The 144,179-nt window shown below is 43.8% G+C and overlaps 2 protein-coding genes and 1 long non-coding RNA gene across 3 annotated transcripts; 1 reads left to right on the top strand and 2 right to left on the bottom strand.

Moving 5' to 3' along the window:
- The first annotated feature begins 24,987 nt into the window (after positions 1-24,987).
- Positions 24,988-61,892, top strand: LOC100664440 (sialic acid-binding Ig-like lectin 16). The gene is given in 6 exon segments (XM_023544053.2): positions 24,988-25,489; positions 25,580-25,864; positions 60,456-60,719; positions 60,967-61,014; positions 61,142-61,204; positions 61,207-61,892. Coding segments are annotated over 6 exon segments (1,416 nt in total). The 3' UTR covers positions 61,461-61,892.
- Positions 61,893-63,179: 1,287 nt separating this feature from the next.
- On the bottom strand, positions 63,180-72,060 carry LOC135232801 (uncharacterized). Its single transcript, XR_010323353.1, has 3 exons — positions 71,943-72,060; positions 64,175-64,289; positions 63,180-63,337 (listed from the first exon to the last, which is right to left on the bottom strand). It is a non-coding gene; the product is annotated as an uncharacterized LOC135232801 (long non-coding RNA).
- Positions 72,061-75,442: 3,382 nt separating this feature from the next.
- Positions 75,443-91,944, bottom strand: ZNF114 (zinc finger protein 114). Its single transcript, XM_064293938.1, has 5 exons — positions 91,290-91,944; positions 90,623-90,866; positions 88,568-88,640; positions 82,969-83,095; positions 75,443-75,976 (listed from the first exon to the last, which is right to left on the bottom strand). Exons 3-5 carry the CDS (start codon positions 88,586-88,588, stop codon positions 75,888-75,890), a joined length of 237 nt encoding a protein of 78 aa, XP_064150008.1. The 5' UTR covers positions 88,589-88,640; positions 90,623-90,866; positions 91,290-91,944; the 3' UTR covers positions 75,443-75,887.
- Between the last annotated feature and the right edge of the window lie 52,235 nt (positions 91,945-144,179).

Here is a 144,179-nt window from a genome sequence, read left to right as displayed (position 1 = left end):
GATGAGGAGGGCAAAGTAAAACGGACAGAGAGTGACGCAGCAGAGTGGCAGGATGAAATGACCCAGTAACACGGCACGCGGAGAACTGAGAAGAACAGAGGGCTCAGCGCTGTTCACTGGAGGGTTCGCCTCTTCCCATCCCACACCCTCTCACTGGATACTCTCATCCCCTCCCAGGGCATCAGCTGACAACTCAAGGCACCCCAAGAGCTGAGTCTCCAGCCCCAACTTCCTTCCTGTCCTCCAGATAAGGAGACTCAGCTGCTTCCTCAACAGCCCCTCCTGGCTGAGTCTGGGGCAACTCTCATCCTCCAGGTCTACCCTGGATCCTGTATCCCCACCTCAGAGCTGCAGAGCTTCCGTTTGTCCGCTGCTCGCTGTCCACGGTGCTGAATGTTTAAACCAGAACTGGGAGGAGCCCTGGGGGCGCAGTGGTTTAGCGCTAGGCTGCTACCTGAAAGGTCAGCGGCCCCAACGCACGAGTCACTCGGTGGGAGAAAGATGTGGCAGTCTGCTTCAGTAAAGATTACAGCCTTGGCAATCCTATGGGGTAGTTCTACTCCATTTTACAGGGTCGATATGCGTCGGAATAGACTCGATGGCAACGGTGTGTGTGTGTGTGTGAGTTATGCAGGAGTCCTGGTGGTGCTTAACATGTTGCCGCCTTATGCATGTTCCCGCTTTCTCAGGTTTTACTGTACAGGTAGTCCCTGACTTGAGACATATTTGAGTTATGACGAACTGCACTTAACGACCATCTGTCTTTTGGTACATCTTATTGTTTTCTTTTTTTATTGTTAGATGTACTACTTGCAATGTTGCAGCATGTAATTTACTGATGTTATCATTCTCAGATATTCAAGTGAAGATGTTCAATTTTATGATTTACGGTTCAAAATACTGCCCTATAGATTTAGTTTTCTAAACTAAATCGGGGGCTTCGGTTGCTTGAAAACGTGGACCCAAATGCTGATTGCTTTGTTAAATTGATAGGCAGACTCAGGAATCAGTGAGAAGTTACCTCGAAATATATGAAGAAAAAAAGAAAAGGATCATACAACTTTCATTAATTTTCTGACTAGAAATGCCATCCTCATTCCTAGGGATAATCCAGTTGACTCAGGACCTTCCACAACTGGATTATTACCACAACTGACAAAATGCCAGTATCGTCCAGCTCTTCCTCATTGTCGGAGTAAATTTTTTTAAAAATAATTTTTATTGTGCTTTAAGTGAAAGTTTACAAATCAAATCAGTCTCTCACACAAAAACCCATATACACCTTGCTACACACTCCTAATTATTCTCCCAATGAGACAGCCCACTCTCTCCCTCTGCTCTCTCTTTTCATGTCCATTTCGCCAGCTTCTAACCACCTCTACCTTCGCATCTCCCCTCCAGGCAGGAGATGCCAACATAGTCTCAAGTGTTCACCTGATCCAAGAAGCTCACTCCTCACCAGCATCCCTCTCCAACACATTGTCCAGTCCAATCCATAGTCTGAAGAGTTGGCTTTGGGAATGGTTCCTGCCCTGGGCCAACAGAAGGTCTGGGGGCCATGACCACCAGGGTCCCTCAAGTCTCAGTCAGACCATTAAGTCTGGTCTTATGAGAATTTGGGGTCTGCAGCCCACTGCTCTCCTGCTTTCTCAGGGGTTCTCTGTTGTGTTCCCTGTCAGGGCAGTCATCGGTTGTAGCTGGGCACCATCTAGTTCTTCTGGTCTCAGGTTGATGTAGTCGCTGGTTCATGTAGCCCTTTCTGTCTCTTGGGCTCATAGTCACCTTGTGTCCTTGGTGTTCTTCATTCTCCTTTGCTCCAGGTGGATTGAGACAAGTTGATGCATCTTAGACGGCTGTTTGCTAGCGTTTAAGACCCCAGACGCCACTCTTCAAAGTGGGATGCAGAATGTTTTCTTCATAGATTTTATTATGCCAGTTGACTCAGATGTCCCCTGAAATCATGGTCCCCAGACCTCTGCCCCTGCTACGCTGGCCTTCGAAGTGTTCAGTTTATTCAGGAAACTTCCTTGCTTTTGGTTTAGTCCAGTTGTGCTGACCTCCCCCATACTGCGTGCTGTCTTTCCCTTCACCTACAGTAGTTCTTATCTACTATCTAATTAGTGAGTACTCCTCTCCCACCCTCCCTCCCTCCCCCCTCTCGTAACCACTAAAGAATGTTTTCTTCTAAGTTTAAACTATTTCTGAAGTTCTTATAATAGTGGTCTTATACAATATTTGTCTTTTGCAACTGACTAATTTCACTCAGCATAATGCCGTCCACGTTCCGGAGTGAATTTTTTGATTTGTGTATTTTTTCATGTATGTATATAACGATGTATTAAAATCTATTTGTAAGTTTATATGTAATGTTTCCAGCCCCTAAAGAAAAAGAATGGATTTATAAAGGCAACAATAGTGAAAATAACTGATGATAAAATGCAACAATAATAAAAAGTAAAGAAAAAAAATGAGGCATTAGTATTTACATCAGAACGAATTTACCACAGACTTGCTGGAATGGAACCCCGTTGTAAGTAAAAAAACTGGTTTTGCTCCTCTAGAGAACTGTTATGGATTGAATTGTGTTCCCCAAAAATATGTGTTATAAATTCTAACCTCTGTGCCTGTGGTTATGAGCCCATTTGGGATTGAGTTGTCTTTGTTATGTTAATGAGACAAGATTAGCGTAGGGTGTGTCTTGAGTCAATCTCTTTCCAGATACAAGAAATTAAATAAGCAAGGGAGAAGCAGAGATGGGAGAAGAGAGATATCAAGGCACATGAAGATTGCCCAGGAGTAGAAGCCAGAAGAGACAAGGACTTTCCTCTAGAGCTGACACAGAGAGAAAGCCTTCCCCTAGGGCTGGAGCCCTGAATTTGGACTTCTAGCCTCCTAAGTTGTGAGAAAATAAAGTTTTCTCTTTGTTAAAGCCACCCACTTGTGGTATTTCTGGTACAGCAGAGCTAGATAACTAAGAACCCAGACAGAGACAGCATGAACCCTGTTTGCAGCGTGGACACTGACTGGTTGGTGGTGCGGGCTGAGGCAGGCCCTGCTTGGCCTGCTCGTCTCCTGGCGCCGTGATAGCACTGAGCACTTGCTCTGGGCAGACTCAGTGCTAAGTACCCTGTGTGCCTGCCTCCCCCATCCTCCCACATCCCCAGGAGGTGGGTGCTGACAAGACCACCTTTCACGGAGGAGGGCACCACCCGCCGGGATCAAGGACCCTCTGGGCTGGAAGCTGAGCCCAGGTGGCTTGGGTCTGGGGCACAGGGCCTCCTCCACTGGACTAGACAGCGGAGTGCACATCTGAGGACCACCGCCCCCGCCTTCCCGTCTGGTTCTGAGGTTCCACCCCCACTTGCTGGCCTCCAGACTCACCTCTCCTTCAGCTTCATGATGTTGTCGGGGGCGGGGGGGTGGTTTTTCCATAGGAGGCACCACAGAGCCACTTGAGCATGTAGGAGCCCAGGGTCTGGAGGTTGCTGTGGCCAAAGAGCTCTGGGAAGGGAGGGGAGGTGGGTCAGTAGAACTCTCCATGCACTGACATGTCCACACTCTCCTGACTCTGTCTGTCTCTCTGCCATACACTCACATCTTCAGCAATTCAAACAAGTGGGTGGTCTAATTTATCCCTTCATTTTCCATTTACATTGGTGGAGAAAGACCTGGCGATCTGCTCCCATAAAGATTACAGCTTAAGAAACCTTTTGGGGCAGTTCTATTCTGTTACAAGAGGTTGCTATGAATTGGCTGGATGGCTCCTAACAACACTCAATGCTCTTGTGTCTCAGTTACTCCCATTCACTTTCCCCACCCTCCCTTTGCCTGCTCTATCATCCTCTCAGTCTTTCATTCATGCACTCACTCTTTCAATGAGTCCTCAGTGCCCACTGTGCCAGGCCCCATCCCTCATTCTGAAAACTTAGACAAAGGTTTGGTAAGGTACCAGCCATTACCAGTTCTTATGGATTGAATTGTGTCCCCCCAAAATATGTCTTGGATTCCTGACCTCTAAACCTGTGGATGTAATACCACCTATGAATAGAGTTTTCTCTGTTATGATAATGAGGCCATACCCGTGTAGGGTGTATCTTAAACCTAGTGATTTTGAGATATAAAAAGAGCAGATTAGATACAGAGACAAGCAAGTCCACATGGGGAAAGAGAGATGCCACGTGGCGATCACCAAGGAACTGAGGAACTACAGGTCTACAGAAGCTGAGACAAAGATCTTCCCTCAGAGCTGATAGACAGCCTTTCCTTACAGCCTGTGCCCTGAATTCTGACTTCTAGTTTCCTAAACTGTGAGAAAATAAATTTCTATTTGTTAAAGCCACCCAATTGTGGTATTTCTGTTACGGCAGCACTAGATAACTAAGACAGAGACGGAGAGGATTTTCCTAGTCACAACATTCAGACAACTCCTCCCATATACATTTGCCAAACGCCAAGTATTGACTAAGCTGGGCCTTTTGCCAAAGGATGCTGGAGACACAGGCACTGCCCCTGCCCTCGAGAAGCCCAATCTGGTGGGGGGACTCGGACGGGCACATGGATGGTTTTTTGTTTTTAAATGTAACACTGTTAGAGAAGGCACCAGTGTTTATCACATGTAATACTGGAATGAGAGCAAAACAGGAACAAAGTTGGCTCCGTGAACTCACAGTAAGTGGACCCTGATTATGCTCTTTTAAGAACTATCTGTGTGGGATGAAAGTGACAACAGCAACTTGAAAAATTAGGTAGGAAACTTAGGAGTCAGTGAGTTTATGTTAAAGGGGGAAGAACAACTCAGAAAAGGAGGGTGAGAATGGTTGCACAACTTGAAAAATGTAATCAATGTCACTGAATTATACCTGTAGAAAAGTTGAATTGATGTATGTTTTGCTGTGTTTGTTCTCAACCACAACAACAAAAAAGAAAACCCTATGGAGCACAGTTCTACTCTGACACACATGAGGTTGCCATGAATCAAAGTTGGCTAGACAGCAGCTGGTTTTCTCAGGCAGGATATTCCAAGAGTTTTGGAGGTTATGTCCTAGGAGCTGGACAAGGGCTAGTCCTTTCTTTGGAATGTCCAGAATTTGAACAGCTCAAGTTTGTTGAGTTCACCCTTTACTGTACATGGATCAGTCAGAGGGAGTGGGAGAAAAGTCAGGCAGAGAAACGAGAAATTGGGGTAACCTAGAACTGGGTTTGAAACTCCTGGGTTGGGGTGACCCATGGGGCCATGTGTGCAGAGCTTATGGGAAATGCCAGGCATGAGAACCCCTCAGTGTTGTCTAGAGGGCTCTGCCCAGTGTGGTCCCCATGGGGGAGGTTCCTGTTCTCTCTAGTTCATTCATTCATTTGATATTTATCAAGCACCTTCTTCATATCAGGTTGTCGTAGTCATCCAGTGCTGCTACAATGGAAACACCACAAGTGGATGGCTTCAAAAAAGAGAAGTTCGTTCTTTCACAGTCCAGCAGGCCAGAGATCCAAACCAAGGGCGCCGGCTCCAGGGGGAGCACCCCTCTCCCTGTTGGCTCTGGGGGAAGGTCCTTGTCATCAGTCTTCTCTTGGTCTGGGAGTATCCCAGTGCAGGAACCTCAGGTCCGAAGGACGAGCTCCACTCCCAGCACTGCCCTCCTGTCTGTATGAGGTCCCCATGTCTCTCAGCTCTCCTCTCTCCCCTATACCCAAAAAGAGATTGGCCCAAGACACCATCCAATCCTGCACATCTCATCAGTATAGCTACTGCTAACCCATCTTGTCACGTCACAGTGATAGGATTCACAAACACATAGGAAAATCACATAAAATTGTGGATAATCACACAATACTGAGAATGATGGCCCAGCCAAGTTGACAGACACTTTTTGAAGATGTAATTCAATCCATGATGCAGGCCTTGTTATGGATTGAATCTTGTGTCCCCACAAAAAAACTGTTGTAAATCGTAACCTCCATACCTGTGGATAAGGAGCCCTGGTGGCTCAGTGGTTAAGGGTCGGCAGTTAGAACCCAGCAGCCAAGGAGAAAGATGTGGCAGTCGGCTTCAGTAAAGATTTACAGTCTTGGAAATCTTGTGGAGCAGTTCTACTCTGTCCTGTAGTGGGGTCAGTAGGAGTCAAAATCTACTGGACTGCAAAGGGTTCGGTTTTGGTTATACCTGTGGATGTCATCCCATTTGTGAACAGGGCTTTCTTTGTTATGTTACTGAGGCCATGTTAGTGTGGTTGTGTCTTAAACCTAATCACTTCTGAGATATAAAAAGAGCAGATTAGGCAGAGAAGCAAGGAGCACGGATGGGAAAGACACATGGAGATCACCAAAGAGCCGAAGAACAGAGGCTGAAAAGAGACAAGGACCTTCTTCCAGAGTCCACAGAGAGAGAAGCCTTCCCCCAGAGCCAGTGCCCTAAATTCAGACTTGTAGCCTTGTAGCCTCCTAAAGTGTGAGAAAATAAGGTTATGTTCATTAAAGCCACTCTCGTGGTATTTCTATTATAGCAGCACTAGATAGCTAAGAAGGGGCCTTGGTGGCACAATGGTTAATCTTTGGGCTGCTAAGCAAAATGTTAGTGATTTGTAGTTTTTGAGTTTCCCGCCTCCTTTCTTCTTTTATTGTGATAGAATTACACGTAATTAAACATTTGCCAAGTCAACTTTTTTTTTTTATTGTGGTTAAAATACACATAATAAAAGATTTGCAGGACCAGTAGCATTTCGTTCTGTTGTACCTGGGGTTGCTATGAGTCGGAACCGACTGAACGGCACCTAACAACAACCACAACAACAGTGACACTAATTACATTCTTTGATCAACATTTTTTACGAGTACCCCTCAGTGACATGACGTTCACTATGTTTGTTCCTTGTTAGCCTCTGATAGCCTCAACAGTGTAGAGAAGCACTGGTCAGGGATATTGTAGGACGTCCCTCTATTGGGGTATGTCTGATGTTTTTCATCATGATTATACTGAGGTTATGGTTTTCAGGGGAGGAAAACCACACAGGTGGAGTTCCTTTACGGGCTGAATTCTGTTCCTCAAAAAGATAAACTCATGGTCCTAACCCTGTTCTTATGAATGTTACCTTATTTGAAATAGGGTCTTTGCAGTTGTAATTAGTTAGGCTAGGTCACGCTGGGTGGGTGGGTCCTAATCCAATATGACTGGTGTCCTTACAGGAAGAGGAAGAGACACACAGACAGACACAGGGGGAAGATGGACATGTGAAGATGGAGGGAGAGATTGGAGTGAAGCACCACGACCCACAAAACGCCAAGGATTGCCCGGAACCACCAGAAGCTGAACGAGGCCAGGAAAGATTCTCCCCTAGAGTCTTCAGAGAGAACACGGCCGTGTCAACACCTAGGTTTCAAACTTGTGGTCTGTAGACCTGTGAGACAATAAATTTCTGTTGTTTGATGCCACCCGCTTCGTGGCACCTTATTACAGAAAAAAACAAAAACCCAAACCCGTAGCCATCAAGTTTCTTCCAACTCATGACGACCCCATGTGTGTCAGAGTAGAACTGTGCTCAAGGGGTTTTCTTGGCTATAATCTCATGGAAGCAGATCACCAAGCCTTTCTGTGGTGCCACTGGTTTGAACCACCAACCTTTAGGTTAGTATTCAGGTATAAACCATTCGTGCCACCCACGGACTTTTGGAAACTAGGACATCACCTATTTCCCTTGAGTACCCTACTCCTGGGGCTCTGCTCCCTGAGGGCCTGGCTAAGGGGGCCCCTTGCCGGTCTCAGGTAAGTTCTGCATCTCTCTGCCCTGTTGCTTCCATCTGAGGAGGAGAAGTAGGAAAAGGCAGGAGATCTCCCAGGAACCTTGGGCTGCTGAGCTTCCTCTTCTGTGGACAGTCCTTCCCCTCCCTGCCTGGGACTTCCTGTTGGAGCTTCCTTCCCAGACAGACAGACGGACTCAGAAGCCAGAGGGTGCCAGGTCCAGCTCCTCCAACTGCAGATGCTGCTGCTGCTGTGGGGGATTGAATGTGTTGGGGGCTGGGGGTCCCAGGCAGGGGCAGGGGCCTCCACTAACCCTTTGTCTCCCCCATGGTCCTGAGGTCTGGATGGCAGATACCAGTTGCAGGTGCAGAAGTTGGTGATGGTGCAGGAGGCCTGTGTGTCTTCATACCCTGCACCTTCTCCTACCCCACACTCCTGGAGGGTCTCTAACCCAGTTCTGGGCTACTGGTTCCGGAGAGAGGCCACTAACATGAATCACCACCGGGATGTTTCCGTGGCCACAAGCAACCCTTATGGGGAAGTAAAAGAGGGGACCAGAGGCCAGAACAGCTCCTTGGGGACTCCTGGAATGGGAGCTGCTCGCTGGTGATCAGAGATGGAGAAAGGAGGGACATAGCCGTCTACTTCTTTCAGGCGGAGAGGGGAAATTGTGTGAGATTTAGTTTCATGAAACACACTCTGTCCCTGGAAGTGACAGGTACGGAACTGGCTCAAGCTGGGCTGAGCTGGGGAGTCACTGTGGGGGACGGCTACAGTCTGGGGCTAGGATCCCCTTCTTTCTGCCCCAGGCCTGACACAGATGCTTGATGTCTACATCCCTGAGACCTTAGAGTCAGGGTGCCCGGCGACACTGCTCTGTGTGTTTCCCAGGAACTCTGCGGGCTGTCCAGCCCTTACCTTCTCCTGGTCGGGGGCGGCTGTCTGCCCCCAAGGAGCTGGACCACGGGCCTCCCTCTTCTCAGTGCTCACCCTCACGCCGAGACCCCAGGACCATGACACCGAGCTCATCTGTCGAGTGAGCTTCTCCAGAAATGGCGTGAGCACTGTGAGGACCGTCTGACTGAGTGTGGCCCGTGAATTTGGGGCAGGATTCTGGGCCGTGGAGATGGATCAGGTGCACAGGGAGCAATCGCTGTGGCAAGCAGCAGACTGGAGCTCAGCAGGATTTCTGGGAGGACATATGGGTCCTGATAGGCTGGCCTTCACCCTGGGAGGTGACTGGAACCACTCTGTTCCTCTGGGCACAGCTGTGTCTTCTGGTTGGCTGCCCCTGGTCCTCCCTGGGTCATCACACTGTCTTTCCCAGGGTGCTCTCTCTGACTGTGGGGAAAGGGTTCCTCCCAAAGCTAGCTCACAATCTTGTTGCAGACACCCCAAAGGACCTCTTCATCAGCATTTCCAGGGCTAAATTGTCATATACCAGCGTGTGTGTGTATGTGTGTGTGTGCGCGCGTGTGTGGGTGGGGGGATTTAAGTGGGAACTGAGGCAATCCGTTTTGGGGAACAAAAATATTTTGGAGGGCATAGGGAGCGCCCCTCCCAGCAGCTCTTTCACCTCCCTCTCCAGTCCCGGAGCCTCAGGAAAACGTCTCAGTCTGGAAGTTCAAAAAGGCCACTTCCTCAGGCTGCTCTGTGCTGCTGATGGCCAGCCTGGGCCACCCTGAGCTGGGTCCTGGATGACAGGGTGCTCTCCTGGTCCCCCTACTCGGGGCTCAGAACCCTGGGGCTGCAGCTGCCTCGGGTGGGTCCCAGAGACACAGGGCGCCATGCCTGCAGAATGAAGAACAGGTTGGGCTCCCTGAGGGCCATTCTGGGTCTCTCTGTGCAGAGTGAGCACCAAGTGGCTTCACAAGCGTTCCCCTGCCCCAGTGATCTCAGGTCATCTGCTGAGCAAAGAGCTTCCTGCTGCTCAGCAGGGACCTCACCCCTGGTCTTAGGCTCACCTCTGAAAACCAAATGCCCTTTGGACCCAGAGCCTCTGTCCACCTGCAGGATGCCAGGGTGTGGTGGGGTGAGGCCTGGGTGCATGTGGTCCCCATGGAGTGTTAGAGGAGAGGCCTGGAGAATAAATGTCCTGTCCTATTTAGAGAAGGAAGGACCCAGGAGTGTGGTCTGGGAGGTGACTCAGTCCTCCTCCCGCTCTCCTGCCGGGACACCAGGGCCCGTGGCAGCTGAGGTCAAGTCCCTGCTCCTCCGCCTCTTCCTCACCTCCTCCATGTGAGCACCACCCGAGGAGGAAAGGAGATGTGCAGAAGGCAGGGGTCAGGTTGGTGAATCAGAGAACCCAGTTCTGGAGGGACCCCAGTGGGTCAAAGGGACCTGTGGCCTGGCAGGAGGATGAATTGGTGGTGAGAATTCCCTACATCACCCATCCAACCCAAAAGTCCAGGATGGAAAGTCCCAGCTCTTATCAGGAAGTCTCAGGGGGCTGGGGTCCTGCCCTATCCCACCTCAGTTGGCTTCCACCCCCTTGAGAGGGAACAGAGGGTCTGTCTGCCCACTGCCCCTGATCTGGCCAACTGAGAGGCTCTCTGCTGTCTTCACTCAGCATGAGATAGACCCTGCAGGAAGAGGGTGGCTGGGCCAGCAGTGGGCGTGAAGGACCCAGGCACCGAGGATGCAGATACACTCCCGGGTTAGTCTCTTAGGTGAGTGACATGAGTGTCTCACCTCCCATCATCCCACTTGGACACCTCCCCCAGGGAGGCCCCCATGATTGCATGGCCAACGTTGAGCTGCCCATCTTTCTCCCAACCCACTGCTCCTGCTAGGTCCCAGCTTGCTGATGACTCAGCTGACTCCAGTCTCTCAAGATAGAAACCAGGGTGTCCTTCTCCACTCTGTCCTTCCTCCCACTCCTAGATCCAGCGAATCACTCATCTTGTCTGTCCTTCCTTCTCAGCACAGCTCATGTTGATGCCTTTCTCTCCATTCAGACCTGGTCATTCCTGTGGCTTCATCTCTTCCCTCCATCACTGAACCCACCTCACCTCCCTACCTCCTGTCTCCTCCGTACACAGGACTTCAGGCTGTGCTTCCAGGTGCAGTTATCGTTCAGTTCTTGCAAAGTGTGAATGTTGATGTTACCTCTCCTTGGCTGGAGAATGAGGTGCAAACGCCACAGCCTGGACTTCAAGGCCTCAAAGGACCTGCCCCTGCTGGACCCTCCAGCCACATCCCTCCCTCCCCCTGCCTCACCAGTGCCTCAACACACCCAACGCAGCCAAGGCCTCTTGTGTCTCCATGACTTCGCACCAGCAGTTCCTGCTCCAAAATGCCCTTGGTTCCCCATTTCTGCCTTGGCAAGTCTTGTTTTATCCTTCAGACTCAGCATTAAGTGTTAACCAGTTGTTCGTGTGTTTTTGTATGTGTGTGCATGCATGTGTGTGTGTATTTATGTATGTGTGCATGTATATGGACACGTATGTATGCCCGTATGTGTGTATATGTATGATAATATATGCATGCATGCTTGCATGTGTGTATGTATGCATATGTATATGGGTATGTATCCATGCATATGCATGTGTATGTATTTGGATATGCTTATATATGTGTGTATGTATGCATGTATATGCATGTATGTTTGCACGCAGGTATTCCTGTTTTTTTATTCCTGTATGCATATGTATACGTAGATGGCACATGTATGTGCATGTATGTTGCATATGTACATGTCTGTGCACACATGTGCATGTATGTGTGACTATATGCACACACATTTATATGCATGTATATGCATGTATGCTCACATGTGTATGTGCGTATATGTATGTATTTGTATATACGTATGTGCATATGTATGAATATGCATGTACACATGTATATGTATGCACATGTAGGTATGCATGTGTATATATGTATGTATGTGTATGTACATAGACATGCATGTGTATGTGGTGTGTGTGTAACATTCCAGGTACGGTTTTGACCAGAGGAGCGAAGCCATTTATTCTTAGACACCTTCAGCAAGTATTATTGAACACCTACCATGTGCGGATGCTGTCCTAGGTGCCAGGATTACACTGTGGGCACAACTTCAGAAACCTCTCTCATCGAGTAGCTGTCATTCTGGAGACAAGAACCAAAATAAAAAGCAATAAATAATAAACCAGAGCCCGGTGGTTGATGATGTATGTTTGAAGAATAACAATGCAGGGATAGGAGTGGAAGGCATATGGGGGAGGGGGTTACACATTCAATAGCACAGGGCTGAGGGAGGAGAGGAAGACAGCTCTGTGTGGCTAAGAGCAAAGGGTCACAGGAAGAGAGCAAAGAGGAACAGTGGTTACGATCACTCTGAGGAGAAGCAGCCTGGCGTGCTGAGTAAATAATAATCAGGCCAATGTTTGAAGCAGGGAGGCAGGGGGCTGTGGGGCGGCTGGGAGGATGGTGCAGACTGTGAGGGGCCTTGATGGCTAATGCCACAATCCAGCAGGAAAGGAAATGTGATTAGGCTTCCATTTTGACAGGATCCCTGTCTTAGTTATCTAGTGCTGCTGTAACAGAAATACCAAAAGTGGATGGCTTTAACAAAGAGAAATTTTTTTTTTCTCACAGTAAAGTAGGCTAAAAGTCCAAATTCAGGGCATCAACTCCAGGGGAAGGCTCTCTCTGTCTCTTGGCCTCCTCATCAGGGATCCTGGGTCCAAATGACTCTCTCTCCTCCCAGTATTGTTTTCTTGTAGTGTGAGGTCCCCCGTCTCTGCTCCCTTCTTTCTTTTGTATCTCAAGAGATTGCCTCAAGACACAATCCAATCTTGGAGACTGAGTCCTGCTTCACTAACACAACTGCTGCTCATCCTCCCTCATTAACATCACAGAGGCAGGATTTACAACATATAGAAAAATCACACAATACCAGGAATCATGGCCCAGCCAAACTGATACACATATTTTTTGGGGGACATAATTCAACCTATGACAACCCCCATGGCTGCTTTGCTAAGAACAAGCCAGAGTGAGACAGTGGCAGTCATAGAGACTAGAAAGGAGCTACAGACCCAAAATGGAGGTAGCTTGAACTAGGGAGGCAAGGTTGGTAGTTGGATATATTTTTGGATATAATTTGTAGATCAAGCTAACAGGATTTTCTAATGAATGTGGGGATTGAGGGAAAGAGACGTGCACAAAGGTAATGCCAAAAATTTGCCCCTGGGTGTGGTTTCATGCAAAATGGCAGAGTAGGAAGCTCTAAGGAGCCCTGGTGGTACAGTGGTTAAGTGCTTGCCTGCTAAGTGAAAGACTGGTGGCTCATATTGTTCACTAAACCCATGATGTGGGCCAGAGAGGTCCCCTCTCCTAGAGCTCACCTTCTAGTTAGGGAGGACGGAGAATAAACAGATTCATGGCTCCTCATGTGGAGGCCTCCTGACTGGTGCTGAAGGGCCACAGCTCTGGGGTGGGCAGCCCGGGGGCCCAATTCCTACCACCTGCCGGAGTGAATTTGGGCCACTTTCTTAGCCTCTTTGTGCCTCAGTTTCCCTTGCTATAAAATGGGAACAATATCAGCACCTAATTCATAGGGCTTATGAGCCTTAAATGAGTTAACATTTAAAGCACTTAGAAAGGGAGCCTAGGATGTTTATTCAATCAATTGTTAAAAATTCCCACTTATGGACTGCAGGTGTAACTGCCTCTATGAGCTACTACTTAATGCCACCTTTGCCATGAAACCAGAAGAATGGGATGGCACCATGCCACCGTTTCTGAGCCCAATAGATGGCTACTGATCAAAGGGAAGAAAAATGAGGAACAGAATTTCAAGTTCTTAGGGAAACCAGACTTCCTGGCCTCGTTTTGACTAGGGAACCGCTGAATCTATTGCCCTGAGATACTCTTGAACCGTAATTACCCCATGAAGAAATCTTTGAACAAACCACAGTTTAGCTCAACTAGAAAAGAATGTCTGCCTTGAGCAGTGTGCTCTTTTAAAGAATTATCTATATGAGATTGAATTGACAACAGTAACTCTGAAACACAGAAAGGAAGTTTAGGGGGCAGAGTGTCTGATTCAATGGTGATAAACAATGTGGGCAGAGATAGCAAGAATGGTGACACAATGCAAAAGGATGTAACTGTCTTACTTATCTAGTGCTGCTAGAGCCCAGAGTCTGTCCTGCTTGGGCAAGTGTTCCAAAGCTCTTTAGCTCTACTGATAAGTGCCTGGAGGCACCCTGCTCCACCATTAAACCTTGGCCAGTAGGCACTCAGCTCTCTTGCTTGGTGGGTCAACAAGCCTAGCTCTACCAATAGGTGCCCAGAGGCACCCTACTCAGTCAGGAACGCTCCTACGCCAAAGCACTCAGCTTTCTTGCTCTGTGGGTCATCTCCAGCGCCTGCCTTGTGCCAATCTCCTGGTTTGGCTCCTGTAGTTTCTCTGCTGCTGCTTTTTGCCATCTGCACTGTCTCTGGTGTTACAGCTCTTCTCACTTTCTTCTGAATCCTCACCAGAATTGTTTTTGATGCCCATAATTCCACCAATAGTCTCTTCAAGGCAGTTTAGGCTTTTACTATTAGGCATTTCAAAACTCTTCCATCTTCTACCCACTACTCAATTCCATTTCCACATTGTAGGTCTGTTAGAGCAGCACCCCACTCTCAGTACCAAATTCTGTCTTAGTTATCTAGTGCTGCTATAACAGAAATACCACAATTGCATGGCTTTAACAAACAGAAATTTCTTCCTTCACGGTCTAGGAGGCTGGAAGTCAGAATTCAGGGTGCCAATTCTGGGGAAGGCTTTCTTACTCTGTCGGTTTTGGGGGAAGGTCCTTGTCATCAATCTTCCCCTGGTCTAGGAGTTTCTCAGCACAGGGACCCTGAGTTCAAAGGATGTGCTTTGCTCTTTGTGTTTCTTGGTGCTGTGAGGTCCCCTTCCTCTCTGCTCCCTTCTCTCTCCTTTAATCTCTTGTAAGATAAAAGGTGACTCAGGCCACATCCCAGGGAAATCCCCCTTACACTGGGTCAGGGCTGTGACCTGAGTAAGGGTGTTTCATCCCACCCTAATCCTCTTTAACATAACCTAATCTTGCACTTAATCTTGCCTCATTAACCACAGGCAGCGATTAGGATTTACAACACATAGGAAAATCACATCAAATCACAAAATGGTGAACAACCACACAATACTGGGAATCATGGCCTAGCCAAGTTGACACATGTTTTTGGGAGACACAATTCAATCCATAACAGTAACCAGTGTAATTGAACTGTACATGTAGAAATTGTTGAATGGGTGTAAGTTTCGTTATGTAAATCCCACCCCCACCCCCAAAAGAAAGAAATTCCCATTTTACAGAAAAGAAAACTGAGGACCAAAGTCCGGGGAGTGAATAGACAAGGCCAACTTTTTTTTTTTCAACTCCCTGGGAGGAGATCTCAGAGCCGAGTCCAGGGATTCTGATGCCCAGTCCTGGTCCTTTTTCTCCCCACACTGCCCAAGGTAGGAGTGGACCCAGCTTCTTTCATACCATTGGGGGCTGCCAGAGCGCAGGGTGAACTCCTCTATCAGAGCTGGGGTCTCAGCCAGACACAGGCCAGGGCCAGAGTGGGCCCTGTCTCTGGGCTAGTGGAATAGACAGTTGTTATTGTAGTTTTTAGCTGCCATGGAGCTGTTCCCCGACTCACGGCGACCCCATGTAGAATGGAATGAAATGCTGCCTGGCCCTGTGCCATCCCCATGATCAGTGGCAGATCAGACCGCTGTGATCCATAGCGTTTTTGTCGTAGGCTGGGTTCTCTAGATAAACAAAACCAGTAAAGTGTATATACATAAAATATATATATATTTATATTTATACTAAGAAAATGGCTCAGGTGGTTGTGGAGGCTGGGACATTTCAAGTCTGTGGGTCAGGATAGAGCTTCTCTTATGCACGTAGCCACAGGGTTGGTGAACCCAAGATCGGCAGATTGGAGAGCAGGGTTTTTGCTCACAGACTTTGAAGTTTGATGAATCCCAAAGATCAGCAGGCAAGACCTCAGGTAAGCTGCTAGCTCAAGTCCCAAGAACTGGAGGTCAGATGAATAGGAGCCAGCTGCAGGATCCAGAACGAGCAAAAGTCCACAAGCCTTGCTAGAATATCCACTTATATTCAATGGGGGCCACACCACCGAGGAAACTCCCTTTCAACTGATTGGCTACTTATAGCAGATCCCATCATGGAGGTGATCACATAATATCAGATCTCATCATGGAAGTGATCACACCATCATATGACTGTCAAACCAGTGAGAATCATGGCCCAGCTACCAAGTTGACACATAACCTTCACCATCAGTTTTCACTGGCTGATTTTTGGAAGTAGATCACCAGGATTTCTTCCTAGTCTGTCTTGGTCTGGAAGCTTCACTGAAGCCTGTTCAGCAGCATGTGAGCCTCCCCTGACAGACGGGAGGTGGCTGCACATGAGGTACATTGGTGGGAATTGAACCTGGGTGTCCAGCACGGAAGGTGAGAATTCTATCACTGACCTGCCATTACTTCAAGGAATAGACAGACAAGTAAATGCATCATTTGAATCTTATGGACTTCACCCAGGTTGCAAAAAGAACTTAGGGGAAAAGTAAACTGAGCTGGCCCACAGCGTTTATGGAGTTCCACTGCCTCCTTACTATGGCATTACAAAGAATTATGACGTGAGGAGTAAAACAAAAATAAAAAGCTCATGGTAAACAAAAAAACAAGCAATGTCTATAACCAGTGTGGGGTCTCAGGTAGTATTTAAACTCCCTGGTCCCCAGTGTTCCTCAGAGGGAAGAAGCACTGAACTAAGATCTAGTCCAAATTGAGGGTCTGTGGTGCAATGGTTAAAAGCTCAGCTGCTAACTGAAAGGTCTGTGGTTCAAACCCACCAGTCGCTCCACGGGAGAAAGAACTAGCAATCTGCTCCTGTAAAGACTACAGCCTAGAAAATCCTGTGAGGGTCTGGTCTTTTTACGAGAACTTGAGGTCTGCATCCCACTGCTCTCCTGCTCCCTCAGGGGTTCTCTGTCAGGTCAGTCATTGATTGTAGCCGGGCACCATCTAGTTCTTCTGGTCTCAGGCTGATGTAGTTTCTGGTTTATGTGGCCCTTTCTGTCTCTTAGGCTCATAATTACCTTGTGTCTTTGGTGTTCTTCATTCTCCTTTGCTCCAGGTGGGTTGAGACCAATTGAAGGCAGCTGAACTCTTAACCACTATGCCACCAAGCTGGAGGTCCTAGCCAGAACAATAAGACAAGAAAAAGAAAGAAAAGCCTCCACATTGGTAAGGAAGAAGTAAAAGTATCCCTATTCACAGATGATACTATCTTACACACAGAAAATCCCTAAGAACCCAAAAGAAAACTACTGGAACTAATAGAAGGTTTCAGCAAAATCCTAGAATACAAAATAAACATACAAAAATCAGTGATTTTTCTACACCAACAAAGAGAACTTTGAAAAGGAAATCACCAAATCAATGCCGTTTACTGTAGTCCCCAAGAGGACAAAATACTTAGAAATAAATCTAATCAGAGATGTAAAAGACCCATACAAAGAAAACTACAAAACGCTACTGCAAGGAACCAAAAGAGACCCGCATAAGTGGAAAAACATGCCGTGCTCATGGATAGGAAGACTCAATATTGAGAAACTATCAGTTCTACCCAAATCAATCTATAGATATAACGCTTTCCCTATCCAAATTCCAACAGCACTTTTTAATGAGATGAAGAAAAAAAATCGCCAACCTTATATGAAAAGGAAGAGTCCCCAGATAAGTAAAGCATTACTGAAGAAGAAGAACAAAGTGGGAGGCCTCACACTACCTGACTTTAGAACCTATTATACTGCTACTGTAGTCAAAACAGCCTGGTACTGGTACAACAACAGACAAGTAGACCTGTGGAACAGAATTGAGAACCCAGGTGTAAAGCCATCCACCTATGACCAGCTGATATTTGACAAAGGCTCAAATTCTGGTAAATGGGGAAAAGACAGTCTCTTTAACAAATGGTGCTGGCATAACTGCATATCCATCTGTAAAAAAATGAAACAGGATCCATACCTCACACCATACAAAAAAACTAACTCAGTTTGGATTAAAAAGCTAAGTATGAAATCCAAAATGACAAAAATCATGGAAGAAAAAATAGGGACAAATGGCCCTAATACAAAGGATAAATAGTATATAAACCATAACTAACAATGCACAAACACCAGAAGAGAAATGAAACAACTGGGTGCTCCTAAAAATCAAACATTTATGCTCTTCCGAAGACTTCACCAGGGAAGTAAAGAGAGAATCTACAACTGGGAAAAAAATTTGGCTATGGCATATCTGATAAGGGTATAATCTCCAAAATCTACAAGATACTGCAACACCTCAAAAACAAAAAGACAAATAATCCAATTAAAAATGGGCGAAGGATATGCACAGACAGTTCACACATGGAAGAAGACATTCGGGCAACTAACAGACACATAAGGAAATGCTCACAATTATTAGCCATTAGAGAAATGCAAATCAAAACTATAATGAGATACCACCTTGCCCCAACAAGGTTGGCACTAATCCAAAAAACAGCACATAACAAATGTTGGAGAGGTTGTGGAGAAATTGGAACTCTTATGCACTGCTGGTGGGAATGTAAAATGATACAACCAGTTTGGAAAACAATAATGACGCTTCCTTAAAAAGCTAGAAATAGAAATACCATTCGATACAGCAATCCCACTTCTAGGAATATACCCAAGAGAAATAAGAGCTGTCACAGGAATAGACATACCACGCCCATGTCCATTGCAGTGCCATTCATGATAGCAAAAGAGATGGAAATAACCTAACAGCCCACCAACAGACAGATTTATCAACTAATTATGGTACATATACCCAATGGAATACTATGCAACGATGAAGAACAGTGACAAATCTGAGAAACACCTCACAACATGGATAAATCTGGAGGGTATTATGCTAAGTGAAATAAGTCAGTCACAAAAGGACAAATGTTGTATGAGACCACTATTAAAATAACTCAAGAAAAGCTTTAAACACAGAAGAAAGCATTCTTGGATGATTATGAGGGTGGGGAAAATCACTAACTGATAGCAGAGAAGGATCAACTTCTGTGAAGGGAAGGATAACACACAGTACAGGGGAAGTCAGCACAACTGGAACAAAGCAAACGCAAAGAAGTTTCCTGGACACATCCAAACACTTTGAAGGACAGGGTAGCTGCGGTTGGGGCCTGCGGATGTCGTTTCAGGGAGGATTTAGGTCGATTGGCATAACATAGTTTATTAAGTAAATGTTAAATATTAAAATACCCAAAAGGATTTGTTAAGTAACTAGGTAGAAAAGCCTGTCGATCCCCTTCTGACCTCAGTCTCGATGTTGCTATGAAGGTACTTACATGTGATTAAAGATTTACCATCAGGAGTTCCTAGGTGGCCCAAAAGGTTGAGCATGTGGCTACTAGCTGAATGGTTGGAGGTTCAAACACAACCAGAGGTGCCGGGGAAGAAAGGCCTGACAAACTGCATCTGTAAGGTCATAACCATTGAGCACAGTTCTATTCTGCACACATGAGGTTGCCATCAGTTGGAACTGACACAGTGGCAACGGGAACATTTACAATCCATTGACTTTGAGTAAAGGAGATGACTCTTGATAACGTTGGTGGTCCTCATCCAATCAGTGGAAGGCCTACGAGCCAAAAACTGAGGTTTCCTGAAGACAAAGGAATTTTGCCTCAAGACTGTAACATGGATTTCTGCCTCAAGGATGCTGGAGTTTCCATCAGCCATCTGACTTACGGATTTTGGACTTGCCGGTCCCCACTACTGGGTGAGGCAATTCCTTAAAATAAATCCTCTCTATCTCTATATTTATGTCTTCTGTTGCTTCTGTTTCTCTGGAGAACCGTGACAAATACAGAAGGTCATTTTTTGTTGTTGTTGTTAGTTGCTGTCAAGTTGGCTCCAACTCTTGGCATCTTTGTACATAACAGAAGAAAATGTCCCACCCTGTGTCACCTTCATGGTTGTTGGTATGTTTGAGTCTATTGTTGCAACTATGGTGTTAATCCATATCATTGAGGGTTTCCCTTGTTTTCACTGATCTTCTACTTTCTGAATTGCCTGAAGAATCTACAAGTCTATATTGGAAAAAGTACAGCCAGAATGCTTCTTAGAAGCAAGGATGTTGACACTTCGTGTTGCTTACTTTGGACAGGTTATTAGGAGGGACCAATCCCTGGAGAAGGACGTCATGCTTGGTGAAATGGAGGTCAACAGAAAAGAGGAAGACCCTTAACAAGATGGTTAGACACAGTGGCTGCAACAATGGGCTCAAACACAGCAAAGATTGTGAGGATGGCACAGGAGAAGGTACGGTTTCCTTCTGTCATACATAAGCTAGCTGTGAGTTGGAGGTGACTTGATGCCACCCAACAACAACTACGTCACCAAACATGACGTCCTTTTCTAGGGATTGGTCTTTCCTGATGACATGTCCAAAGTAGGCCAGTTGCAGTCTCGCCATCCTTGCTTCTAAGGAGCATTCTTGTATTCCTTCTAAGACTGATTCGTGTGTTCCTTCTAAGACTGATTTGTTCGTTCTTTTGGCAGTCCATGGTATGGTCAACATTTTTAGGGGCTTGTTTTCAGTTATGCAGAAATTGAAAAGATAACTCAAATCAAGTCAAGAAAGAGCCACTGAGTTAGGGAGAGGGGCCTCACAGTGAAGCTCCTGACCCCCTTCCTGGGCTGCCCTCCCAGGAGTCCAGGCCTGGAGGTAGATGACATGGCAGCTATGGGACGGAGAGGGGCCAGGGGAGGCAGGGACCTTGGGCTGACAGGTCACAGGTGGGCCATGCTCTGCTAATGGTGTGGTGTCCTCAGGTAAAATCTGTGCCATTTAGTTCTAAGTAATAAAAATCACTTCATCTTTGAGGGACATGTGCGTGGGAAGTGAAATTTGGTTAAAGATATTTGGTTAAAGATAAAAAGAAGCTGACACTTTCAAAGTGAGTTTCCAGTTATTTGCATCCCACTTCCCTTCATGATTTTGTAATAAACTCAGCAATTTTCCTTCTCAACAACTCCCTGACGTAGACAAAACCTGGGTCTGTTGAGCGAAGACCCCACAGGTCCACCCTCGGGCACACTGAGATCGCTGAGTTCTAGTCTGTGGCATCAGCACGTCCAGGGAGGGGGCAAAGTCTCCCTGCAAGTTAGGCAGAGAGTGACTCTGTGCACTGCAGACTGAGGAGGGAAATGGACTGTGTCAGGGTCCCTGGGTGGTGCAAACATTTGTGTGCTAGGCTCCTCACCAAAAGGTTGGCAGTTCAAGTCCACCCAGAGGTGCCTTGGAATAAAGGCCTGACAATCTGCCTCTAAAAGATCACAGCCATTGAAAACCCTATGGATATAAAAGACTCCTAACCAAAAGGGTGAAAATGTAGAATAGCATTTCAAATTCTCATGGATTCCAGACTTTCTGGAGCCATGGAGGCTAGATAAATCCCTGAAGCTATTGTCCTGAGATAATCTCTAAACCTTAAATCAAAAATATCCCCTGAAGTTTTTAAAATTAAAAAAAAAAAAGTTTAGCTTAACTAGTAAAGGATGTCTGCCTTGAGCATTATGTATATGGGATCAAAGTGACAACAGAAACTGGAAAGATTCGATAGGAAGCTTAGAGGGTAGTAAGTTTATGCCAATGGAGAAGGATCAACTCAGAAAATGAGGGTAAGAATGGTTGCACAACTCGAAGAATATGATCAATGTCACTGCTGAATTGTACGTGTAGAAACACCGAACTGGTATATGTTTTGCTGTGTATATTCTTGACAACAACAACAAAATTGAAAAGAAAAAGAAAACACCTTGGAGCGCATTTCTACTCTGGCACCCATTGGCTCACCATGAGTTGAAGACCACTCGATGACAACTGGTTTTCTCAGGCAGGATATTCCAGGGGGTTAGAGGTTAGCTCCCAGGAGCTGGACAAGGGCTAGTCCTTTCTTTGGAAGGTGCGGAATTTGAACACCCAGGTCTGTTGAGTTCACCCTTTGCTACACGTGGACCTGCCTGAGGGAGTGAGAGAAAAGTGAGGCTAAGAAACGAGAACCTGGGGTCACCTGGACCTGGGTTTGAGGCTCCTGAGCCTGTCCCCAGGAAGGCTGGGGGGAAACCACGGGGGCCATGTATGCAGTGCTTCTGGGAAATGCCAGGCACGAGGGCCCCTCAGTGCTGCCAAGAGGGCTGTGCCCAGTGTGGGCCTCATGGGGGAGAGTCCTTGTCTCTTGTTCATTCATTCATTCGATATTTATCAAGCTCCTCCTCCATATCAGGCCTTGTTTTGGATTGAATCTTGTATCTCCCCAAAATATGTGTTGTAAATCCTAACCGCACACCTGTGGATAAGGAGCCCTGGTGGCGCAGTGGTTAAAGTGCTCCCTGTTAACTGAAAGGCCGGGTTCAAACCTATCAGCCACAGGAGAAAGATGTGGCAGCCACCTTCTGTAAAGATTACAGACTGGAAACCCTAGGGGACAGTTATACTTTATGGTCACTAGAAATTGGAATCAACTTGTTGGCAATGGGTTTGGTTTTGGTTATACCTGTGGATGTAATCCCATTTGGGAACAGGGCTTTCTTTGTTATGCTAATGAGGCCGTATCACTGCTGGGGGTTTCTTAAACCTAATCACTTTTGGAAATTCTGATGGCGTGGTGGTTAAGTGCTACCACTGCTAACCAAAAGATGGGCAGTTTGAATCCACCAGGCTCCCCTTGGAAACTCTGTGGTGCAGTTCTATTCTGTCCTGTAGGGTCACTATGAGTCAGACCAGCACCCTGAACTCAGACTTCTAGCCTCCTAAAGTGTGAGAAAACAACCTTATGTTCGTTAAAGCCACATTCTTGTGGTATTTCTGTTATAGCAGCCCTAGACAACTAAGAAGGAGCCCTGGCGGCACAATGGATAATTGTTTGGCTGCTAACTGAAAGGCTGGTGGTTTGAACCCACCCAGTGGCTCTGCGGGAGAAAAGACCTGGTGATCTGCTCTTGTGAAGATTATAGCCTAGAAAACCCCACGGGGCAGTTCTACTCTGCCCTATAGCATTGCTCTGAGTCCGAAGTGACTCCAGGGCACCCAGCAACAATATGTCTGCTTAAGTTCCTCCTTCTTGACTGTGATAATTTCTCAAAAGGTCCTTGTGGTTCTCCCCCTTTTTCTTTTTATTGTGATAAAATTGTATATAACAAAACATTTTCCATTTCGGCTTTTTAAATATTGTGGTAAAAATATACATAAGAAAAGATTTGCCAATTCAGCAAGCTTTACATGTCTCATCAGGAGGGATCAGTCCCTGGAGAAAGACATCATGCTCAGTAAAGCAGAGGGTCAGCGAAAAAGAGGAAGACCCTCGATGAGATGGATTGACACAGTGGCTGCAACAATGGACTCAAACATAGCAACCATTCTGAAGATGGTGTAGCACTGGGCAGTGTTTCCTTCTTTTGTACATAGGTACTGTGTGTCATAACGGACTAGATGGCACCTAACAACAACGTCAGTGACACATTGCTCAGTCAACATTTTTTTTTACGTGTACAGCTCAGTGACATTCACAATGTTCACCACGTTTTTTCCTTTTTTTTAATTGTGCTTTAGACGAAGATTTACAGAGCAAGTTAGTTTCTCATTAAACAATTAATACACATATTGTTTTGTGACATTGGTTGCTAACCCCATGGCATGTCAACACTCTCCGCTTCTGGACCAGGGGTTCTCCCATTTCTGTGCGTCGGCTTTCCTGTCCCCTCCTGCCTTCTCGACCTTGACAAGGGGCTAGTGTGCCCATTTAGTCTCATATACATGGCTGAGCTGTATATATTATTGTTTTATGGGCCTGTGTAATCTTTGGCTGAAGGGTGAGCCTCGGGAGTGACTTCAGTACTGAGGTAAAAGGGTGTCTGTGGGCCATACTCTCAGGGTTTCTCCAGTCTGTGACACTGGTAGGTCTGGTCTTCTTTCTTTTTTTAGTTTGAATTTTGTTCTACATTTTTCTCCAGCTGTGCCCAGAACCTTCCAATGAGATCTCTGCCAGAGCAGCTGGTAGTGGTAACTTGGCACCATCTAGTTGTGCTGGACTCAGTTTGGTAAGGCTTTGGTAGCTGTGATCTGTTTCTTGTTTCTTGTTTCTGATGGCCTTGACAGTGTAGAGAAGCACTGGTCAGGGATATTGTAGGATGCTCCTCTACTGGGATTTGTCTGATGTTTTTCATCAGTTTATACCGAGGTTATGGGTTTTGGGGGAGGAAAATCATAGAGGTGAAGTTCCTTTATGGATTTAATTGTGTCCCCCCAAAAGACATGCTCATAGTTCTAACTCCGTATCTGTGAAGTGACCTTATTTGAAATAGGGTCTTTGCAGATGTGATTAGTTAGGCTGGATGGGTCCTAATCCAGTATGACTGGTGTCCTTACAGGAAAAGGAGAAGACACACAGACAGAGGGAAGACGGGAGGAGAGACTGGAGTGATGCAATCCAAGCCAAGAAACGCCAAGGATTCCTGGGAACCACTAGAAGCTACAACAGGCCTGGAAGGATCATCCCCTAGAGCCTTCAGAGAGAACAGGGCCCTGTCAGTACCTTGATTTCAAACTTCTAGTCAGCAGGCCTGTGACACAATACATTTCTGTTGTTTAAAGCCACCCATTTTGTGGTACTTTGTTACAGCAAAAACAAAAAAACAAACCCATTTCCATTAAGTCACTTCCAACTCATGACGACCCCATGTGTGTCAGAGAGGGACTGTGCTCAGTGAGGTTTTCTTGGCAATAATCTCATGGAAGCAGATCACCAGGCCTTTCTTCTGTATGTTTGTACCACCAATCTTTAGGTTAGTAGTCAAGTGCAAAGCATTTGTGCCACCCAGGGACTTTCAGAAACTAAGACATCACCTATTTCCTGTGAGCACCCCACTCCTGTTGCTCCCCTCCTGAGGTCCTGGCCTAGGGGGTCCCTTCCTGCTCTTGGATAAGTTCTACACCTCTCTGCCCTGTTGCTTCCACCTGCGGAAGGAGAAGTAGGAAGAGGCAGGCGATCTTACAGGAACCTTGGGCTGCTGAGCTTCCTCTTCTGTGGGCAGTCCCTGTCCCTCCCTGCCTGGGGCTTCCTTGTCAGAGCTTCCTTCCCAGACAGATAGACCACTCCAGAAGCCAGAGGGTGCCAGCTCCAGTTTCTCCAACTGCAGAGATGCTGCTGCTGCTGCTACTGCTACCCCTGTTGCGGGGGGCCGAGCGTGTTGGGGGCTGGAGGTCTCAGGCATGGGGTGGGGCTCCCACTAATAGTCGGTCACCCAAAGAGTCCTGGGGTCTGGATGACAGATACCAGCTACAGGTGCAAAAGTCAGTGGCGGTGCAGGAGGGCCTGTGTGTCTTCATACCCTGTGCCTTCTCCTACCCGACGTCCTACTGGAGGGTCCCTAACCCAGTTCTGGGCTCCTGGTTCCGGAAAGAGGCCACTAACATCAGTCGCCGCCAGGATGTCCCTGTGGCCACAAACAACCCTTATAGGGAAGTAAAAAAGGAGACCAAAGGTCGATTCCAGCTCCTCGGGGACCCCCAGAACCGGAGCTGCTCCCTGGTGATCACAGACGCACAGAGAGAGGACACAGCCGAGTACTTCTTTCAGGTGGAGAGCAGGTATTCTGTGAGACTTAGTTTTGTGAAGGACACGCTGTCCCTGGAAGTGACAGGTATGGAGTTGGCTCGAGCTGGGATGGGCTGGGGAGCCACTGTGGAGAAGGCCACGGTGTGGGGCTAGGATCTCCCTCTCTATGCCCCAGGCCTGACACAGAAGCCCGATGTCTACGTCCCTGAAACCCTGGAGCCTGGGCGCCTGGTGACACTGCTGTGCATGTTTCCCGGGATCTCTGAGGGCTGTCCAGCCCCCATCTTCTTCTGGTCGGGGACAGCTGTCTCCCCCCAAGGAGCTGGACCACGAGCCTCCCTCTTCTCAGCTCTCACCCTCACACCGAGATCCCAGGACCATGACACTGAGCTCACCTGTTGGGTGAAATTCTCCAGAAACGGCATGAGCACTGCAAGGACCATTCGACTGAATGTGACCCGTGAATCTGGGGGCAAGGCTCTGGAGTGTGGGGATAAGCCAGGTGCACAGAGAGGTGAGAGATCACCGTGGCAACCAGCAGACTGGAGCTCAGGAGGGTCCCTAGGAGAAAAGGCGGGTCCAGGAAGCAAGCTGCTTTCACCCTGGGAGGTGACTGGGTGGTGCCCACAGCAGCACTGTCCTGCTGCCAGGTCGGAGGGGGGTCACTGGGCTTGAGGCTTGGGGGGGAAGGAGTGTCGATTCTAGAAGAACTTGGGGCAGAGAGGCCGGGGCTGGAGGGAAGGGGTGTGTTTGGGGTTAGAGGGCTGGGGGCTGCTGAAAAGGAGAGAGCCACATACTGGGGCTCCAGGGTCCTGGGGCTCAGAGGTAAGTTGCCATAAATCTTGCTCCTCAGCAGGGGAACCTCAGAGTGGAAGAGAATTTGTTCAGGCGGCCTTCGTGGGAGCTGGCCTTGCTGCCCTGCTCTTCTTCTGTCCCTGTCTCATCCTACTCATGTGAGTGTCCTCCCTTAGAGTGGAGGGGGTGCAGGCCCTGGAGTCCCTGAGAGTCCTAGGTGGAGGGATCTGGATGGGGCAGTGGTTGCTGTGAGAATTGGATCTTGGGCCAGAGATTCAGAAAGCCAGTTGCCGTTGAGTCGATTCCAACTTTTGGCAACCCCACGTGTGTCACAGGGGAAGTTCACCCCCGAGGGCTTTCGATGGGTGATTTTTGGAAGTAGATGGCCAGTTCTTTCTTCCATGGTATGTCGGGGTGAATTTCAATCACCAACCTTTCAGTTAGTAGCTGAGTGCAAAGTATTTGTGCCACCCAGGACGTAGGGACTTGAGAACCAAAGATCAAAAGCCAAACTAGTTGCCGTTGAGTGGATTCCAACTCTTTGTGGATCTGTGTGTCAGAGTAGAACTGTGCTCCATAGGGTTTTCCGTGGCTGAGTTTCTGGAAGTAGATTGTCAGGCCTTTCTTTTGAGGTGCCTCTGGGTGAGTTTGAGCAGCTAATTTTTGGTTAGTAGTCAAAGCCATAACTGTTTGCCGCACCCAGGGACTCCAAAAAATTTAAGCCCCTGGCAGAGATTCATGGAGTCCCTGGGTGGCGCAAACAGTTAAAAGCTTAGGTACTAACTGAAAGGTTGGTGGTTCAAATCCACCCAGAAATGCCTGGGAAGAAATGCCTGGCCATCTCTTTCTGAAAATAAATCAGCCACTGAAAACCTTATGGAGTGCAGATCTACTCTGACACACTTGGGGTTGCCCATGAGTTGGAGTCGACTTGATGGCAACTGGGAAGAGATTCAGAGCAGGGGTAAGTTCCCACCTTTAAGCCCAGCCTTCCAGGAGAGGGCTCTTGCTCTTCTAATAAAAGCTATCAGGCTAGACATGGCGCCCAAGCCCTTCCCAGCCTGGGTCTGCCCTTCTAACCTCTTAAGCAGGGGGCAGTAGTCCTGGCCCAAGCCCTGAGCCAGTTGCCTGAAGGTCCTGGGCTCCTCCCTCAGGGTGAAGCCCCGGAGGAGGAAGGCAACCAAGACAGCACCTGGAGGATTGGATGCCCCCTCTGTCTTGGGAACTGTCATGTCGGTGAGTGATGAATCCTCTGTCCTTGGGGGTCCCATTTTGTTACCTCCCTGGGATGACCGTCACTAGGCTCCTCTGATGACTTAGGTCATCATTGTGCCCCAAAAGCTTTTCTCTCCTCGGCCCCCATCAAGCCAGTGGCCCAGTTGAGCGACCCAGGAGTCACCTCCCACTGCCTTCTGTCTTGTCTCCCAGAGCTGGAGAATCACCAAGGTCTATTGAGCACCACCTGGGCCTTTCCTGTCCCCACCGCCTCATTTGTGTCTGTACCCCTGGCCCACTTTCTCCCTGCTTCCCCAAGACAAAATGCCAGAGGGATCTCCCCAGAATAATTATTGTCAACTACAAAGTTCATGAGTCCCCAAGACCACCTTCACTTCTGAAACCAATTGTAAATTTGGGGGACCTCAAGAAAACTCCCACTTCTGATGTCAACTGCAAATTTGGGATAACCATAACACCACCCTCACTTTTGATGCCAATGACACATTTGGGGGAACCGAGAACACTCTCACTTCTGACACCAAGTGCAAATTTGGGGACCCCAAGACCACCCTCACTTCTGACACCAATTCTTTAGTGCACACCCACTTGCCCCTGAGCTTACAGGCCTCAGGCTCCTCCCTATTGCCTAGAGAATCAAGTGCAAACTCCTTAATTCCCATCAAGGCCTCACAGGGTCTGACTGTAGAGGCGTCTCACCTTCCCCTCCCCTGTCTCCTACCCACCATGCCCCCACACTGTGTCCCAGCCACAGACACTCCTCAATACTCCAGCCAGCTAGCTATGAGCTGGAACCAATTCGATGGCACCTAAGAAAAACAACAGGGTGGTGGAATGGTTAAGCGCTCAGCTATTAACCAAAAGATTGGCAGTTCAAACCTACCCAGCTGCACCGCAGAAGAAAAGACCTGCCCATCTGCTCCCATAAAGATTACAGCTTAGGCAAGCCTATGGGGCAGTTCTACTCTGTCACATGGGCTCGTTATGCATCAGAATCGCCTTGACAACAATGAGTTTGGTTTTTTTGTAACACAATTTCACAGCTGCATTCAGATGCCTGAACCTGTGAGATACTGATAGCATTGTTGTTGAGTTGATTCCGAGCCATAGCGACCCCATGTGACAGTTAGAACTTCCCCAAATGATGTCCAAGGCTGTAATCTTTATGGGAGCAGATTTGGCAGGTCTTTTCTCCTGCGGAGCGCCTGGTGGGTTCAAATGGCCGACCTTTCAGTTAGCGGCTGAATAATTAACCACTGTGCCACCACGGCTCCTTAGGGCAGTGTCCAGGTCTGAGCGAATCCCTGTCCTCATGACATCACTCCATTCTTGTGCATCCTACCACAATTTGCAAATAGATAGTCATTTCATTGACTACTGGCTTCATGTTTGCCTCCCTTACCACGTTGGATGCTGTGTGAGGTCAATTGTGGTGTCTGCTTAGCTCCCCTCTGAACATCCAGGGCCTGGCGCAGGGTAGGAGTTCAACAAGACAGTGGGCACTGGAGTTAGAGAGCTCTGGGCATGAGTCTAGGCCTCACCACTAAGTCAGTGTTTGATTTGGGGATATTTGGTTGTCATTTCTCAGCCTAAGCTTCTCCATCTGACAAAGGTGGATAGTAGCACCTTCCCAGGAGTCCCTGAGTGGCACAAAAGGCTAAGTGTTTGACTACTAGCTGGAAGGTTGGCAGTTTGGACCTGCCCAGAGGTGCCTTGGAAGAACAGGCCTGGTGACTTGCTTCTGAAAGGTCCCAGCCTTGAAAACCCTATGGAGCAGTTCATGCACACATGGGGTCGACACTCAACAGCACCTCACAACAACAGCACCTCCCCAGCGGGTTTTGGGGAGGATTTTGTGGGCTGATAATCGCTCAGTGACGGCCAGGCAATGTTGTTGCTGGGTGCGGTTCAGTGGATTCTGACTCATGGTGACCCCATGTGAGAATAGAATTGCCCCGTAAGTTTTCTAGGATGTAATCTTAACAGAAACAGATTGCTACATCTTTCTCCCTTGGAGCTGCTGGGTTGGTTCCAAGCACCAACATTTGTGTTAGCAGCAGAGCACTTAGCCGTTGTGCCACCAGAGCTCCTTCACCAGGTGTTATTACCCTTAAATATTTGTTGCATGAATAAGGGTCTGGCAAATGTTTACAGAATGAATGGATCAAAGACCAAATGCTCAGTTTCCAGGTTTGCTTCTGGAGCCTGCTTTCTGCTCCCAGCCCCCATTATCCTACTTTGACACCCTTCTTCCCCTTCCACTCAGGGTCGCTGTGAGGAGTCCAGGCCAGGTGGCCCCCCAGACTGCCCACCCCGGGCTGTGGCCACCCCCACCTCGGGAGAAGAACAGGAACTCCAGTACGCCTCCCTCATTTTCCATTGGCTGAAGCCTCAGGAGCCTCAGGGCCAGGAGGGCGCCAGAACCACAGAGTACCCAGAGATGAAGATCAGCCAGTGAGGGCTTGCCCAGAGCCCAGGTCTGGCTGGAAGGCCCAGGGCTTTGCTGAGAAGGGACACTTGAAGGGGATCCCTGAGACAACAACTCTTCATGTGAACAGGATATAACTACTGTATGGGTGTGACACAAGGGTTAAGCTCTGGGCTCAACCGAAGGTCGGAGGTTCAAACCCACCAGCCTTGGAAATCCTATGGGACAGTTCTACTCTGTCCTGTAGGGTGGCTATGAGTTGGAATCAACTTGACGGCACCTGATAGGAACAATATGGGAATGTCACAGTGTGGGGACGAGCAGATCTGGGCTCAGATCTCAGCCTCATCAGCAACTAAGGGCAGGAGTTTGAACAAGTCAAGTCCCTGCTCAGTTTCCTCCTCTGCCAAACGGGCACGACAAACTGAAGTTGCGTGGTTGTTGTGAGGAGTCAGAAAGTAATTAACATGATGCATCTGTTATGGGCTGAATTGTGCCCCCCAAAGTATGTGCTGGAATCCTAACCCCTACACCTGTGGAAGTGAGCCCTGGTGATGCAATGGTTAGAGGTTAGGACTTCAAAAGAACTTTAGGGGACATGACACAGTCCATAACACTGGGGACCCCAACTTGTGACGTACTATCTATTTAAAAATAATAAAGATAACTCTAATAATAATACATTTGAAAGTCAACTATTTAGGAATATGTATCAATGAAATCACTATAGAATAAAGAGTCACTGTGGAAAAAAGTGTACACCACTCAGACAAAAACTTTTACATCAATATTCATAGCAGTACTCTTCATAATAGCCAACAAGTGGAAGCAACCTAAATGTCCATCAACTGATGAATGGATAAACAAAATGTGGTCTATCCATACAGTGGGATATTATTCAGCCATAAAAAGGACTGAAGTAGTGATCCATGCTACAATGTGGGTGAACCTTGAAAATGCTAGGGCATGTGAAAGAAGGCAGTTGCAAAAGGCTACATATTGTGTCATTCCATTTATACAAAATGTCCGGAATAGGTAAATCTATAGAGACAGAAAGCAGATTACTGTTTGTTGCCTAGGCCTGGGAGGAATGTGGTGGGCATTGGAGGGTGATATACCTAGTGGGTACAAGTTTTCTTTTTGGGGTGACAGAAATGTTCTAAAATAGATTGCGGTAATGATTGCAGAACTCTGTGAACATACTAAAAACCATGGAATTGTGCACATTTAAATGAGCGAATTGTGTATTCTGTGACTGATATCCCAATAAACTTGTTATTTAAAAATTTTAATATTTAACCTGTCCCTTGTATTTAAGGAGTGCCTTTTTTTCTTTTCTTTAGTTAATATCTTACTGTGTTCTCGGTGAAGGTTTATACAGCTGTTTTGGTTCCCATTCAACAATTTCTACACAAGTTGTTCAGTGACACTGCTTACATTGTTCGCAACGCGTGAACTTTCACCCTATTTCTGTTCTGGTTGCTCTGTTTTCATTATTCTAGTTTCTCTGCCCCCTTACATTCTCATCTTTGTTTTAAAGTAATTGCTGACTATGGTCTCATATAGGTTATTTTTTAAAGGATCCCAATACTTATGGTTGATATTCATTATTTTTTGAGCTTATTTGCTATTTAGCTACCAGATGACCTAGGGGGTTGGTTTCCATTCAAGGTTTGAAGAGTATTTCAGGGCAATAATCTCTGGAAGTCCTCTGGTGTCAACCAGTCCAGTAGGTCTGGTTTTGTTATTAGGAATTTGAGGTTCTGTTCCACATTTTTCTTCCATTCTGTTAGGGTCCATCTATAGTAGCCTTGATTAGGATGGTTGGTAGTTGTAGCTGGGCACCATCTAGTTCTTCTGGTCTCAGAATAGATGAGGCTGTGGTTTGTGTAGACTATTTGTCCTGTGGACTGCTTTCTTCTGTGACTGTTTGGTTTCCTTCTTTCTCTTTTGCTCCAGTCGAGTAGAGACCAAGAGTTGTATCCTAGATGGCCACTCACAAACTTTTAAGAATGAATGCCTTTTTATTTTGAAATAACCCTAGGGTCACAATGAGTAGCAAAGAAAAGTATAGAGAGGTTCTGTTCACCCTTCACCCAGCCTCCCTAATTATTACTATTTTGCATAACAATAGTGCAATATCAAGACCAGGGATCTGATGTTGGTGCAATCCAAAGAGCTTATTCAGATTTCACCAGTTACACATGCACTCACTTGTGTGTATGTGATGTGTGTGCGGGGCTGTGTAGCCTGTCACCCACCAGAGGTGAATGTGAACTGCTCCTAATCCTCCTTCTTGATGAGTATGTAAAGAATACACTCACCAGATCCATAGCCACGTTCTGTGTTACCAGAGCTGAATTAATCTGTTCTAGTAAAGGTGGTGAAGTGGTTAAGAGCTCAGGCTGTTAACTAAAAACTCAGCAGTTCGAATCTACCAGCCACTCCTTGGAAACCCTATGAGGCAGTCCTACTCTGTCCTATAGGGTCGCTATTAGTCGGAATCGACTTCACAGCACAAGTACAACAACAGTGAAGATACCACTTCCGCCACAGTAGCTGCCACTGCCTCTACCAGTAGAGTTCATAATAGTCAGCTCTCTTCTTCCACAACCAGTTGGGCTTATCCAGGGAGGCATCTTTATCTCCCACCTCTTGTTGCTGTGAATTGCTGTCACTTTGGCTCTGAATCACAACGATCCCATGCACAATGGAATGAAACAATGGTTCTTCACCATCCTCGTGATCACCAGTGTGCTTGAGTCCATTGTTGTGGCCCCTGTGTATTTTGAGTGCCTTCCAACCTAGGAGGCTTATCTTCCAGCACTACATTGGACAATATTCTGCTGTGACGCATAGGGGTTCATTGGCTAATTTTTGGAAGTAGATTGTCAAGCCTTTCTTTCTAGTGTGCCTTAGTCTGGAAGCTCTGTTGAAACCTGTCCACCATGGGTGACCCTGCTGGTATTTGAAATACCAGTGGCATAGCTTCCAGCATCACAGCAACATGCAAGCCACCTGTCATGGATTGAACTGTGTTCCCCCAAAAGGGGTGTCTGCGTGAAAGTTTGAACAGATAAACAAGTGAATCGTTGTCTGAAAGGTTGACAGGAATGAACGGGTGGATGAATGAATGAAGAAAGGCTGGGTGGATGGATAGAAACAACTGGGAGCTGAAATTTTCCCAGAGGAACTTGTTTGGCAGATGCTAGAGTCCCCTAGCTCAAATCAAACGATTTATTATCAAAGCACAGTGATGGAAATGGTAGACAGGATCCCTGCTGAGGGGGCCAGCCCCACCCCTGCCCTTGGGTCTGATGTCTCCTCCATCCACACCCCCAGTAGCTGGCTGGAGATGAGGGCTGAAAGGACAGGACAGTGAAAAGGAGGAGGTTCACATTGTCTGGGGTGTATCTGTGTGCTCCCTGAGGCTAAATGGGATGCAGAGCACCGCCTAAGGAAGCAGCAGGACTGCACGTTGAGGGTTCTCTCTAGAAGCTCATCCGTGAATAAACAGTAGGGCGTGAGTCATGTTTCTTCTTTTGTCTAAGTCAAACTGCGGGTTCTGGGAAGTTCTAGAAAGTTCTAGAAGACAATAAAAATAGCTGTTGGTGTCTTAGTCATTCAAGGAGCACTCTTGAAGCTCCTACTGCATGCCAGGTCTTTTGTAGGGACTGAGGACACCGTCATGAACAAGAGGGACAAGAAGCCCTCTTGGAATTTCCAATTTGGTGGAGACACTGAAAATTCAACAAACGCTTCTTGGCTGGGACAGCAGCATGTGGTGAGAGAGTGGGTGGGCGGGAGGTGGACAGACGCTTCACTGGGGTGATCAGGACAATCTCAAGGTCCAAGAGCAAAGTGTGAGAAAGCACCACCAAGCAAAAACAAAAGGGGAAAAGCATCTTAGACATTGCGAATGGCGTGTGTGAAGCTTCCAAGTTGGGATTGAGCTTGGTCTAGTCTAGAATCTGAGAGGAGGTTGGTGGGGTAAGTGCAGAGTGGATGGGGGAGGTACAGGGTGCCTGGTGTACAGTGGATGGGGGAGGGGTATTTCGGCTGGTGCATAGTGAATGGGAATGGGGTGGGGGAAGGGGTGGTGGGCTGGCTACTAAGTAGGGCAAGGGGAGGCCAGGTCACCCACAAGGCCAAGGCACGGAGCTGCCATCAATCAAAGGCACATTTCTTCATGTTACTCAGAGACCACCAGGCTCCTCAGACAGTGTGTCCTCAACTGCTTGGAGGTGATCATTCCATCCTAACCAATCTTGCCACTGCATGAGTGGCATCTGGACACTGAGCATATGTGAAGCTATAATGATTCTGGAAGAGGCCATTCCATTTAGAGATTTTAGATTTTCACTGTACTGGGCATATAGGAAGGCAATGTAAGGCAGGTGGTATGGATTGAATTCGACCCCCAAAAAGCTATGTATAAGTCCTAACACCAATACCTGTGAACGTGACCCTGTTTGGAAATGGGGGTTTTCTTTTGTTGTGTTTATGAGGTCACACTGGAATAGGATGTGTCCTAAACTTATTCCCTTCTCAGTGGTGTCTTACAAAGGGGAGTGTAGATACAGAGAGACACACACAGGGGGAAGACAGCCCTTGAGGATCTATCTATAAGCCAAGGAACGCCAAGAAACGCCCGGGGCTACAGAAGCTGAGTGAAACCAAGAAGGACCTTTCCTAGAGGTGGCAGAGAGATAGAGCACAGCCCAGCTGATGCCGACATTCAGACTGCTAGCCTTCAGAACTGTGAGAAAATAAATTTTGTTCCTTAAAGCCACTGTCTTGTGTTTCTATTACAGTAGTCCTAAGACACTGAGACAACAGTCAGCACAGGATGATGGACTCGTTCACTCAGTGGTGATGGGTGTTGAACATCCGGCTTGAACAATTAAATGGAGAGAGGTGTCTACAGAAATATCTTTTTTTTTTCAGTTTTATTGTGATTTAGGTGAAGATTTACAGAGCAAATTAGTTTCTCATTAAAAAATTTATACACAAATTATTTTGTGACATTGGTTGCAATCCCCACAATGTGTCAGCACTTTCCCTTTCCACCCTGGGCTCTCCGTGTCCATTTGCCCAGTTTTCCTGTCCCTTCCTGCTCCCTCATCTTTGCTTTTGGGCAGGTGTTGCCCATTTGGTCTTGTATACTTGATTAAACTAAGAAGTATATTCCTCATGTGTGTTATTGTTTGTTTTATAGGCCTGTCTAATCTTTGGCTGAAAGGTGGACTTCAGGAGTGGCTTCAGTTGTGAGATAGCAGGGTGTCTGGGGGCTATTGCCTTGGGGGTTCCTCCAGTCTCTGTCAGACCAGTAAGTCTGGTCTTTTTCTGTGAATTTGAATTTTGTTCTACATTTTTCTCCTGCTCTGTCTGGAACCTTCTATTGTGATCCTTGTCAGAGCACTTGGTGGTAGTAGCTGGGTACCATCTAGTTCTTCTGGGCTCAGGCTGTGATTCATGTGGTCCATTGGTCAGTTGGACAAATATTTTCCTTGTATCTTTAATTGTTTTCATTCTCCTTCTTTCAAATGTGATGGAATCAATAGATGCTGTCTTAGTTATCTAGTGCTGCTATGAGAGAAGTACCACAAGTGAATGGCTTTATCGAAGAGAAATTTATTCTCTCATAGTCTAGGAGGCCAGAAGTCTGAATTCTGGGTGCCAGTTCCAGGAGAAGGCTTTCTCTCTGTGTCGGCTCTGGGGGAAGGTCCTTGTCATCAATCGTCCTCAGTCAAGGAGCTTCTCAGTGCAGGGACCCTGGGTTCAAAGGACTCATTATTCTTCTGGCTCTTGTTTCTTGTTGGTATGAGGTCTCCCTGTCTCTCTGTTTGCGTCTCTATTTTATATCTCAAAGAGATTGATTTGAGACACAACCTAATCTTGTAGATTGAGTCCTGCCTCATTAACATAACTGCCTCTAATCCCACCTCCTTAACATCATGTTGTTGTTGTTGTTAGGTGCTGTTGAGTCGGTTCCAACTCATAGAGACCCTATGCACAACAAAACGAAACACTGCCTGGTCCTTACAATCATTGTTATGCTTGAGCTCATTGTTGTAGCCACTGTGTCAATTCACCTCATTGAGGGTCTTCCTCTTTTCCGCTGACCCTGTACTCTGCCAAGATGTCCTTCTCCAGGGACTGATCCCTCCTGACAACATGTCCAAAGTACGTAAGATGCAGCCTTGCCATCCTTGCCCCTAAGGAGCATTCTGGCTGCACTTCGTCCAAGACAGATTTGTTCATTCTTTTGGCAGTCCATGGTACATTGAATATTCTTTGCCAGCATCACAATTCAAAGGCATCAACTCTTCTTTGGTCTTCCTTATTCATTGTCCAGCTTTCACATGCATGTCATGTGATTGAAAATGCCATGGCTTGGGTCAGGCGCACCTTAGTCTTCAGGGTGACATCTTTGCTCTTCAACACTTTGAAGAGGTCCTTTGCAGCAGAGTTGCCCAATGCAATGTGTCTTTTGATTTCTTGACTGCTGCTTCCATGGCTGTTGATTGTGGATCCAAGTAAAATGAAATCCTTGACAACTTCAGTCTTTTCTCTGTTTATCATGATGTTGCTCATTGGTCCAGTTGTTAGGATTTTTGTTTTCTTTATGTTGAGGTGTAATCCATACTGAAGGCTGTGGTCTTTGATCTTCATCAGTAAGAGCTTCAAGTCCTCTTCATTTTCAGCAAGGAAGGTTGTTTCATCTGCATATCTCAGGTTGTTAATAAGTCTTCCTCCAATCTCGATGCCCCATTCTTCTTCATATAGTCCAGCTTCTCGTATTATTTGTTCAGCATGCAGATTAAATAGGTATGGTGAAAGAATACAACCCTGACGCACACCTTTCCTGACTTTAAACCAATCAGCATCCCCTTGTTCTGTCTGAACAACTGCCTCTTGATCTATGTAAAGGTTCCTCATGAGCACAATTAAGTGTTCTGGAATTCCCATTCTTTGCAGTGTTATCCATAGTTTGTTATGATCCACACAGTCGAATGCCTTTGCATAGTCAATAAAACACAGGTAAACATCCTTCTGGTATTCTCTGCTTTCAGCCAGGGTCCATCTGACATCAGCAATGATATCCCTGGTTCCATGTCCTCTTCTGAAACTGGCCTGAATTTCTGGTAGTTCTCTGTCAATATACTGCTGCAGCTGTTTTTGAATGATCTTCAGCAAAATTTTGCTTGCATGTGATATTAATGATATTGTTCTATAATTTCCACATTCAGTTGGATCACCTTTCTTGGGAATAGGCATAAATATGGATCTCTTCCAGTTAGTTGGCCAGGAAGCTGTCTTCCATATTTCTTGGCATAGAAGAGTGAGCACCTCCAGTGTTGCATCTGTTTGTTGAAACATCTCAATTGATATTCCATCAATTCCTGGAGCGTTGTTTTTTGCCAATGCCTTCAGAGCAGCTTGGACTTCTTCCTTCAGTACCATTGGTTCCCGATCATATACCACCTCTTGAAATGGTTGAATATTGACTAATTCTTATTGGTATAATGAATCTGTGTATTCCTTCCATCTTCTTTTGATGCTTCCTGCGTCATTTAATATTTTCCCCATGGAATCCTTCACTATTGCAACTCAAGGCATGAATTTTTTCTTCAGTTCTTTCAGCTTGAGAAACGCCGAGTGTGTTCTTCCCTTTTGGTTTTCCATCTCCAGCTCTTTGCACATGTCATTATAATACTTTATTTTGTCTTCTCGAGAGGTCCTTTAAAATCTTCTGTTAAGTTCTTTTACTTCATGAATTCTTCCTTTTGCTTTAGCTGCTCAACGCTCAAGAGCAAGTTTCAGAGTCTCCTCTGACATCCACCTTGGTCTTTTCTTTCTTTCCTGTCTTTTCAGTGACCTCTTGCTTTCTTCATGGATGATATCCTTGATGTCATTCCACAACTCGCCTGGTCTTTGGTCACTAGTGTTCAATGCATCAAATCTATTCTTGAGATGGTCTCTAAATTCAGGTGGGATATACTCAAGGTCATATTTTGGCTCTTGTGGACTTGCTCTGATTTTCTTCAGTTTCAGCTTGAACTTGCATATGAGCAATTGACCGTCTGTTCCACAGTTGGCCCCTGGCCTTGTTCTGACTGATGATATCGAGCTTTTCCATCATCTCTTTACATAGATGCAGTGAATTTGATTTCTGTGTGTTCCGTCTGGTGAGGTCCATGTGTATAGTCGCTGTTTATGTTGGTGAAAGAAGGTATTTACAATGAAGAAGTCGTTGGTCTTGCAAAATTCTATCATTCGATTTCTGGCATTGTTTCTATCACCAAGGCTATATTTTCCAACTACTGATCCATCTTCTTTGTTTCCAACTTTCACATTCCAATCGCTGGTAATTATCAATGCATCTTGATTGTATGTTCGATCGATTTCAGACTGTAGCAAAAAAAAAAAAAAAAAAAAATCTTCTATTTCTTCATCTTTGGCCCAGGTGGTTGGTGTGTAAATTTGAATAATAGTCATATTAACGGGTCTTCCTTGTAGGCATATGGTTATTATCCTATCACTGACAGTGTTGTACTTCAGGATAGATCTTGAAATGTTCTTTTTGGCATCATAGAGGTAGGATTTACAACACATAGGAAAATCATATCAGATGACAAAACGGTTGACGATCACACAACACTGGAAATCATGGCCTAGCCAATTTGATACATAATTTGGGGGGACACAATTAAATCCATGACAAATGTATTTTAGATGGCCACTCCCAAGCTTTTAATACCTAAAAAGCTACTCACTCAAGTAGGGTGTAGAACGTTTTCTTTATGTCATTTGACCTAACTGTCCCCTGAGACCATGGTCCCCAGCCATCAGTCCCAGCAACTTGGTCCCTCAAGGTGTTTGGTTGTGTCTAGGAAGCTTCTAGGGCTTTGCCTAGGTCAAATTTGCTGATTTCCTGTATATTGTGTGCTGTAACAGAGAATATCTTAATGCTATTTTGAAGGCCCTGAAGCCAGTCATGGCTAAAGTTCCCCCTTTGGAATCTTCTAGTGACAAGAACCAATCAATCCTGCTTTCTCTTTAAGCCAGTTTGAGTCAAGCTTCTGCTACTTGCAAGTACTAGTATTTGGAAACTTCAAGAGCTCTGTGAATAATCTAGAGTCTAATGCTGAAGTTGGCCCCAGCTGTAAACATCCAGTAGTTTCTGTATGTACACTGATATTCATTACAGCACTATTCACACAAGCCAAAAGGTGGAAACAACCCAACTGTCCGTCTACAGATGAATGGATGAACAAAATGTAGTCTATACACACAATGGAATGCTACTTAGCCATAAAGAGAAACGAAGTTCTGTCACAACATGGATGAACCTTGAAAACATGATGCTGATTAAAACAAGCCAGTCACAAAAGGACACATATTATATGATCTCACTAATATTAAATACCTAGAGTAGGCAAATGTATACAGATCAGTTGAATAGTGGTTGCAGGGGTGGGAGGGACGCAGAAAAGGAAGAGTCATTGTTTAGGTAGCATTGAGTTTTTTTATGGGGAGGGAAAATTTGCCAGTGGGTATTGGTGATGGTTGCATAACATGATTGATGTAATTGTTCTCACTAAATGGCATACGTGAAAAATATTGAAATGGCAGATGCCGCGCTATCTATATTTTTATAGCAACAACAACAACAACAAAAACCACAACAGTATCTGTGGAACGAGCCTGGGATTAGTTCAAGATGGAGTGTTGGTCAGGGATGGGGAAGCAGGGAGGGAGTGAGCAGGGTTCAGATTCATAGTCTCTTCCCATCTGGACACCACCTATGGCACCATGTGCAGGTCCACAGGGCTGTAGGCTGACACCCACAGGTCTTGCAGCAGGGCTTCCAGAGTGCTACTCAGCACGGAGTGGGGAAGCTTCTTGTCATATTTGAAGGCCATCACCACATTCAGGTACTCCTGTGGGGTCTCAGTGGTCAAGACACCCCAACCATGAGAAAGACCTGAACAATGCAGCCTGTCCATAGCCTGGGAGGGGATGCTCAGAGGGGACAAAATATCGAAAAAATTCTTCAAGCACCAACACAGAAAATCTCCAAGATAGATTCTTCTTAATTGAAGAAAAGGTGAGTTGGAGACCAATGTAGATAATATGGTTCCATAAATATACACTTTGGTGGAAGACAGAGAGTCAGGAATAAGAGGAGGAAATGGAATGTGTGGCTAATTGCCTCCATGAACCACTGCCTCCTTTACCATGAGACCAGAAGAACTAGATGGTGCCTGACTACCATTACTGAACTTTTTGATCAAAGATTCTATGGAAGAATCCCGATCAAAAGGGGGAAAATGCAGAACAGAATTTGAAATTCTCATGGAATCCATGCTTTCTGGAGCCATGGATGCTGGATGCATCCCCAAAACTACTACCCTGATATCGTCTTTAATTCTTAAGCCAAAAAGGATCTCCTAAATTGTTCTTTAAACCAATCGATAGTTTAGTTTAACTAGTAATGAATGTCTGCCTTGAGCATTGTGCTCTTTTAAGAACTACTACCTATATGGGATCATACTGACATTAGCAACTGGGAAGATTAGATGGGAAACTTAGGGGGCAGTGAATTTATGTTAACGGGGGAGGAAAAACTCGGAAAAGGAGAGTAAGAATGGTTGCACGATTTGAAGAAATGGAATCAATGTCACTGAATTGTATGTGTAGAAACTGTTGAGTTGGTGTTATGTTCTGCTGTGTATATTCTTAACGACAATAACAAAAAATAAAATATATAAGAATATGTAAGCATTGTTCTCTTTTAAAGAACTATCTCTATGGGATCAAAATTGACAAGAGCAACTCGAAAGGTTAGATAGGAAGCTTAGGGGGCAGTGAGTTTATGTTCATGGGGGAGGAACAATTTGGGAAAAAAGGGTCAGAGTGGTTATATAACTGAAAGAATGTAATCAATGTCACTTAATGGTACCCGTAGAAATTGTTGAATTGGTGTTGTTCTCAACAATGACAACAAAAAGTAAAATTTAAAAATACATATATATGTGTTTTTTTGATGTTCTTCTTGCTGTTGTCCAGGGACAACTCTGTATTTACTTTGAATGGAGGCTTTGGTTTTTCTCCAATGGGCACACGTGACATATGCAGTTTGAAAAACTCTAATAAAGACAGAAAACAAAGGAGTGTGATGAGAGGCAACCCCAAGATTGGCCTGAGCCAGCCTGGTTCCACCATGGCCCCCCGTCCTCTTACCCTTCGGAACATTCCTGAGGGCCTGCTTCACCTGCTGCACTTCTCCACGAGGGATTCAAGGTTGTCCACGAACCTGGTGGGACAGAAGTGGATGTAAAAGGTCTTTTAGGGAAGGGAAGGAAGCTTCCTTAAACAGAATGTCTAAACACACACACACAACACACACACGCACACACACTCACACACACACACACAGTTATCAGCTGCCATCCAGTCATCCCTTGACTCATGACCATGCCATGTCCAAGGTAACAAAAAAATGCCCAGTCTTGTGCCATTCCCATGACCTGTTGTGGATTAGATGGTTGTGATCCATAGGATTTTCCCTGGCTGATTTTCAGAAGTAGATTGCCAGGCCTTTCCTCCCAGTCAGGTTTAGTCTGGAAGCTCTGCTGAAACCTGTGTAGCATCATAGCAAAATGCAAACTTCCACTGACAGACGGGTCTCCTGCATAGGTTCAAAGAATTCTAACACTGAACCACCACTGCCATCCATATATAGTAAAACCTGTGAAAGCCGGAAACTGTGTAAGGCAGAACCAGTCAGAGAATGAAAACTGAAATATTATCCACAAATAGAGAGAATAGAAAAAGGGTAAGATTGCACCCTGTCAAAGGTGAAAAACTTGGAAGACCTGGAGAAACAAGGCAGTCCAGTGGAGTTCCAGCTTTCACAGGTTTCACTGCATACACGCGGACATAAATACACACACACGTATATATACACAAACGTATATACATATTGCAGTATGATGAATCCCTTTTGTATGGCTTTTCTTGCCATAGTCTTGTGACTTCTACAGAATGATTGGGTGAGACTATGCAAATAAGGTGTTTGTGACCTACCAAACAGATTTGACAGTTTGCTAATAATGCAAATAAGGTGTATGGAACCCCTGGGGTGATGAGACCACACAAATAATGTGTATAGAACACTAACAAGGAGATTGCTTGGTTTTTCCATCCCACCAGGCTTAAAAGACAGCCAATCCCAGAGCATAGTAGGAACCTTACTATCACCAAGAAGGTGAGATGGGGCAGAATGTGTCTTTTGGACCTGGGGTCTCTGTGTTGAGAACCTCCTGGACCTAGGAGACAGAGAGCTGTAACACCAGAGATGGTGAGAGACAGAGAGAAGCAGCAGCAGAGAAACGGTGGCAGCAGAGCCAGGAGACCTGTGAGAGACAGCACCTCTCTCACACCTCTCTCAGGAGCTGAGAGCCTTTGGGTGGGAGGCTTCCTGGTGGAGTAGGGTGCCCTCGGGCACTAACTGTCAGAGCTAAAGAGCTTTGTAACATTTGCCCGAGCAGGGCAGAGGCCTTTTCAAGGGCCAAGGGGCCAATGTCAGAGAGAGGCCTGCCTGCAGGCACGTCTGAGAAGGTGTTCTGATCTAAGAACTGTATCCTGAGCTGCTCCTGATCCAGAACTGTAAGCTGTTACTTCCCTTATAAACCCCATAAACTTGAGTATTGTCTGTGAGTTCTGTGTGGCCATTGGAATGAATTATGGAAACCTTTTTTATGGGACAGTTCTACTTTGTCCAATAGGGCCTCTATGAGTCGGAATTGATGCGATGGCAATGGGTATATACATACATATACACATACATGTATACACACACGTATACACACTACACACACGTATAGAGACATATAACACCTATATACACACTCATTTATACATACACATGCCTGGTGCCTTGCACACAGAAGGCCTTGGGAATATGCCTGTCTGTTCTTTTATTCATTCTTTCCATCATGAACTGGAATGGACAGGAAATAAATAAATGCTAGTTGAGTGAGTGGGAAAAAGCCATGCACACCAGTAAAAAGTCCCAGAGGAGGAAAGCAAGCGAGGGGGAGGGGGAGGGGGGCCTACAGAGTGGTGGGTGGTGATGAAGGGAGAGATGGGAAATGTCTGTGTAGCAACACTGCCACCTGGTGGTCCTGGTGGTGTTACCGACTCGAGTCACTCAACAGGTTGAAAGACCACAGCCTTCAGTATGGATTACACCTCAACATAAAGAAAACAAAAATCCTCACAACTGGACCAATGAGCAACATCATGATAAACGGAGAAAAGATTAAAGTTGTCAAGGATTTCATTTTACTTGGATCCACAATCAACACCTATGGAAGCAACAGTCAAGAAATCAAAAGACGCTTTGCATTGGGCAAATCTGCTGCAAAGGACCTCTTCAAAGTGTTGAAGAGCAAAGATGTCACCCTGAAGACTAAGGTGCGCCTGACCCAAGCCATGGTATTTTCAATCACATCACATGCATGTGAAAGCTGGACAATGAATAAGGAAGACCAAAGAAGAGTTGACCCCTTTGAATTGTGGTGTTGGCGAAGAATATTGAATATACCATGGACTGCCAAAAGAACGAACAAATCTGTCTTGGACAAAGTGCGGCCAGAATGCTCCTTAGAAGCAAGGATGGCGAGACTGCATCTTACATACTTTGGACATGTTGTCAGGAGGGATCAGTCTCTGGAGAAGGACATCACGCTTGGCAGAGTACAGGGTCAGCGGAAAAGAGGAAGACCCTAAGTGAGGTGGATTGACACAGTGGCTGCAACAGTAAGCTCAAGCATAACAACAATCGTAAGGATGGCGCAGGACCGGGCAGTGTTTCGTTCTGTTGTGCATAGGGTCGCTATGAGTCGGAACTGACTCGACGGCACCTAACAACAACAACAAGTGGTTCTGGGAAGAAAATAACATCATCCTCAGTGCTCTCCAAGGAGCCCTGGTGGCTCAGTAGCTAAGCACTCAGGTACTAACCAAAAGGTCGGTAGTTTAAACCTATCAGTCGTTCTGAGGGAGAAAGATGTGGCAGTCTGCCCCCGTAATGATTAAGCCAAAAAAAAAAAAAAAAAAAAAGGAAAGATTACAGCCTAGGAAACCCTATGGGGCAGTTCTACTCTGTCACATGGGGTCACTATGAGTCGGAATCGACTTGACGGCACACAACAACAGTATTCCATTGTGTGGATACACCACACTTTGTTTATCTATTCATCTATACAATTTTAAGAACACATACTCACATAAGCAAACCTATCAGTAGAAGTGACATTAAGCACGTCTGAGTGGGTGCCTGTGCTTGCGAGGAGGCTGGAGATGAGGAGGGCAAAGTAAAATGAGAGAGATTGACACAGCAGAGTGTCAGGATTGAAAGACCCAGTAACATGCCACTCCGAGAACTGAGAAGTACGGTGGAGAGTTCGCCTCTTCCCATCCCACACCCTCTCACTGGATACTCTCATCCCCTCCCAGGGCATCAGCTGACAACTCAAGGCACCCCAAGAGCTGAGCCTCCAGCCCCAACTTCCTTCCTGCCCTCCAGATAAGGAGACTCAGCTGCCTCCTCAACAGCCCCTCCTGGCTGAGTCTGGGGCAACTCTCATCCTCCAGGTCTACCCTGGATCCTGTATCCCCACCTCAGAGCTGCAGAGCTTCCGTTTGTCGGTTGCTCGCTGTCCACGGTGCTGAATGTTTAAACCAGAACTGGGAGGAGCCCTGGAGGCGCAGGGGTTTAGCGCTAGGCTGCTACCTGAAAGGTCAGCGGCCCCAACGCACCAGCCGCTCGGTGGGAGAAAGATGTGGCAGTCTGCTTCAGTAAAGATTACAGCCTTGGGAATCCTATGGGGTAGTTCTACTCCATTTTACAGGATCGATATGCGTCGGAATAGATTCGACGGCAATGATGTGTGTGTGTGTGTCTCTGTGTGTCTGTGTGTGTGTGAGTTATGCAGGAGCCCTGGTTGTGCCTGACACGTTGCCGCCCTATGCAGGTTCCCGCTTTCTTAGGTTTTACTGTACAGATAGTTTCTGACTTGAGAGGTATTTGAGTTATGACGAACTGCACTTAATAACCGTCTTTTTTTTTTTTTTTTACATCTTATCGCTAACATACAATGTTGCAGTATGTAATTTACTGATGTTATCATTCTCAAGTACTCACGTGCAGAAGTTCAATTTTATGATTTACTGTTCAAAACACTGCCCTATAGATTAATTTTCTAAACTAATCAGGGGCTTCAGTTGCTTGAAAACATGGACCTAAAAGCTGATTGCTTTGTTAAAGTTGATAGCAGACTCAGGAATCACTGAGAAGTTACCTGGAAATATATGATGAAAAAAAGAAAAGGATCATACAGACAACTTTCACTAATTTTCTGACTAGAAACGCCATCCTCATTCCCAGGGATAATCCAGTTGGTACAGAACCTTCCACAACTGGATTATTACCACAGCTGACAAAATGCCAACATCATCCAACTCTTCTTCATCATTGTAGTAAATTTTTATGATTTGTGTATTTTTTAATGTATTATTATGAAAGTATTTATTAAAATATATTTGTAACTTTATATGTGATATTTCCAACCCCAAAGACAAAGATAGGATTTATAATGGCAATAATAATGAAAATAAACTGCTAATAAAAAGCAATAATAAAAAAATAAAATGAGGTGTTCAATTTAGCACGGACTCATCAAAATGGAACGCCATCTTAAGTTGGAAACTATCTGTATATACATCTCACTGGCTTTGCTCCTCCAGAGAACTGTTATTCATTGAGTTGTGTCCCCCCAAATATATGTTGTAAACCCTTTGCCCGCTCTCTCATCCTCTCAGTCTTTGACTCTGAAGCCCTAAGAACATCTCTTTCACCAGTTTGTTTAGTGAAACTAGGACCCACCAACCAGCTTCCATATACTTCTTTTTCTGACAAAACTGTAGAAAAATATCATACATGTGTTCACCTGGAGCCTCACCTTTCACCAATACCTGACCCACTGGTGATTTTTTTGTATTTGTATCACCACCTCATGCCACGGATCAGCCATGGCCTCTTTACTGCTGGAACCAGAGTCATCAACATCTTTAAGACTAGCTAGACTTGAGAACCAATTCAAGAAACTCATCCATACAATTTTGTTTCTCTAGGACCACTCTCAGTACCAAATGTTTTAGGCTGGGTTCTCTAGAGAAGTAAAACCAGTATATATATATATACTGGAAGCCCCAAGTCGGTGGATCAGGATAGAGGCTCCTCCCCATTCACAGAGCTGCACTGGCCAGCCATTCCAATATCGGCAGGTAGGAAAACAGGGATCTTGCTCACAGGCTGTGAATATCAATGAATCCCACAATTGGCAGGCAAGACTGCAGAGCTTCTCCTGATTCACATAGTTGCAGGGGCTGGTAAGCCCGAATCAGCAGGTAAGCTGATAGCTCAAGTCCCAATAACCAGAGATCAGTCAAACAGGAGGCAGCCGCAGGATCCAGAGCAAGCAAAAAGCCAGAACATCTGCATATATTCCGATGCAGGTCACACTTCCAAGGAAACTCCCTTTAAACTGATTGACTACTCAAAGTAGATTCCATCATGGGAGTGATCACATGTAAGCATTGAGAATTATGGCCCAGCCAAGTTGACACAGAATCTTAACCATTACACTTCCATCTTCTTTTGACGCTTCCTGAGTTGTTTAATATTTTCCCCATAGAATCCTTCAATATTGCAACTCAAGGTCATACTTTGGCTCTTGTCAACTTGTTCTAATTTTCTTCAGTTTCAACTTGAACTTGCATATGAGCAATTGATGGTCTGTTCTGCAGTCAGCCTCTGGCCTTGTTCTGACTGATGATATTGAGCTTTTCCATTGTCTTTTCCCATGGATGTAGTCGATTTGATTTCTGTGTATTCCATCTGGCAAGGTCTATGTGCATAGCCACCATTTATGTTGGTTAAAAAAAGGTATTTGCAATGAAGAACTCATTGGTCTTGCAAAATTGTATCATGTGATCTCCAGCATCGTTTCTATCACTAAGGCCACATTTTCCAGCTACCGATCCTTCTTCTTATCAATTCATCCTGATTGCATGTTCTATCAATTTCAGACTGCAGAAGTTGGTGAAATCTTCAATTTTTCCTCCATCTTTTGCCTTAGTGGTTGTTATGTAGATTTGAATAATAGTCATATTAACTGGTCTTCCCTGTAGGTGTATGGATATTATCCTATCACTGACAGCTTTGTACTTCAGGATAGATCTTGAAATGTTCCTTTTGACCATGAATGCAATGCCATTTCTTTTCAAGTTGTCATTCCCTGCATAGTAGACCATATGATTGTCAGATTCAAAATGGACAATATCAGTCCATTTCAGCTCACTAATGCCTAGGATATCAATGTTTATGCATTCCATTTAATTTTTGATGACTTTCAATTTTCCTAGTTTCATACTTCATACATTCCAAGTTCTGATTATTAATGGATGTTTGCAGCTGTTTCTTCTCATTTATAGTCATGCCACATCAGCAAATGAAGGTTCCGAAAGCTTGACTCCATTCACGCCATTAAGGTCTACTCTACTTTGGGAAGGCAGCTCTTCCCCAGCCATCTTTTGAGTGCCTTCCAACCTGGGGGGCTCATCTTCCAGCACTATATCAGACAAAGTTCTGCTGGTATTCATAAGGTTTTCACTGGCTAATGCTTTTCAGAAGTAAACTGTCAGGTCCTTCTTCCTAGTCTGTCTTAGTCTGGAAGCTCAGCTGAAACCTGTCCACCCTGAGTGACCCTGTTGGTATTTGAATACTGGTGACATAGCTTCCAGCATCACGGCAACACGCAAACCCCCACAGTATGACAAACTGACCGACACATGGGGTTCTGTAAAGATTATATCCTTGGAAACCCTATGGGGCAGTTCTACTCTGTCACATGCAGTTGCCATGAAATGGAATCCAGTGGAAGGCAACTAACAAGAACAACATGGGAGTTTCACAGTGTGGGGACAGGGAGAACTGGGCTCAGCTCTTCACCCCATCACTAACTAAATGTAGGAGTTTGAACAAGTCACCGCACTATTCAGTTTCCTTCTCTGTCAAGTGGGCAGGACAAACCTAAGTCGCAGGTTTGTTGTGAGAAGTCAGGAAGCAATTAACGTGATGCATCTGTTATGGACTAAATTGTGCCCCCCCCAATATGTGCTGGAATCTTAAGCCCTACGTCTGTGGAAGTGAGCCCTAGTGATGCAATGGTTAGGGGTTAGGACTTCAACATAACTTTAGGGGAACACAATTCAATCCATAATACTGGGGAACCCAACCTGTGACATATTATCCATTAAAAATAATAAGGATAACTAATAATAATACATTTGAAACTCAACTTTTCAGGAATATGTATTAATGAAACTGGTATAGAATAAAGTATAACTGTTGAAAAAAGTGTATTCAAAGTGTACACTACTCAGACAAAAATTTGTACACGATTATTCATAGTAGCACTATTCATAATAGCCAAAAGGCGGAAACAACACAAATGTCCACCCACCGATGAAAGGATAAACAAAATGTGGTCTATTAGGACAGTGGAATGTTACTGAGCCATAAAAAGGACTGAAGTAATGATACATACTACAATGTGGATGAACCTTGAAAATGCTACGTTATGTGGATCAAGCCAGTTACAAAAGGCTTCACATTGTATAATTCTATTTATATAAAATGTCCAGAATAGGTAAACCTGGAGAGATAGAAAGCAGACTACTGGTTGCCTCGGCCTGGGAGGAATGTGGGGATTGGAGGGTGATACCTAATGGGTACAAGTTTTCTTTTTGGGGTGACGAAAAGTTCTAAAATTGACTGTGGTGATGGTTGCGGAGCTCTCTGAACACACTAAAAACCATTGAATTGTGCACATTTAAATGAGTGAATTGTGTATTCTGTGACTGATATCTCAATAAACTTGTTATTTGAAAATCTAGTGTTTAACTTGCCCCTTATATTTAAGAAAAAAATTTTTTTTTTATATATTTAAGGAGGGTCTTTTTTTAAAATGATATTTTACTGTGTTTTTGGCGAAGGTTTACACAGCAGTTTAGGTTCTCATTCAACAATTTCTACACAAGTTGTTCAGTGACTTTGGTTACATTCTTCACAATGCATGAACTTTCCCGTTATTTCTGTTCTGGTTGTTCCATTTCCATTCATTTAGTTTCTCTGCCCCCTTACACTCTCATCTTTGTTTTAAAGTAATTGTTGATTCTTTGGTCTCCTATAGGTGATTTTTTAAAGGATCACAGTACTTACAGGTGATATTCATTATTTTTTGAGCCAATTTTTTTATTTAGCTACCAGGTGACCTCAGGGGTTAGTTTTGGTTCAAAGTTTGAAGAGTATCTCAGGGCAATAGTCTCGGGAAGTTCTCCAGTGTCAACCAGTCCAGGAGGTCTGGTTCTGTTTTGTTTTTAGGAATTTGAGGCTCTGTTCCACATTTTTCTTCCATTCTGTTAGGGTCCATCTATCTTGGCCCTGATTAGAATGGTTGGTAATGGTAGCTGGGCACGATCTAGTTCTTTTGGTCTCAGAATAGATGAGGCTGTGGTTTGTGTAGACTATTTGTCCTATAGACTAGTTTCTTCTGTGAGTGTTTTGCTTCCTTCTTTCTCCTTTGCTCCAGGTGAATAGAGACCAATAGTTGTATCTTAGATAGCCACTCACAAGCTTTTAAGAAGGAGTGCCTTTTTATTTTGACGTAACTCTAGAGTCACAGAGAGTTGCAAAGAAATGTAGAGGTCCTGTTCTCCCTTCACCCAGCCTCCCTAATTATTAGTATTTTGCATAACAATAGTGCAATATCAAGACCAGGGATTTGACATTGGCACAATCCGTAGAGTTTATTCATATTTCACCAGTTACGCATGTACTCGTTTGTGTGTGTGTGGTGTGTGTGCCTGTCTGGGTAGCCTGTCACCCACCAGAGGTGAATGTGAACTGGCTCTAATCCTCCTTCTTGACGAGTATGTAAAGAATACACTCACCAGATCGATAGCCACGTTCTGCGTTACCGTAGGCTGACTTAATCTGTTGTAGTAAAGATACCACTTCAACAGCTGCAATTGTTGCTACCAATAGAGTTCACAATAGTCAACTGTATTCTGCCATAACCAGTTGTTGTTAGTTGCTGTCGAGTTGGCTCTGACTCACGGACATTGGAATGGAACAATGGTTCTGCACCATCCTCACGATCACCAGTGTGCTTGAGTCCATTGTTGTGGCCACTGTGTATTTTGAGCACCTTCCAACCTAGGAGGCTCATCTTCCAGGACGATATTGGACAATATTCTGCTGTGACGCATACGGTTTTGTTGGCTCATTTTTGGAAGTAGATTGTCAGGCCTTTCTTTCTAGTCTGTCTTAGTCTGGAAGCTCTGCTGAAACCTGTCCACAATGGGTGACCCTGCTAGTGTTTGAAATACTGGTGGCATAGCTTCCTGCATCACAGCAATGTACAAGCCACCTGTTATGGATTGATTTGTGCCCCCCCCCAAATATGTGTCATCTTGGCTAGGCCTTGATTCCCAGTATTGTATGAGTGTTCTCCGTTTTGTCATCTGATGTGATTTTCCTATGCTTTGTGGACTCTACCACTATGATTTTAATGAGGCAGGATTAGAGGCAGTTATGTTAATGAGGTAAGACTCAATCTACAAGATTAGGTCATGTCTTTAGCTGATCTTTTTGAGATATGAAAGTGAGAAGTGAGCAGAGAGATGGAGGGCCCTCATACTACCAAGAAACAAGAGGCAGGAAAATAGCACATCCTTTGGACCCGGGGTCCTTGTGCTGCGAAGCTACTCTACTGGGGAAGATTCATGACAAGGACCTTCTCCCTGGGCTGACACAGACAGAAAATCTTCCCCTGGAGTTGCCACCCTGAATTTAGACTTCTAGCCTCCTAGACTGTGAGTGAATAAATTTCTCTTTATTAAAGCCATCCATTTGTGGTATTTCTGTTATAGCAGCACTAGATAACTAAGACACCACCACAGTATAACACACTGAAAAGTAGGTGATGGTACCTCTTCTAAATTCCTCAAATGTAATCGTTCACCAGGTGCTAGCCAGTCTGCTTTTGAAATATCCCCTCCCCCCCAGTTCCTCCCTTCCTCCCACCACCTGGATTTCCTACTGTCCCGGCCCAAGCTTCAATCACACAGGTGTGGATAGTGCACCAGCATCCTCCCTGGTCTCAATTGTCCATTCTCTCCCTGTGTGCCCAAAGGAGTCCTTCCATCCCTACGCCAATCACTCTCCATCACTTCACTGGGGTTTTGTTTCTTCAGGAGTGCTTATCACAATCTGAAATAACCTCATTTTAATACTATCTCTTTTTACTGGAATTAATCCTCAAATCTGGTTAGATTTAAAGGCATGAATGACTATTTACAGTAGTAAAGAAGGCATTGGTAGTCCATGGTATGATGTGGCAAAAGAGATAAACAAAATATTACCATTGGACACTCCTAATAAAATACTTAGGAGAGACAAGGCTCTGGGTGATCATGTATTTGATACCTTAGAACATTTCTGTCAAACTGACAAGTATAATGATGTTTTTTGGCTGGTTGCTCCTTTTGATGGACAAAGTGGAGTAAGAAAATGATGAGCTCAGGGCTTATCCCAGTTTAAGTGCCTCATAAAGGACCTGAAAGTTGCTATGTGTGGGCTGAAAGAAAATCCTATCTCCTCTAGCTACAGAGCTGAGATTGTTGGAAACCAAACCCAGAGTCTCAACCTATGAGTGGCTGAATTACAATGCCAATGAATTCTCAGCCTTGCAAGATATCTGAGGTTAAAGTGAGAGCCTTGATTGGGAAGAAATGGGATTATGAAAATTGTAATGGGGACATATGGGCAGATACTGATGAGGCTGGGGGCATTAAGCCTCTAAATTCTGTTGAGTCATCTTTGTAGTTACAGTCACCCTTTTTGCTCCCATCTGAGATTAATCCAACTTTGCCCAAGGAAACTGTAATGACCTCCCTTGATCAGATGCCTTGAAAGACACTGCTTGTTGTCATTAGGATCCACCCCCACCACCCATTCTACTTCTAGACCTATAACTAGATTCAAGTCCCAGCAGACCCAGAAAAGTGAGGCACAAAATGTGGCCCAAGAGGAGGTTCATTACACTCCCAAAGAACCACAACCGGCTGAGGTGCTTGCTGAGGGCAAAGGGAATATGGAATGGGTAGTGGAAGAAGGTAGCTAAAAATACCAGCCACTACAACGGGACATGTTGCAAACATATTTATAACAACACAAGGAAGGAATACTCACAATAATTATATATATAGTTTATATATATAAAGTAACCATTTTATTCTCTCTCTTATCCCATTACTTATCATAAAATATAAGATGCATTAACTCAGCATCCTTTCTGGAAAAGGGGTAAGTGCATTTCAGTTGTATGCAGGATAGCTGTATCATGTAAGGTGGAAGTATGACTTTGCTCGTCTTTATTTGGAGATTGCACATGGTTTAAGGAGAAGTGTACGAGTGCCAAGCTGACAAGGCGTGGACTGCGATGGTTAATTTTATGGTCAGCTTGGCTAGGCTATGATGCCCAGTTGTTTGGTAAAACACTTGTCTATCAGCCGGCCTCAAGTAAAGCAGATTACCTTCCATAATGTGGGTGAGTCTCAAGCAATCAGTTTAAGGCCTTCAGAGAGAGAGACAGAGACACAGAGAGATAGACAGAGACAGAGAGATAGACAGAGAGAGAGAAAAAGAATTTTCCTAGGGTGTGTTCTGCCTTCAGACTACAAATAGACATTTTGACAGAGCACTCTTAGTCTTCCCATCGCCTGACTTACTGATTTAGGAATGAAAACCTGCAGGAGTCTCCAAATTTTGCCTGACCTACGGATTCGAACTTGCCAATCCCCACAATAGCATGAGCCAATCTCTTGAATTACAAGTATTTGTATATCTATATCTATATTTATCTCTATCTTGACCCCTACCTATATCTATATCTAACTGGCTCTGTTTCTCTAGAGAACTCTAAGTCATTTTGGTATGCCTTGTTCTCTCAGTATCTCTCACATAGCACAATGCCCCATCACATAACACATACTGAATAAATAGATGTTCAATTTTTTTGAATAAAAAGATGATGATGTATGGAAGAGGAAAGGCAAATGAATGGAAGAATGAGTGGATACATGAATACATGGATGAAAGTATGAGTGAATAAAGGACAAAAGGGTGAGTGGACAAAAGGGTGAGTGGGAGAGTGGATTTTTGGATAAGTGGAAGGCTGAATGGATAAATATCTGGATGAAAGTTTGGATAGATGAAAGAAAGGGTGAATAGTTGGATAAAATGGTGAAGAGATGAATGGGTAGATGGATGAATGGAGGAAAGAGTGGATAGATGGATGGATGGAAAATTGGGTGGAATGCATGGATATATGGACTGATGAATGGGTAAGTGGTAGAATGGATGGAGAGATGTCTGCATGAAAGTTTGGATAGATGGATGAAAGAGTGAATGGTTGTATGAAAGAGTGGATGGATAGTTGGACGATGGATGGAAAAATGGATGCCTAGATGGACGGTTAAGCGTAAGAATGGATGGAGGAATGTCTGCATGAAAAATTAGATAAATGAATGAAAGAGGGAATAGTTGTATGAAAGGTCGAAGGGAATGAATGGGTGGATGGATGAATGAAGAAAGGCTGGGTGGTTGGATGGAAACAACTGGGAGCTAAAATTTTCTCAGAGGAACTTGTTTGGCAGATGCTAGTCTCCCCAGCTCAAATCAAACTATTTATTATCAAAGCACAGTGATGGAAACCATAGACGGTGTTCCTGCTGAGGGGACCAGCCCCACTCTTGCCCATGGGTCGGGAGTCTCTTCCATCCACAACCCCAGCAGCTGACTGAAGATGAAGGGTGAAAGGACCAAACCAAAACCAAACCCAGTGCCGTCGAGTCGATTCCGACTCATAGCGACCCTCATAGGACAGAGTAGAACTGCCCCATAGAGTTTCCAAGGAGCGCCTGGTGGATTTGAACTGCTGACCCTTTGGTTAGCAGGCGTAGCACTTAACCACTATGCCACCAGGGTTTCCACAGGACATTCAAAAGGAGGAGAGTCACATTGTTTGGGGCATATCCGTGGGCTCCCTGATGCTAATCAGGGTGCAGAGCACCCTGTAAGGAAGCAGCAGGACTGCACGTTGAAGCTTCTCTCTAGAGGCTCATCTGTGATTAAACAGCAGACCGTGAGTCACATTTCTTCTTTTGTCTATGTTCTGGGAAGTTCTGGAAGACAATAAAAATGGTTGTTGGTGTCTTAGTCACTCAAAGAACACCCTTCAAGCCCCTACTGCATGTCAGGCCCTTTGTAGGGACTGAGGATACCATCCTGAACAAGAGGGACAAGAAGCCCTCTTGGAGTTTCCAATTTGGTGGAGGTGCTGAAAATTCAAGAAACACTTCTTGGCTGGGACAGGGAGGTGTGGTGAGGGAGCAGGTGAATGAGAGGTGGAGAGGCGCTTCACTGGGGTGATCAGGACAACCTCAAGGTCCGAGAGCAAAGTGTGAGAAGGCACTGCCGAACAAAAACAAAAGGGGAAAAGCGTGTCAGACAGGGGGAATAGCATGTGTGAAATTCCAAGGTGGGATTGAGCTCGGCCTAGTCTATAATCCAAGAGGAGGGTGGTGTGGCTGGTGTAGAGCGGATGGAGGAATGGTAGTTTGGCTGGTGCATAGTGGATGGGAGTGGGGTGCGGGGAGGGGGAGGGCTGGTGGGCTGGCTGCAGAGCAGGGCGAGGGGCAGGCCAGGTCATCCACAAGGCCAAGGCACAGAGCTGCCATCAATCAAAGGCACAATTCTTCAGGTTACTCAGAGACCACTGGGCATGTCCTCAACTGCTTGGTGGTAATCATTCTGTCCTAACCAAACTTGCCACTGCATAAGTGGCCCCTGGATGCTGAGCATATCTGATGCTCTAATGATCCTGAAAGGAGGCATTACATTTTGACATTTTAGATTTTCATTGTACTGGGTGGATAGGAAGGCAATGTAAAGCAGTTGGTATGGATTGAATTAAGAAAAAAACAAAAAAACATTGCTGTCTAGTCATTTCCTATTCATAGTAACCCTATATATGGATTGAATTGCACCTCTAAAAAGAATTGTGGAAGTCTTACTGCCTGTACGTGCGAACATGATCCTGTACGGCAAAGAGGGTTTTCTTTTTTTTATGTTTATGAGGTTAGACTGGAGTAGGATGAATTCTAAACCTATTTCCTTCTCAGTGGTGACTTATAAAGGGGAGTGTAGACACAGAGAGACACACACACGGGGAAGACAGCCCATGAAGATCTGTCTACAAGCCAAGGAACGCCAAGAAACGTCTGGGGTTACAGAAGTTGGATGAGACCAAGAAGGACTTTTCCTAGAGCCCACAGAGAAAGAGCACAGCCCTGATGATGCCCTGAATTCAGACTGCTAGCCTCCAGAACTGTGAGAAAATAAATTCTGTTCTTTAAAGCCACCCTCTTGTGGTGCTTCTGTTACAGCAGTTCCAGGAAACTGAGACAGAGGTCAGCACTGAGTGACTCTTTCACTCGGTGGTAATCGGTGTTGAACATCTGTCTTGAACAATGAAGTGAACAGAAGTGTCTGCTGCCAATATCTTTTTTTTTTTTTTAATTTTATTGTGTTTTAGATGAAAGTTTACAGGGCAAATTAGTTTCTCATTCAAAAATTTATACACAAATTGTTTTGTGACATTGGTTGAAATCCCTGCAATGTGTCAGCACTCTCCTTTCCCTTTCCACCCTGGGTTCTCTGTGCCCATTTGTCCAGTTTTCCTGTCCCTTCCTGCCTTCTCTTCTTTGCTTTTGGCCATGTGTTGCCCATTTGGTCTCCTATACTTGACTGAACTAAGAAGCAAGTTTCTCATGTGTGTTATTATTTGTTTTATAGGCCTGTTTAATCCCTGTCTGAAAGGTGGACTTTGGGAGTGGCTTCAGTTCTGAATTACCAGTGTGTCTGGGGGCCATAGTCTCTGGGGTTCCTCCAGTCTCTGTCAGAACAGTAAGTCTGGTCTTTTTTTGTAAATGTGAATTTTGTTTTCCATTTTCCTCCTGCTCTGTCCAGAACCCTCTACCGTGATCCCTGTCAGAGCCGTCGGTGGCTGTAGCTGGGCACCATCTAGTTCTTCTGGGCTCAGGCTGATGGAGGCTATGGTTCATGTGGTCTATTAGGCCTTTGGACTAATAATTTCCTTATGTCATTAGTTTTCTTCATTCTCCTTATTGCAAACGTGATGGAATCAATAGATATAGTCTTAGTTATGTAGTGCTGCTATAACAGAAATATCACAAGTAGATGGCATTAACAGAGAGAAATCTATTCTCTCACAGTCTAGGAGGCTAGAAGTCCAAATTCAGGGTGCCAGCTTCAGGGGAAGGGTTTCTGTTTCTGTCAGCTCTAGGGGAAGGTACTTGTCATCTATTTTCCCTGGTCGAGCAGCTTCCCAGTGCAGGGACCCTGGATCCAAAGGATGTGCTATTCTTGCTCTTGTTTCTTGGTGGTATGTGTCCCCCCTGTCTTCTGTTTGCTTCTCTCTATTATATCTCAAAAGAGATTGACTTAAGACACAACTTTGTCGATTGGGTCCTGCCTCATTAACATAACTGCCTCTAATCCTGCCTCATTAATGTAATAAAGGTAGGATTTATGACACATATGAAAATCATCAGATGACAGAATGGTGCACAATCACACAATACTGGAAATCATGGCCTAGCCAAGTTGACGCATATTTTTGGAGGACACAATTCAACCCTTGACACGCATTTTAGATTGCCACTAGCAAGCTTTTAAGACCCCAGAAGCTATTCACTCAAGTAGGACGTAGCACATTTTCTTTTTGAACTATGTTGTGCCATTTTTCGGAGGTAAAGAGCTTTGTAACACTTGTCTGAACAGGGCAGAGGCTGGGCTGAGGGCCAAGGGGCCAAGGGTCAGACAGAGGCCTGCCTGCAGGCACGGCTGAGTAGAAGGTTTTCAAATCTAAGAACTGTATCCTGAGTCATTCCTGATCCAGAACTGTAAGCTGTTATTTCCCTTATAAACCCCATGAATGTGACTATTGTCTATGAGTTCTGTGTGGCCACTGCAATGAATTATTGAGACCAGCAGAGGAGTAGAGAGTGCTGTGGGAGGGGTGGTTGGTGTCAGAATTGGTGAAGAGTTTGGAGAGAGAAGGGTGTCTGACCTCCACATATCAATCAGCCTCGTGATTCTCATGCCCCCTCCTGAAGTTAGAGGGGGTCAGATGCCTCGTGATTTTCATGCCCCCTCCTGAAGTTAGAGGGGGTCAGATGCCAGTGCACTGCACCATTTTTACACTACTATATTATGGCTGCTAACCAAAAGTTTGGCAGTTCAAATCCACCAGGCACTCCTTGGAAACTCTGTGGGGCAGTTCTACTCTGTCTTATAGGGTCGCGATGAGTCAGAATCGACTCGACGGCAGTGGGTTTTTTTTTTAATGTACATATACATACATATATACACACACATACACACCACACACACAGAGATATACACACTTGTACACACACAGGCATACATATATACACATATGTAGACATACACACACATACATATATATACACACATATACACACTACCAAAAGAACCCCAAACCCATTGCCGTCAAGTTAATTTCGACTCATAGCGGCTCTATAGGACAGAGTAGAAATGCCCCGTAGAGTTTCCAAGGAGCGCCTGGTGGATTCGAACTGCTGACCTGTTAGTTAGCTGCCATAGCACTTAACCACTATGCCATCAGGGTTTCCATACACACTACACACACACTCATAGACATACATAACACATATACACATACTCATTTATACACATAAAAGCCTGGGGGCTTGCACAAAGATGGCCTTGGGGAATCCATCTGTCTCTCTTCCTTCTTTTATTCTTTCATTGTGTGATGAACTGAATGGACAGAAAATAAACAAATACTAGTTGGGTGAGTGAGAAAAGGCCATGCACACCAGCAGAAAGTCCCAGAGGAGGAAGGCAAGTTGTGGGGGGGATAACGGGGCGAGAACAGAAAATGTTCTTGTAGCAACACTGCCACCTAGTGGTCCTGATCGTGTTACTGCCTCAAGTCACTCAACAGGCGGAGCTAATGGGTCTGGAAGAAAAATAACATCATCCTGAACCCTCTCCTAGGAGCCCTGGTGGTGTGGTGGTTAAGCCCTTGGCTACTAACCAAAAGGTCAGCAGTTTGAACCCACCAGCCACTCTGAGGGAGAAAGACGTGGCGGTCTGCTCCCATAAAGATTACAGCCTAGAAAACCCTATGGGCAATTCTATTCTGTCTTACAGGGTCACTAAGAGTCTGAATCGAATTGACAGCACACAACAACAGTATTCCATTGTATGGATACACTACACTTTGTGTATCCACTCATCTATACCAGTTTAGGGTCACAGACTCATCTAAGTAAACCTATCAGTAGAAGTAATGTTAAGCATGTGTGAGAGGGTGCCTGTGCTTGAGAGGAGGCTGGAGATGAGCAGGGCAAAATAAAACGAGAGAGAGTGACACAGCAGAGTGTCAGGATGAAATGACCCAGTGACATGGCATGTCAAGAACTGAAAAGTACGGTAGGCTCAATGCCGTTCACTGGAGTTGCCTCTTCCCACACCACACTCTCTTCTGGATAATCTCATCCCCTCCCAGGCTGACAACTCAAGGGCACCCAAAGAACTGAGCCTCCATCCCAGACTTCCTTCCTGTTCTCCAGATATAGAGAGTCAACTACCTCCTCAACAGCCCCTCCTGGCTGAGTCTGGGGCAACTCTCATCCTCCAGGTCTACCCTGGATCCTGCTTCAACACCTCAGAGCTGCAGAGCTTCCCTTTGTGTCCAGCTGCTCGCTGTCCACGGTGCTGAATGTTTAAACCAGAACTGGGAGGAGCTCTGGAGGCGCAGTGGTTAAGCGCTCAGTGGCTAACTGAGAAGTAGGAAGAGGCAGGCGATCTCCCAGGAACCTTGTGCTGCTGAGCTTCTTCTTCTGTGGACAGTTGCTGCCCCTCCCTGCCTGGGGCTTCCTGTGGGAACTTCCCTCCCAGAAAGACAGACCAACCCAGAAGCCAGAGGGTGCCAGGTCCAGCTGCTGCTACTGTTGCCACTGTTGTAGGGGATCGGGTGCGTTGGGAGCCGGGGGTCTCAGGCAGTGGCTGGGGCTTCCACTAATCCTCAGTCTCCCCCAGGGTCCCGGGGTCTGGATGACAGATACCAGCTACAGGTGCAAAAGTCAATGACGGTGCAGGAGGGCCTGTGTGTCTTCATACCCTGCACCTTCTCCTACCCCCCAAGTGACTGGAACCACTCTGAACCAGTTCTGGGCTACTGGTTCTGTAAACAGGCCAATCCCATGTCAGATACTCCTGTGGCCACAAACAGCCCACTTAGGCAAGTAGAATATCAGACCAGAGGCCGATTCCAGCAACTCAGGGACCCCTGGAATGGGAGCTGCTCGCTGGTGATCAGAGTGGCATGGAGGAGGGATACAGCCGTGTACTTCTTTCAGGTGGAGAGAGGAAATTGTGTGAAATTTCACAAAATACATGCTGTCCCTGGAAGTGACAAGTACAGAGCTGGGATGGGCTGGGGAGTCACTGTGGGGGATGGCCACCATCTGGGGCTGGGATCCCCTCTCTCTGCCCCAGGTCTGACACAGCAGCCTGATGTCTATGCCCCCGAGACCCTGGAGCCTGGGCGCCTGGTGACACTGCTGTGGGTTTCCTGGGAACTCTGAGGGCTGTCCAGCCCCCACATTCTCCTGGTCGGGGTGGCCATCTCTCAACAAGTACCTGGACCATGAGCCTCCCTCTTCTCAGCACTCACCGTCACACCGAGACTCCAGGACCACGGCACTGAGCTCACCTGTCGGGTGGACTTCTCCAGAAATGGCGTGAGCACTGCCAGGACCATCCAACTGAGTGTGGCCCGTGAGTTTGGGGGCAGGACTGTGGGTTGTGGGGACAGGCCAGGTGTAGAGGGAGGTGAGAAATCACCACAGCAACAAGCAGACCAGAGCCCTGACAGGTCCCTGGGAGGAAAGACAGGTCCTGAGAGGCTGCCTTCGCCCTGGGAGGTGACTGAGACCACTCTGGTCCTCTGGTCACAGCTCTGTCTGTGGGCTAGCTGTCCCTGGTCCTCCCTGGGTCATCACACTGTCTTTCCCAGGGTTCTTTCTCTGAATGTGGGGAAAGCGTTCCTTACAAAGCCAGCTCGCACTCTTGTTGCAGACACCCCAAAGGACTTTGTCATCACCATCTCCTGGGCTAAATCATCAGGTACCAATGTGTGTGTGTGGGGGGGTGATGAATGGAGGCTGAGGCAGCGTGTTTTGGGGAACAAAAAGGTTTTGAGGAGCATAGGAAGTTGGTGCCCTTCCCTGCAGTTCTCCCCTCTCTCTCCAGCCCTGGAGCCCCAGCGAAATATCTTACATCTGGACCTCCAGAAGGGCCAGTTCCTGCATCTGTTCTGTGCGGCTGAGGGTCAGTCCCCAGCCACGCTGAGCTGGGTCCTGGATGACAGGGTGCTATCGTGGTTCCCTCACTCAGGGCCCAGAACCCTGGAGCTGGAGCTGCCTCTGGTGGGGCCAGGGGATGCAGGGCACTACACCTGCCGAGCAGAGAACAGGCTGGGCTCCCAGGAGTTCTCCCTGGACCTCTCTGTGCAGTGTGAGTGTGGGTGGGGTTGGTTTCCAGAAGGGGGGACAGTTTGGGGGCCAGGGCTCTGGGGACAGGGTCCCAGAGCTGGAAGGGGGCCTGTCCCCAAAGTGATGGCAGCAGGCTTCCTACCTGTCTGAATCCTTGCATGGTTTTTATCTGGGGCTTGGCAATCTCCCTTCCCCAGGCTGGCGATGGCTCCCTTTGCCCACAGGGAAGCCTCTGCCCACCTTTAGCTGGGCCCCTGCCTCCCTTTCAGACCCTCCAGAGAACCTGAGAGTGATGGTGTCCCAAGCAAACAGGACAGGTATGAAGGAGGGACAGAGAACCACATCGTGGGGCTGGGTGTCTGAAACACTGGTGTGAAAAAGTGTCCCTGTGCTGTCAGCTCTGAGTCTATCCTGCCTCTTTCCTTCCCTCTCTGCTCCCCCCAGTCCTGGAAATCTTCAGGAATGGCATGTCCCTGTCAGTCCTGGAGGACCAGCCCCCTTGCCTCACCTGGTTGCAGACAGCAGCCCCCCAGCCACACTGAGCTGGTTCAGAGGGAGCCACCCTGTGACTCCCTCACATCCCTCACACTCCACAGTCTTGGAGCTGCCTTGAGTTCAGAAGGAGGACAAAGGGAAGGTCACCTGCCAAGCTCAGAACCCACTGGCCTCCATGAAGGCCGCTCTGCATCTCTTTGTGCAGAGTGAGCACCAAGGGGCTTCACACTCATCCCCTCACTCCAGTCACCTCCACCTTATCTGCTGAGAAAACAGCTCCCTGTGGCTCAGCGGGGACCCCGCCACTAGGCTTAGACTCACCTGTGAAATCCAAATCCCCAAGGGACCCAGAGCCCTCTGTCCACCTGCTGGATATCAGGGCCTGGTGGGGTGAGGCCTGGATGCGTGTGGTCCCCATGCAGTGATGCAGGAGGGGCCTAGAGAACAAAGTCCTGTCCTATTGAGAGCTGAAGGACCCAGGAGTGTGGTGTGGGAGGTGACTCAGTTCTCCTCCCCGTCTCCTGCAGGGACACCAGGGCCCATGATGGGTGTGGTTCTGGTGGCCACCGTGGCAGCTGCAGTCAAGTCCCTGCTCCTCTGCCTCTGACTCACCTTCTCCACGTGAGCACCATCCCAGGAAGAAAGATGTGGAGAGGGCAGGGTGCAGGTCGATGAACCCCAGAACCCCAGGTCTGGAGGGACCCCAGTGGGTCAAGGGGACCTGTGGCCTGGGTGGGAGGATTAATTGGTGGTGAGAATTCCCCACATCACCCACCCACCCAAATGTCCAGGATGGAAAGTCCCAGCTCTCATCAGGAAGTCTCGGTGTGGGGCGGGGGGGGGGGGGGAAGAGTCCTCCCTGTCCCACCTGTCAGTTTCCAGCCCCTTGAGAGGAACAGAGGGTCCGTTTGCCCACTGCCCCCGATCTGGGCAACTGAGAGGCCCTCTGCTGTCTTCACTCAGCATAAGATCCCCAGCAAGAAAGTGGCTGGGCCAGCAGCGGGCATGGAGGACCCAGGCACTGAGGATGAAGACACATCCATGGGTTAGCCTCTCAGGTGAGTGACATGAGTGTCTCACCTCCCATCATCCCACCTGGACACCTCCCTCAGGAAGGTCCCCATGATTGCATGGTCAACATTGAGCTGGCCATGTTTCTCCCCAACCCACTGCTCCTGCTGGGTCCCAGCTCGCTAACGACTCTGCCAACTCCAACCTCTCAAGACAGAAACCAGGGTGTCGTTCTCCACTCTGTCCTTCCTCCCACTTCTAGATCCAGTGAATCACTCATCTGGTCTGCCCTTCCTTCTCAGCACAGCTCATGTTGATGCCCTTTTCTCCATCCTGACCCTAGTCATTCCTGCGGCCTCATCACTTCCCTCCATCACTGAACCCACCTCACCTCCCTGTCTGCAGTCTCTCTCCATACACGGACCTCCGGAAAGTGCTTCCAGGTGCAGTTATCGTTCAGTTCTTGCAAAGTGTGAACACAGATGTTACTTCTCCTTGGCTGGAGAATAAGGTGCAAATGCCACAGCCTGGACTTCAAGGCCTCACAGGACCTGCCCCTGCTGGACCCTCCAGCCAGATCCCTCCCTCCCCCTGCATCACCAACATCTCACCACACCCAGCCCGGCCAAGCCCTCTTGTGTCTCTATGACTTTGTACCGGCAGCTCCTGCTCCCAAAATGCCCTTGCTTCCCCATTTCTGCCTTTGCAAGTCTTGATGATCCTTGAGACTCAGTCTTAAATGTCAGCCAGTTGTGTGTGTTTGTATGTATATGTATACACCTAAGTATATATGTGTATGTGTACTATGTATGTATGCATGTGTATTTGTATATGCGTATGTATACATGTATGCACATGCGTAGGTGTGCATGTATATATGTATTCATGGATGCATGTGTATACGTAGGTATGCATGCATGTGTATACGTAGGTATGCATACATGTGTAATATAGGTATGCATGCATGTGTGTAGCATTTCACATACGGTTTTGATTAAAGGAGTGAAGTCATTTATTCTTAGACACCTTCAGCAAGTATTATTGATCACCTACTATGTGTGGACACTGTCGTAGGTGCCAGGATTGCACTGTGGACACAACTTCAGAAACCTTTGTCATCTAGTAGCTGTCATTCTGGAGACAAGGACAGAGATAAAACGCAATAAATAATAAAACTAGAGCCCGGTGGTTGGTGACGTATGTTTGGGGAATAACAGTGCAGGGACAGGAGTGGAAGGCATATTGGGGAGGAGGGTTCCACATTTGATAGCACAGGACTGAGGAAGGGGAGGAAGAAGGCTCTGTGTGCCTAAGAGCAAAGGGTCGCAGGAAAAGAGCAAAGAGCAAAGTGGGTACAGTCACTCCCAGGAGAAGCAGCCTGGCGTGCTGTGTAAATAATAAGCAGGCCAATGTTTGAAGCAGGGAAGCAGAGGATGGTGGGGCAGCCGGGAGGATGGTGAAGACTGTGAGGGGCCTTGACTGCCAACGCAACAATCTGGCAGTCTTCCGGGTAATGTGTTTGGACTTTCGTTTTGACAGGATCCCCACGGCTGCCCTGCTAAGCACAGGCCAGAGTGGGACAGTGGCAGTCACAGAGACTGGAAAGGGGCTACCGACCTGCATGGAGGTGCTTTGAACCAGGGAGGCAACGTTGGTAGTGGGATATATTTTTGGATATAATTTGAAGATCAAGCCCACAGGATTTTCTAATGAATGTTGGGATAGAGGGAAAGAGAAGTACACAAAGATGAGATAAAAAATTTGTCCCTGGCGTGACCTCAGGAAAAATGGCAGAGGAGGAAGCACCAGTTAAGTGGTCGGCTGCTAACTGAAAGGTTGGCAGTTCCAACCCACCAGCAGCTCCTTGGGAGGAAGATGTGCCAGTCTGCTTCCATAAAGATTAAAGCAAGCCAAACCCACTTTGTTGAGCTGAATCTGAGTCATAGCGACATAGGAAAGAGTATAACTGACCCACAGGGTTTCCAAGGCTCTAGATGAGTGGACTTAGCAGAGGCGATGGTTGATCTCAAGGGCTGACCTGCCCTGACAGTGTCTGGGTCTGAGGCTCCTCTTCTCAAGATGATCACTGGTGTTAAAACAAAAATCATATCAAGCCAATAACAGAAATTGAAGTTTATTGATATTGTTGTTGTTGTCGTTAGGTGCCACCGAGCCAGTTCCGACTCATAGCGACCCTATGCACAACAGAATGAAACACTGCCCGGTCCTGCGCCATCCTTACGATTTGGAAATTGGGGTAACATTTTCACTAAATGCCACTGCCGTCAAGTTTAATTCTGAGTCATAGATGCCTAGAGGACAGGGTAGAGCTGCCCCATAGGGTATCCCAGGCTGCAATCTTTACGGATGCAGTCTGCCACATCTCTCTCCCACGGAGTGGCTGGTGCATTGGAACCACTGACCTTTTGGTTAGGAGCCAAGCACTTAAACACTGTGCCACCAGGGCTCCTTAACATTTTGACTAAAAAAAAAAAAAGTGCCATCGGGAGTTAAAAATGTTCCGGACATGAAAAGAACTTCCAAAATCCTTATGCCACATCTTATCGGTATTGCCACGGAAAAGGGACAGAACAGTGTTTATATAACAATTTACCATAAAGCACAGCCCTGGTGGCACAGTGGTTAAGAGTTTGGCTGCTGTCTTGGTTATCTAGTGCTGCTGTAACAGAAATACCACAAATGGATGGCCTCAACAAAGAGAAGTTTATTCTCTCACAGTCCAGTAAGCTAGAAGTCTGAATTCAGGACACTGGCTCCAGGGGAAGGCTTTGCCTCTCTGTCAGCTCTGGAGGAAGGTCCTTGTGATGCATCAGACTTCCCTTGGTCTGGGAGCATCTCAGTGCAGGAACCTCAGGTCCAAAGGATGTGCTCTGCTCCCGGCACTGCTTTCTTGGTCGTATGAGGTCCCCGTCTCTCTGCTCGGTTCTCTCTTTTATATCTCAAAGCAATGGGCTTAAAACACTATCTAATCTTGTGGACCTCATAAGTATAACTGACATTAATCCATCTTATTACAGCATAGTCACAGGATTTACAACACATAGGGAAATCGCATCAGAAGGTAAAATGGCAGACAATCATACAAGGGAATCATGATCTAGCCAAGTTGACAGGTGTATTTTGGGGACACAATTCAATCCATGACAGCTGCTAGCCAAAAGGCTGGGAGTTTGAACACACCAGCCACTCTTTGGAAACCCTATGGGCAGTTCTACTCTGATTCGGGATCAACTCGATGGCAATGGATTTTTTTTTTTTTCCAGTCAGACCCTGGAGTCTCTGTTTCCCCAAAACTGACTGAAGTTGTCAAAAGCACAATGCCCAAGGCAAAGGGATCTTATTAATTAGCAAGACTTCTCCAGGGACTGGTCTCTCCTGATAACAGGTCCAAAGTCCTTCCTGGAGAAGTACATCATTCTTCGTAAAGTAGAGGGTCAGTGAAAAAAAGGAAGACCCTCAACAAGATGGACTGACACGGTGGTTGCAACAATGGGCTGAAACATAACAACAACTGTGAGGATGGTGCAGGACTGGGCAATGTTTTGTTCTGTGGTGCATGGGGTCGCTAGGAGTCAGAACCAACTTGATGGCATTTAACAACAACAACAACAACAACAACACTGTTTGACTTAAAGACTTTGAGGAGGCCAGTTTCTTAGAAGTTCAAAAGGACTTCTAAGGGCAAATGGCCTGGGTGGGTCACCCCAACTCTGTGGGCCCCAGAAATCTGGATTTCATGAGAATTAAAATGTTTTCTCACTGGTCAACGTTCTTTTCTCACTCTGTCTTCCTGTTGGGGTTCTTCTAAATCTTGCAGCTATTAGTTCCCTGAGAAATGAATCCTGAGAAACAGGCATTCCTGAGGCAAGACCTGGCACCTCCAAGCTAGAAGCGGTGTTGCCGCAGCTCCGGGGGTGGGGGTGGGGGGGCTGAAGGTCAGAGTGACCACACGCTGAGCATGCAGGAAGCGGTGACGGTTCAGGAGGGACTGTGTGTCCTTGTGCTCTGTTCCAATTCTACCCTGGGACAGCTAGGATGGCTTTACCCCAGCTCACGGCCACTGGTTTTGGGTTGGATTCAGTTTACGCCCCCGTGTTCTAGTGGCCAGATCGAAAAGTGCAGAGGCTGTCTTAGTTACCTAGTGCTGCTATAACAGAAATACCACAAGTGGGTGGCTTTAACAAACAGAAATTTATATTCTCACAGTTGAAGAGGCTAGAAGTTTGAATTCAGTACGCTGGCTCTAGGGGATCTAGGGGAAGGCTTTTTCTCTATGTCTGCTCTGGGGGAAGGTCCTTGTCTCTTTTCAGTTTGTTTCTTGGTTCCTTGGAGATCTCACAAGGTTTGGTAACTATCTTCCTCCAGCTGTGCTTGCTTAATCTGCTCTTTTACATCTCAAAAGAGATCGACTCAATAGGCACCCTACGCTAACCTGTCTCATTAACATAACAGAGAAAAACCATTGCCACGTGGGATTACAACCTCAGGGTTAGGGGGTTGAATTTACAAAACTATTTTTGGGGGACACGATTCAATTCATAACGGAGATCCAGGGACGGTTCCACCTCCTTAGATACCTCAAGGCTTACAATTGCTGTCTGGATGTCAGAGACTCCAGGAGGAGAGATGAAGGGTTATGTTTTTTTTTGGGTGGAAGTGTGGAATGGAGTTACACAGCTCTGAGTGTGTTTTGCTCCATCCTGTACCCAGATCCATGAGAACCTGTGATTTTTTCCTGTCACATGTTGCTGGGAAGACCCCTTTACTGGGAATAGAAGCTCTGACCACGAATATAATTCCCGGAGTGGAGGGCTGCAGGAGGGCTCAGGTGGCCAAGAAGGGGTGTTGTTATGGGAAGTCTTCCTTCCTTCCTTCTTCATTCCACAAATCGTTCATTAGACGCCTGCTGTGGGCCAGACAGGTCCCCTCCCCTGGAGCTCACCTCCTAGTCAGGGAGCATAAACCAAATTCCCGGTCCCTCATGTAGTGGCCTTCTGCCCAGTGCTGAAGAGCCACGGCTTTGAGACAGACAGCCCAGGGGTCCAATCCCTACCGCCTGCTGGCTGTGTGACTTTGGGCCACTTGCTTAGCCTCGCTGTCCCTCAGTTTCCCCTGCTATAAAACTGAGGCAGGCAGCCTTAGAGCCCACCCCTTCTAAGAGACACCTGCTCTGGCTTATCCTCCTACATGGAGCAGAACAGGCGGCACATTCGTCTGAAATTGTCCTTCACAGATAACCACGGAACAGCCATAGTGGGCCTCAACTGGTTTTAGCAGGTTTTCTACCCCATCTTAACACTTCAAGTGACCTATCAGCTTATTAAGTGAAAAATACATATAAGCACCCCACCTCTGGGTGACTTAACATGCTAATGAAAGAAAATCCACTTCTTCCTCCATCCTGGAGAATTGAACCCTTGTCTAGAGAAAACGCATAGTCATTCCAAAGCCCTGAGCACCTGCGTGAAGGTCAATCCTGAATATTCACGATGAATTCGCATTTCCTTGTTTGCTCTCTGTAAAAGCCCACATCCCCAAACTGCCTTCAAGCAGTCTTGGAGGCAGTAGCCCTGATTGCTCCTTTCCTTGCCCAACAAAATACAGGCATCTTTCTGATCTCCCGCCTCAGCCTCTTGTTTATTGCTGTAACAAATCATGCCGAGAACCTGGGGTTTCCACTTGGCAACAAAATGGGAACAATATCGGCACCTACTTCATAGGATTTTTACGAACATGCTTCTTAGCTGTGGTAGAGTCGATTCCGACTCATGGCAACCCTGTGTGTGTCAGAATAGAATTGGGCTCCATAGGGTTTTCAATGGCTGATTTTCAGAAGTACATTGCCAGGCCTTTCTCCGAGGTGCTGCTGGGTGGGTTCAAACCACTGTTTGGTTGGTAGTCAAGTGCTTACCTGTTTGTACCACCCAGGGACTCAGTTACGAACATTAAATGAGTTAGTATTTGTAAAGCGCTTAGAAGGAGACCTGGCACAAATTTGTTAAATCAATAGTTATAAATGCTAATTTTATAGGTGGGAACTGAGAACCACGAGGGAGGGAGAGTGTCTCTTCAAAACCATATGCACATAAAGGAGTCCTAGTGGTGCAGCCATTGAGTGCTCAGCTGCTAATGGACGGGTTGGAGGTTCGAACTCACCCAGCAGCTCCGTGGGAGAAAGATCTGGCATCTGTTCTTATAAAAATTGCAGCCCAGAAAAACCCTTGGAGCAGTTCTATTTTCTTACAGGGTCACTATGAGCTGGAATCAACTCAATGGCACCTAACAGCAGCACAGTGGTTAAGCACTTGGCTGCTAACTGAAAGGTCGGTGGTTCAAACCCACCAGCTGCTCCACGGGAGAAAAAGGTGGCAGTCTGCTTTCATAAAGATTACAGCTTCAGAAACCCTATGGGGGCACTTCTACTCTGTCCTGCAGGGTCCATGTCATTGTTGTTGGGTGCCCCAGAATCGTTTTTGACTCGTGGTCCTCCCATGTGTTACTGAGTAGTGCTGCCCCATAGGGTTTTTGCTGAGCTAATTAGCAACCTTAATTTCATCTGCAACTCTGGTGCACAGTGGTTAAGTACTTGGCTACTAACTGAAAGGTTGGCATTTTGAACCCACCCAGAGGTGCCTCAGAAGAAAGGCCTGGTGACCTGCATCTGAAAGACTGCAGCCATTAAAACCCTCATGAAGTGCAGTTCTCCTCTGACACATGGGGTTGTCATGAGTAGGAGTCAATTCGACAGCAATGGGTTCATAAGGTTGGTATTTCAGATAGGTACTGTGGTTGGCAGAAGAATGACCCCTCAAAGGTGGCCACATCCCAATCTCCAGAATCTGTGAATACGCTAGGTTACATGGCAAAAGGGAATTAAGGTTGCAGACAGAACTAAGGTTGCTAATTCAGTTCAGCTAATCTAACGATGTATTGCATCGGCCAAATCTGCTGCAAAAGACCTCTTTAAAGTGTTGAAAAGCAAAGATGTCACCTTGAGGACTAGGGTGCGTCTGACCCAAGCCAGGGTATTTTCAAACATCTCATATGCATGTGAAAGCTGGACAATGACTAAGGAAGACTGAAGAAGAATTGATGCATTTGAATTATGGTATGGGGGAAGAATGGTGAATATACCATGGACGGCCAGAAGAACGAACACATCTGTCTTGGAAAAAGTATCAGCCAGAATGCTCCTTAGACACAAGGATGGCGAGACTGCATCTAACACACTTTGAACATTATCAGGAGGGATCAGTCCCTGGAAAAGGACATCATGCCTGGTAAAGCAGAGGGTCAGCAAAAAAGAGGAAAACCCTCCATAAGATGGATTGACACAGTGGCTACAACAATGGGCTCAAACATAGCAATGATAGTGAGGATGGCTCAGGACCAGGCAGTGTGTTGTTCTGTTATACATAGGGTTGCTATGAGTTGGGACTGACTAGATGGCACCTAACAACAACTTAACAACAACAATTAGCTGAACTTGAGATGGGGAGATTATCCTGGATTATCACGAGTCCTTTAAAGTGGAAGAAGAAGAGGCAGAAGAGTGGCTCAGAGATGCTATATGAGAAGGACTCACCCTGCTGCTGCTGGCTCTGAAGATGGAAGAAGGTTAAGTATCATGAGCCCAGGAATGCCAGCAGCCTCTAAAAGCTGGTAAAGAGAAAAGAAATGGATTCTCCCCTAGAGCTTCCAGAAGGATTGCAACCTTGCTGACACCTTGAGTTTAGCCCAATGAGACCGGCCCCTCACCTTGACTTCAGCCCAATGAGACCTGTCTGACTTCTGTAAGATAATAAACTTGTGCTGTTTTAAGCCACAAAGTTTACAGTAATTTGCTACAGCAGCAACAGGAAACTAATATATGTTCTGAACCTTGAACTTGAAAATGAAAACACCCATTGTTTTGGAACTCAAAAGAAGCTGTTTAATCTTGGCAAGTTTCCTAACATTCTGTGCTTCAGTTTCCTCATTTATAAAAAGGAGATGATAAATGTGTTTGTCTATGGGGTAGTGGTAATGAAGGAGGTAACATACATGTCTTAGTTATCTAGTGCTGCTATTAACAGAAATATCACTAATACCACCAATGGGTGCCCTTAACAAATTTATTCTCTCACAGTTTAGGAGATTAGAAGTTTGAATTCAGGGCACCGGTTCTACGTGAAGGCTTTCTCTCTCTGTGGGCTCTGGGGGAAGGTCCTTGTCTTTTTTCAGTTTCTGTTTGGTGATCTTCCTGTGGCTTGGCATCTATCCTCTCCCATCTTGGCTTGCTTAATCTGGTCTTTTATATCTCAAAAGAGATTGACTTAAAACACACCCTACACTAACATGCCTCATTAACATAACTAAGAAAACCCATTCCCAGATGAGATTAGAATCACAGTTGAACTGCCCCATAGGGTTTCCAAAGCTGTAAATCCTTAAGGAAGTGGAGAGCCAAATCTTTCTCCCAAGGAGAGGTTGGTGGGTTCAAACTGTTGACCTTTTGGTCAGCAGCCAAGTGCTCAACCACTGCACCGCAAGTGTTCCTTACCATGGGTATATGCCCCTTGCCAGGAATAAACCTTCTAAATTCTTTACATATTGTTATGGATTGCACTGTGCCCCTCCCCAAATACCCACCCAAAATACGTGTTGTAAATTCTAACACTTATACCAGGTTATTATTTATAGCATATATTTTTGGGAGACTCAATTCAATCCATAACAATTATAAAAAACTTAGAGCGCTTATTCATGGTAAGGGGCATAAAACTTTTACCCTTATGTGAATGAATAAAAAAAACATTGTTAGTAGAAAAGATGGGTAAAACATAAAACTATAGAGAACAACTCACCTGTAATAAAGAGACCACTATGCATTTTTTTTATGCAGCTACTAACATTGCCTATAAATATATTAAGCATATAGATTAAATAGGTATGGTGAAAAAATACAACCCTGACGCACAGCTTTCCTGACTTTAAACCAGTCAGTATCCCCTTGTTCCGTCGGAACAACTGCCTCTTGATCTATGTAAAGGTTCCTCATGAGCACAATTAAGTGCTCTGGAATTCCTATTCTTCACAATGTTATCCATAGTTTGTTATGATCCACACAGTCAAATGCCTTTGCATAATCAATAAAACACAGGTAAACATCCTTCTGGTATTCTCTGCTTTCAGCCAGGATGCATCTGACATCAGCAATGATATCCCTGGTTCCACGTCCTCCTCTGAAACTGGCCTGAATTTCTGGCAGTTCCCTGTCGATATACTGCTGCAGCCATTTTTGAATGATCTTCAGCAAAATTTTGCTTGCGTGTGATGTTAATGATATTGTTGTATGATTTCCACATTTGGTTGGATCACCTTTCTTGGGAATAGGCATAAATGTGGATCTCTTCCAGTCAATTGGCCAGGAAGCTGTCTTCCATATTTCTTGGCACAGACGAGTGAGTACGTCCAGCGCTGCATCTGTTTGTTGAAACATCTCAAGACTAAGGTGTGCCTGACCCAAGCCATGGTGTTTTCAATCACATCATATGCATGTGAAAGCTGGACAATGAATAAGGAAGACCAAAGAAGAGCTGACACCTTTGAATTGTGGTGTTGGTGAAGAATATTGAATATACCATGGACTGCCAAAAGAACGAACAAATCTGTCTTGGAAGAAGTGCGGCCAGAATGCTCCTTAGAGGCAAGGATGGCGAGGCTGCGTCTTACCTACCTTGGACATGTTGTCAGGAGGGATCAGTCCCTGGAGAAGGACATCATGCTTGGCAGAGCACAGGGTCAGCGGAAAAGAGGAAGACCCTCAGTGAGGTGGATTGACCCGGTGGCTGCAACGATGAGCTCAAGCATAACAACGATTGTAAGGATGGCTCAGGACCGGGCAGTGTTTTGTTCTGTTGTGCATAGGGTCACTATGAGTTGGAACCGACTCGACGGCACCTAACAACAACAACATATTAAGCAAGAAATGAAAAACTTTTAAGAACCCAATAATCCACTTTCAGAATGGGATGTTTTATTGCAAACTCACTCAATAAACGATTGAGACAAACATTTTGCCAGTAAGATATTTAAAAACACTCTTAAGAAGTTTGATCATTCAAACATATAATGAAACTTGAATCCACCCGACAAAGAACATGCACCTTTTGAAACACCTAAGAAGCACTTATAAAACCAGGCTACACTCTTAGGTTTATAATTTAGAGTTTTATTTACTTCTGAGTTACTATATATAAAAATAACTCCCCTAAAATGCTTCTGCTATTCATAAGGTTTTCACTGACTAACGCTTTTCAGAAGGAGACTGCGGGTCCTTCTTCCTAGTCTGTCTTAGTCTGGTAGCTCAGCTGAAACCTGTCCTCCATGGGTGACCCTGCTGGTATCTGAATACCGGTGGCATAGCTTCCAGCATCACAGCAACTCACAAGCCCCCACAGTATGACAAACTGACAGACATGTGTTGTGCACAGGGATGCTATGAGTCAGAACCGACTCAATGGCACCTAACAACAACAACAAAATGCTTCTTACTCCAATTTGAAGTTTATCTGTTATTAGCAACTCCAAAAATTCAGTCTATTTGGATGCAGACCCCCAAAAGCATACCACTGGGGAGTTAGAAATCTTGTATTTTGGGCTGTGTCGTCGTGACCGTCACCTTCATTCCAATGGTTCTAAAGTTACAAGTCCCAACTCAGGGCACTTCATTCAATTTCCAGAGAAGAGGACAAAGGAACTTGGTTATGAGAAAAAGGCAAACAATACCCTCCTTTTCCAGAAATCTCTCCAGAACCCAAACCAGTGAATTCTGCCCACTCCTCACTGGTCAAGACTGTAAGCTCTGCCGACCATCACTTATGAGAAAAGCCAGGAAATGCATTTAAAAACATTATACTGTACTTATTCTGGAAAAGAGAACAACTATGTTTCTTCAGTAAAGAAGATGAGAAGAATTGATACGGCCAGACAACTGACAGAATTGGCCACATTAGACCAAAATGAGTCATAACAGGCATCCCAAATTAATATTATATCAAGACCACATACTCTGATCATAATGCAGTCAAATATACATACTGCTCAACTACAACAAGCTGACAAAAATGGTATCATGAAACATACTAACCCCAAATCTAAATAAAGCAGCTTCAAAGAGGGCTTCACATTAGAAATGAGACCATACTGATATAAGTGAATTATAATATTAACATATTAAAGTGGTAGAACTGAAATGGTTTGAGCGTTCAACTACTAACCAAAAGGTTGGTGGTTTGAACCCATTCAGAGGCATTTTGGAAGAAAGGCCTGTTGATCTGCTTCTAAAAAGTCACAGCCTTGAAAACCCTGTGGAGCACAGCTCTGCTCTGTACACATGGGGTTGCCATGAATTGGAACAGACTCAATGGCAGGTGGTTTGGTTTTGAGCCCAGTAAGTGAAAAGCTGTAATATGAAGGCTTTTCTCATATTTACTACAATCACAGAATATCTCTTCAGTGTGTGGTCTCACGTGTAATTTAAGGGATGAGTACTTAAAGAGGTCTTTCCCACATTCTTTACTCCCAAAAGGTATCTTTCCAGTGTGAATTCTTATAATGGACTATCAGTCTGAGATAACACTGAAGTTTTGTTTTTCATATTCTTTAGATTCATAGGGTTCCTCTCTAGTGTAAGGACAAACACCTACAAAAGATGAGTGAAGATGAAAGGCTTTCCACAGACCTTACTCTCATAGGGTTTCTTTTCAGTAAGATAAGACATTCAGAGAAGACTTTCCCACATACACTAATGCATAGAGCTTCCTTCCAATATGTCCTCCTTATATGTACAGTGTGGAGCCCTGGTGGTGTGGTGGTTAAGAGCTTGGCTGCTAACCAAAAGGTCGGCAGTTCAAATCCACCAGTCACTCCCTGGAAATCCTATGTGGCAGTGCTGCTCTGAGTCGGAATCGACTCAACAGCAAAGAGTTTTTTGGTTTATATGTACAGTGTGTTGCGAAAATTAATGAAGGTTTTCTCACAGACCTTTCACTCACAAGACTTCTCCAAACTATCAGCCCTTACAGGGCTTTCAAGTCCTGAAGAATTAGTGAGGGCTTTCCCACATTCCTCACATTCGTAGGGTTTCTCTCCAGTGTGAGTCCTCATGTGTTCAGTAAGTTTTGCAGACGTAGTGTAGGCTTTCCCACATTCCTTACATTTATAAGACTTCTTCACCATGTGTTTTCTTAAGTGTTCATTAAGGTGTAAGGAATATCTGAAGGCTTTCCCACATTCTTTGCATTTATACGGTTTCTCTCCAGTGTGAATTTTCATGTGTTTCATAAAGAATGCCTTATAAATAAAGGCTTTCCCACAATAGCAACATTTATAACTTTTCTCTCCATGACTAGTTCTGTGTGAATCAAAAATTTTACTTTGGGCAAAGGTTTTTTCACTTTGATTATTCTTGTTATTTGTCTCTGTTGCAGCGTAGGATATCCTCTGCCCAGAGATTTTTTCTTAGTAAAAATATCCTGCTGAGGGGTTGAGTCTTTGGTTTTAAGTTGAATGTCATAATCTGAAATAAAGTGGCACAAAAATTAACTTATTTTTTGTAGAAAGTAAAGGTGGGTTGAAGATGATAAAATAGGCAATGTGGATTTCTTTTCAAATATTCACCCAATATATGTGGAGTGGGTTGAATACTGACCTCTAAAAAGATATGTCCAGGAAACAACCCAAGTGTCCACCAACAGATGAATGGATAGATAAAATGTGCTACATCCATACAACGGAATATTATTCAATCATAAAGAGAAACCAAGTTCTGATACATGCTACAGCACAGATGGACCTTGAAAACATTACCCTGAATGAAATGTCAGACACGAAAGAAAAAATGCTGGATGACTCCACTTATATGAACTATCTAGAATAAGCAAATACTGTATGACCCCATTTATATGAAATACTTAGAACAGGCAAATTCATGGAGACAAAGGTTTTTTAGCAGTTACCAAGGACCTGAGGGAAGGGGCAAATGGGGACTTATTACTTAAGGGATACTAAGTTACCAGAGTCCTGGTGGTACAGTGGTTAAAAGCTTGGGTTAAGAGCTTGGCTGCTAACCAAAAGGTCTGCAGTTCAAATCCACCAGCTGCTCCTTGGAAACCTTACGGGGCAGTTCTACACTGTCCTGTGGGGCCGCTTTGAGTCAGAACTCACTCAATGACATCTGGTTTGGTTTTTGGTTTTGGTACTGAGTTACTGTTTAGGTGGATGAAAAATGGATCGTGGTGATGGTTACACGATATGGTGAGTGGAGTTAATGTCACTGAATTGTACACTTAAAAATGGTTAAAGTAGTTAAGTGTTTTGTTATATGTATTTTATAATTAAAAAAAAAAAAGATATGTTTAAGTCCTAACCCCTGGTATCTGTGAATGTAACTTTATTTGAAAACAGGGTCTTTGCAGATGTAATTTTAAGGATCTCGAGATGAGATCATCCTGGATTATACAAAGTGGGCCCTAATTCCAATGACAAGTATCCTTATATGAGAAAAAAAGAGAGACATTTGAGACACACAGACACAGAAGAGAAACACAGAGGGGAAGACCACGTGAAGACGGAGGCAGAGAATGGAGTGATGCAGCTGCAACTGAAGGAATGCCTGAAGTCACCAGATGTTGGAAAACGCAAGGGAGGATGCTCGCTGTAGCGCCTTCGGTGGGAGCAGTCTTAGTTTTGGTCTTCTGGCCTCCAGAACTGTGAGAAAACAAACCTCTCTTAAGTCATTTGCTTTGTGTTAATTCGTTACAGCAGCCCTAGTTAACTAACACGATACGTGAAGGGGAAGAAAATACAGTCATGCACTGCTTAACACCTACGATATGTTTTGTGAAATAGGATGTTTATGCGATTTTGACACTGTGCGAACACCATATTATATACAGGCAGTCCCCAGATTACAAATGAGTTCCGTTCCTAAGTCTGTGTTTAAGTTGAATTCGTACGTAATTCAGAACAGTTAGGTATGGTTTGTATCTAACGTCAGTCGGTCAAATGTTTTAGTATATAGTGCACCTTTCTATGCATAAAAAACATTAAAGAAACATTTCCAGAAGCACTAAAACATCTTTAATATAATTATACAGTAATAATAATGTTTTGATGAGTGTCACAAAGTAGCCCCTGTTTGTTATTATGAACCATTGTATGTATCTCAAATTTTTAATATAATAGGCTTTAGGGGGACTGGTTTATAACTACGGTTGTACGTTAAGTTGGACTTCTGTAACCTGGGGATCATGGACATATACACGGTCAGATATTGCCTGAACAGACGTAATGCGGTGCATAACTGTATTAGTAAACAGAGAAAGACATCTGGAATTTGGGCTGTGCCTAGAGTTTAACTATGATAAGGACAGAGTTTCAATATGGGTGGCAAATTATTAATAAACAGTTCTGTGGAGACCGAGGGCATGACCAGGAATGCTAAGTGGAAGTAAGCTTGCTATAGAGTCCATGCGTGATTTAAAGAAGGTGGACAGGTCTCTCAGAAAAAAAAAGGTGATATGAGAGGAGAGATGGAAGTAGAAGAATAAAGTTCTTTATCCATGAAGAAGCTTACAAATGGAACAGTCACCTTGACTTTCTTCTCAGATGAAATACATTATTTTCTTTGTGAAATTCACATAAAATTAAAGCAACCATTTAAAAATGTACGATACAGTGGCATTAAGTACATTCACAATGTTGTGCAACCATCACCCCTATTGAATTCCAAAACATTTTCATCACTTCAAAATAAAACCTGGTACCCATTAAGCAAGGAGCCCTGGTGGTGCAACGGTTAAGCGCCCAGCTGCTAACCAAAAGGTTGGTGGTGTGAATCCACCCAGTGGCTCCCTAGAGAAAGACCTGGTGATCTGCTCCTGTAAAGATTACAGCCTAGAAAACCCAATGGGGCACTTCTACTCTGTCACATGGGGTTGCTTTGAGTCAAAATCGACCTGACAGCACCAAACAACAACAACCCATTAGCCAGTCACTCCCCATTTTCCCCCACCCTCGCTCCCTGTTGTTGTTCCCACCCCCACCCCACTGCCGTCGAGTCAATTCCGTGTTGTTGTTAGGTGCCGTCAAGTTGGTGCTGACTCTTAATAACCTTGTATATAACAGAACGAAACACTGCCTGGTCATGCGCGACGCTCTAATCGTTGGTATGTTTCAGTCCATTGTTGTAGCCACTGCGTCAATCTACCTAATGTAGGGTTTCCCTTGTTTTCACTGACCCTTTACTTTATTAAACACATTGTCCTTTTCTAGCAGTTGGTCTTTCCTGATAATATGTCCAAAATAAGCAAGAAGTCTCACCATACTCATTTCTAAGGAGCATTCTGGCTGTACTTCCTCTAAAACTGAGTTCTTTGTTCTTCCGGCAGTCCATGATATATTCAATATTCTTTGCCAATACCACAATTCAAATGTGTCAATTCTTCTTTGATTTTCCGTCCCAAGGCAACCACTAACTGGCTTTCTCCTCTATGGATTTAATATTCTGGGCATTTCATATAAATGGATTCATACAATATGTGACCTTTTGTGGCTGGCTTATTTCACTCAATATAATGTTTTCAAGATTCATCCACATTGTAGCACGTTACCACCACTTCATTCTTTTTATGGCTAAATAATACTCTATCGTATAGATACACCATGCTTTATTTATCCGTTCATCCATTGATGAACACTTGACTTGTTTCTACCTTTTGAATACTGTGAACAGCACTGTCATAAACTTACATGCATATGTATTTGTTTGAACACCTATTTTCAAATACTTTGGGCACATACCTAGGAGTGGAATTCGTGGGTCATATGGTAATTCTATGGTTAACTTTTTGAAGAACTCCCAACCTATTCTCCATTACAGATGAATCTAGGAAAACTGGAAGTCGTTAAAAATAAAATGGAATGTGTAAAGATCGATATCCTAGGCATTAGTGAGCTGAAGTGGACTGGTATTGGCCATTTTGAATTGGACAATTGTATGGTCTACTATGCCAGGAATTACAACTTGAAAGGAATGGCATTGCATTTATCATCAAAAAGAACATTTCAAGATCTATCCTGAAGTACAACGCTGTCAGTGATAGGATAATATCCATACATCTACAAGGAAGACCAGTTAATATGACTAGTATTCAAATTTACACGCCAACTGCTAATGCCAAAGATGAAGAAATTGAAGATTTTTACCAACTTCCACAGTCTGAAATTAATCAAACATGCAATCAAAATGCATTGATAATTACTGGTGACTGGAATGTGAAAGTTGGAAACGAAGAAGGACTGGCAGTTGGAAAATATGGCCTTGGTTATAGAAATGATGCTGGAGGTCACAAGATAGAATTTTTTAAGACCAATGACTTCTTCATTGCAAGTACCTTTTTTCACCAACATAAATGGTGACTATACATGTGGACCTTGCTAGATGGAATACACAGAAATCAAATCGACTACATCTGTGGAAAGAGATGATGGAAGTGCTCAATATCATCAGTCAGAACAAGGCCAGAGGCCACAGGTGGGACAGGTTATCAATTGCTCATATACAAGTTCAAGCTGAAGGTGAAGAAAATTAGAACAAGTCCACAAGGTACAACCTTGAGTATATCCCACCTGAATTTAGAGACCATCTCAAGAATAGATTTGATGCATTCAACACTAATGACTGAAGACCAGATGAGTTGCGGAATGACATTAAGGATATCATACATGAAGAAAGCAAGAGGTCATTAAAAAGACAGGAAAGAAAGAAAGGACCAAAATGGATGCCAGAAGAGACTCTGAAACTTGTTCTTAAACGCAGAATAGCTAAAGCTAAAGGAAGAAGTGATGAAGTAAAACAGCTGAACAGAAGATTTCAAAGGGCGGTTGGAGAAGACAAAGTGAGGCATTATAACAAAATGTGCAAAGACCTGAGATAGAGAACCAAAAGGGAAGAACACCCTTGGCACTTCTCAAGCTGAAAGAACTGAGGAAAAAATTTAATTCTCGAGTTGGAATATTGAAGGCTTCTATGGGGGAAAATGAAAACCTTGGTGTCATAGTGGTTAAGTGCTACGGCTGTTAACCAAGAGGTCGACAGTTCGAATCTGCAAGGCGTTCCTTGGAAACTCTATGGGGCAGTTCTTATCTGTCCTACAGGGTGACTATGAGTTGGAATCGACTCCACGGCAATGGGTTTTTGGATGGCGAAAATATTAAATGATGCAGGATGAACCAAAAGAAGGTGGAAGGAATACACAGGGTCACTGTACCAAAAAGAACTGGTCGACATCCAACCATTTTAAGAGGGAGCGTGTGATCAAGAATCAATGGTATTGAAGGAAGATGTCCAAGCTGCACTGAAGGCACTGTTGAAAAACAAGGCTCCAGTTATTGATGGAATACCAATTAAGACGTTCCAAAAAATGGATGCGGCGCTGGAAGTGCTCACTTATCTATGGCAAGAGATTTGGAAGACAGCTACCTGGCCAACTAACTGGAAGAGATCCATATATGTACCCATTCCAAAGAAAGGTGTCATGGATTGAATTATGTCCCCTCAAAAATATGTGTATTAACTTGGTTAGGCCATGATTACCAGTATTGTGTGGTTGTCCTCCATTTTGTGACAGTAATTTTATGTTAAGAGGATTAGGGTGGGATTGTAACACCACCCTTAGTGGTTAAGTGCTACGGCTGCTAACCAAAAAGGTCGGCAGTTCAAATCCACCAGGCGCTCCTTGGAAACTCTATGGGGCAATTCTACTCTGTCCTGTAGGTCGCTGTGAGTTGAAATCGGACGGCAGTGGGTTTTTTACTCGGGTCACCTCCCTGATCCAAGGTAAAGGGAGTTTCCCTGGGGTGTGGCCTGCCCCACCTTTTATCTCTCAAGAGATAAAAAGAAAGGGAAGCAAGCAGAGAGTTGGGGACCTCATACCACCAAGAAGGCAGCACCGGGAGCAGAGTGTGTCCTTTGGACACGGAGTGCCTGTGCTTGAGAAGCTCCTCGACCGTGGGAAGACTGAGGATGAGGAGCTTCTTCCAAGAGCAAACAAAGAGAGGAAGCCTGTCCCTGGAGCTGACACCCTGAATTTGGACTTGTAACTTACTAGACTGTGAGAGACTAAATTTCTCTTTGTTAAGGCCATCCACTTGTGGTATTTCTGTTATAGCAGTACAAGATAACTAAGACAAAAGGGGACCCAACAGAACGCAGAAATTATCGAACAGAATGCAAAAATTATCAAATAATATCATTAATATTGGAAACCCTGGTGGTGTAGTGGCTAAGTGCTACGGCTGCTAACCAAAAGGTCGGCAGTTTGAATCCTCCTTGGAAACTCTATGGGGCAGTTCTACCCTGCCCTCTAGGGTTGCTAAGAGTCGGAATCAACTCGATGGCAGTGGGTTTGGTTTTGTTTCATTTATCATTAATATCACACTTAAGTAAAATTTTGCTGAAGATCATTCAAAAGTGGTTGCAACACAGTATCAACAGGGAACTGCCAGAAATTCAAGCTGGATTCAGAAGAAGATGTGGAACCAGGGATATCATTGGTGATGTCAGACGGATCCAGGCTGAAAGCAGAGAATACTAGAAAGATGTTTACCTGTGTTTTATTGACTATGCAAAGGCATTTGACTGTGTGAATCATAACAAATTGTGGATAACATTGTGAAGAATGGGAATTCCAGAGCACTTAATTGTGCTCATGAGGAACCTGTACACAGATTAAGAGGCAGTTGTTCGGACAGAACAAGAGGATACTGTGTGGTTTAAAGTCAGGGTTGTATCCTTTCACCATACTTATTCAATCTCTATGCTGAGCTAATAGTCTGAGAATCTGGACTATATGAAGAAAAATGTGATTTCAGGATTGCAGGAAGACTCATTAACAACCTGCAATATGCAGATGACATACAACCTTGCTTGTTGAGAGTGAAGAGGACTTAAAGCACTTACCGATGAAGACCAAAAGCCACAGCCTTCAGTATGGATTACACTTCCACATAAAGAAAGCAAAAATCCTCACAACTGGACCAATAAGCAATATATCAGTAAACGGAGAAAATATTTAAGTTGTAAAGGATTTCATTTTACTTGGATCCGCAATCAAGGCCCATGGAAGCAGCAGTCAAGAAATCAACGACACATTGCATTGGGCAAATCTGCTGCAAAAGACTTCTGTAAGGTGTTAAGAAGTAAAGATCCCACTTTAAGAACTGACGTGTGCCTGATCCAAGCCATGGTATTTTCACCCGCCTCATACGCATCTGAAAGCTGGACAATAAGGAAGACAGAAGAAGAATCAATGCCTTTGAATTATGGTGTTGGCGAAGAATACCGAATGTAATATGGACTGCCAGAAGAACGAACAAATCTGTCTTGGAAGAAGTACAGCCAGAATGCTCCTTAGAAGTAAGGATGGCGAGTCTTCATCTCACATACTTTGGACATGTTATCAGGAGGGACCAGTCCCTGGAGAAGGACATCATGCTCGGTAAACTAGAGCGTCAGGGAAAAAGAGGAAGACCCTCAGTGAGATGGATTGACACAGTGGCTGTGGCTGCAATAACAGGCTCAAGCATAACAACGATTGTGAGGATGGCACAGGACCAAGCAGTGTTTCGTTCTGTTGTACATAGCGTTGCTATGAGTCAGAACCGACTTGACAGCACCTAACAACAAAAACTTGTCCCTAGAAGGAGTCCCTGGGTGGTGCAAATGGTTAAGTGTTCGGCTGCTAACTGAAAGGTTGGAGGTTCAGGGCCACCCAGAGGTGCCTTGGAAGAAAGTCCTGGCAATCTACTTCTGAATGGTCACGGCCATTAAAACCTTACGGAGTACGGCTCTACTCTGACACTCATGGTGTTGCCATGAGTCAGGGTTGACTCAACTGTGTTTTGTTTATACCTCTAGGTCCCCTTCTTGCTCCAAATGAGAGATCACAGAGGGTTTGCCTAGCTGAGATCCTGCTCACTGGGAAAGCACAGGATGTGAGGAGACGGTGTTGGAACAACAAGACCTGCCATGAAGCTGGAGCCCCTGCTTTGGTTTGCAGGGGTTCTGCAGCTGAGCAAATGTGAGGATATGTGAGGATCCGGGCAGCCCAACAATTCCTTCACCTTCCTTATGATGCACCTAAGCTCTGTCCAAAGGGCTCGAACTACCCTTTTCTGTGCCCCATGTCACCTACTTGTTGTTGTTAGGTGCCGTCGAGTCAGCCCCCGACTCACGGCAACCCATACACAACGGAACAAAACACTTCCTGGTTGGTTGTGGATTGGACCGTTGCGATCCACAGGGTTTTCACTGGCTGATTTTTGAAGGTAGATCACCGGACCTTTCTTCCTACTCTTAGTCTGAAAGCTCCACTGAAACCTGTTCAGCATCATAGCCACACCCAAGCCTCCACTGACAAGATGGGTGGTGGCTGTGTATGCGGTGCTTTGGCTGGGAATCGAACCCGGGTCTCCTGAGTGGAAGGTGAGAATTCTAGCACTGAACCCACCACTGCCCCCACTCACAGATTCCCAAAGGCTTTTAATCTTGAAGAGAATAAGCACAGATTTTTCAGTCTCGTGGGGAAACCGATGTCTGCCCCTTGCGGCCATGTCTCTCAGCACACATCCCGGACCACTGGAGGTGCTAACCTACCATTCGTCCCATTGGTGAGTCAGTGAAGGAGTGGCATCCTTACCTGTGGAGACCAGGTTCCTGTAGTTCTCCAGCATCACATCTTGGAAGAGTTTCCTCTGACAAGGATCCAGCAGGTCCCACTCCTCCTTGGTAAAGTTCACAGCCACATCCCTGAAGGTCACGGAATTCTAGAACAACACACCCATTTTTGGTTTAGGGGATGTTGTGGACTGAATTGTGTCCCCCTCCCAAAATATATGTTGGAATTCTAACCCCTATACTGTGGATGTAATCTAATGTAATCATCTTCCATAATGCAATGCAATGTGATGTATGTAATGTAATGTATGTGCGGTAATGCATATAATGTAATGTATGTTATGTATATTATATCACATTACAAAAAAAAATTTTTTATATGTAATGCAATGTAATGTAATATATGTAATGTGATATAATATATGTAACGTAATGTATGTAAAACAATGTATGATGTGATGTAATGCAATGCAATCAATCAGTAGAGGTCATACCAGTGTGGGGTGGATCTTACATCTAATCCTTTGTGAGTTTTATGCAAAGCAGCATAGAGAGAGGGGTGCCTGTGTGGTGCAAATGGTTAAACGCGCAACTACTAGCCAAAAAGATGGCATGAATTCAAACCCACGCAGAGGTGCCTCTGAAGACTGGCCTGGTGATCTATTTCTGAAAAGTCACAGGCTTGAAAACCCAATGGAGCGGTTCCACTCTGCACACATGGAGTCGCTCTGAGTCAGAACTGACTGGACAGCAACTAACAACAACGACTACAACATAGGCACAGAGGCACGCACACCGTGGGGAAGACAGATACATGTGAGGATTGCCAGTGAACGAAGGAACGCCCAGGCTACAGATGAGGAAGGAATCGACAGGGCTGAGACCCTGATTTGGACTTTCAGCCTCCAGAACCATGTGACAATAAATTTCTGTTCTTTAAAGCCACCCACTTGTGGTATCTGTGTTGCAGTAGCACTGGGCAACTAAGACAGGGGAACCATGAACACCAGCGTACCCAGGAGAAGGTGGCAACTCACAGTCCTGGAGAATCTCCAGTTCACAGGGGATGCAGCTGACAGCTACGGTTTCTCATACCAGGCTCTTCTCTCTGTCCACCCTCACTTCCAAGATGGCCACAAGTCTTATGGTTTCTGCACCATCTCAGCCAGTTCTCCTCTCCCACAGTACTCACTCCCCAAGTCACTTCATAGGAGTCGTTAGGTGGCACAAACAGTTAAGCACGCGATTACTACCCTAAAGGTTGATAATTGGAACCTACCCTGCTGCACTATGGAAAAAAGGCCTGGAATTTTGCTTCCTTAAAGATTACAGCCAAGAAAATCCTATGGGGAAGTTCTACTCTGTCACATGGGTTTGCTAAGAGTTAGAATTGACTTGACGGTACCCAATAACAAGTCATTTCTTAGGAGTCCTTGGGTGGCAAAAACAGTTAAGCACTTGACTATGAGCTGAAAGATTGGCAATTCAAAATCACCCAGGGGTGCCTCAGACTAAAGGCCTGGAGATGTTTCCAAAAGGTCACAGCCTTAAAAACCTTGTGGAGCAGCTCTACTCTGCACACATGGGGTCACCATGAGTCTGAATCGACTCAACAGTAACATAGAACAACAACAACAAGTCATTTCATTCCAACCCACAGCTTCAAGAACACCTCAACACACGACTGGCATTAAATCTCTACCAACAGATTGTGCACTCTACCATGCTTCTCCCTTGCTATCTCCAAGGTCTAGAACTGTCTCAAACATACTACTGGCAGGAGATCAATGCTTGCTCTTTTTATTGAGATGTTATCCACATACTATAAAAGTCAATCATTTTAAAGCAATTTAGTGGCATTTAGAACATTCATTCACAATATTGTGTAACCACCACCCCTACCAAGTTCCAAAACATTTTCATCACTCCAAAAGGGAAGCCAGTACCCATTAAGCAGTTACTCCTCTTCTCCACCACTGCCATCCCTTAGGCAACCACTAATCTACTTTGTCTCCACAGTGAAATCCTGGGTTCCCTGGAACAAAAACACTTTCATATTCTTTTACTGTTTTTAATTTTGATGAAAATATACAGTCATACATCATTTTAACAGTTTTTATGTGTACAAATCAATGACATTGACTCCATTCTTCAAGTTGTGCAAACATTCTTGCCATCCTCCTCTGAATTCTTCCACTCAAACTCACCACCCCTAAGCTTCTCATCTAACCTTTCAAGTTGTTATTGTCAACTCGATCTCACATAGATAATTCTTTAAAAGAGCATAATGCTCAAAGCAGACATACTTTACTTATTAAGATACTGTATTTTTTGGTTCAAAGAAGACTTCTGGGAATAGTTTTGGCTTAAGGTTTAAAAATTATCTCAGGGTCATAGTTTCAGGGGCTCATCCAGCCTCCATGGCTCCAGAAAGGCTAGATTCCAAGAGAATTTGAAACTCTGTTCTGTATTCTTCCCACTTTTGATCAGGATTCTAAAGAATCTTTTTTTTTTTTATAATTTTTATTGTGCTTTAAGTGAAAGTTTACAAATCAAGTCAGTCTCTCACATAAAAACTTATAAACACTTTGCTACATACTCCCAATTACTCTCCCCCTAATGAGACAGCCCGCTCTCTCCCTCCACTCTCTCTTTTCGTGTCCATTTCGCCAGCTTCTAATCCCCTCTACCCTCTCATCTCTGCTCCAGGCAGGAGATGCCAACATAGTCTCAAGTGTCCACCTGATCCAAGAAGCTCACTCCTCACCAGCATCCCTCTCTAACCCACTGTCCAGTCCAATCCATGTCTAAAGAGTTGGCTTCGGGAATGGTTCCTGTCCTGGGACAACAGAAGGTCTGGGGGCCATGACCACCAGGGTCCTTCCAGTTTCAGTCAGACCATTAAGTCTGGTCTTATGAGAATTTGGGGTCTGCATTCCACTGCTCTCCTGCTCCCGCAGGGCTTCTCTGTTGTGTTCCCTGTCAGGGCAGTCATCTGTTGTAGCTAGGCACCATCTAGTTTTTCTGGTCTCAGGATGATGTAGACTCTGGTTCATGCGGCCTTTCCATCTCTTGGGCTCGTAATTACCTTGTATCCTTGGTGTTCTTCATTCTCCTTTGATCCAGGTGGGTTGAGACCAACTGATGCATCTTAGATGGCTGCTTGCTAGTGTTTAAGATCCCAGACGCCACTCTTCAAAGTGGGATGCAGAATGTTTTCTTAATAGATTTTATTATGCCAATTGACTCAGATGTCCCCTGATATCATGGTCCCCAAACCCCTTCCCCTGCTACACTGGCCTTCGAAGCATTCAGTTTATTCAGGAAACTTCTTTGCTTTTGGTTTAGTCCAGTTGTGCTGACCTCCCCTGTATTGTGTGCTGTCTTTCCCTTCAACTAAAGTAGTTCTTATCTACCAACTAATTACTGAATACCCCTCTCCCACCCTCCCACCCTCCCTCCTCTCGTAACCACAAAAGAATGTTTTCTTCTCAGTTTAAACTATTTCTCAAGTTCTTATAATAGTGGTCTTATACAATACTTGTCCTTTTGCAACTGACTAATTTTACTCAGCATAATGCCTTCCAGGTTCCTCCATGTTATGAAATGTTTCACAGATTCCTCACTGTTCTTTATCGATGTGTAGTATTCCATTGTGTGAATATACCATAATTTATTCATCCATTCATCTGTTGATGGGCACCTTGGTTACTTCCATCTTTTTGCTATTGTAAACAGTGCTGCAATGAACATGGGTGTGCATATATCTGTTTGTGTAAAGGCTCTTATTTCTCTAGAATATATTCCAAGGAGTGGGATTGCTGGATCATATGGTAGTTCTATTTCTAGCTTTTTAAGGAAGTGCCAAATCAATTCCCAAAGTGGTTGTACCATTTCACATTCCCACCAGCAGTGTATAAGTGTTTCAATCTCTCCATAGCCTCTCCAACAGTTATTGTCTTGTGTTTTTTGGATTAATGCCAGCCTTGTGGGAGTGAGATGGAATCTCAGTGTAGTTTTGATCTGCATTTCTCTAATGGCTAATGATTGTGAGCATTTCCTCATGTATCTGTTAGCTACGTGAATGTCTTCTTTAGTGAAGTGTCTGTTCATATCTTTTGCCCATTTTTTAATTGGGTTATTTGTCTTTTTGCCGTTGAGTTTTTGCAGTATCATGTAGATTTTAGAGATGAGGCGCTGATCAGAAATGTCATAGCTAAAAACGTTTTCCCAGTCTGTAGGTAGTCTTTTTACTCTTTTGGTGAAGTCTTTGGATGAGCATAGGTGTTTGATTTTTAGGAGCTCCCAGTTATCTTGTTTCTCTTTTGCATTCTTAATAATGTTCTGTTTATGCCATATATTAGGGCTCCTAACATTGTCCCTATTTTTTCTTCCATGATCTTTATCGTTTTAGATTTTATATTTAGGTCTTTGATCCATTTTGAGCTCATTTTTGTGCATGGAGTGAGGTATGGGTCTTGTTTCATTTTTTTGCAGATGGATATCCAGTGATACCAGCACCATTTGTTAAAAAGATTGTCTTTTCCCTATTTAACTGTTTTGGGGCCTTTGTCAAATATCAACTGCTCATATGTGGATGGATTTATGTCTGGATTCTCAATTCTGTTCCGTTGGTCTATGTATCTGTTCTTATACCATTACCAGGCTGTTTTGACTACTGTGGCAGTATAATAGGTTCTAAAATCAGGTAAAGGAAGGCCTCCCACTTTGTTCTTCTTTTTCAGTAATGACTTATTTATCCGGGGCCTCTTTCCTTTCCATATGAAGTTGGTGATTTGTTTCTCCATCTCATTAAAGAATATCATTGGAATTTGGATCAGAATTGCATTAAATGTATAGATCGATTTTGGTAGAATAGACATTTTTATAACATTAAGTCTTCCTATCCACGAGCAAGGTACGTTTCTCCACTTATGTAAGTCTCTTTTGGTTTCTTGCAGAAGTCGACTGTAGTTTTCTTTGTATAACTCTTTTACATCTCTGGTAAGATTTATTCCTAAGTATTTTATCTTCTTGGAGGCTACTGTACATGGCATTGATTTGGTGATTTCCTCTTCTATGTTCTTTTTGTTGGTGTAGAGGAATCCAACTGATTTTTGTATGTTTATCTTGTATCCCGATACTCTGCTGAACTCTTCTATTAGTTTCAGTAGTTTTGTGGAGGATTCCTTAGGGTTTTCTGTGTATAAAATCATGTCATCTGCAAATAGAGATACTTTTACTTCTTCCTTGCCACTCTGGATGCCCTTTATTTCTTTATGTAGCCTAATTGCTCTGGCTAGGACTTCCAGTACAATGTTGAACAAGAGTGGTGATAAAGGGCATCCTCTATAGAATGTGTGATCAAGATATTTCACATCCTTTTATGAGTGTGCTTTGCGGCACAACATGAAGCCCACAGGCAGCCTGGATGAGGAGCTGAAAGAATCAGTCAATACTGGGGGGTCCTGGGTCTCTCTCTAACAACAGGTGCAGAGATGGGAGAGATCTGGGCAACGGTTGACTCTACTTGCTTTATCAATTCCCTGCCTTTTGCAGAGGCATGCTCACCTGGGGAGAGGAAGAATGTTCTTCTAGGGGAGGATTAGCTGCATACTTACCTGAGACATTCTTGTCATCATTGCAGTAGCCAGTCCTTGTTTCTCTGGGTTTCCGTGAAGAAAGCAGGCAAGGCTGAGCTCAGGGAGAAGAAAGGCACTGTGAGAACATGGGCATCCTTGCATTCCTGGACAGCACCTGTCACTAATCTCAGTGAGCACATCTGGACAGACAGACACAGACACACAGACACAAACATATAGATAAGCACACACACACACAGATACACACACATACACACTGTTAAGGGTCGAACTGTATCCTCCTAAAAAGATATGCTGAATTCCTAAACCCTGGTACCTGTGAACCTGACTTGGTTTGGAAATAAGGTCCTTGAAGATGTTACTAGCTCACGTGAGGTCATGGTGGAATAAGGTGGAACCTAATGCAATATGACTGATGCCCTCATAAAAGAGAAGAGACACAGAGATACACACAGAGGGAAGATGGCCAGGTGAAGATGGAGGCAGATTTTGGAACGTCAAGGAATGCCAAGAATCGCCAGGGACCACTAGAAGCTGGAAGAAACAAGGAAGGATCCTTCCCTAGATCACACCCTGATTTTGGACTTCTAGCCTCCAGAACAGTGGGACAATAAATTACTGTTGTTTTACACCACCCAGTTTGTAAGTACGGCAGCCCTAAGAAACTAATACGTGCACACACACACATGCTACTGTTTTAACACAGCTAGAGCAGCCCAAAAGGAGCCCTGGTGGTGCAGTGGTTAAGCTCTTGGCTACTAACTGAAAGGTTGGCCAGTGGAACCCAACCAGTAGCTCTGTAGGAGAAAGACCTGGTGATCTGCTTCCATAAAGATTATAGCCTAGGAAACCCTATGGGGCAGTTCTACTCTGTCACATGGGGTCACTATGAGTCAGAATCGACTTGACCACACCACCACCACCAATAAGAGCAGCCCAGTTTTACCCGAAACCAGAAAAGAAGGTTGTGACCTGTACTGCTGCTGAGGAAGGGATTAAAAGCCCCATTTCCCAAGAAGGGAACTTGATGTCCAGTCTGTTAATTTGACTGTGACTTTGTGACGCCCTCTCCTTGAGTTCCCTTGACCCTGACCTGCACATCAGTTCCTCTGGGGCCCACTCCCACCAGCTCCTGACCCCTGGACCCACCCGGTGCTCCATGGGTCACATTAAGTCTGGGATGTGAGCAGGAACACCAGCCTGAGAGCTTACTATCCACAGGGAACGGAGCCAAGGCCACCTGCCACATGCACAGTGTCTGAGGGTGAAATCTGCAGCCAAGTGCCACCCAGGGCCTCCAAGAAAACCCAAATGGGCTTCCTCTCATCCTGATGTGCCCAGGATTTTTCAGTTCACTCTAATCACACACAATCTGACTCCGACAATTTGTGGTGCAAACGGTTAAGCACTTGACTACTATCCACCCAGAGGTGCCTCTGAAGACAGGGCTGATGACCTGCTTCGGAAAGGTTACAGCCATGAAAATCCTATTGAAAAACCAAAAATATCCCTTGAAGTCTTCTCAAAACCAAACAATAGCTTCACTAGTAAAGAATGTCTGCCTTGACCACTGTGCTCTTTTAAGATCTAACTATACGGGATCTCATAGGTTGATCCCATGTAGATGACAACAGCAACTTGGAAGATTAGATAGGACACTTAGGGGGCCGTGAGTTTATGTGAATGGGGGAGCAACAATTCAGAAAAGGAGGGTGCAAATGGTTGCACATCTTGAATGCAATCAATGTTACTGAATCGTACACGTGTAAATTATTGAATGAGTGTATATTCTCAACAAGAACAACAAAAAAGTAAAATCATTAAAAAAAGATAGAAAACCCTATTGAGCACAGTTTTACTCTGCACTTGGGGTCGCCGTAAGTCGAAGGGACTCAACGGCAATTAACAACAACCAACCGACAAGCCACAGCCACAGTAACACAACCACGCGGACCACTGCCTGTGGCTATCTACACTGCCCAAGTCTAGGGAAGGAAGCCTTTTCAAGGCTGAAGCCAGGAGGGAGGTTTCCCTTCCCCTTAGGGCAAGGTGGAGGGCACGCTTTGGACTTACCACGTTGACGCCCAAGGCGTCCCCTTTCCCACCAACCGGCAAGACGCGGGCGTTTGCAGACATCTGCTTCCAGGTCCCTGGAACCCACGTGGCCCCGCTCTCAGCCTGCGTGTCTGCACTAACCCGGCACGCTTACCGGTTCACTCTCGCCTGCTTCTAGATGTTTCTGTAGGCGTCTTTTGCAGACGAAGCGCGCGTGCAAGTAAAATCGAGAGTTGCTGGGCTGCAGACACGAGGGATGCAACTGTAAAAAAATAAAATAACGAGGGCCTAGGAACCTGCGATTACCCCCATGACCCTCTGTTCTACAACCACAGACTACAGCCAGCGATTCCTTTTGCTGCTGTTCCCACCCAGAGCTCTGGCCCAAGCGATCTGTACCTGCTCACAGATCCCCTCCTCAAAACAGAGGGCAGTGGGATTGGGGAGAGGAAAGCCGAAAGTCAGGAGGGGCATGCCCGGGTTTGCAACCCCGCCCCGCCCCTGCGACCTGACCCAGGGGCCCAGGATTTGATCGCACCCCAAGCTGATTCACACATTTTGCAGGACATTCTCCCCAGACGCTCTCAGCTGGTGGTCTCGAGCGGTTACTTGGTGGCGACAGGACTGCCAGCGTCAGTCAGGCGTCCCAACCTTTAGCCCACACACTCCCCTCCACCCTGCGCACCATTCCGGGTTTTCCAGGCTTCCCGCTTTGCGAAGCTCCAGCGCGCCCCCTGGCGGATTTTGTGAGCAAGCTCCGGAGAGTCGAAGAACGGCCAGCGTCCCTCCTGTTACCCGGTGAGGGTGGGTCCCTCCGGGTTCCACCCCCGCCACCCCGAGTCAGTTCAGAGACACCAGGCCTTTGAGGAAGAGAAAGGAGACTTATTACAAGCCGGTGAAGCTAGGAGCTCGGAGACTCTCAAATGGAGCTCCCTGAGGTTGGGGATTCCAGGGTAGTTTTAGGGTTCAGGACGGGGAACTTAGGCATAATTTATGAAGCTTCTGAGAATAGGCGGGCAATTCTGGGAACTAATTAACTTGTGTGGGGGTGCAGTGTCATGGCGGCTGGGGGGGTATTTTTCGGGGTGTGATGTATGCGGTTCATCTAAGGACTGCTTTGCGACTTGTTGTTCATGTCCGAATGGAGGGGGAGCAGTGAAGTGACCTTGGGCTGGTACATAGGTTGACTTAACGGGAAGCGAGTTGACAACAGACCCGGGGTGTGGTGGATGGAGGGGGAGCAGTTAACCCTGTTGGTTACACTCCCACTGGTTTATAGGGTTTTCTCTGCCCTGTAAAATGACTGAAACGGATATGAGAGAGGATCCCACTCTCCCTCTTGCCCCCCCCACCTTTTGAATCTATGCTGTCTACCTCCCCCACTCCGTGAAATTTGTCTAGCACATAAACCGCAAAACCAGTTCTCAGGACAGACTATTCTGATCGTTATAGGATTCCTGGGTGGTGCAAAAGTTTAAGCACTCCACTACTAGCTGAAAGGTAGGCAATTCGGCCTGCCCAGAGGCTCCTCTGAAGAAAGGCCTGGCAATCTGCTTCTGAAAGATCACGGCCTTGAAAACCCTGTGGAGCAGTTCTGCTCTGCACAGGCGGGGTCGCCATGAGTCTGAATGGACTCCGCAGCGTCTAACAACACCAACAACCCCCACCCAGTGAGGGACTCCTGAGACAGGAGCGGCCTCCAACCCCAAGTTACAGTTTAAGTCAGAGACGGCTGCCTAAGTCCAAACCACAAGGATATGGACTCAGTTAAAAAACAAAAACAAGCAAAGTTGTAAAACAAACAAACAAACCGAACCTGCTTAACTTGGGGAGTCACCTGATGATATTCCTGTGTACCAGTCGGATAAAGCTTTTAACTTCTCTTTGAGTCGCTTAAGTCATTTCCTTTCTTTCAACCAGCAGACCAGTTGTTGGGGAGTCAACCTGGTTCATGGCAATCCCGTGTGTCAGAGCTGGCCTGTAGTCCATAGGGGTTTCAATACCTGATTTCTTTTTTCTTGGTACAACACTATTTATTAAACTGCAAACCTAATTCAATTTTCATTAGTTTTCCCATTAATGTCCTTCTTTTGTTCCAGGATCCATTCCAGGATCCCACGTGGCATATAGTCATTGCGTCTCCTTGGTATCCTTCAGTCTGAGAGTTCCTCAGTGTTCCTTTGTCTTTCGTCACGTTGACACTTGACACTGTGGTGTCAGTTATTTATAGAGATACAATTATTTTGAAGAATGTACCCAGTTTGGGTTCGTTTGATTTTTTCTTATAATTAAACTGGGGTAATGCATTTTTGGCAGAACTATCACAGAAGGGTTGCTGTTACCACTTTTCCTTTGTAGTTAATAAGCATCTTGAGACTATACAAATATTCTTTCTCCTCAAACTTTTGCCCCTGGATTTTATTATCCATTGGTGGAATTTTACATGCAACAATTACTATCTAAAAGTAAGTAGCGATGATGAAAAAAAATTTTTTTTTTATTGTACTTCACATGAAGGTTTACAAAGCGAAGCAGTTTCTCATTAAACAATTAATACACATATTGAATTTTGACATTGGTTGCCGACCCTGAGACAGGACTAGGCTGAGAGCAGGGGCGGTTGCCCTCCGCCCCCTCCTTTGCACATAAAAAAAAAAAAAAAAAAAAATTGGATAGGCCGGGGGAAAAAGGCCAGCAGGACAGAAAGTGGAATAAACAACCTGGTGCAACCATAACCCACCTCCTGGAGAGGAGAACAGAACACACAGGCTCTGTGGGGCAAAATGGTCCCGCTGAGGGGTGGTAGAACCTGAAATGTTGCAAATAAACTGTTAATATAGTTCTTGCAGGACTCCACAGATGCAGAGTGTGTGCAAAAGAGGTAAAAGCGACCAGTTTGTCCTTCCCATGCTCGCCAAAAGGGACGATGTGACAAAGGGAACCAGTGCACCCGCGTCACATCCCATAATGAGTTATGTCAAGAGGAACTGAAGGACTTCCATCGTGAAGAAAGCCTGGGTTCGCACCTGTATTTGCATAACCCAACCGCTCCTCAGAAACCTCCGCCCTTCCCCACCTCAGGAATAAACATCAAACCCCCTCCTCCCCTCCTTCTTGAAACCCTTAAATACTTAGCCCGGTAGGCAAATCAGTGAGACAGTCTCTCCGAAGGTTCTAGCCCTTACTGTCTCCTTTTGCTAGCTGCTGGCAAAATGAATTTGCTTGTGTGACACCAGGCTGCCTTAATAGTCTTATTGCGCGGTATGAATGCGGCTGGATTCAACCGAGGAAGGGGCCCTTGGGAAAAACCCCATGACGTGTCAACATTCTCCCCTTCCCCTTAGCAGCTTCCCTGTCCCCTTCTGCCTTCTCATCCTAGTTTAGTCTGTTTTTATTTTATGGGCCTGTGTAAATTTTGGCTGAAGGGAAAGCCTCAGGAGTGACTACATTACTGAGCTAAAAGGGTGTCTGGGAGCCATACTCTCGGGATTTCTCCAGTCGGTGTCAGACCAGTAAGTTTGGCCTTTTTTTTTTTTTTTTTTGAGTTAGAATTTTGTTCTACAGTTTTCTCTAGCTCTGTCGGGGACCCTCTACTGTGATCCCTGTCAGAGCCCTCAGTGATGGTAGCTGGGCACCATCTAGTTGTGCTGAACTAACATTTTAATTGTAATTGTTAATTACTATTCTCTGGTTCTAAATGAATGTCTTGAGAGCCTACTTGCATGACTTGCCATGACTACCTTGCAATAAACAGAACAAGTTCATGCATGATAAACCTATCTCTCTATTAAGTTTCTAAGATAAAATCCTACACAAGGGGCCATATATTCTGTCTACCACAACAAAATAATGATCTCCAAAGACATTTCTATTAAATGCACTTATTTAAAGTTAAAAAAGAGATTGAGAAACCCAGGATTAAGAAACACGTCACGAACATGATTGGGAGAATAGGTCTGGAGAACAGGAGAGAGAGAATAGAGAACATGTTTGAAAGCAAAGGCGAATTTTTTTCATGCGGATGAATCTGATGGCTCTCGGTGTTTGCGTCTTCCAAATGCGGAAAGCTTGCGGCTGATTTGACACAGTGAAAACAGACAGGCCTAAGGAGAGGAGAAGTAGCTAAAAGGGGAAAAGAAAGTGTTAGGAGTGTGTTTGAATAATTCTCATGGGTAATTCTCCCGGAAACACAGTGGGGAGGCAACCGCATGAACTGTCCTCTGGTGGGACCTTGAACCAGAACTAATTTCAGGAATTGTTCATTTGCATATCAATGCCTGAGGCTACACAGAAATGCCTTGTTTATCGGCTGTAGTTCCATTGCCCTCTCTCCACCCCAGTTAAGCTCTAGAAGTGAAGTATCTACGTGGGTTTAAGTTATCTCCTAGATCTGGCAGTCGTGGGTTTATTAATTATTTGTGGATTAAAGGCTTTCTTTCCAATTTTATCCCAAGACAAGTTAAAAAAATTTTTTTCATAAAATGTTGAAAGTCCTAGTCCCCGAGTGGCACAAACTGTTTGCGCTTGACTATTAACCTAAACTGGGGCCCTGGTGGTGCAGTGGTTAAGAGCTGGGCTGCTAACCAGCAGGTCAGCAGTTCAAATCCACCAGGCGCTTCTTGGAAACCCTGTGGTGCAGTTCTACTCTGTCCTATAGGGTCACTATGAGTTAGAATTGACTTGATGGCAGTAGGATTGGTTTTTGTTCTAGATTTTAATCTTGACTCCCACTTTTTAAATTATGTGTTGGTGGTAAAGTCCCTTCAACCTGCCTGCTGATTCTCTCTCTCTCTTTTCGAGATTTACATTTTTAAAAAATAATTTATGTATTTTTTGTTGTTGAGAATGTACACAGCAAAACACACACCTATTCAACAGTTTCTACACGTACAGCTCAGCAACACTGATCACACCCTGTCGACTCCCTGAATTCATCAACGGGAAAAGATAACGTCTGATTTGCAGTTTTCTTCCTAAGTGTTAAGTTAGATAATACACACAAAGTTCCTGGAATATGAATCCCTTTGCCATCGAGTCAATTCCGACTCATAGCTACCCTACAGGACAGAGTAGAACTGCCCCCACAGAGTTTCACAGGCTGTAATCTTTTTTTTTTTCCTCCTTTAAAGCTTTTAACAGAAAACGGATGGATGGTTTCACATTTGGGGAAGCCATGGTCGTTAGAGGAAGGCCCACATGTGGACTGTACTTTTTCTTTTTTTAATTATTGTACTTTAGATAAAGGTTAACAGAACAAACTAGTTTCTCATTAAACAATTAGCACACATATTGTTTTGTGACATTGGTTACCAACCCCATGACATGTCAACACTGTCCCTTCTCGACCTTGGGTTTCCTATTACCAGCTTTCCTCTCCCCTCCTGCCTTCTAGTCCTTACCCCCGGTCTGGTGTGCCCCTTTAGTCTTGTTTTATTTTAGGGGCCTCCCAGGCTGTAATCTTTATGGAAGCAGTCTACCACATTTTTCTCCCATGGAGCAGCTGGTGGGTCGAACCACTGACCTTTCTGGTTAGCAGCCAAGTGTTTAACCACTGTGCCACCCGGGCTCCTTTTCTGGAATACTAGATCCTCAACAAAACAAGAATTACCTGTGATTCTCCCATGACCCCCTGTCCCATTGCCATAGACAAATACAAAGGTGGGGTCAACATGGCAAAATTATGAAGATCTAGTCTGTCACTCTCAACTATTATTAAATTCTGACAATTCCAACTCTCTCCAAAGGTCTTATTTTAAGCATGAACACTCAGTAATCCATTTATCGACAGATACACCCACTCCTCACTTATTGACATGCTTAGGTTCCAAAGACTAGGTTGTTTTTGGAAAATCAGCATTATGTGAAAATGGAGGATGACCACATCAGATCACAAAAATGGAAGCTGACTACATCATGACACAACTGTGAAATTACATCATTACATAACTGCCAAACCACTGAGCTTCATGGCCTAGACAAGTTGACACATAATCTTAAATTAACCATCACAGCCAGTGCTACTCTAGCCTTGCACCATGGCATTCATTACTGCCAGATGTACATTGTTAATGTGCAAAATAGTCAGATAGTAGATTTTTTACTATTGTCATAAATGTGAAATGTTGGATAATGAGATAGTCGATAAGTGAGGAGTAGATGTATGCTATACTTCTGATCAATGACTGAAGAATCGTGCTGAATAATGGGAATATGAAGACCAAAATAAACTCAAGAACGAAAGGAATTACTCTTGCTCTCTCTCTTTTTTGTTGCTGAATTTTTGGAAGTCAATTTCCAGACTTTTCTTCTGAGGCATCTCTGAGTGGACGAGAGTCTCTAACTTTTGGTTAGCAGCTGAGTGTGTTAACTGTTTGCGCCACCCAGGGACTCCAGGAATATCTCTTGTGGTAAAAATTCAGTAATTTGGACGAGAGGTGAATGATAACTTTTGGCAAAGAGCCTTGCAACGACACTGAATGCTCAAGGACCCAAAAATCTAACCTGCTGACCAGGCATCTTTCCCGCCTGATAGAATTCAGGAAGAATCTATGTTAAAAGGATGTACGCTCACCTAATCAGTGTCCTAGACACAGGTATCTGTGAAAACAGATGACATAATAAATAATTTTTCCCCACTTAAAAACTTAATGAAATATATTATCTGATAGTAAATATATTAGGATCAATTTAGTTCTCGGCATTATGTTTTGTTGTTATATGAACAATACAGAGAACAGAAGACAGCAGCTTACCTGTTTCACTGAGTTTAACAATGTTTTTTGATGGAACAACCTTTTTATTGCCACTTTGAATTTCCCCTAGCCTTCAGGGCTTAGATCATGGCTTTTGGCTTGATTCAGAGAACAAAACTCTCAATTATTAGTCATTAGATTCTTTAGACATTCTCAATATGAAATGAAAACTTGATTCTAAGAGGAAGGCAGTTCTCAGGCCTCAAGGTCCCTGGGTGGTACTAACAGTTGGCGCTCGAGTGTGAACCTAAAGGTTGGGGGTTTGAACTCACCCAGTGGTGCCATGAAATAAAGCCCTGGTGATCTGCTTCCATTAAGATTGTTATTGATGTTGTTAGATACTGTGGACTCGGTTCTGACTCACAGTGACCCTTTAGGACAGCGTAGAACTGCCCTATAGGGTTTCCCAGGCTATAATCTTTAAAGAAGCAGATTGCCAGGTCTTTTCTCCTGTGGAGCTGCTGGGGGTGGGGGGGTTTGAACTGCTGGCCTTTTCTCTAGCAGCTCAGCTTCCAGAGTCTGAACCTTACTATTGTTGTTGTTAGTTGCCATTGAGTTGATTCCAACTCACGATGACCCCGTGTGTGCAGAGTAGAGCTGTGCTTCACAGGGTTTTCAAGGTTGTGACCTTACGGAGATCACCAGGCCATTCCTCAGAGGCACGTGTGGGTGGGTTCGAACTGCCAACCTCCCTGCTAGTAGTCAAGTGTTTAACCATTTGCACCACCCAGGGACTCCTTAAACCTTATTACTGGGAGCAGTAAGAGGAGCCCCGGTGGCGCAGTGATTAAGCACTTGGCTGCTAACTAAAAGGTCAGAGGTTTGAGCCCACCAGCCGTTCCACAGAATAAAAGACCTAGCAATTTCCTCCCACAAAGATTTCAGCCTGGGAAACCCTATGGGGCAGTTCTACTCCGTCATATACAGGGTCACAATGAGTCAGAATCCACTCGCCGACACACAACAACAACAGGAACACTAAAGAGAACCTTTCATATGCCCTGTGGGTGATTTGGAGACTGAAAACCATTTGTGATCTTGGATACTTAATAAACATCTATTTAATTAAACATGGCAACCTTGGGTAGTGAAAACAGTTAATCACTTTACTGCTAACCAAAGGGTTGGAGGTTCAAGTCTACTCAGAAGCGCTGCAGAAGAAAGGCCTGGTGATCTACTTCTGAAAAATCAGCCTTCGAAAGCCCTATGGCGCACAGTTCTACTCTGACACACATGAGGTCACCATGAATCGAAATCGACTCAATGGCAACTGGTGTTTACTGGTTTATGTCAGAAGGAAACAGGGATTTATCTCCCTACATATCAGAATCGTGAGAAAAACCATTGACTTCTCTCAGAGTAGCTGCCACATTTCCTACCAGCCTCTTCTGACAGAGTAAATGCGATAAATACCCAGTGTCGGTGTGGTTGTGTGCCACTGAGTCTATTCCGACTCATGGTGACCCTCTGGGACAGAGTAGAAGTGCCACACAGGGTTTCTTAGGCTGCAATCTTGATGAAAGCAGATCGCTAGGTCTTTTCTCCTGCAGAACCACTGGGTGGGTTCCGAACCTCTGATCTTTCAGTTAGCAGCTGAGCGCTTAACTGTTGTACCACCAGGGCTCCTTTCTTACCCAGGAAGCTGTATAAAAACAGATGCCAACAGAGCAGGCGAAGGCCACCTTGCTTGTCCCAAAGGGTGAGGCAGTGATACCAAGGGCCATCATCAGGGATGTCATTTTGCTGTCCTCGCTTACGTTGACTAAAAAAATGATACATATTGTCTCGGTTAAGTCCATCACTTCTAAAAAGCTTATCCCCGAGTCTGTGAGCAAAAGAAAGATGGGTAGAAAATACTTTTTATTTTTATTATAGTAAGTATATGGGTGGTGTCCCTGGGTGGTGCAAATGGTTAGGAGCTTGACGACTAGCTGAAAGGTTGGTGGTTTGAACCTACCCAGCGGCACTTAGGAAGACAAGCCTGGTGATCTGCTTCCGAAAGGTCACAGCCTTGAAAACCCAATGGAGCACAGTTCTGCCCTGCACACATGGGGTTGACATGAGTCAGAATCGACAAGATGGCAACTAACAACAACAACAAAGTATACATAAAAAAATAGGTAACAGAATTTGCCTTTTCTACAGTCTTCACATGTACACTTCGGTGACGTTAATTACATCCATCATGTTGTCCAACCATCACCATTAAAGGTTCCCGAATATTTCCATCGCCCTTAACAGAAGCTCACTGCCCCCTAAGCACTGTGTCTCTCCTTTTACCCCTCCTCCCACTACTGGGAACCTTAATAAACTTTGTGTCTTAGCCATCTAGTGCTGCTGTACAGAAATACCACAAGTGGATGGCTTTAACAAAAAGAAATTTATTTTCTCAAAGTCTAGTAGGTTACAAGTCCAAATTCAGGGTGTTAGCTCCAGGGGAAGGCTTATAGTTTTGGTATGTTCTACATAGATTTCCAAAACAAAGCAAAAGGAAGTTGGGTTTTTGTACTGCTCATAAAAAACAAAAACAAAACAACGAATCTTTGCCATCAAGTTTGACTCGTGGCAACCCCATTTATGTCAGAGTAGAACTTTGCTCATTAGGGTTTTCAATGCTTGATTTTTTGGAAGCAGACAGCTAGGCCTTTCTTCTGAGGCACCTCTAGGTGGACCTGAAAGGCCAGTCTTTTGGGTAGCAGCCAAGAGCATGAACAGTTTGCATCACCCAGGGACTCCAAACATTGACGCCTTTTGCTATTAAGTAGCTCTACTTTTCCCCCTGCATCAGTGGAACCTAATAAGTAAATGTGTTTTATATGTTTTACGTGCAGATTCATTAAACTTTAACCTTAAATTGAAACTATCCCCTGAAGTCTTTTTTGAACCCCCCCCAAAAAGTTTATCTTAATAAGTAATGTATGCCTGCTTTGAACATGGCACTCTTTCAAAGAATTATCTATGTGAGATCAATTTGACAATAGCAACTCGATGTTTACACATTCATTTTCATTTTTGACGATTTCCAATTCTCCTAGATTTATACTTCGTATATTCCATGTTCCCATTATTAATGTCTGTTTGCAGCTGTTCCTTCTCATTTTGAGTTGTGCCACACCAGCAAATGAAGGTCCTGAAAGCTCGACTCCATCCACCTCATTAAGGTAGGCTCTGCTTTGAGGAGGCAGCTCTTCCCCAGTTGTCTTTTGAGTGCCTTCCAACCTGAGGGGCTCATCTTCCGGCACTATATCAGACAATGTTCCGCTGCTGTTCATAACGTTTTCACTGGCTAAATCTTTTCAGAAGCAGACGGCCGGGTCCTTCTTCCTAGTCTGTCTTAGTCTGGAAGCTCAGCTGAAACCTGTCCTCCATGGGCGACCCTGCTTGTATCTGAATACCGGTGGCACAGCTTCCAGCATCACAGCAACACACAAGCCCTCACAGGATGACTAACTGACAGACCCGTGGGGGAACCCTAAGAAGTAGGTGCTATTATTATCACTAAATATCCCCTGAAGTCTTCTTAAAACCACACAATAACCAAAGACCAAACCTGTTGCCATCAAGTCCATTCCAACTCATAGCGACCCTACAGGACTGAGCAGAGTCCCCCCATAGGGTTTCCAAGGAGTAGCTGGTAGATTCAAACTGCTGACCTCTTAACCATTGCACCAAACAATAGTTTAGTTTAATTAATGCCTTGAGCATTGTGCTTTTTTAAGGTCTATCTATATGGGATCAAATTGGCAACAGCAACTGGAAAGTTTAGATAGGAGGCTTATGTTAGTGGGGGAGGAACGGTTCAGAAAAGGAGGGTAAGAACGATTCCACAACTTGAAGAATGTAATTGTCACTGAATTGTACATGCAGAAATTGTTGAACTGGTGAATGTTCTGCTGTGTATGTTCTCAACAACAACAAAATTTATTTTAAATGAAAGAAACAGGTACATAAAAATAAACTTTTTTGGCAGCAGAGCCAAAATTTTCACCCAGAATATCTGGTACCAGAGCCTTTCTCCTTAGCACCTATGCTTTTTAATCTACCACTGAGGATCAGTTGACCCAGCTCTTAATATCTGCATTTCACTCTGTGCAACTACTTAACTTCATAATTGCTCAGATCCTTGGTTTCTTCATATGAGAAGGGGTTAACACTAAGGACAGTAGTTTCACCAATGAATCTGCGTTTTTCTTATTTTGATGAAAATGTATACAATCATGCATCATCTCAACAGTTTCTGCATATACAACTCAGTGACATTGATTACACTCTTCATGTTGTGCAACCATTCTTGCTCTTCTCCAATTGTTCCACCACCATTGATTTAGACTCACTGCTCCCTAAGCTTCTCATCTAACCTTTCGAGTTGCTACTGTCAATTTGATCAGCATAGATAATTCTTTAAAAGAGCACCCTGTTCAAGGCAGACATACTTTATTTATTAAGATAAACTGTTTTCCCACTACTAAATCCAAAAATCCAAACCCATTGCCATTGTGCTGATTCTGGCTCATGGCACCCCCATGTGTTACAGAGCAGAACTGCCCCATAGGGTTTTCTTGGCCGTGATCTTCACAGAAGGAGATCACCAGGCCTTTTTTCCATGGTGCCACTGGATGGGTTCATACCACCAACCTTTAGGTTAATAGTCAAGTGTTACCCAGGGACCTAATAAGTGTGATGTTGTTGCTGAGTGCCATTGAGTTGATTCTGACTCATAGAGACCTCATGTGACAGAGTAGAACTGCCCCATAGGGCTTCCTAGGCTGTAATCTTCATGCGGGCAGATCACCAGGTCTTTCTCCCATGGAGCAGCTGGTGCGTTTGAACCGCTGATCTTTTGATTAACAGCCAAGTGCTTAACCATTGTACCACCAGGGCTCCTTAGTAAGTGCAATGCTATCTTGACATAAAAGTACCCCTGCTCACAAGGGATGGTCATACAGCGCATGTTGAACCAAATATACACAATTTTCTTCGCAGTGAGGTTGAATTTTTGGCACATACAGTTAACCCTTGAAAACAAAGCAATGAATTTGTGAAAAATCACTGAATTCATTCATTAAAAGAAATACTCAGTTAACATTCATAAGAGGCATTCTTCCAGGACAGGTAATCTGTTTAGTTTGTTTCCTCTCCTAAGCGTTCTTTGATCTATGAAATACACATCCATGAAGAAAATACCATTCACAACAAAGAAGCGACTTCCCAAGTTTATGTCGTTAGTACACACAGTGATTTAGCACAGCTTATTTTTATTTCCAAGGAGCCTTGGTGGGGCAATGGTTAACCATTCAGCTGTTAACTGAAAGGTTGGAGGTTTGAACCTGTTAGTGGCTCCATGGGAGAAAGATGTGACAGTCTGCTTCGGTAAAGATTACAGCCTAGGAAACCTATGAGGCTGTTCTACTGTGTCACATGGGGTCGCTATGAGTAGGAAGTGACTCTCAAGGTTATGTTGTCAATGATTTAGCAGGGGTTACTTTTTTATGCAAATTTATCTGGATGTCTCTATTTTTATTTGTTAAATCTGGTGACGTGAATGACAATATTGCTATCAAATAACAGTTATTTTTAATGATATGATTGTGGTGGGATTTAAAAAGAATTTTTTTTAATTGCACATTAGGTGAAAGCTTACAGAGCAAATTAGTTACCCATTTGATAGTTTGTACACAAAGTGTTCCATGGCCTTGGCTTCATCCCCCACAATGTGTCCCCACTCTCCCCATTTCCATCTGGGTTCCCCGTTTACTTTCGTCCTGATTTTCTACCCCTTCCTGCCTTCTCATCTTTGCTTTTGGGCCAATGTCGCGCTTTTGATTTTGTGTAATTGATTGTTCTAAGGAGCATGCTCCTCTTGAGTGTTCTTGTTTATATTTTGGGCCTGTTCATTGTTTGGCTGACGAGTGGTCTCTGGGAACAGCAGCATAGGTTACTTTCTTTTGCAAGGAGCCCTGGTGGTGCAATGGTTAAGTGTTCGGCTGCTATGGGGAAGTTTGGAGGTTTGAACCCATCCAGCAGTTCCATGGGAGAAAGACCTGGTGATCTGCTCCTGTAAAAATTACGGTCTAGAAAATCCTATGGGGCAGTTCTACTCTGTCACATGTACCCAATGACAACAATGACAACGACATTAGTTATCTATAAAAATAACTCAGACAATGAGAGATTAGAATCAGATAACCTGGAAGCCTATGATCTGAACAATGCACAGTTTTCCACTTAAGCATATTTTTTCTCTTTATGGCTATTCTTCCTTCTAAGAAGTACAGCCAGAATGCTTCTCAGAAGCAAGGGTGGCAAGACTTCTTCTCACATAGTTTGGACATGTTTTCAGGAGGGACCAGTCTCTGGAGAAGGACATTGTGCTTGATAAAGTAGAAGGTCAAAGAAAAAAAGGAAGCCCCTCAACGAGATGGATTGACACAATGCCTGCAACGACGGGCACAAGTATAACAACGATTATGAAGATGGCACAGGACCGGGCAGTGTTTCGTTCTGTTGTACATAGCGTCGCTGTGAATCGGAACTGACTATACAGCACCTAACAACAACGACAACAAATAGGTTCCTGGGTGGTGCAAATGGCTTGCATTTGACCACTAACATAAAAGTTGACAGTATGAGTCCACCTAATGGTGCTGAGGAAGAAAGGCCTGGCAATCTGCTTCTGTAAAGATCATACCAAGAAACCCAACAGAGCGCAATTCTACTCTGTAACACATGCCATCACCATAAGTCAGAATTGACTTAACAGCAACATTCTTTTTCCCCTCCTAAATACTTCTCAGAATTGTTCTAGAACCTCTAACCACTGCCACTATGTAAGTTAAGTGCAGAAACTTGGCATCTTATACCGAGATGAAACCATGAAAAAACCCAAGCCCATTGCGGTCGAGTCGATTCTGACTCATAGCGACCCTGTAGGACACAGCAGAACTGCCCCATAGGGTTTCCAACACCGTAATCTTTACCGAAGCAGACTGCCACATCTTTCTCCTGTGGAGTAGCTGGTGGGCTTGAACCGCCGACCTTTTGGTTAGCAGCTGAACACTTTAACCACTGCACCACCAGGGCTCCTATGAAACCGTGAGCCTTCTAAATTCTAGCCTGCCCTCTCTCCCAGAAATCTAGAAGTCTTGGAATAATTGCATATCTCACTGTATCACTCCTGTGCTCATTAACCCATGATGGTGTCCTACACACTGATGGAATTCTACACACTTCTTCTCAGACTGTCCTATGTCCCCTTCCTGTGACAACTCCTGCTCTACAATTGCTGTTCACATATACCATGGCTGGTCCTAAGGAAGAAACCCTGGTGGCGTAGTGGTTAAGTGCTACAGCTGCTGACCAAAAGGTCGGCAGTTTGAATCCGCCAGGCGCTCCTTGGAAATTCTATGGGGCGGTTCTAGTCTGTCCTGTAGGGTCGTTATGAGTTGGCGGCACTGGGTTTGGTTTGGTTTTGGGTCCTAAGGAACGACATAGCTGACAAGATGCCATCTTATTTCTCATTTTGATGTCTTTGCACTTGCTTGTATCGCACATGGCACCGATTCTTTGAAAAACAAGTCTCAGCTCAAATGTCATCCCCCATGTGAGTGTTTCCAGACCTCCGTGCTTGCATGTTTCTCATTCCTCTTGTCTTTCTAAAAGCTGCTTACCTTTTATTCAAGAAGCCCTGGTGGCACAATGGTTTTGCACTTGGCTGCTAACTTAAAGTTTGGTGGCTTAAACCCACCCAGAGGTTCTGAGGGAGAAAAGATTTTCTCCTATAAAGATTACAGCTTAGAAAACCCCATGGGGAAGTTCTACCCTGTCATAGGGTCAGTATGATTCTGAATTGACTCGATGGCACCCCATAACAACGGCCTTTTACTCCCTGCAAATGACTACTCACCTGAGATAAAAACTGAGGTGCAACTTACTATAGTTTACTTCTTCAATATGACGGAAGTGCATTCTTAGTGGTCCATTTTCACTTTTTTTTATTTTTGGAAGTCAAGTAAACGGTGCACCAGCTTCCTGTCAACTAAAAAGAACATTCCTATGAGACATGCTAGGGAACGCTTTGCTCTGTTTGTGGTTATTTGTGAAACAAACAAACGAGCCCAACAGCCCAATCATTAGATAATAAAAGTCACTGATGTCTTTGCATTACTCAGGGACAGAGCAAAAGCACACCAAGAATCGTGAAATTAAGCAAGACACTATGCTCGTGTGTGAGATGGGCAATGGTGGTCATCGGTTTATAGGTCAAACTTGGCCACCAGGTATTGTGATGAGTTCAGTCACAATTCTGGTGCTTTGATGCTTTGATTTTGTCATACAGGTAAGTCAAGGTAAAACTGAATTCTATATTCAACAGCGTACACACACACGCACACTTAGAGAGCAGATTAAAAAAAAACAGCACGCACACACACACACCAAACCAGTTGTCATTCAGTCAGTTCCGACTCGTGGCGACCCTGTATGTGTCAGAGTAGAACTGCACTCCATAGGGTTTTCAGTGGCTGTGACCTTTTGGAAATGGATCACCAGCTCTTTCTTCCAAGGCAACTCTGGGTGGATTCAAATAGCCAACCTTTTGGTTAGCTGAGCACTTAACCTTTTGAGCCACCCAAGGAGCAGCCCGAGCCCGTTGCCATCGAATTGATTCCAACTCATAGCAACCCTATAGAGTTGAACTGCCCCATAGGGTTTCCAAGGAGTGGTTTAACCACTGTGCTACCAGGGCTCCAAGGAGCAGACAGTACCACAAATATTCAAAGAGTGCCGCATCATGCTTCCACACTGGTACCTTCGGGTAGTCACTCATTGCTTCACTAAAGTTCTGGGCAGCACAAGTTACACCCAGAACAACAGTCCAGAGTAGAATCTTCATCCTGAGATACGTTATCGCATACTTTGCTTCAGCAGCTGTGAATTTATTTCTGGGCAGCAAGCGATCCTGATTCCTTGGCTTGTTTTTATGGAGTTGTATGTGGACGTGGCCCATGATGGCTTGCTTACCAGTACTGAATTATCTGTAATCTTAAAGTAACAAAAATGGCATCCGGGTTGGCAGGTGTAAACCTTAAAGTGGCATTTTAGAAATGGATCAGGTTTTGGTATCTGACCCTTAAACTTACAATGCTTAACAATTACTAAATGAGATTTTTCTTTTCCTCCTCAACATTTAGGATTTGGAAAAACAATGTAAAGAGTGTACCTAACCACACCAGTGTTCTGTCTTCAGGCTGGTTAAATGATATATTTATATTTTCTTTTCTCTTCACTTATTTGATCTTTTGACCTCTTTAAAATCTTAAAAAGCAAAGATGTCACTTTGAAGACTAACTAAGGTGCACCTGACCCAAGTCATGATATTTTCAATCAGCTCATATGCAGGCAAAAGCTGGACAACGAATAAGGAAGATGAAGAAGAATTGATGCATTGATGTTGGTGATGAATATTGCACATACCGTGGACTGCCAGAAGAACAAATAAATCTGTCTTGGAAGAAGTACAGTTGGAATGCTCCTTGGAAGCTAGGATGGTGAGACTTAGTCTCACTTAACTTTGGGTATGTTATCAAGAGGGACCAATCCCTGGAGAAGGACATCATGCTTTGTAAACTGAAGGGTCAGCAAAAAAGAGGACGACCCTTGACGAGATGGATTGTCACAGTGGCTGCAACAATAGGCTCACACATACTTACTGTCTTAGTTATCTAGTGCTGCTATAGCAGAAATACCACAAGTGAGTGACTTTAACAACCAGAAATCTATTTTCTCACAGTTTAAGAGGCTTTCTCTCTCTGTCGGCTCTGGAAGAAGGTCCTTGTCTCTTCTGAGCTTCTGCTCCTGGGTGATCTTCATGTGCCTTGGCATCTCTCTTCCCCCATCTCTGCTTGCTAGCTTGCTTGTTTAATCTCTTTTCTATCTCAAAAGAAACTGATTCGAGATATGCCTTACACTAATCCTGTCTCATTAACATAATGAAGAAAACCCATTCCCAAATGAGATTATAACCATAGATAAAGGAGTTAGAATTTACAAGACATTTTTGGGGGAACACAGCGCAATCCGTAACACCTACTATTGTGAGGACAGCGCAGGACTGGGCAACTTTTTCGTTCAGTTATACACAGGGTCTCTATGAGTTGGAGCCTACTTGACAGCACCTAACAACAACAATTTGATCTTTGTTTTTTGTCTGCCTTAAGCAATGAGTTGGAATCGACTCGACGGCACTGGGTTTTTTTAAAATTTACTCTAAGGGTGTGTCTACTGAAGTATAGCTTAGGATCACATCTAATACAAATGAAATTATCTTGACACCACTTTGGTAAGTTTATATGTTATCCTTGTAAACTTTTTAGTAAAGAAGAGTTTCAGAAGACAAAGGCTTAGTTCAGCTATCTATAGAGTTTTCTGCACACCTTGTTTTTTATTTAGCATCATTTGTGTTTTCCAGGGCCAAACATGACATCATTCTTCATCCTGAAGTCACTCCCTCCATTGGTCTTTGTTGTGAGCATGGTGTTGTTGTTGGGTGCCATAGAGTCAATTTTTCGCTCATAGTGACCTCCGTGACAGAGTAGAACTGCCCCATAGGGTTTCCTAGGTTGTAATATTTATGACAGCAAATTGCCAGGTCCTTATCCAGAGGAGCTGCAGGGTGGGTTTGAACCGCCAACATTTGGGTTAGCAGCCGAGAGCTTAACTGTTGTGCCACCAGGTCTCCTTATGTGAACACATCACACAGGCTACGTGCAGAGCGTGATTCTATAGTTAATGCTCAGGAAGACCATTCTGACTCCAATTCTTTACCTGCCAATCCTCCTGGTGTTTACTTCCTGGTATCCAGTGGGACAGCTAATAACAGTACATTTAGTAGAATTATGATCAAAGAACTCATGAAAATAAAGGTGTTGTTGTTGAGTGCCATCCAGTTGATTTTGACTCACAGTGACCATATAAGACAGAGTAGAACTGCCCCGTAGGGCTTCCAAGGCTGTAAATCTTTACGGGAGCAGAACGCCTGGTCTTTTCTGATGCAGAGCCACTGGGTGGGTTTGAACCACCAACCTTTTAGTTAACAGCAGAGGACTTAACAATTTTACCACCAAAGCTCCTTACAAGGAGCGCCTGGTGGATTCGAACTGCCAACCTTATGGTTAGCAGCTGTAGCTCTTAACCACCATGCTACCAGGGTTTCCTAAATAAAGGTGGGTTATCTTAAACAATATCACTGTAAGTCAAAGAACTTAATCATGCCACAAACTAGAATTTTCATGTTTCAAAGGCTGAATTCTCTTTGGGTTATTTGAGTCAAATACATTAGGCCCACACAAGAATTCTGACATCTCAATAATTTATATTTCTATTTTAAGTCTTATTTAACTAATAGGAACTCTTCTCTCTTGTGCAAACAAAAAATTAAGAGGATTGCAAAGGTTTTATACCATATTGTAAAACTATATGATGGGAAACTGAGTCTATTTCTATTTTGTTTCTGGTGTTGTTAGGTGCTATCGAGTTGGTTTTGACTCATAGTGACCCTACATACAACAGAATAAAATGCTGCTATGTTGGAGCCCGTTGTTGCAGTCACAGTGTCGATCCATCTTGTCCAGAGTCTTCTGGTTTTTTGCTGACCCTCTATCTTACCAACATGTTCAAAGTATGTGAGACAAAGTCTTGCCATCCTCACTTCCAAGGAACCCTCTGGCTGTATTTCTCCCAAGACAGACTTGTTTGTTCTTCTGGAAGTCCGTAGTATATTCAATACTCTTCGTCAACACCATAATTCAAAGGCATCAGTTCTTCAGTCTTTCTTATTCATTGTCCCAGCTTTTACATGCCATATGAGGTGACTGAAAATATCGTGGCTTGAACCAGGTGCACCTTAGCCCTCAAAGTGACATCTTTGGTTTTCAACACTTTCTATTTTTCTTCAAAGAAATAACTGAGCCTGAGAAACCAGGGTTTAATCCTGGATTTGAAACTTAGTAAACATGTGACCTTGAGGAAGCTTCTTGAACTCTCTAAACATCGGTTGTAATGTGGCCCACAGTGTTGTTTAAAGGAATAAGGTATGTGAAATCTGCCATATAACTTATAAAAGCACTCTATCAGTGTTTGCTATTATTATACTAGTTTATATTTAGTATTCCTATATTGTGAACACATAAGCAAAAATTAGTCTTAGTCATTGTTATAGATTGAATTGTGTTCCTCAAAAATGTGTATCAATTTGGCCAGGCCATGATTCCCAGTATTGTGTGATTGTTCACCATTTTGTGATCTGATGTGATTATCCTCCTAGGTACTGTAAATCCTAACTGCTATGATGTTCATGAGGCAGGAGGATTAGAGACAGTTATGTTAATGAGGCAGGACTCAATCTACAGAATCAGGTTGTATCTTGAGTCAATCTCTTTTGAGATATAAAATAGAAAAGTGAGCAGAGAGGAGTGAACCTCATGCCACCAAGAAAGAAGTGCCAGGAGCTGAGTGCATCCTTTGGACCAGGTCCCTGTGCCGAGAAGCTCGTAGACCAGGAAAAGATTGATGGCAAGGACCTTTCCCCAGAACCGACAGAGAAAGAAAGGCTTCCCAGGACATCGTACCCTGAGTTCAAACTTCTAGCCTCCTGGACTGTGAGATAATAAATTTCTGTTTGTTAAAGCCAAAAAAAAAAAAAAAAAAATAGGGAATAATTGAAGAAAGAGATCTCTCTCTCTATATATCTATCTGTATGTTGTTGTAGGTGCTGGAGTTTATTCTGATTCATGGTGACCCCATGTGACAGGGTAGAACTGCCATATAGAGTTTTCTTGGCTGTAATTTTTATGGGAGCAGATGGTCAGGTCTTTCTTCCTTGGTGCTGTTGGGTGGGTTTGAACCACCAACCTTTTAGTTAGCAGTCAAGTGCTTAACCGTTGCACCACCAAGGCTCCTTATGTCATGATATGAGGCCACGTCATGTTGAGGAATTAACCATGCCTTTGTCATGTCAGGAAACGCTGGTAGTGTAGTGGTTCAGAGCTATGGCTACTAACCAAAAGGTTGGCAAGTCGAATCCACCAGGCCCTCCTTGGAAGCTCTATGGGACAGTTGTACTCTGTCCTACAGAGGCACTATTAGTTAGAATCGACTCCATGGCAACGGGTTTGTTGGTTTGTTTTTTTGGGTTATTATGCCAAATGCCTAAGGTTAAATGTGAGCCTCCCATTGAGGGGATATCTCTGAATTTGTTTTAGAAATTATCTTGTCGCATCATTTTGTATTACGGTTTGAAATCAAAGCCCAGAATCTGGAAAAATATCTTTTGTTTCAACAGAAAAATGTTCATGTGGCTTCAAACAAGAGCAGTGAAGCCGGAGATGGAGACCTCTGGTGTGGCGGGGGACCATGCATATTAGATATTTAAATTGGAAATAAGCTCTACCTCAGAAAGCCCTCATTATCATGTGGTCAAACAGAACCTGTGGGTGAACAACGTTAAGCTTTGCAAAATAACTGAAAAGAATTCCAGTTCATGGCTTTGAAATGCTGAAACTACCTCCTGTGAAATCACTGGTTTTTCTGCTCTGAGCCATGAACTGATAATTCCACCAGTTACCAGTTTCTGTCAAGTCGACGTGACTCATAGCGACTCCATGTGTGTCAGCACAGAACTGTGCTCCACAGGGTTTTCAGCGGCTGAAGTTTTGGGAGTAGGCTGCCAGGCCGCGGCACCTCCGGTTGAACCTTCAACCTTTTGGTTTGCAGCTGAGGGCATTAACACATTAACCCATTAACCGTTTGCACTACCCAGGGACTCCCTTTCGGGGCACAGGTGCACCATACTTTGTTGGAGCCGTAACCTGGTTGGTGGGCTGTCCTTCCGATAGTTTGGCATCACAATCAGGGGCAGGTCCAGGTTTTGTGGTGCCTGAAGCTTCTACAATGTAGGGAACCCACTTTTTTTAGGAAAAACAGTATCAAGTTACAAATTCAAAGGAAGAGACGGGGCCTTGGAAGGAACCCCTGCAAACGAGGGGCCTTGAAACTTAATCTCCATTAAAACCAGTTAGCACCAAGTTGATTCTGACTCACAGTGACCCTTTGTGCGTCAGAGCAGAGCTGTGTCCTGTAGGGTTTTCAGCGGCTGATTTCTCAGAAGTAGATTGCCAGCATTTTCTTATGAGGTACCTCTGGGTGGACTTGAACCTCCGACATTTTGGTTAGCAGCCAAGTGCTATAACCTTCACCCAAGGACTCCTAATACTTTCACAGACATGTCATTTTTTGTGCTTTCATTGATAATATATATATATATATATATATAACATACATATACATATTTAAACCTCTGTGTATAAGCTCTTTCTAAAATTTTTTTTAAAATAATTTTTATTCTGCTTTAAGTGAAAGTTTACAAATCAAGTCAGTCTCTCACATATAAACTTATATACACCTTACTACATTCTCCCATTTACTCTCCCCCTAATGAGTCAGTCTCTCCCTCCTTCCAGTCTCTCCTTTAGTGACTGTTTTGCCAGTTTCTAACCCTCTCTACCCTCCCATCTTCCCTCCAGACAGGAGATGCCAACGCAGTCTCAAGTGTCCACCTGATACAAGTAGCTCACTCTTCATCAGCATCTCTCTCCAACCCATTGTCCAGTCCATTCCATGTCTGATGAGTTATCTTCGGGAACGGTTCCTATCCTGGGCCAACAGAAGGTTTGGGGACCATGATCGCCGGGATTCTTCTAGTCTCAGTCAGACCATTAAGTCTGGTCTTTTTATGAGAATTTGGGGTCTGCAACCCACTGTTCTCCTGCTCCCTCAGGGGATCTCTGTTGTGCTCCCTGTCAGGGTAGTCAACGGTTGTGGCCAGGCACCATCTAGTTCTTCCGGTCTCAGGATGATGTAAGTCTCTAGTTCATGTGGCCCTTTCTGTCTCTTGGGCTCATAATTATCTTGTGACCTTGGTGTTCTTCATTCTCCTTTGATTCAGGTGGGTTGAGACCAACTGATGCATCTTAGATGGCTGCTTGTTAGCATTTAAGACCCCAGGCGCCACACTTCAAAGTGGGATGCAGAATATTTTCTTAATAGAATTTATTTTGCCAATTGACTTAGATGTCCCCTGAAGCCATAGTCCCCAAACCCCTGCCCTTCCTCCGCTGACCTTCAAAGCATTCAGTTTATCCAGGAAACTTCTTTGCTTTTGGTCCAGTCCAGTTGAGCTGACCTTCCCTGTATTGAGTATTGTCCTTCCCTTCACCTAAAGTAGCTCCTATCTACTATCTAATCAGTAAGTAACCCTCTCCCACCTTCCCTCCCTCCCCCATCTCGTAACCACAAAAGACTGTGTTCTTCTCAGTTTAAACTATTTCTCAAGATCTTATAATAGTGGTCTTATACAGTATTTGTCCTTTTGCAACTGACTAATTTCACTCAGCATAATGCCTTCCAGGTTCCTCCATGTTATGAAATGTTTCACAGATTCATCGCTGTTCTTTATTGACACGTAGTATTCCACTGTGTGAATATACCAAAATTTATTTATCCATTCATCCATTGATGGACACCTTGGTTGCTTCCAGCTTTTTGGTATTGTAAACAGAGCTGCAATAAACATGGGTGTGCACATATCTGTTCCTGTAAAGGCTTTTATTTCTCTAGGATATATTCCAAGGAGTGGGATTTCTGGGTTGTATGGTAGTTCTATTTCTAACATTTTAAGATAACGCCAGATAGATTTCCAAAGTGGTTGTACCATTTTACATTCCCACCAGCAGTGTATAAGAGTTCCAATCTCTCCGCAGCCTCTCCAACATTCATTATTTTGTGTTTTTTGGATTAATGCCAGCCTTGTTGGAGTGAGATGGAATCTTATCGTAGTTTTAATTTGCATTTCTCTAATGGCTAATGATCGAGAGCATTTTCTCATGTATCTGTTGGCTGCCTGAATATCTTCTTTAGTGAAGTGCATGTTTGTATCCTTTGCCCAATTTTTAATTGGGTTGTTTCTCTTTTTGTGGTTGAGTTTTAACAGAATCATGTAGATTTTGGAGATCAGGCACTGGTTGGAGATGTCATAGCTGAAATTTTTTTCCCAATCTGTAGGTGGTCTTTCTACTCTTTTGGTGAAGCCTTTAGATGAGCACAGGCGTTTGATTTTTAGGAGCTCCCAGTTATCTGGTTTCTCTTTGGCATTTTTAGTAATGTTTTGTATTCTGTTTATGCCTTGTATTAGGGCTCCTAACGTTGTCCCTATTTTTTATTCCATGATCTTTATCGTTATAGTCTTTATGTTTAGGTCTTTGATCCACTTGGAGTTAGTTTTTGTGCATGGTGTGAGGTATGGGTCCTGTTTCATTTTTTTGCAAATGGATATCCAGTTATGCCAGCACCATTTGTTAAAAAGACTATCTTTTCCCCAATTAACTGACACCGAGCCTTTGTCAAACAACAGTTGCTCATATGTGGATGGATTTATATCTGGATTCTCAATTCTGTTCCATTGGTCTATGTGCCTGTTGTTGTACCAGTACCAGGCTGTTTTGACTACTGTGGCTGTATAGTATGTTCTAAAATCAGGTAGAGTGAGGCCTCCCACTTTCTTCTTCTTTTTCAGTAATGCTTTACTTATCCGGGGCTTCTTTCCCTTCCATATGAAGTTGGTGATTTGTTTCTCCACCACATTAAAAAAAGTTGTTGGAATTTGGATCTGAAGAGCATTGCATATATAGATGGCTTTTGGTAGAATAGACATTTTTACAATGTTAAGTCTTCCTATCCATGAGCAAGGTATGTTTTTCCACTTATGTAGGTCCCTTTTAGTTTTTTGCACTAGTACTTTGTAGTTTTCTTTGTATAGGTCTTTTACATCTTGGGTAAGATTTATTCCTAAGTATTTTACCTTCTTGGGGGCTACTGTGAATGGTATTGATTTGGTGATTTCCTCTTCGATGTTCTTTTTGTTGATGTAGAGGAATCCAAGTGACTTTTGTATGTTTATCTTGTAACCTGAAACTCTGCCGAACTTAGGGTTTTCTGTGTATAAGATCATGTCATCTGCAAATAGAGATAATTTTACTTCTTTCTTGCCAATCCGGATGCCCTTTATTTCTTTGTCTAGCCTAATTGCTCTGGCTAGGACCTCTAGCACAATGCTGTACAAGAGTGGTGATAAAGGGCATCCTTGTCTGGTTCCCGTTCTCAAGGGAAATGCTTTCAGGCTCTCTCCATTTAGAATGATGTTGGCTGTTGGCTTTGTATAAGATGCCCTTTATTATGTTGAGGAATTTTCCTTCAATTCCTATTTTGCTGAGAGTTTTTTTTTTTATATCATGAATGGGTGTTGGACTTTGTCAAATGCCTTTTCTAAAATTTTTTTTGTTTAGATAAAATAAGAAAAAAATGTATTAAAAAATGTACAATTCACACAAATGCCAGAAGATAAGCTATATAACTGGCATCTTCTAGGAATTAAACACTTATGCTCATCAAAAGACTTCAACAAAAGAGTAAAAAGAGAACCTACAGACTGGGAAAGATTTTTTGGCTATGACAAATCCCACAAAGGCCTAATGTCTAAAATCTACAGGAAAACGCAACACCTCTACAACAAAAAGACAAATAATCCAATCATTAAACGGGCAAAGGATATGAACAGACACTTCACCAAAAAAGTCAATCAGGCAACTAACAGACACATGAGGAAATGCTCACGATCACTAGGCATTAGAGAAATGCAAAGCAAAACCACAATGAAATACCATCTCACTCCGACATTACTGGCATGAATAAAAAAAAAAGAGAAAATAACAAATATTGGAGAGGCTATGGGGAGATTGGAACTCTTATGCACTACTGATGGGAATGAAAAATGATACAACCATTTTGGAAAATGATATAGAGCTTCCTTAAAAAGCTAGAAATAGAAATACCATATGATCTAGTAATCCCACTCAGTAATATAGCCTAGAGAAATGAGAGCTGTCACACCCATGTTCATTGCTGCATTGTTCACAATAGTAAAAAGGTGGAAACAACCTAGGCGTCCATCAACAGATGAGTGGATGAACAAACTATGGCACATACACACAATGGAATACTATGCAACAATAAAGAACAATGATGAATCTGCAAAATATCTCACAACATGGATTAATCTGGAGGGCATAATGCTGAGTGAAATAAGTCAATCACAGAAGGATAAATATCATATGAGACCAGTATAAAAGTCATGAAAAAGTTTACACACAAAAAGAAACAGTCTTTGATGGTTACGGGGGTGGGAAGCAGTGAGAATGGGAAAACACTAAATAGACAATAGGTAAGCAGTAACTTTGGTGAAGGGTAAGACAGTACATAATACTGGGGAAGCCAGCACAGCTTGACCAAAGCCAGGTGGTGGAACCTTCGTAGACACATCCAAACTCCCTGAAGGACCAAATTACTGAGCTGAGGGCTGTGAGGACCATGGTCTCAGAGAACATCTAGTTCAACTGGTATAACATAGTTTATAAAGATAATGTTCTACATTCTACTTTGGTGAGTAGTGCCTGGGGTCTTAAAAGTTTGTGAGCAGCCATCTAGTTTGTCTCCCTGGTCTGGAGCAAGAAAGAATGAAGAAAACCAAAGACACAAGGGAAAGACTAGTCCAAAGAACTAATGGACCACAACTACCACAGCCTCCACCAGACTGAGGCCAGTATAACTAGATGGTGCCCGGCTACCACCACTGACTGGTCTGTCAAGGATCACAATAAAAGGTTCCAGACAGAGCTGGAGAAAAAAGTAGAATGAAATTCTAACTCTCTCTCTCACACACACGCAAAAGACCAGACTTACTGGCCTTACAGAAACTGGAGAAACCCCGAGAGTATCGCTCTCGGACACCCTTTTAGCTCTGTAATGAAGTCACTCCTGAGGTTCACCCTTCAGTCAAAGATTAGACAAGCCCATAAAACAAAACAAGACTAAATGGGCACATCAACCCAGAGGCAAGGAAGAGAAGGCAGGAGGAGACAGAGAAGCTGGTCATGTGGAACTGAAGGTCGAGAAGGGGAGAGTGTTGACATGTTGTGGGGTTGGCAACAAATGTCACAAAGTGATATGTATGTTAATTGTTTAATGAGAAACTAGTTTGCTCTGTAAACCTTCATCGAAGTACAATGAAAAAAGTGTACAGTTCATTTGTTTTTGGTATAGTAGCAAGATTGTGCAACCATCACCACTGTCTAATTCCAGAAGATTTCAACACCTCAGAAAGAAACCACATACCGACTAGCAGTTGCTCTCCTTTCTCTCTCTTACGCCCGCCTACCCCTGAGTCCCTGGCAACCACTAATCTGCTTTCTCTTTCTACAGATTTGCCCATTTTGGCTATTTCATATAAATGGAATCATATAATAAGTCTGGCCTTCTTTTGTGTGTGTGTGTGTGAGTTAGAATTTTGTTCTTTTTAAATTTTTGTTTTTTATTGTACTTTAGATGAAGGTTTACAGAACAAACTAGTTTCTCATTAAACAATTAGTACACATACCGTTTTACGACATTGATTAACAACCCCATGGTATGTCCACACTCTCACTTCTCAACCTTGGGTTCCTTATTTAGAATTTTGTTCTATATTTATCTCCAGCTCTGTCCGGGACCCTTTATTGAAATCCCTGTAGGAGAAGCCGGTAGTGGTAGCCAGGCACCATCTAGTTGTTCTAGACTCTGGTGGAGTCTGTGATAGCTGTGGTCCATTCGTTAGTCCTTTGGACTAATCTTTCCCTTGTGCCTTTGGTTTTCTTCATTCTTCCTTGCTCCATATGGGGTGGGACTAACGGAGTTTCTTAGATGGCTGGTCACAAGTTTTTAAGATCTCAGGTGCTACTCACCAGAGTCTGATGAGAACATTTTCTTTATAAACTACGTGATGCCATTTGAGCTAGGTGTTCCCCGAGACCATGGCCCCCAACCCTCACCCCAGTAATTCGGTCTCTTAGGGAGTTTGGATGTGCCTAGGAAGCTTCCATGACCTTGCCTTGGTCAAGTTGTGCTGATTTCCCAGTATTGTGCACTGTCTTACCCTTCACCAATGTTACCACTCATCTGTTGTCTACTTAGTGGTTTCCCATCTCCACCCGTCCCTTCCCACATAACCTTCTAAGACGGTCTTTTTTTTTTTTTTAATTTTTATTGCACTTTAAGTGAAAGTTTACAGATCAAGTCAGTCTCTCATACAAAAATTTATACACACCTTGCTATATACTCCTAATTGCTCTCCCCCTAATGAGATAGTACACTCATTCCCTCCACTCTGTCTTTTCTAGTCCATTCGGCCAGCTTCTGACCCCCTCTGCCCTCCCATCTCCCCTCCAGACAGGAGATACCAACAGTCTCTTGTGTCTACTTAATCCAAGAAGCTCACTCTTCACCAGTATAAAATTGTCTGTTTTTGTGTGTAACATTTTCATGAGTTTTTATGATAGTGGTCTGAGTGGACAAATGTTGTGTCACTCAGCACAATGCCCTCCAGATTCATTCAGGTTGTGAGATGTTTCACAGATTCATCATTGTTCTTCACCACTGCATAGTATTCCATTGTGTGTATGTACCATAGTTTGTTTATCCATTTGTCTGTTGATGGGCATTTAGGTTGTTTCCATCTTTTTGCTATCGCAAACAATGCTGCAATGAACATGGGTGTGCATATGTTTATTCATGTGATGGCTCATATTTTTCTAGGCTATATTCCTAGGAGTGGGATTGCTAAATCATATGGCATTTCTATTTACAGTTTTTTAAAGAAGCGCCATATAGTTTTCCAAAATGGTTGTACCATTTTGCATTCCCATCACTGGTGCATAAGAGTTCCAATCTGCCTGCAGCCTCTCCAACATTTATTTTCTGTTTTTTTTTATTCATGCTAGTAGTGTTGGGGTGAGATGGTATTTCATTGTGGTTTTGGTTTGCATTTCTCTAATGGCTAGTGATCTTGAACATTTCTTCATGTGTCTGTTAGCTGACCAAATATCTTTTCTGGCGAAGTGTCTGTTCATATCCTTTGGCCATTTTTTAATTGGATTATTTGTCTTTTTTTTCTGTAGAGGTGTTGTGTTTTCCTGTAGATTTTAGAGATTAGACCTTTGTTGGATTTGTCATAGCCAAGATTTTTTTTCCCAGTCTGTAGGCTCTCTTTTTACTCTTTTGTTGAAGTCTTTTGATGAGCGTGTTTAATACTTAGAAGATCCCAGTTATCTAGCTTATCTTCTGGTGTTTGTGTATTGTTAATTATGGTTTGCATCCTGTTTATGCCATGTATTAGGGCCTCTAGTGTTGACTCTGTTTTTCTTCTATGATTTTTATAGTTTTTGGTTTTATATTTGGGTCTTTGATTGATTTTGAGTTAGTTTTTCTGTATGGTGTAAGGTTTGGGCCCTGTTTCATTTTTTCACAGATGGATATCCAGTTTAGTCAGCACCATTTGTTAAAAAGACTGTCCTTTCCCCTTTTGGTGGACTTTGGGCTGTTGTCAAAGATCAGGGGACCTTATCTGGATGGATTTACATCTAGGTTCTTGATTCTGTTCCATCGGTCAATATGTGTGTGGTCGTACTAGTATCAGGCTGTTTTAACTACCGTAGCTGGTTCTAAGGTCAGGTAGTGTGAGTCCTCCTACTTTATTCTTCTTCTTCAATAGTGTTTTGATTATCTGGGGACTTTCCCCTTTTCATATAAAGTTAATGATTAGTTTTCCATCTCTTTAAAGAATGTTGTTTGTATTGGATCAGGATTGCATTGTATTTGTAGATTGCTTTGGGTAGAATTGACATTTTCACAATGTTGAGTCTACCTAGCCATGAGCATGGTATGTTTTTCCATTTATGTAGGTCTCTTTTGGTTTCTTGCAGTAGTGTTTTGTAGTTTTTTTCGTATAGGTCTTTTACATTCCTGGTTAGATTTATTCCTAAGTATGTTATTTTTTTAGAGGCTGTTGTAAATGGTGTTGTTTTCCTGATTTCCTTCTTGTAGTTCACTTTATTGGTGTATAGGAATCAACTGATTCTTGTATGTGTATCTTGTATCCTGCCACTCTGCTGATTTTTTCTATTAGTTCCAGTAATTTTCTCGTGGAGTCTTTTGGGTTTTCTATGTATAGTATCATATCATCCACAAATAGGGACAGTTTTAATTTTTTCTTACCAATTTGGATGCCCTTCGTTTCTTTTTCTTGCCTTATGGCTCTAGCTAGGGCTTCCAGCACGATGTTAAATAGGAGTGGTGATAAAGGGCGACCTGTCTTGTTCCTGTTCTCAAGAGGAATGTTTTCAGCGTCTCTTCATTAAGAATGATGTTGGCTGTTGCTTTTGTATAGATGCCCTTTATTATGTTGAGGAATTTCCCTTCTATACCTATTTGATTAAGAATTTTTGTCAGGAATGGGTGTTGGACTTTGTCAAATGCCTTTTCTGCATTGATTGAGATGGTCGTGTGATTCTTTTCTTTTATTCATGTGGTGGTTTACACTGATTGATTTTCTAATGTTGAACCATCCTTGCATACCTGGTATGAATCCCACTTGGTCATGGTGTATTATTTTTTTTGAAATGATGCTGGATTCTATTAGCTAGAATTTTGCTGAGGATTTTTGCTCTATAATCATGAGTGATATTTGTCTGCAATTTTCTTTTCTTGTGGTATCTTTGCCTGGTTTTGGTATCAGGGCTATGCTGGCTTCGTAGAATTAATTCAGAAGCATCCCTTCTTTTTCTGTGTTCTGATAGTTTGAGTAATACTGATGTAAGCTCTTCTCTGAATGTTTGGTAGAATTCCCCAGTGAAGCTATCTGGGTGAGGGTTTTTTTTTTTTTGTTGTTGTTGTTGGAAGTTTTTGTTATTACTTTTCAGTCTCTTCTCTTGTTATGGGTCTGTTCAGGTTTTCAACTTCTATTTGTGTCAGTTTGGCTAGGTAGTGTTTTTCTGGAAATTTGTCCATTTCCTCTAGGTTTTCAAATTTGTTGGAGTATAGTTTTTCATGGTACTCTGTTATGATCCTTTTTATTTCAGTTGGGTCTGTTATAATGTTCCCAATTTCATTTCTTATTTGGGTTATTTGCGTTCTCTCCTGTTTTTCTTTTGTCAATTTGCCAATGGTTTGTCGATTTTGTAAAGGACCAACTTTTGGTTTTGTTGGTTCCTTCTATTGTTTTTCTATTCTCTAACTTATTTCTGCTCTGATCTTTATCGTTTCCTTTCTTCTGGTGGCTGTGGGCTTCTTTTGGTGTTTTCTTTCTATTTGTTTGAGTTGTGTAGCTAATATTTTAATTTTTCCCTTTCTTTTTTTGGTGTGTGCATCTATTGCTGTAAATTGACCTGTGAGCACTGCCTTTGCTGTGTCCCAAAAGTTTTGGTATGGAGCATTTTCATTCTCATTTGATTCTAGGAATTTTTTTATTCCATCTTTGATATCTTCTATTACCCAGTGGTTTTTAAGCAGGATATTATTCAGTTTCCAGGTATTTGATTTTTTTTCCTTGCTCTTCTTGTTATTAATTTCTACCCTTATGGAGTTGTGATCAGAGAAGATACTTTGTATTATCTCAGTGTTTTGGATCTTGTTGAGGGTTGCTTTGTGGCCTAAGATGTGCTCTATTCTGGAAAATGTTCCTTGTGCACTGGAAAAGAATGTGTACTTTACTGCTCTTGGGTGGAGTGTTTTATATATGTCTATAAGGTAAATTTGGTTGATTATGGCCTTTAGATCTTCTGTGTCGTTGCTGAGTTTCTTTCTAGATGTTCTGTCCTTTACTGAGAGTGGTGTTTTGAAGTCTCCTACTATTGTTGTAGAACTGTTAGTCTCTCTTTTCAGTTCTGTTAGAGTTTGTTTTATGTATTTCAAAACCCTGTTGTTGGGTGCATAGATATTTATTATGGTTATGTCTTCAGGATGGATTGTCCCTTTCATCATTATATTATTTTCTTCTTTGTCTTTTATGGTGGGTTTTGTTTTAAAGTCTATTTTACCTGAGAATAGTATTGCCACTCCTGCTCTTTGCTTGATATATATTTTTTCCATCCTTTGATTTTTAATATGTTTATATCTTTGTTTCTAAGGTGTGTCTCTTGTAGAAAACATATTAACAGGTCTTGCTTTTTTTTTTTTCCAGTCCATTCTGTCACTCTCTATCTCTTTATGTGTGCATTTAAGCCATTTATGTTCAGTGTGATTATTGATAGGTGTGAGTTTATTGCCATCATTTTGTAGCGCTTTCTTTTTGTGGTGCTCACACTTTCTTTGTTCCTCTTATTCTCCTGTGTTGAATTGTTTTTGTCTGTGGATTGTTTTCTTTCGTTTTTGTAGATTTTGTGTTTATTGAGACTTTTTTTAGTCTTTATTTTGGTGAATAGGTTTGTAAACTTTCTTTGTGGTTACCTTGTAATTGACCCCTATCTTCCTAAGTTTGAATCAGCTTTTTATTGCTTGATATTGACTTGACTTCCTCTCCATTTGAAAGTTCTATACTTATACTGTTTATTCCCTCTTTTATGGTTCTGACATTGTTGTCATTTACAGATTGACATCTCTGGTTCCCTGTTGTACATTTTTTAGTTTTGTTTTATCCTTGAGAGTTCATCACTTAGTTTGGTATCTGGCTGATGTGGTCTTGTATCCTAGATTCAAACTATTGTCTGATGTTGTGGGCTTTCTAACCAAAGGACTCCCTTTTATAATTCTGGTAAGATTTGTTTGATTTTTACATATTCCCTTAATTGCTGTTTATCTGGAAATGTCCTAATTTCACCATCATATTTGAGCGAGAGTTTTGCAGGATACATTATTCTTGGCTGGCAATTTTTTTTCTTCCAAGATTTTATGTATGTCATCGCATTGCCTTCTTGCCTGCATGATTTCTGCCAAGTAATCAGAGCTTAGTCTTATTGTTTCCCCTCTGTATGTGACTTTTCATTTTTCTCAAGCTGCTCTCAGAATTCTTTCTTTGTCTTTGGTTTTAGTGAGTGTGGTTATGATATGTCTTGGTGATTTTCTTTTGGGATCTATCCTATATGGGGCTCATTGAGCTTCTTGGATAGTCAGCTTTTTGTCTTTCAAGATATCAGGGAAGTTTTCTGTCAGTAAATCTTCAATGATTCTCTCTGTGTTTTCTGTCTTCTCCCCCCATTCTGAAACTCTGATCACAAGCAAATTTTCACTTTTGATTGTATCTCACATCCTTCTCAGGCTTTCTTCATTTTTCTTCACTCTTTTCTCTGATTTTTCCTGAAACAAATTGGTACCCAAGGATTTGTCTTCAATTTCATTGATCCTGTCTTTCATTGTTTCAGATTTGTTACTAAAACCTTCTATGGCACTGTCTTTTTCTGAAACTTTATTGTTTATCTTTTGCATTTCTAATTCTTCTTTTTGTATGATTTCTAGCTGTTTGTTTATTTTGACATTTTGTTCCATTATTATTTTCCTGTATCTTCCATTGTATTGTCTGTCTTTTCAATGATTTCTTCTGTATTTTCCATGACTTTGTCTATTTTTTCCATATTTTTGTCTGGGTTTTCCTTCATCTCTTGGATAGCCCTGAATGTTAGAGTTCTGAATTCCCTATCAGGTAGTTCCAGCACCTTTTCTTCTCCTGGAAGGTCATCTCATGTCTTGTTTTGGGTGTTTTCTGAAGCCATCCTGTTCTGTGTTTTTTGTATACATTTTGATATTGTCTGCTCTCTTTGGGACATTCGGGAATTATTTTCTTTGTTTCTTGATTGTGGATTTGATTGTTTCATCATGCTTTTTTTTTTTATTTGGTTATGTCTGGGCAGGTGAGCTGGGTGTTCTTTGTTCTTTGCTTGTCTGTGGGCATGATACTTCTCACCACCGTGTACAGGTGGGCTGGGCTGGTCACTCAGCTGTGGTGCAGCAAGGCAGGTCCAGTGGAGGGGGAGGGGTAGGGATGGGTCATTTGTGGCATATACCGGGGCTAACAGGGCAGGGCTGCGGGCAGTGAAGGATGGGGCCTGGTGGTCCACACCTATGCCACTCGGGGATGTGGGGTTCAGCATGCAGTACAATTGGGCAGGAGGGGAGGGACAGCATGTGTTGTGTGGAGCTAGGTGGTTGTGGAAAAAAGGAGAGAGAAACAGAAGCTCAAAGCAAAAGAAAAAAAAAGAAAACCAAAACAAAACAAAGCAGAAGATAAAATAAAAATAAATAAATACAGTGAAAAAAAAATCAAGGAAGCCCACTGGTGTGGCGGTGTGATTCAGGGAGGGTGCGTGTCAGTAGTTCCCTAGCTGAGTGGTGTGTCACTGCACATCAAAAAGCAATGGAGGAGGCGGAGCCAAGGTGGCGGAATAGACAGTGCTTCTATCGAGCCCTCTTTACAAAAAAGACCCCCAAAAAACAAGTGAAAGGAGTATATTTGTGACAAGCTGGGAGCCCTGAGCATCAAAGGCAAGCTTACGCAATGAACTGAGGGCCAGGGGAAGGAAGAGACTGTTCAGAAGCGGAGAGGAGTTGCCGAAATTGAATTGCGGAGACCTCAGGCACCATCCCCGGAGTGGTGGTGGTGGTGGTGGGCTGGTAGTAGTGTTCAGCTGCAGTTTCCTCAGGGAGAAGCAGCCAGCCACACAGCCCACTCACACCTCCGGAACCTGAGGAGAACTGCAAAAGCTAAGTACTTGAGTACATTTTACCGTGCCCTCCCCACCCCCAAGCCAGCTTCAGCGGCCAAATCCCTGGGCCTGAGATAGAGCCTGGTGAGCACCTAGAGCCCTTCTCCTGGCCTTGGGGAAGGAAAAAATTTGCAACTGGGGGGAAAAGATAATTTGCTAGCTCCATTAACTGGGGGAGCTCAGGACAGAAGCAGCTCCTGTCCAGGCATAAACCGTCCATGGACCTTGAGCACCTGTGCCTTCTGCATGGACCTGTGTGGGCCTATTCCGGGAGAATAGGCCCTTGCTGGCAAACTCCAACCATTTCAGCTGTGCGGTGGAGAGGTAGCTGTTTGACATTTGACATTGCTTTGCCTATTAAACAAGGTTCTCACCTACCCACAACAGGGACCTAAGGACTGGTGGCTCCACTTGGGTCGCCCAGCCACCCATGACAGGGGTCCAGGGATAACTGGTACCTCCCAGTCCTTACAACAAAAAATTTGGGTGCCCATGGTCACTCTGCAGAGCCCACCCACCAGTATGCCGTAGGGGACAGAGAAACGTTTTCCTCAGGGACACTTGGGGGTTGGTTCTCAACCCCCTGCCTTGTTCAGAGGGTGACTCCCTGCTACAATCAGATACCGGTATATACGCCAATCACTCCTGCCCCTCTAAGACTGTAGGACAGAGGCTGTACCACACACTTGATATTAGCTACCTGGAAACCTGAGCTGAATTCATACAAGAAAACTGAATGGACTCCTAGACTGATATACCTGGTAACAGCTCTAGTTAGCTGGGGACAGGACACCAGAGCTCCAAAGGTGAAAATAATCAAGCTAGGTCACTCAAGCAACCCATAGCCATATACCAAAACAAAACAAAGCAAGCAGCTATGACACAATAAGCAAGCATGAACAAATACAATAACTTATAGATGGCTCAGAGACAACAGTCAATATCAAGTCACATAAAGAAACAGGCCATGATCACCTCAACAGGCTCTCAAAACAAAGAATCCAGGGATCTTCTAGATGAGAGAGCATTCCTGGAATTACCAGATGCAGAATACAAAAGTTTAATATACAGAACTCTTCAAGACATCAGGAAGGAAACGAGGCAATACACAGAACAAACCAAGGAACACACAGATAAAGCAACTGAAGAAATCAGAAAGATTATTCAGGAACATAATGAAAAGTTTCATAAGCTGGAAAAATCCATAGACAGACAGCAATCAGAAATTCAGAAGATTAACAATAAAATTACAGAATTAGATAACTCAGTAGAAAGTCAGAGGAGTAGAATTGAGCAAGTAGAAACTAGAATTTCTGAACTTGAAGATAAATCACTTGGCACTAATATATTGGAAGAAAAATCAGATAAAAGAATTAAAAAAAATGAAGAAACCCTAAGAATCATGTGGGACTCCATCAAGAGAAATAACCTACAAGTGACTGGAGTACCAGAACAGGGAGGGATAGCAGAAAATACAGAGAAAATTGTTGAGGATTTGTTGGCAGAAAACTTCCCTGATATTGTGAAAGACGAGAAGATATCTACCCAAGATGCTCATCGAACTCCACATAAGGTAGATATTAAAAGAAAGTCACCAAGACATATTATAATCAAGCTGGCCAAAACCAAAGATAAAGAGAAAATCATAAGAGCAGTGAGGAATAAAAGAAAAGTCACCTATGAAGGAGAATCAATAAGAATAAGGTCGGACTACTCGGCAGAAACCATGCAGGCAAGAAGGCAATGCGATGACTTATACAAAGTTTTGAAGGAAAAAAACTGCCAGCCAAGAATCATATATCCAGCAAAACTGTCTCTTAAATATGAAGGTGAGATTAAGACTTTCCAGATAAACAGAAGTTGAAGGAATTTGTAAAAACCAAACCAAACCAAAACTACAAGAAATACTAAAGGGAGTTCTTTGGTTAGAAAATCAATAATATCAGGTATTGACCCAAGACTAGAACACTGGGCAGAGCAACCAGAAGTCAACCCAGACAGGGAAATCCAAAAGAAAAAGAAAACAAAGCAAGATTTAAAAAAAAAAAAAAAAAGCCAAATACAGGGTAATGGCGATGTTATTCTATAAAAGAAGACAACATTAAAATAATAAAAAGGGACTAAGAAATTTAATCATACACCTTCCATATGGAGAGGAAGATACGGCGATACAAAGAAATAAAAGTTAGTTATAAATTCAGAGAAATAGGGGTAAATAACAAGGTAACCACAAAGGAGACAAACTATCTGGAACATCAAAATAAAATACAAGGGAAAAATACAGACTCAGCAGAAACAAAATCAACAACAAATATGAGGAAAGGACAATATACAAAGAAAATCTACTCAGCACATAAAATCAAGTGGGAAAAAGAAGCTGTCAACACACAAAGAAAGACATCAAAATGATAGCACTAAATTCATACCTATCCATAATTATCCTGAATCTAAATGGACTAAATGCACCAATAAAGAGACAGAGAGTGGCAGAATGGATTAAAAAACAAGATCCATCTATATGCTGCCTACAAGAGACACACCTTAGGCTTAGAGAAACAAACAAACTAAAACTCAAAGGATGGAAAAAAATATATCAAGCAAACAACAATCAAAAAAGAGCAGGAGTGGCAATTTAAATTTCTGACAAAATAGACTTTAAAGTTAAATCCACCAGAAAGGATAAGGAAGGACACTATATAATGATTAAAGGGACACCAAGAAGGTATAACCATATTAAATATTTATGCACCCAATGACAGGGCTGCAAGATACATAAAACAAATTCTATCAGCATTGAAAAGTGAGATAGACAGCTCCACAATAATACTAGGAGACTTCAACACACCACTTTCGGTGAAGGACAGGGCATCCAGAAAGAAGCTCAATAAAGACATGAAAGATCTAAATGCCACAATCAACCAATTTGACCTCGTAGACATATACAGAACACTCCACCCAACAGCAACCAAGTATACTTTCTTTTCTAGTGCACATGGAACATTCTCTAGAAGAGACCACATATTAGGTCATCAAGCAAGCCTTAGCAGAATCCAAAACATTGAAATATTACAAAGCATCTTCTCTGACCATAAGGCCATAAAGTGGAAATCAGCAACAGGAAAAGCAGGGAAAAGAAATCAAACACTTGGAAACTGAACAATACCTTGCTCAAAAAAGACTGGATTATAGAAGACATTAAGGATGGAATAAAGAAATTCACAGAATCCAATGAGACTGAAAACACTTCGTATCAGAACCTTTGGGACACAGCAAAAGCGGTGCTCAGAGGCCAATTTATATCAATAAAGGCACACACCCAAAAAGAAGGGCCAAAATCAAAGAACTACCCCTACAACTTGAACAAATAGAAAGAGAGCAACAAAAGAAACCCACAGGCACCAGAAGAAAAGAAATAATAAAATTTAGAGCAGAACTAAATGAAATAGAAAACAGAAAAACAATTGAAAGAATTAACAAGACCAAAAGCAGGTTTTTTGAAAAACTCAACAAATTGATAAACCACTGGCCAAACTGACAAAAGAAAAACAGGAGAGGAAGCAAATAACCCGAATAAGAAATGAGAGGGGTGATATTACAACAGACCCAACTGAAATTAAAAGAATCCTATCAGATTACTATGAAAAACTATACTCAAATTTGAAAACCTAGAAGAAATGGATGAATTCCTAGAAACACACTACCTACCTAAACTAACACAGAGGTAGAACAACTAAATAGACCCGTAACAAAAGAAGAGATTGAAAAAGTAATCAACCCCCCCGCCCCTAAAAAAAAAGCACTGGTCCAGACAGCTTCACTGAAGAGTTCTACCGAACTTTCAGACAAGAGTTAACACCACTACTACTAAAGGTATTTCAGAGCATAGAAAAGGGTGCAATACTACCAAACTCATTCTATGAAGCCAGCATATCCCTGATACCAAAACCAGGTAGAGACACTACAAGAAAAGAAAATTATCGACCTATATCCCTCATGAACTTAGATGCAAAAATTCTCAACATAATTCTAGCCAATAGAATTCAACAACATATCAAAAGAATAATTCACCATGACCAAGTGGTATTCATACCGGGTATGCACGGATGGTTCAACATTAGAAAAACAACTAATGTAATCCACCACATAAATAAAACAGAAGACAAGAATCACATGATTTTATCAATTGACGCAGAAAAGGCACTTGACAAAGTTCAACACTCATTCATGATTAAAAAAACTCTCAGCAAAATAGGAATAGAAGGAAAATTCCTCAACATAATAAAGGGCATTTATACAAAGCCAACAGCCAACATCACCCTAAATGGAGAGAGCCTGAAAACATTGCCACTGAGATCGGGAACCAGACAAGGATGCCCATTATCACCACTCTTATTCAACATTGTGCTGGAAGTCCTAGCCAGAGCAATTAGGCTAAATAAAGAAACAAAGCGCATCCAGATTGGCAAGGAAGAAGTAAAAGCATCTCTATTTGCAGATGACATGATCTTATACACAGAAAACCCTAAGGAATCCTCCACAAAACTACTGAAACTAATAGAAGAGTTCAGCAGAGTATCGGGATACAAGATAAACATACAAAACTCAGTTGGATTCGCCTACATCAACAAAAAGAACATAGAAGAGGAAATCACCAAATCAATGCCATTTAGAGTAGCCCCCAAGAAGATAAAATACTTAGGAATAAATCTTATCAGGGATGTAAAAGACTTATACAAAGCATACTAGAGTACACTTCTGCAAGAAACCAAAAGAGACTTACATAAGTGGAAGAACATACCTTGCTCATGGATAGGAAAACTTAACATTATAAAAATGTCTATTCTACCAAAAGCGATCTATACATTTAATGCAATTCTGATCCAAATCCCAAGGACATTCTTTAATGAGATGGAGAAACAAATCACCAATTTCATATGGAAGGGAAAGAGGTCCTGGATAAATAAGGCATTACTGAAAAAGAAGAACAAAGTGGGAGGCCTTACTTTACCTGATTTTAGAACCTATTATACTGCCACAGTAGTCAAAACACCCTGGTACTGGTACAACAACAAATACATGGATCAATGGAATAGAATTCAGAATCCAGACATAAATCCATCCACATATGAGCAGTTGATATTTGACAAAGGTCCCAAAACAGTGAAACGGGGAAAAGACAGTCTTTTTAACAAATGGTGCTGGCATCACTGGATATTCAACTGCAAAAAAATGAAACAAAACCCATACCTCACTCCATGCAAGAAAACGAACTCAAAATGGATCAAAGACCTGAATATAAAATCTAAAACGATAAAGATCATGGAAGAAAAAATAGGAACAACGTTAGGAGCCCTAATACATGGCATAAACAGTATACAAAACATTATAAAGAATGTAGAAGACAAACTAGATAACTGGGAGCTCCTAAAAATCAAACACCTATGCTCATCCAAAGACTTCACCAAAAGAGTAAAAAGACTTCCTACAGACTGGGAAAAAGTTTTTAGCTATGACATTTCTGATTAGTGCCTGGTATCTAAAATCTACATGATACTGCAAAAACTCAATGGCAAAAACACAAATAACCCAATTAAAAAATGGGCAAAAGATATGAATAGACACTTCACTAAAGAAGACATTCAGGTAGCTAACAGACATGTGAGGAAATGTTCACGATCCATAGCCATTAGAGAAATGCAGATGAAAACTACAAAGAGATTTCATCTCTCTCCAACAAGGCTGGCATTAATCGAAAAAACACACAATAATAAATGTTGGAGAGGCTGTGGAGAGATTGGAACACTTTTACACTGCTGGTGGGAAAGTAAAATGGTACAACCACTTTGGAAATCGATTTGGTGCTTCCATAAAAAGCTAGAAATAGAACTACCATATGATCCAGCAATCCCACTCCTAGGAATACACCCTAGAGAATTAAGAGCCTTTACACGAACAGATATATGCACAGCCATGTTTATTGCAGCACTGTTTACAATAGCAAAAAGATGGAAGCAACCAAGGTGCCCATGAACGGATGAATGGATAAATAAATGGTGGTATATTCACACAATGGAATACTACACATCGATAAAGAACAGTGAGGAATCTGTGAAACGTTTCATAACATGGAGGAATCTGGAAGGCATTATGCTGAGTGAAATTAGTCAGTTGCGAAAGGACAAATATTGTGTAAGACCACTATTATAAGAACTTAAGAAATAGTTTAAACTAAGAAGAAAACATTCTTTTGTGGTTACGAGAAGGGGGAGGGAAGGAGGGTAGGAGAGGAGTATTCACTAATTAAATAGTAGATAAGAACTACTTTAGGTGAAGGGAAAGACAGCACACAGTACAGGGGAGGTCAGCACAATTGGACTAAACCAAAAGCAAAGAAGTTTCCTGAATAAACTGAATGTTTCCAAGGGCAGCGTAGCAGGGACAGGGGTCTGGGGACCATGGTTTCAGGGAACGTCTAAGTCAATTGGCATAATAAAATCTATTAAGAAAACATCCTGCATCCCACTTTGAACAGTGGCGTCTGGGGTCTTAAACGCTAGCAAGCAGCCATCTAAGATGCATCAGTTGGTCTCAACCCACCTGGATCAAAGGAGAATGAGGAACACCAAGGACACAAGGTGATTACGAGCCCAAGAGACAGAAAAGGCCACATGAACCAGAGACTACATCATCCTGAGACCAGAAGAATTAGATGGTGCCCAGCTACAGCAGATGACTGCCCTGACAGGGAACACAACAGAGAACCCCTGAGGGAGCAGGAGAGCAGTGGAATGCAGACCCCAAATTCTCATAAGACCAGACTTAATGGTCTGACCGAGATTAGAAGGACCCCGGTGGTCATGGCCCCCAGACCTTCTGTTGGCCCAGGACAAGAACCATTCATGAAGCCAACTCTTCAAACATGGATTAGACTGGACAATGGGTTGGAGAGGGATGCTGGTGAGGAGTGAACTTCTTGGATCAGGTGGACACTTGAGACTATGATGGCATCTCCTGCCTGGAAGGAAGATAAGGGGGTGGAGCGGGTTAGAAGCTGGTGTAAAGGACACGAAAAGAGAGAGTGGAAGGAGAGAGCAGGCTGTCTCATTATGGGGAGAGTAATTGGGAGTGTGTAGCAAGGTGTATATGGGTTTTTGTGTGAGAGACTGACTTGATTTGTAAACTTCCACTTAAAGCACAATAAAAATTATTAAAAAAAAAAAAAAAGCAATAGAGATGACACATGTGGCCAGGTGGTCAGGAGAAAGGGAAGGAAGCAAGGTGAAGAGAGACATGAAGCTGAGAAAGAAAAAAATGCCTCAAGAAGCTCACTCACATGGCGGTATGGACTGGGGAAGCCATGTGCCAGTGGTTCCTTAGCTGAGTGGTGTGGTACAGCCTGTCAGAAAGTGGCGGAGATGGCACCTGGATAAAGGAAAGGATGGAAGGTAGAGTTAAGAAATCAAGAAAAGAAAAGCCCTGAGGGAGCCCACCAGCATAGTGGCACTGACAGGGGAAGTGGCTCCCCAGCTGAGCAGCATGGCACAGCCTGTCAAAAAGCAGTGGAGATGGCACCTGGAGAAAGAAGAGGAAGGAAGGTACAGAGAGTCAGGAACCAAGAAAAGAAAAAAATGTCCCGAGGGAGCCCACCAGCGTGGCAGCGCGGATGGGGTAAGTGGCTCCCCAGCTGAGTGGTGGGACACAGCCCATCAAGAAGCAGTAGAGATGACACACCAAGCTAGGTAGAGGGCAGAAAGGAAAGGAAGGTGGCAAGAGAGAGACAAAATTAAAAGAAGCCAAACAACAACAACAACAAAATTGCACTGAAGCAACTGCCTGGTGGGGGTGGAGTGAGTCCAGGTGGCAAGGAGCCATCATCTCTCCAGCCGAGGCCTTTCTGGTAGAGGCCACAAAGAGGGAAGAAGGGTAGTGGGTGGGAAAGCATGTGTTCCTGGTTACCGGGTGCTCTATCTCCTGCTGGGAGTGACATGAATTTGACTTCTCCCACTCCCTGTGGAATGCTCTTGGTGGCTGAGGGGTCCAAGATGGCATCTCTGCACTGCATTAGTTGGTAGAGGATCTCCACTCCTTAGCTTTCCTCACTCTCTGCTCTCTGTCAGTTTCCTACTTCATTTGGTGCTTGGTTGAGTTTCCTATCCCTTCATTTGATGCCCAGGGTTCCAGGGTTGACGATTGTAACTATTTTACTTAGTTTTTTTGGTCTTTGTTGTAGAGGAATGGTGTGGTGCTTCTGTCTGTAATGCCATTTTGGCTCTGCCCCCAGAATCTACATTTTGAGGTATTATTTTAGTTTTGGAAACTGGTAGTGTGTAATGAAGCGTCTGACACCACTTTCTGATGTTCGACTGCTAACAGCATTTAAGCTCCACCCTTACTTCTTCCCCTTCTGCCTCACATCCTGGCAAGCAGATCAGAAAGTACAGGCCTACTTGGGCAAGTGGGAGGATCAAAGCATCCATACCTCTGCCTGGGTGTTGTCACCCTCACCCCAACCCCACCCCCTAAAAAACTACCATAAAAACTGTAAGCCAGTTTTATATCCTTTCTCTTTCATGGCACTTTTGGACTTGCTTGGGAGCCACCCTGCTCTCCCTAGAAAGTCTCATTATGAGAGTATTAAACAGTGTGTCATCATCACTTTCCACACCTGAACGAAATTTTGGGTAGAGAGTCCCCCAGCCCTTTGGCCACCATCCTCTTGGGCTGATGTGAGCTTGTATGAGAGGCAGAGCGAGCAAGGAGTTAGACTGGCAAAGGTAAGTTACTGAATTTCAAAATGGTTTTGAAAGTTCAGTTTCTATTTCTTATAACAATAGCGGAAGACATAACCACCACCTGCAAATCTAGTCTTTTTTCCCCATGATATTTCTTCAGACATGAGAAGACAAGCATCATGGCCACATCTTCTTCTTTTCTCTCAGCTAAACAGCCCATCCCAATGTAATTAGGGTCCTGGATTAGATGTTGGAAAAGGAAAAGGGCATTAAATAAAAGTGGGCAAAATTCAAATAAGGTCTATAGATTAGGCATATTTTATATTTTAGATATATTTTTCTAACATTTTCTAGCAAAAACAAGAAATTCTGTTTCTAGCGTTTCTTGTTCCTTTTATGCTTAATCATCATACACTTCCTCTTTGCTACTCTGTTGCACTCCACCCTGACCACACTTTTGAAATTTGTGTATTTTTTTTTTTTACTGCACTTTAGATGAAGGTTTACAGAGCAAACTAGTTCTCATTAAACAATTAATACACATATTGTTCTGTGACATTGGTTGCCCACCCCATGGTGTGTCAACACTCTCCCCTTCTTGACCTTGGGTTCCCCATTAACAGCTTTCCTGTCCCCTCCTGCCTTCTCATTCTTGCTCGGCTAGTGGGCCCCTTTAGTCTCGTTTTATTTTTATGAGCCTGTCTAATCTTTGGCTGAATGATGGACCTTAGGAGTGACTTCAGAACTGAGCTTAAAAAGGTGTCTGGGAGCCATACTCTCAGGGTTTCTCCAGTCTCTGTCAGACCAGTAAGTCTAGTCCTTTTTTTGTGAGTTAGAACTTCGCTCTACATTTTTCTCCAGCTCTGTCTGGGACCCTCTGTTGGGATCCCTGTCAGAGCAGTTGGTGGTAGCCAGCACCATCTAGTTGTGCTGGACTCAGTCTGGTGGAGGCTGTGATAGTTATGGTCCATTAATCATTTGGACTAATCTTTCCCTTCTGTCTTTCATTTTCTTCATTCTCTTTTGCTCGAGATGGAATGGGATCAGTGGAGTATCTAAGATGGCTGCTCACAAGCTTTTAAGACCCCAGACACTACTCACCAAAGTAGGATATACACATTTTCTTTATAAACTATGTTATGCCAGTTGAGCTGGATATCCCCCGAGACTATAGTCCCTAGCCCTCAGCCTAGAAATTCGGTCCCTAAGGGAGTTTGGATGAAATTTGTATATATATATATATATTTTAATAATTTTTATTGTGCTTTAAGTGAAAGTTTACAAATCAAGTCAGTCTCTCACACAAAAACCCATATACACCTTGCTACACACTCCCAATTACTTTCCCCATAATGAGACAGCCTGCTCTCTCCCTCCACTCTCTCTTTTCGTTTCCTTTTCGCCAGCTTCTAACCCGCTCCACCCTCTCATCTCCCTTCCAGGCAGGAGATGCCATCATAGTCTCAAGTGTCCACCTGATCCAAGAAGCTCACTCCTCACCAGCATCCCTCTCCAACCCATTGTCCAGTCTAATCCATGTTTGAAGAGTTGGCTTCATGAATGGTTCTTGTCCTGGGCCAACAGAAGGTCTGGGGACCATGACCACCGGGGTCCTTCTAATCTCAGTCAGACCATTAAGTCTGGTCTTATGAGAATTTGGGGTCTGCATCCCACTGCTCTCCTGCTCCCTCAGGGGTTCTCTGTTGTGTTCCCTGTCAGGGTAGTCATCGGTTGTAGCCAGGCACCATCTAATTCTTCTGGTCTCAGGATGATGTAGTCTCTGGTTCATGTGGCCATTTCTGTCTCTTGGGCTCATAATCACCTTGTGTCCTTGGTGTTTCTCATTCTCCTTTGATCCAGGTGGTTGAGACCAACTGATGCATCTTAGATGGCTGCTTGCTAGCGTTTAAGACCCCAGACGCCACTGTTCAAAGTGGGATGCAGAATGTTTTCTTAATAGATTTTATTATGCCAATTGACTTAGATGTTCCCTGAAACCATGGTCCCTAGACCCCTGCCCTGACTATGCTGGCTTTCGAAGCATTCGGCTTGTTCAGGAAACTTCTTTGCTTTTGGTTTAGTCCAATTGTGCTGACCTAGCCTGTATAGTGTGTTGTCTTTCTCGTCACCTAAAGTAGTTCTTACCTACTATCTAATTAGTGAATACCCCTCTCCCACTCTTCCTTCCTCCCCCCTATCGTAACCATCAAAGAACATTTTCTTCTCAGTTTAAACTATTTCTCAAGTTCTTATAATAGTGGTCTTATACAGTATCTGTCCTTTTGCAACTGACTAATTTCACTCAGCAGCACAATGCCTTCCAGATTCCTCCATGTTATGAAACGTTTCACAGATTCCTCACTGTTCTTTATCGATGCGTAGTATTCCATTGTATGAATATACCCCAGTTTATTTATCCATTCATCTGTTGATGGGCACCTTGGTTGCTTCCATCTTTTTGCTATTGTAAACAGTGCTGCAATGAACATGGGTGTGCATGTATCTGTTTGTGTAAAGGCTCTTATTTCTCTAGGATATATTCTGAGGAGTGGGATTGCTGGATCATATGGTAGTTCTATTTCTAGCTTTTTAAGGAAGCACCAAATCGATTTCCAAAGTGGTTGTACCATTTTACTTTCCCACCAGCAGTGTATAAGTGTTCCAATCTCTCCACAGCCTCTCCAACATTTATTATTGTGTGTTTTTTCGATTAATGCCAGCCTTGTTGGAGAGAGATGATATCTCTTTGTAGTTTTCATCTGCATTTCTCTAATGACTATGGATCGTGAACATTTCCTCATATGTCTGTTAGCTACCTGAATGTCTTCTTTAGTGAAGTGTCTATTCATATCTTTTGCCCATTTTTTAATTGGGTTATTTGTGTTTTTGCCATTGAGTTTTTGCAGTATCATGTAGATTTTAGAGATCAGACACTGATCCGAAGTGTCATAGCTAAAAACTTTTTCCTAGTCTGTAGGAAGTCTTTTTACTCTTTTGGTGAAGTCTTTGGATGAGCATAGGTGTTTGATTTTTAGGAGCTCCCAGTTATCTAGTTTGTCTTCTACATTCTTTATAATGTTTTGTATATGGTTTATGCCATGTAATAGGGCTCCTAACGTTGTCCCTATTTTTTCTTCCATGATCTTCATTGTTTCAGATTTTATATTCAGGTCTTTGATCCATTTTGAGTTCGTTTTCATGCATGGAGTGAGGTATGGGTCTTGTTTCATTTTTTTGCAGATGAATATCCAGTGATGCCAGCACCATTTTTCAAAAGACTGTCTTTCCCCCATTTCCCTGTTTTGGGACCTTTGTCAAATATCAACTGCTCATATGTGGATGGATTTATGTCTGGATTCTCAATTCTATTGCATTGGTCCATGTAGCTGTTGTTGTACCAGTACCAGGGTGTTTTGACTACTGTGGCAGTATAATAGGTTCTAAAATCAGGTAAAGTAAGGCCTCCCACTTTGTTCTTCTTTTTCAGTAATGCCTTATTTATCTGGGGCTTCTTTCCCTTTCATATGAAGTTGCTAATGTGTTTCTCCATGAAATTGGTATATTTTTGAGGGACTAAAATATTTGGATTAGTACCTTAATTAAAAAAATGATCTTTTCCCATGAGTTAAAAAGATCATATATGTCTTGTGAATACATTAAAAAAAAAAAAAAAAAAGACCATTGTCATCAAGTCGACCCTAGCTCGTGTGCCAGAGTAGAGCTGCGCTCCACAGGGTTCCCAATGGCCAATTTTTCAGAAGAAGATCAACAGCTGCCCCCACTCCCCCGCTCCCCGCAGGCACCTCTGGGTCAATTCGAATCTCCAACCCCTCGGCCAGCAGCTGAGCCCACCAACTGCCTGCGACACCCAGGGACTCCTGTGAGTATATAGATGAAGGTAATAAATCCTTGAAGGCTGACTGTCATATATTTACACTGGGCTTCTACATCATGTCAGGTTTATCTTTAAAACCTTCCCTTCTGAAAAACAGCACTGCTTCTCCCACCTAAGTAATAAACGTCATCCTAGTTGCCCTGTGTGTGTAGGCCCTGAAATGTTTCACTGCCACACTTTTTTCTCTCAGTATCAATATAGGTACATAATACCTATTTTATATATATGTATATAGGAGACACATACATATATATGCATACACACACACATACGCACACACACACATGCACACACACACATATACATACATATATCTCCTTAAAAACCCCACGGGGCAACTGACTTAATGGTAACGGGTTTGGTTCAGTTTATATATATATATATACACACACATATATATATACACACACACTCCTATATGGTGGCACAGTGGCTAAGCGCTTAGCTGTCAATCAAAATGTAGGCAGTTGGAATCCACCAGCCGCTTCCCAGAAACCCCACGGGGAAGCTCTACTCCATCTCACAGATTCGCCATGAGATGGCTGACCACATTTCTGGCAACCCATGAGAAATTTTTGGGTCTGAGGATTATGCCTACCTCCTAGTTTTTCTGAAATGGAGTTTGCATGGGCTTATTGCTTTCATTGATATTTCATTCACTTTAATGCCTTCATTGATATTCAGTAAGAGAAAGGGAAGCAGTTATTCCATATTTCCTTGTTCATACCAAGAGTCCTGGATAGAGTTTTACAAATAAGCTTGATATATATTTCTAGTAATTGTTCAGTGACTTAATTGTATTTTGCTTGGGTTACATATTATAACATTATTAACTGGATTTTGGATATCAGAATTCATAATTCTTAAGGTAGTTAGTATTTGTACTTATCCAAACATATGAGAAATTAGAACTGCTATAATTGATTATTGGGCTGTTAATATATGCATAAGGAGCTCTGGTGGTACAGTGGCTAAAGTACTCGACTGCTAACAATGGTTGGCGGTTCCAACCCACCAGCTGCTCCTCGGGAGAAAGATGTGGCAGTCTGCTTCCATAAAGATTACAGCCTTGGAAACCCTATGGGGTAGTTCTACCCTCTCCTATAGGATCGCTATGGGTCGGAATCGACTCGACAGCAGTGGGTTTTTTTGAAATCTATGTATAATGAAAGTAAGGAATGCTTTTTGACTCATGAATCGTAAAAAGACTGTAGACAGTATCTCAATAAATGTGTATGTACTTGTGGTAATGGTGACCGCACGTGTGTAAGAGTAGAACTGGGCTCCATAGGGTTTTTGGTGGCTGATTTTATGAAAGTAGATTGCCAGGCCTTTATTTTGAGGTGCCTCTGGGTAGACTCCAGCCTCCAACCTTTCAGTTAGCACAGAGTAAGCTATCACTTGCACTCCCCAGGGGCACAGATGAGGTTGCCAGGAGTTGGAATTGACTTGATGACAACTGGTTAGCTAACCAGTTACTTCTAGTTAACCCTAGAGAACTTTAGCCAAGATATCTTATACCTTCTTTAAAATTTTTGTGCAGGAAAATTAAAAATGTATGATTAGTATTAAGTAAAATAGTACTAATTTTGGGAATCATTTGGGTACATACAATATTAACTCCAGAATAACAATGCATTGCATACTTGAGTAAAAGGAAATTGTATGTTACATAAGAAAAGGAAAGCTTGTAGTTCAGGAAGAAGTAAGTAAAATTAAATTTGTTGTAAGTCCCTGGAGAAGGACATCATGCTTGGTAAGTTAGAAGGTTATCAAAAAGGAGGAAGACCCTCAATGAGATGGATTGACACAGTGGCTACAACAATGGGCTCAAGCACAACAACGATTGTAAGGATGGCACAGGAAGGGGCAGTGTTTCGTTCTGTTGTACACAGGGTCACTGTGAGTCAGAACCGACTTGATGGCACCTAACAACAACAACAATGACATGTGTAATAACTGAACTTGAAGGGAATACTTAAAAGTATGTAGATTTTAATATAGTCATTACAAGTTGGATTGTTGTTATTGTTGTTAGTTGTTTTTGAGTATTGTGACTCATGGTGACCCCATTTGTGCAAAGTAGAACTGCTCCACAGGGTTTTTAAGGTTGTGACCTTTTGGAAGCAGATAGCCAGGCCTGTCTTTCAAGGCCTCTCTGGGTGGGTTCAAATTGCCAACCTTTCGATAATAGTCAAGTGCTCAAACGTTTGCATCACCAGGGACTTGTACAAACTGGATAGAAGGCAGAATTGGTTTTCCCAGTTGGCACAGATATGAATAACTATTATACCTATAACTAGATATTTAGTAATTGTAGATGGACCAGTTGGTGGCAAAAAAATTTTTTTGTTTCTTACTTTGGAAGTTGAAATGCTGAAACTTACTTCTCCTAATTCCCATGTGCTGATTATTCCCACGAAGAACTCCAGCTGAAAACCATCACCTGCTAAGAAGTTACAAGGCTTGGATTTTAGATGGCCATTGGCCTTAAACTTAAAAAAAAAAAAAAAAACCCTAAAAATTGAAATGAAAGTGTACTTTGAAAAATTAATTGAATTACCCTACCAAATGAAAAGTTATGAAGGACCCCCAAATTATGTGACTGTATAACATTGGAGCCCTGGTGGCATAATGGGTAAGAAAGCTGCTGTTAATCAAAAGGTCAGCAGTTCAAATCTACTAGCCACTCCTTGGAAACCCTAGGGGTCAGTTCTACTCTGTTGCTACGAGTCGAAATCACTCAACGGCAATGGGTTTGGTTTTTCTTTTTTTTCTTATGTATAATGATAGTGAGAGGCAAACGAAGGGCAAAAAAAATAATAAAATAAAATAAACAGCTGCAAAAAGAACTGAATTTCATTCAGTAGTTTTAGTGTTAGTAATAGCATGGAGTATTTTGGGATTGTTTTTGCATTGCTAGATAAAGCTGAGAAGTAATTAGTTTTGTTATATGCACACATGTAGATGTAAAAATATATTCTTTTTCGCTTTGTCTAGGAGTCCCTGCTGGCACAAACTGTTGAGCTCATGGCTACTAGCTGAAAGGTTAGAGGTTCAAACCCACCCAGAGGCACCTCAGAAGACACACCTGGAGATCTGTTTCTGAAAAGTCACAGCATTGAAAACCCAATGGAGCAGTTCTACTCTACACACACAGGGTCGCCATGAGTAGGAATCAACTCGACGGCAACTAACAATAACAACAAGCTTTGTCTACTGAAATGATTTATGGACGGTGTCATCCCAGAAACAAGAACCTGATATGTCCACCTAGAGTCTATCTATTTTAAATCCTAAATCTCTAATACCAGTTGGATTAGAGGTCAACTCAGTATGAGAACCAATCCAGTTCAGCTGTGAGAACTGATCCAGCCAGATATTTTTCTTAAGAATTTTAAATAAACAATACGGAGTCTGAAGTCATGCTATGCTGTTGTTTTTAGCGGCTGTTGAGTTGACATTGGATCGCGGTGGCCTTATGTACAACAGAAGGAAACGCCGCCTGGTTTCACATCATCCTCATGATTACTGGCATGTTCAAGTCCATCGCTGTGGCTATTATGTCAATCCATCTCACTGAGGGTCTCCCTCGCCCTCAGTGGCCCTCTACTTCACCAAACATGATGTTCTCTAGCAATTAATCCCTCCTGATGACATTTTTTTTTTTGATGACATACCCAAAACAAGCGAGTCAGACAATGTTCTGTTGTGATCCCTAAGGTGTTCACTGGCAACTTTTCTGAAGTATATCACCAGGCCTTTCTTCCTACTTTGCCTTAGTCTGGAATCTCTGCTGAAACTTGTCCACCATGGGTGACCTTGCTGGTATGTAAGATACTGGTGGCACAGCTTCCAGCATCATAGCAAATGCAAGCCACCACAGAACGACAAATTGACAGACAGGTGATGGTCTCTAACACCAGAAGTTACTGTTTCTATGTCTTTTTTATTTGAACAAAAACAGCTGTACCAAAAATAAAAATTACTGAAATAATCCAGATTATACCATTCTAGGGAAAAAAAGTTATTCTTTTCCTACTTCACATTTTATGCTCTTTGTTCCAAGTGCATACCACTATTGGAGACAACTCAACTGATAGATCTCTTTTGAATGGACAATAAGCAATTCTGGCTATTTTGTAGAGATAAAAAATGCTAACATTTGTTTGAAGGTTCCTCTGACTTACACAATACAACCTTATTTTTTCAGGGTTCCTAGAGACACAGTGGAGAGAGAAAGACAACATTTGATAAATGGAACAAAAAAAATCTCTGGAAAAGGAGAATTCTAGCCTCAGTAGAAAGCTCCAAACATGGTGAGAGAGTGCGTGGACTCTTGATGGCTTTGATTCCTGTGTGTCTTGTTGTTCCATGAGATACAGAATACCATGGACTTGTTCTAAGATAGAAAATGTGGCTTACATTTTTTTTTAAAACAGTATTTTATTGTGTCTTTGGTGAAGGTTTACCCAGCAGTTTAGGTTCCCATTCAATAATTTCTACACCAGTTGTTCAATGACATTGGCTACATTCTTCACGAAGTGTGAACATTGTCATTATTTTGCTCTGGTTGTTCCGTTTCCATTAGTCTAGCTTCCCTTCCCCCTCATATTCTCATCTTTGTTTAAAAGTAATTGTTGGCTGTTTGGTCTTATATAGGTGATGTTTTAAAGGAGCGCAGCACTTATGGCTGATATTAGTTATTTTGTGAACCAATCAGTTATACAGCCACAAAGCGACCTCAGGTGTTAGTTTCAGTTCAAAGTTTGAAGAATATCTCAGGGCAATAGTCTCAGGGAGTCCTCCAGTCTCCATCTGTCCAGTAAGTCTTTTTTTTTTTTTTTTGGGAATTTGAGGTTCTGTTCCACTTATTTCTCCCATTCTCTCAGGGTCAATCTATTGTGGCCCAGATTAGAACGGTTGGTAGTGGTAGCTGAGCACGATCTAGTTCTTCTGGTGCTGCTTACATTTTTATTCATTCACTTGATTTCCATATAACAGAACAGAAAGCCCCCCATGGACACCCAGTATATTTCCTAGACCTGTCCTCCTCATCACTGGTTTCATAACCTTGATTCTGACCATGATAATTCACACCAGTACAAAAGGGAGTCCAGGGGTGTTCCTCCAGCTAGTTCCCTGTGGTATGGATTATATGGCCTTGGGCATGCTCTTGACAATCTCATAGCATGAATCTCAGATCCAAGCAGAACATTGTAGCCCGAGCCACTGAGCTGTCTTCATGGAGCTTCTGCTTTGCATCAACATGCTTTCCAGAGGCTCATGTCTCTTCTGTGATGAATAAACGCACAGTTTTGCACGCACTTGGAATCCAAAATAGATGAACATGACCAAAGATTTCTATGTATCCAATTCAGATACTCTGGCATGCATAGAAGTCTACAGACTAGGGACTATTGAGAATGATTGGGGTAAGTTATTTTGTTTGGGAAACCAACATACTACGTAATTTTACACTTTTTGTATTAATTTTTTTTTATTATTAATGTCACAAGAATTTTTCGATGATGGTATAAAATCCTTGTTTTGCACATTAAAAAATTGAGTACTAAGAGAGGTTCCAAATTTCTTGGCATAGACGAGTGAACACATCCAGCGCAGCATCCATTCGTCGAAACATCTCAGTTGAGATTCCATCAATTCCTGGAGCCTTGTTTTTTGCCAGTGCCCTTAGCGCAGCTTGGACTTCTTCCTTCGTATTTGTGCCTATACCCAAGAAAGGTGATCCAACCAAATGGGGAAATTATTGAACAATATCATTGACCTCACACACAAGTAAAATTTTGCTGAAGATCATTCAAAAGTGGCTGCAGCAGTATATCGACGGGGAACTGCCATAAATTCAGCCAGATTCAGAAGGGGATGTGGAACCAGGGATATCGTTGCTGATGTCAGATGGATCCTGGCTGAAAGCAGAGAATACCAGAAAGATGTTTACCTGTGTTTTACTGGCTATGCAAAGGCATTTGACCGTGTGGATCATAATAAATTATGGATAACATTGCGAAGAATGGGAATTCCAGAACACTTAATTGTGCTCGTGAGGAACCTGCACATAAATCAAGAGGTGGTCTTTCAAACAGAACAAGAGGATACTGAGTAGTTTAAAGTTAGGAAAGGTGTGCCTCAAGGTTGTATCCTTTCACCATACCTATTCAATCTGTGTGCTGAGCAAATAATCCAAGAAGCTAGACTCTATGAAGAAAAACAGGACATCAAAATTGGAGGAAGACTCATTAACAACCTGCGTTATGCGGATAACACAACCTTGCTTGCTGAAAGTGAAGAGGACTTGAAGCACTTAATGATGAAGATCAAAGACCACAGCCTTCAGTATGGATTACACCTCAACATAAAGAAAACAAAAATCTTCACAATTGGACCAATAAGCAACATCATGATAAATGGAGAAAAGATTGAAGTTGTCAAGGATTTCATTTTTCCATGGATCCACAATCAATGCCCATGGAAGCAGCAGTCAAGAAATCAAAAGACACATTGCATTGGGCAAATCTGCTGCAAAAGATCTCTTTAAAGTGTTGAAAAGCAAAGATGTCACCTTGAAGACTAAGGTGCACCTGACCCAAACCATGGTGTTTTCAATTGCCTCATATGCATAGCTGGCTGATGAATAAGGAATTGTGGTGTTGGCAAACAATATTGAATATACTATGGACTGCTAAAAGAAAGAACAAATTTGTCTTGGAAGAAGTACAACCAAAATGCTCTTTAGAACCAAAGATGGCAAGACTATGTCTCACATACTTTGGGTATGTTATCAGGAGGGATCAGTCCCTGGAGAAGGACATCATACTTGGTAAAGAACAGGGTCAGTGAAAAACAGGAAGACTCTCAACAAGACGGATTGACACAGTGGCTGCAACAATGGGTTCAAGTATAACAGCTATTGTGAGAATGGCGCAGGACTGGGAGTGTTTCATTCTGTTGTATATAGGGTCACTATGGGTCAGAAATGGCTCCACGACACCTAACAACAACGAGAGGTTAAACAGCAATTTTGTCATGAATGTAACTGGTAGGAAAGGGCAATACAGGCACTGAATTCAGGGCTCTCTGTTCTTCATGTTATTGTCATTAGTTGCCATAGATTTGATTCCTACACAGGACTACCCCATGTATGTCAGAGTAGAACTGCTCCATAGGATTTTCAAGGCTGTGAGCTTCTGGAAGTAGATTCCAAATTGCCTCTGGGTGGATTGAAACCACCAACTTTCAGTTAGTAGCCGAGCACTTGAGCCTCTTCACCACCAGGGGAGGAGGGCTATTGTTGTCAGTTGCTGTCGAGCCCATTCTGACTCATGAGGACCCCATGAGTGAAGGATAGAACTGCCTCATAGGGTTTTCAAGGCTGTGCCCTTTCAGAAGCAGATGGCCAGTCCTGTCTTCCGAGGTGCCTTTGGGTGGGCCTGAACAGCTAGTAGTAGGGAGGTTAAATGCTTGCACCACCATGGATTCCTATGGTCTTTACAGTTCATGAGAAAA

The sequence above is a fragment of the Loxodonta africana genome, chromosome 11 (genome assembly GCF_030014295.1).
Source record: "Loxodonta africana isolate mLoxAfr1 chromosome 11, mLoxAfr1.hap2, whole genome shotgun sequence".
Lineage (NCBI taxonomy): Eukaryota > Metazoa > Chordata > Mammalia > Proboscidea > Elephantidae > Loxodonta > Loxodonta africana.
Note: the sequence above shows the minus strand (reverse complement) of the source record. Positions and strands in the feature narration are given on the sequence as shown.

Bases quoted from the DNA above. Each gene is read 5' to 3' on its own strand.
- ZNF114 (XM_064293938.1), bottom strand. From the start codon at position 88,588: ATGATGACAAGAATGTCTCAG. The intron at 83,096-88,567 runs GTAAGTATGCAG...GTGTTGTTCTAG, and splicing joins TGATGACAAGAATGTCTCAG to AATTCCGTGACCTTCAGGGA. The intron at 75,977-82,968 runs GTAAGGATGCCA...GTTTTCTCACAG, and splicing joins CAGGAACCTGGTCTCCACAG to TTCTGGAGGCCAGAAGACCA.